Source organism: Callithrix jacchus, chromosome 2 (genome assembly GCF_049354715.1).
Source record: "Callithrix jacchus isolate 240 chromosome 2, calJac240_pri, whole genome shotgun sequence".
Classification (NCBI taxonomy): Eukaryota; Metazoa; Chordata; class Mammalia; order Primates; family Cebidae; genus Callithrix; species Callithrix jacchus.
Genome location: NC_133503.1, coordinates 57,277,843 through 57,419,890, shown reverse-complemented (window position 1 = coordinate 57,419,890; position 142,048 = coordinate 57,277,843). Strand labels below are relative to the sequence as shown.

Here is a 142,048-nt window from a genome sequence, read left to right as displayed (position 1 = left end):
AGTCAGGGAGGCAGTAGGAGAGGTGGCTGGGGAGCCCAGGGACAAGAGCTTCACAGGGAGAAGGTGGGCGCCCAAGTCTCAAGTGCTGCAGCAGAGCAGGCATGGCTGGACCTCGCTGAGTCTCAGCGTGGTCTGCCTTCCAGGGTTCCCACCACACTGGCCTGGCGCTGGGTCTCCCTCGTGGACCTCCCTTGCTAGGCCGTCACTGGGCTCAGGTTGCCAGCCTGGATACCCCCGGAAGAGGGGAGCAGCAGGCACCAGACTTCTCCCACGCCCTTTCATCTTCCCACGAGTGAAGACTGCCCACTCTTGAGCCTCTGGGGGAAGGACTAAGGTTATCCCCATTTTGCACTTGGGGAAAATGAGGCTCCAAATGGGCCAGGAGCTGAGGATGGAAAGAGCTAAGATGCGTCTCTTGGAAGGCAGGTTCCCACACACCAGTCAGCTCCCCACTCCTGCTTCCTGCACAATTCACGAGACCCCCTCCATAGCGCTGAGGCCCACCCAGTGAGAGAAATGCCAATGGTGAGGGAGGGAAGGACCTCTTGGCGCCCAAGAATGTGACCAGCCTCCTATGGCAGGGTATCTGCCTGGGGTCCAGCCTGGGGTCCCCCACAGGCCAGACAGAAAGAGCCACTGTGGGCCCAGCTGGCAGAGCGTAGCCTGGGTGGTGGGAGCAGTGGGGTGGGTGGGGGAGATGGCTCCGGGGGCTGGTGAGGACAGGCCTCCATCGAAGAGTGTGGCCAAGGAGCGCTAATGACAGCTAGTCAAAGCTGCCCTGAGTCCCACCCACACTGGCATCTCCAGCGGCACTGTGCCAGTTAAAGATGAGTTGAGCATATCATTAGTTTCCAAATCATTAAGACTCTCATTAGGGGAGTCTTAGATCCACCCGAGCAGCTCTGCTGATTGTCCAGTTGTCCACACTGGAGATACTGGTCGGGCTTGCAGGGAGTTGCTGCATGTTGATGAGCTGTAGCCGGGCTTTGTCAGGCAGGGTGCTGGACTGAACTGGCCCAGCTGTGCCAAGGGCCTCGGTCTCCTGGCTGACTGGTCAGTGGTCCTCAGCCTGTGTCTCCCTCCTCCAGTGGGGTGATGGACTAGACTGGTCATAAGTCTATTGGGAGACAGTTCCATCAGACTTGGGGCCATCTCATCTACCCCATCTTTTTTTTTTTTTGAGATGGAGCCTTGCTCTTGCCGAGGCTGGATTACGGTGATGCAATCTTGGCTCACTGCAACCTCTGCCTCCCAAGTTCAAGCAATTCTCCTGCCTCAGCCTCCTAAGTAGTTGGGATTACAGGCACACCTGGCTAATTTTCATATTTTTACTAGAGATGGGGTTTTACCATGTTGGCCAGGCTGGTCTCGAACTCCTGACCTCAGGTGATCCACCCGCCTTGGCATCCCAAAGTGCTGGGATTATAGGTGTGAGCCACCGTGCCTGGCCAACCCCATCACTTTATAATGGGAGAAACAGAGGCTGGCAGAGGGAGGAGCGCTTGGGTAGCTGCACCTGGGATACACAGGGGCTGTAAGAGACCCCTAGAGGCTGGTCTAATGCAACCCTAAAGCAGATCTGAGTCCTGTCTCTATTGTCTCAGCTGAGTGACCATTTTGCTTGTGCCCTTTTTTTTTGAGACAGTCTCGCTCTGTAGCCCAGGCTGGAGTGCAGTGGCACAACCTAGGCACCGCAACCTTTGCCTCCCGGGTTCAAGCAATTCTCCTGCCTCAGCCTTCCGAGTATCCCAAGTACCTGGGATTACAGGCACCCACCACCACCACCAGCTAATTTATGTATTTTTAGTAGAGATGGGGTTTTGCCATCTTGGCCATGCTGGTCTCCAACTCCTGACCTCAAGTGATCCACCCGCCTCAGCCTCCCAAAGTGCTGGGATTACAGGCATGAGCCACTGCACCCGGCCGAGTGCCTTTTATGACAAAGAGGCCTCCCCTGCCCTGTGCCCATGGCCCCTTGTGTCATCTGTGCCCATCAGGGTCCTTTACTAACGAGTAACAGAGACCAGGCTCAAATTTGCTGAGACAAGAAAGGAATTTAGTGGAAGTCTGGACTCTGGCTTTGTACACAAAAGGAAGGCGCAGCTATCCTGGGATTTCTCCCACCTTATCCCTGCTGCCCTCAGCTCATCTACCTCTGGCCAGACGGCCTCTTCCACCTGGGGGGTGGGGATGGGGTTACTGGGGGACAAAGAGCTCAGAGCCACATGCCACGCCATCTGCTGCCAGGCGAGATCTGCTCATCTTTCTTTAGCCTCAGCTGGGGAAAAATCCCATGGAAGGACTGTGCATGGCCCAGCTTGGTCAGGTGCTCGTCCTGAGTCCACATAGCAGCCTCCATTAGAACTGTGTGGTTGGGGTTTATTCATTCATCTCATGTTTACGAAGACTGTGCTATGTGTCAGGCATTGCTCTATATCTAGCTGGGAGAGGCAGACCATAAACAAGGGCACAATTATAATAAAGCAAATTCCAATAGTGATAGGTGCTTTAAAGATGAGCAGGGCACTGTGAGGGGCGATGTTAGCCAGGATGGTCAGTGAGGCCACAGGTAGGTGTGGAGGAAGAGCACTCTGAGCAGAGGGAATGGAGCGTGCAAAGGCCCTGGGGCAGGAACTAGTTTCGTGTGGATAAGAAAGGTGGCTGGTGTAGGCCGTGCTCAGTGGCTCATGCCTGTAATCCTGGCACTTTGGGAGGCCAAGGTGGCGGATTGCCTGAGCTCAGGAGTTCAACACCAGCTTGGGCAACACGGTGAGACCCCATCTCTACTTAAATACAAAAAATTAGCTGGGCATGGTGACACATGCCTGTAGTCCCAGCTACTCAGGAGGCTGAGGGATGAGAATTGCTTGAACCCGTGAGGCGGCAGTTGCAGTGAACTGGGATTGGGCCACTGCACTCCAGATTGGGTGACAGAGACTCTGTCTGAAAGAAAAAGAAAGAAGAGAGAGAGAGAGAGAGAGAAAAGAAAGAAGGAAGGAGGGAAGGAAGGAAGGAAGGAAGGAAGGAAGGAAGGAAGGAAGGAAGGAAGGAAGGAAGGAAGGAAGGGAAGGAAGGAGAAAGAAAGGAAGAAGGAAGGAAGGAAAGAAGGAAGGAAGAGGCAGGGCATGGTGGCTCATGCTTGTAATCCCAGCACTTTGGGAGGCCAAGATGGGCAGATCACCTCAGGTCGGGAGTTTGAGATTACCCTGACCAACATGGCAAAACCCCATCTCTACTAAAAATTCAAAATTAGCCGGGCATGGTGGTGTATGCCTGTAATCCCAGCTGCTCAGGAGGCTGAGGCAGGAGAATCGCTTGAACTGGATAGGCAGAGGTTGCGGTGAGCAGACATCATGCCATTGCATTCCAGCTTGGGCAACAAGAGTGAAACTTTGTCTCAAAAAAAAAAAAGGAAAGAGAGAGGAAGGAAAGAAGGAAGGAAGGAAGGAAGGAAGGAAGGAAGGAAGGAAGGAAGGAAGGAAGGAAGGAGGGAAGGAAGGAGGGAGGGAGGGAGGGAGGGAGGGAGGGAGGGAGGGAGGGAAGGAAGGAAGGAAGGAAGGAAGGAAGGAAGGAAGGAAGGAAGGAAGGAAGGAAGGAAGGAAGGTGGCCCATGTGGCTAATTCGAAACTATCCCTATAAACTTTTTTGTGTATGTGACAGAGTCTTGCTTTGTCACCTGATGTGGAGTGCAGTGGCGGGATTGTAGCTCACTGCAGCCTTGCTGGAGCATGGTGACACTTCCTGGGATGAAGTAATCCTCCTGCCTCAGCCTCCTGAGTAGCTGGGACCACAGGTGCATACCAGGACACCCAGCTAATTTTTATAATTTTTTTTGGTAGAGATGGGGTCTTCTCCTCACAGTTGCCCAGTCTGGTCTTGAATTCCTGGGCTCAAGCAATCTTCCCTGGCCTTCCAAAGGGCTGGGATTACGGGCATGAGCCACCATGCTGGGCCATCCCTAGAAACTGTAAAATTAATCAGAGGCTGGGCACAGTGTCTTATGCTTGTACTCCCAACACTTTTGGAGGCCAAGGTGAGTGGATCACTTGAGGTCAGGAGTTCAAGACCAGCCTGTCCAACATGGTGAAACCCCATCTCTACTAAAAATACAAAATTAGCTGTGCATGGTGATGGGCACCTGTAATCCCGGCACTTTTGGAGGCCAAGGTGAGTGGATCACTTGAGGTCAGGAGTTCAAGACCAGCCTGTCCAACATGGTGAAACCCCATCTCTACCAAAAATACAAAATTAGCTGTGCATGGTGGTGGGCACCTGTAATCCCAGCTACTCGGGTGGCTGAGGCAGGAGAATCACTTGGACCTGGGAGGCAGAGGTTGCAGTGAGTTGAGATTGCAGCATGGCACTCCAGCCTGGGTGACAAGAGTGAAACACTGTCTCAAAAAATAAAATAAAATAAAATAAATCAGGGAAGAAGAGGGGGAAAACTTCCTGATTCAGAGAAAAAAACATGTGAGGATGTTTATAGGGTGGAGTGGCAGGCATACAAAGAAGAGGTAAGCAGAATTCAAGAACGGCTAACTCCAAGTCAGATTATGTCTTTGGAAAAAGAAATAATGCGTAAACATTTAAACAGGAAAGCTTTAATAATAATAATAGTAATAATAATATAAAGAGTTAACACTGCTTGGAAAACCAAAAAGAACTTGTTCAGCTTATAACATTTATATAGCTGAAAGCTTCCAAGAAGCTAAGGATGGTTCAACCACAGGCAACGCTGAAGACTGTAAATGAAAACTGGAAAAATCTGTCTGGTTCTCAAAAGTATATATTCAGCTTGCTAAAGATGATACAATTTGTTATTATAATGAAATTAAGTCTTGAGAAGAACAGGTGATTGAAGTTGGATGAAAGAATCTTATATGTTGCAAAACAAAGCAACCACCAAAAGACAGCACTGAGACTGGGCACAGTGGCTCATGCCTGTAACCCCAGCACTTTGGGAGGCTGAGGTGGGCAGATCACCGGGTCAGGAGATTGAGACCATCCTGGCTAACATGGTGAAACCCTATCTCTACTAAAAATACAAAAAATTAGCTGGGTGTGGTGGCATGTACCTGTAGTTCCAGCTACTTGGGAGGCTGAGGTAGGAGGATCACTTGAACCCAGGAGGCAGAGGTTGCAGTGAGCTGAGATCATGCCACAGCACTCTAGCCTAGGCAACTGAGGGAGACTCTGTCTCAAACAAACAAACAAACAGATGGCACTGAGGAGAATTAAAAGTAGAAGATTCACAATGGATAGGCACAAGAAACTGCTTAGGTCTGAATACCTGAAGCTATTGTAAAATTAGAAAGGATAAATTTGGTAAACCTTTTATATTCAATTTCTTTTTCTTCAGTTCATGGACTTCTGCCAGTATAATATGTGCTTTGGAAAACCCAGATAAAGGTTTATGCAAAATTTATTTTGTGTTTAGGAACTACTGAGGATCAGAGTAATCCATGCAAATGTGAATCATTTTATCTTTGATAAAGGTAAATAAGACTATGAAATTGTTTTTAAATACAGGATGATGACTATGGAAGGAGTATTCGTGTTTCCTCATATTATGGAGGCAGGAGTTTCTTTTTCAAAATTGTTACACATTATAGAAGCCACAATATTCTGTGACATAATTGTGCATTTTTCAAAAAGCAGCCAGAACTCATCTAGGTAAATTCCAGTTCCTAGGTATAATTCATATTATATTCAGAGTTGATGGTTGTACACATAAGTGATTGCTGGTTTCAGTTGCAACTTGTTATAAAAGGGACTGAGGAATTTATAAACTTTTTCTCATTATCTCTTTTCTAAAGTAAAAACTAATAAAGTATGTACCAGATCTATGCATATTATTTTGTGTTGCATAGAATAAAAATTTTAATCTTTAATTTTACATTTCCTAATTATATATTTTAAAAGGAAACATTTGTTTTACAGCTTTTCCCTTTTTAAAGTAAGGAATTACATTTTTTTCTGAATTTTCTCTTATGTGAGTATATTGATCCAGAAAGAAAACTTGTATATATTTTAAAATGAGAAATCTAAAAAATGAAAAGTCTCCAAAATCTCTGGAATTTGAAACACTTTGCATAACATATAACAGCCTGTATAAGAGATAGCTAACTATGGCCTGTGGGCCAAATCCAGCCTGCTGCCTGCTTTTTGTGGCCTGTGAGCTAGGAATTGTGCTTATAATTTAAAATTTTTTAAAAATACTTTTATGATACATGAAAATTAAAATGAATATTTAGTGTTAATAAATAAAGTTTATTGGAACACAACAACAACAAAAAAATACCCCAGACCAGAACTCCTTGGGGAGATAGATTTGAGAGTCTCCTCCCATCTCCCTGCTTGGCTCCCAGCAATCCTGAAACTCTTTCTTTGCTGCAAACCCTGCTGCCTCAGTGCATTGGTCTGTAATTGCATAACAGGCCCACAAAATTGTGGGCCTATGTGCAGCTCCTCCGTTCTGTGTGTGACCATTGGTGAGCCCTGCATCCTTGTGAGATATTGATCCACCACCCGTGGAGGTCTGTCCTGCAGACCCTGACTCAACAATGGATGAATAAATGCACTCTCACACCATTAAAGTGATTCAAGTGGGCTAGAGATGGTCGTCAGCTGCTTTCAGAGGGCAAACTGCAGCCAATAGACCAAGACTCCCTGTATATTCACACCTTTATTCAGTAAAGTATTTCATAACTGAGGTTCTAAGTCAACATGCTTGTGGATAATTAACATGGTTAAAAAAGTGGTTTTACACCACATTGAGATACCATTTCACACCAGTTAGGATGGTGATCATTAAAAAATCTGGAGACAACAGATGCTGGAGAGGATGTAGAGACATAGGAACACTTTTATACTGTTGGTGGGAGTATAAATCAGTTCAGCCATTGTGGAAGACAGCGTGGCAAAGGATCTAGAAATAGAAATTTCATTTGACCCAGCAATCCCATTACTGGGTATATACCCAAAGGACTATAAATTGTTCTATTATAAAGACACATGCACACATATGTTCATTGTGGCACTGTTTACAATTGCAAAGACCTGGAACTGACCCAAGTGGCCATCAATGATAGACTGGACAAGGAAAATGTGGCACATATACACCATGGAATACCATACAGCCATAAAAAATGATGAGTTAGTGTCCTTTGTAGGGACATGGATGAATCTGGAAACCATCATTCTCAGCAAACTGACACAAGAACAGAAAACCAAACACCATATGTTCTCACTCATAGATGGGTGTTGAACAATGAGAACACATGGACACAGGGAGGGGAGCATCACACATTGGGGCCTGTTTGGGGGGTTAGGGGAGGGACAGTAGGGTGTGGGGAGGTTGGGGAGAGAGAACATGGGGAGGAATGCCAGATATAGGGGGATGGAGGCAGCAAACCACATTGCCATGTATGTACCTATGCAACAATCCTGCATGATCTGCACATGTACCCCAGAACCTAAAGTACAATTTTTTAAAAAGTGATTTTACAAATGAAAAAAGCTTTTTTTTTTTTTTTTAGAGTAAACACTATTAACGGGCAATTCCCCTTTGATCTCCCCCTGAGAGGACCATCAGCACAAAGTTTACATGAGTAAACAGAGTAGAGACAAAGGGATTTGGGGTAAACAGATTTAAACTGGGAAAGTTTTTTTTTTTATCATCCCTATCTTTCCCTAACATAATGGACCAGCTGCCTTCAACCTGTCCCAATAAGACCTTTTGGCCTTTCAAAAGGTTTGAGACTAATCTATAACTTTCCCTAATATTTTGCTAATGTTTTGCCAGGCACCCTGAGTGAATCTCAACATCCTTGAGGAGCCCTCCTTTCCTCATCTGTGAAATAGGGTCACATCTCCTGCCCCATAGAGTTGCTGTGACAGTGATGACGTGTGGAACACCAGCATGGTCTGCCAGCACGTGGGGCCAGGATGGAGCTCTCCCCGTTGCTGCTCTCTTGGTGTTTGGGTTCCTGGTCCAGGGCTCCTTTCTCCTCCCCCAGCCAGGACCAAGCCTGCTCCTAAGTGTGTGCTTTCAAGCGGACAGGAGGCCCAGGGCAGGGAGAGAAGCTCAAGCTTGCTTCAAGCATTTCTGACCTCTGGAGACAAGGATGCCAGGACCTCCACTGGAGGCCACCATGGCACACTTTCCTGCTGTCAGGACATCCCATGTGGCCCCAGGATCTGGCTTTGGGAAGGAAGATGGTGCCTGGCTTGTGAGGGCCTTTGAATCTCATGCTCAGTGTTATGGGGTAAATTGTGTCTCCCCCAAATTCAGATGCCAAAGTTCTCACCCCCAGGACCTCAGAATATGGCTGTATTTGGAGATAGAGTTTTTGTTTTTGAGACAGGATCTCACCCTGTCACCCAGGCTGGAGTGCGATGGAACCATCAGGACTTGCTGCAGCCTCCACCTTCCGGGCTCAAGCAATGCTCCTGCCTCAGCCTCCTAAGTAGCTGGGACCACAGGCATGCACCACCGTGGCTGGCTAATGCTAAAAAATTATTTTGCAGTGATGGGGGTCTTACTATGTTGCCCAAGCTGGTCTTGAACTCCTGGCCTCAAGCAGTCCTCCTGCCTCAGTCTTCTAAAGTGCTGGGATTGTAGGCATGAGCCACTGTGTCTGGCCAGAGACAGGGTCTTTAAAGAGATAGCAAAGGGAAAATGAGGTCACTAGGGTGGGCTCTGATCCAATCTGACTGGAGTCCTTCTAAGAAGAGGAGATTAGGACACAGATGCTCATGGAAAGACAATCATGTGAGGATGTGGGGAGAGGACGCTGTCTGCAAGCTGAGCAGGAGGACTCGGAGAACCAGCCCCACCCACACCTTGATCTTCCAGCCTCCAGGGTCGTGGGAAATAAACGTCTGTGGTTTCAGCCATCTGGTCTTTGAGAGTTTGTTATGGCGGCCCAAGCAAACTGACCCATCGAGGAATTTTGATCTTATAGGTGGTGGGGTTAGTGGGGGCTTTGAAGCCTTGGTGTCACATGGGGCCTGAAGGCTCCTTGCCAGAAGGACAGAGGGGACACTCCATGGGGAGAAGCCCAGGCTGGGAGACGTGTGTGTGTGTGTGTGTGTGTGTAGGGATGTGTGTACGTAAAGGTGTGTGTGCCTCTGTAGGTGGGTGTGTCTGTAGGGGTGTGTATGTAGAAATGTGTGTATGTAGGGGTGTGTGTGTATGTAGGGGTGTGTGTAGGTGTGTGTGTGAGTGTGAATGTGGGTGGGGGGAGGGTGCTCCAACCCCAATTGGGATGCCAAGAACGTGACGAGGGGACAGTTGAGACAGTTGGGCCCGTCTGGGCAGGGGCGGGCCATGTGTGGAAGCCAGCACCACGTATGCAGAACGGAGACACTGAAGGGTCCCACCTGGGCAGGGCCATGAGTGTGGACAGTTTCTGCTTCCCCCAGAAGCTGGAGTTGTGGAGAAGCCCTTGGCTGCCAGAGCGGGGTCCCAGGCCTCCTGGTCACTCTCTGTGGCAGGGTCTGACTCCGTGTGAAAAGTTCTCATCCAATCCCTGCAGCTGCTCTCCCCGACTAGTCTGGGCTGTGGAGTGAGGGGTGGACCTGACCAGCTCCTCTGCTCTGTCAGCCCCCAAGCGAGCCCTGCCTATGCTGGGGGCAGGGAGATGGGCAGGTAAGAGAGGTGACCGCATCCAGGCCTCCCTGGCCACCAGCAAGGTCCCCACTGTGGTGGCTTGCTTTGCTGCTAACTTTTCCCAGAGACCCCAAGTCTCCATATCTCTCAGGGCCCCCTCTCATCTGAACTGCCTTGGAGGAGGGCTGCATCTCACGCAGATGTTGCTGAAAGAAGAGGTGCAGCCCTTCCGGGAGCCCAGACCTAGGGGATCCCCAAGCCAGGGCTGTGAGACCCTCTCTGGGGCTCTGCGGTTCCTGGCATCTCCAAGCTTCCAGACACCACCACATTCATTCCCCACGTCCAGACATGGGTGCTCAAGGCAGAAGCCACAGGCTGCACATCTGGGCCAGCTGCAGCCTTGCACTAAGCCAGCACCTGTGCCGATGTCTGGAGCTGCCACCCTACTGCGGCCACCAGGGTGCCTGGCTGTGCACCATGGCCAGACCCTGCACTTGCTCACCCACACACCCCTTCCTGCTCTGCGCCTGGCTCCCCCTTGGCAGGTGTGGGGTCTGGGCAGGTAGCACAAGCCAAATGCAGCCTGTGGGGTGGAGTTGGGGAAATGAGCCCAATGGGCAGCAGGTGTGAGCAATACTCAGGCAGAAGTTGCTTCTGGCCAGAGTCTCCAGCTGGCGCAACAACGTTCCAAAGACCCAGTGATACCACCTCAGCCTCCCGAGTAGCTGGGACCACAGGCTCACACCACCAACCACAGGCTAATTTTTCTGTTTTTTTGAGAGAGTCCTGATTTGTCACTCAGGCTGGAGTGCAGTGGCTTGATCTCGGCTTACTGAAACCTCCACCTCCCAGGTTCAAGCAATTCTCCTGTCTCAGCCTCCTGAGTAGCTGGGATTACAGGTGTGCACCACCATGCCCAGCTAATTTTGTATTTTTAGTAGAGATGGGGTAGCCAGGCTGGTCTCAATCTCCTGACCTCAGGTGATCTACCTGCCTCAGCCTCCCAAAGTCCTGGGTTTACAGGCATAAGCCACTGCACCTGGCCATGGGCTAATTTATATATATTTTTTGTAGAGACAAGGTTTCACCATGTTACCCAGACTGGTCTCAAACTCCTGACCTCAGGTGATCCACTCACCTCTGCCTCCCAAAGTGCTGGGGTGACAGGAATGGGCCACCATGCCTGGCCCTCGTAATTGGTGTTTTTAAACTTCGTATAAATGGTATTTTGCTTCCATGACATTCAGCAACTTGCTCTTCTCACCCCACAGTTCCCTTCTGAGGTTTAGCTGCATTGACAGACGCAGGTGTGGTTGAACTGAATGTCGGAGTCCCTTCCAGGCACCACAGGTGATTCGTTCATTTCTCTGAAAAGGCACATAGATGCTGTTTCTGGCTTCCCATTATCCCCAGCAATGCTGAGCTGTCCCAGGACACACACTAGCTAGGGTGGAGCCACCAGGCATGGAGCAGTATGGTCCCAACTGCAGGCAAAACAGCCAAGCAGCCTTCGGAGGGATGCCCCACTTGGTGCTCCTGCCAGGGGAAGAGGCACTGTGGCCCTTCATCCTCACCAACAACCTCTCGTGCCACACTCAGGCCCGGCGGGTGGCATGGGGGCCACAGCTCATGGACGTCTCGGTTGACGTTGCCCCCGTAGTGACTGCAGCCGGGCGCCTCTGGCAGCAGCCACCGGCACCCTCTTCGGGGACTCGCCGGAGGGTTTCCACATGGCCGGCTCTGATGGGACTGTTCATCTCCCCTTGATTTGTGGGACTCCTCATGGATCTCAGATATGGATCCTTTGTTGGTGATCCGAGTGGCAAATTCCCTCTCTGTGTCTGTGGCTTGTCTCGCTGCATTGTTTATAATGTGCTTTGTCATGCAGACATTTCTAATTTTGCTCTGGCTGGACGTGGCAATCTTTCTTTTTGTGATTTGTGCTTTTGGTGTTTATTTACAAACTCTTTCCCAGCCCAAAGAGCATAAACAAGTTTACTTTATGCACTGAGGTCTCTAATCCATCTCGGAGGAGTTTGTGGCAGTTTGGGGCAGAGGTTTCGCTTAGCACTTCCCTGGACTGACTGTACATCCTGCGCCCTTCGGCGGCCTCTCTGAGAGCCTGTGCCACTAGGACTTCGTTTGCTCAGAGTATCCTGTGATAAATGGGGAGGTTTGTGTTTCTGGGAGCCAAGGGGAGGGGCACAGGATTGCAGGAGCAGAGAGAGGTGAGGAAGGCCTGGGGTGAGAGGAGGCTGCCCCACATGTAGGTGGTGGGATCCCGGGGAAGGGGTGGCAAGTGGGAAATTCCTTGGGGGATACAGTGGGAATAATACAACAAATGAAGACTCCAGACCAGCCTGGGCAGCACGGCAGGACCTGTCGCCACTAAAAACACACACATTAGCAGGATGTGGTGATGTAAGCCTGTCATCCCAGCACTTTGGGAGGCTGAGGTGGGGAGATTACTTGAGGTCAGGCGTTCGAGATCAGCTTGGCCAACATGGTGGCACCCCATCTCTACTAAAAATACAAAAATTAGCAGGGCATGGTGACTCATGCCTGTAATCCCAGCACTTTGGGAGGCCGAGATGGGCAGATGGCCTGAGCTCAGGAATTTGAGACCAGCCTGGCCAACATGGTGAGACCCCATCTCACCACAGGGAGGGAGGAAGAGGAGGAGTCCAGTGAGGGGCAGTGGGACCTGGAGCCAGTGGGCCCAGTCCTTTCCACCTGCATGGGGCCTGTGGGAGTTGACATGAATGGGGATGTGGGTATCACTGAAGAGGGCTATGTGCAGGGTGTGACATTGTGTGGGCTGTGGGACCACAAGGGAAGGGACGTGTTGGGGGCCCTTGAAGGATCAGGGACCACACCCTCTCATTGGCAGAAAGCCCCCGGGGCAGGTGCATTGAGAACCCGCTTCCCCTCCTTCTACATGTTAGGAGCTCAGACCTAGCACTGCAGGAAGAGGGGAGAGGAGCTGAGATGGGTGGAGGCTGTTCCCCTTACCCTGGAGAGGCAGAGGCAGCCTGTAGCTCGGATACAGAGAATCAGGACTTGCTCCTTCCCCAGCACCCCTCACTTTGGAGCCTGAGCTGGACTGCAACATGCCTGTGTCCTGTTACCTCTCTTGGGGTCCATACATCCCCCCAGAATCTGGGGCAAAGTCACCAAGAAAGACCAGTCCCCTCCAAGCCAGAAAAAGGAACACCTGGTGCCGTAGTAGTTACAGTTTCCTCTTCCAGGGACCCCAGCTGGCTCTGAGCTACAGGACCCACCTGTAGGAAGAGGAGGGCTCCAGGGAAGAGGAGGGGTGCCCGACAGGCCGGCTTTTTGCTGCTCTCTCCCATGCCTGATCATTGGATCTGGAGCCTGAAAGCTGTGGCCTGAGAGGTGGCGGCTAGGGCAGTGGGGATGGTGGCATCCTCAGGGTCTCGGGCTGGCAGGCTCAGCCATGGGTGCAGAGGGGAAACAGCAGCCCCAGTGTCCAGCCCTGGGGTCCCTTCTCCTCCAGGGTCCTGGAGTCAGCCCTCCCATATCAGGATTAGGTGTGGGAGATGTGTCCGGCTGCCTGCCTCAGGCTGGCTGAGCCCCTAGGCATTAAGACCTTGAGAGAGTTCCAGGCAAGTGTGTGGGGAAGGAGGGGCAGTGGAAAAGAAGGGGTCCCTGAACCGGGGTGAGCACAGCAGGGCGTCTGCCTTCTCACACCTCACCCCTCCCTCCACTCGGGATTTCACTTGAACACTGTGTTTTAAATTTGTATTTATTTTTATTACTTTGTAAAGTAAAAAAAATTGTGTTTTCTGAGACAAAGTCTCACTCTGTCACTCAGGCTAGAAGTATAGTGGCATGATCACGACTCACTGCAGCCTCAACCTCCTGAGCTCAAATGATCTGCCCAGCCTTCCAAGCGGCTGAGTAGGTGCGTGGCTGGCTAATTTTTAAAGTTTTTGTAGCGATGTGATCTTGCCAGTTGCGGTGGGCCACGCCTGTCTGTAATCTCAGCTCACTGCAACCTCTGCCCTCCGGGTTCAAGCAATTCTCCCTGCCTCAGCCTCCTGAGTAGCTGGGATTATAGGTGCCCACCACCACACCTGGCTAATTTTTGTATTTCTAGTAGAGATGGGGTTTCACCATGTTAGCCAGGCTGGTCTCAAACCCGTGACCTCAGGTGATCCACCCACCTCAGCCTCCCAAAGTGCTGGGATTACAGGTACGAGCCACCGTGCCGGGCCTAATATGTCTTTCCTTACACTCCCTGATCTATACATCTAATCCTTGTATGAGCACCACACTGTTTGATTACTGTAGCCTTGTAATATGTTTTGGAATTGGAAAGTGGTTGAGTTCTCCACATTTGTTCTTTTTCAAGTTTTTCACATCCTTGGTTAAATATATTCTTAAGTTTTAAAATTCTTTTTGATACTATTAGGAAAGATTTGTGTTTTTCCTTTGCAGATTGTTCACTGTGAGGACGTACAAATGCAGCTAGTTATCGTGTATTGATCCCGTAGCTGGAAGCTTCGCTGAATTTGTTTCGTCTGTGATGTTGTATACGTCAATAGTTTATTCCTTTTTATTTCGTCGACTGGATACCCCATAATGTGTTGATCCATTTACCTAGTAGTGAACATTTGGGGCTGGGACATGGTGGCATGTGGCTGTAGTCCCAGCTACTTGGGAGGCTGAGGCATGGGGATGGGTTGGGCCCGGGAGGTCAAGGCTGCAGTGAGCCATGATCACGACACTGCACTTCAGCTCCAGTGACACGAGAACCTGTGTCAAAAAAAGGGACATTTGGGTTGTTTCTGGTTTAGCCTCTTACAAATAAAGCTGCTATGAAGATTATTATACAAGTCGTTGTATGGACATATGCTTTTATTTCTCCTGGGTAAACACCTAGGAGTGGAATGGCTGGGTTATATGGCAGGCATATATTTAACTCCCAACTTTTAAAAAACTTCCAAACTAGGCTAGGCATGGTGGCTCACACCTGTAATCCCAGCACTTTGAGAGGCTGAGACACGCAGATCACCTGAGGCCAGGAGTTTGTGACCAGCCTGGCCAAAATGATAAAGCCCCATCTCTACTAAAAATACAAAAATTAGCCAGGTGTGGTGGTTCACACCTGTAGGTCCAGCTACTAGGGAGGCTGATGCAGGAGAATTGCTTGAACTTGTGAGGTAGAGTTTGCAGTGAGCCGAAATTACACCACTGCACTCCGGCCTGGGTGACACAGCCAGACTCCATCTCAAAAAAAAAGAAACTAAAACTATTTTCCAAAGTGGTTGTGCAATTTTGTATTTCCATCAGCAGCATCTAAGAGTTCCAGTTCCTCCAATCTTTACCAGCACTTGATATGGTCAGTCTTTTTAACTTTAGCCATTCTAATAGATATTCAGAGGTATCTTGTGGTTTTAATTTGAATTTTCCTAATAACTAATGACGTCGTACATCTTTTCAGGTGCTTACTTGCCATTTATGTGTCTTTTTGGTGAAGTATCCAAATCTTTTGCCCATTTTAAAATTCAGTTGTTTGTTTTCAGATCTATAGTTTGCAAATAATTTCTCACAGCCTGTGAGCTGTCCTTTCATTCTCCTTACAGTGAGTTTTAAACAGCAGAAGGGTCCAGGCGCGATGGCTCATGCCTGTAATCCCAGCACTTTGGGAGACTGAGGTGGGCAGATCACCTGAGGTCAGGAGTTTGAGAGCAGCTTGGCCAACATAGTGAAACCCCATCTCTACCAAAAATACAAAAAAATTAGCCAAGCGTGGTGGCAGGTGCCTGTAGTCCCACCTACTTGGTAGGCTAAGGTAGGAGAATCACTTGGACCCACAAGGTGGAGGTTGCAGTGAGTGGATATTGTGCCACCGTCCCAGCCTCGGTGATAGAGTGAGACTTCATCTCAAAAAAAAAATAATAAAATAAAGAGCAGAAGTCTTTAATTTTGATGATGTCCAGTTTATTAAGTTTTATTTGGATCATGCTTTTGATGCCATGTCTAAAAAATTTTTGCCTGTAAGCCAAGAGTGCAAATATGTTCTATTTTTTTATGGAAGTTTTATAATTCTAGGTTTCACATTTAGGTCTATGATCCATTTTGAGTTTACTTTTATATGTAGTGTGAACTATGGACCAAAACTCCTTTTTTGTATATACAGATATCCAAACATTCCACCCCATTTGATGAGAAGGCTCCCTTTTCTCCACTAAGTTGCCTTTGCATCTGTGTCAAAATTAGTTGTCCGTGTATATGGACGTCTATTTCTGGACTCTTATTCTGTTTTATTGATCAATTTGTCTATATTCATAGCAATGCCACACTGTTTTGATCACAATAGTTTTGTCACATGTCTTGAAATCAGGGAGTGTCAGTGCTCCACGTTGCACTCTCTATGTTGTTTTGGGTCTTCTAGGTCCTTTGCATTCCATGTGAATTTTACGTTTGGCTTGTCAATTTCTGAAAAACAAATAAGAAAAACTGGCCAGGCATGGTGGCTCACACCTGTAATCCCAGCACACTGGGATGCCAAAGTGGGTAGATCACATGAGGTCAGGAATTTGAGACCAGCCTGGTGGACATGGTAAAATGCTGTCTGTGCTAAAAATACAAAAAAATTAGCCAGGTATGGTGATGCATGCCTGTAATCCCAGCTACTTGGGAGGTGAGGCAGGAGAATTGCCTGTCTCCCTTGGGAGGGGAGGCAGAGGTTGCAAGGAACTGAGATCACATCACTGCACTCTAGCCTAGGAGACAGAACAAGACTCCATCTAAAAAAAAAAAAAAAAGAAGAAGAAGAAAGAAAAACCTGTTCCAGGCTTGCACTCAGCCCCTGACAGCTGGTAGGCAGATGTTGTGGTTTATATTATTTTCTCTGATGCAGGCTGGTCTTCCCAGGAGCTTGTCTGCTTCTCCCTGGCATGGCTCCTCTGCCAGCCTATCTGTCCACTCCCATCTGTCTCCCTACACAGAGACACGTGGCCTTTCCCATTTCTCTCTGAGTTTCTTGGGGCTGGAAATCATCTTGTTTTCTCTGCAGTCTACAAAGAGCCCAGCAGTGTTGGGTACATGGAAGGTTTTTCTTAAGGTTTTGATAATATTTCCAGACTAATTCTTTATATAATATAATAAAATCAGTATGCTAGTGGGGATGTCTAATGCTGTGAGTTTCCACTCACCCATCTATCCACCCATCCTTCACCCATCCATTCACTCATCCATCCACCTACTTGTCTACCACCCATTCATCTCTCCATCAACCCACTCATATACCTATCCACACATCCACCCATTCATCCATCCATTATCTACTCATCCATTCATCTATCCATCATCCACCTATCTACTCACCCATTCATCCATCCATCATCTACCCATCCATTCATCCATCCATCATTTACCCATCTACCCACCCATTCATCCATCCATCATTCACCCAACCACCCACCCATTTATCTATCTATCATCCACCCATCCACACTCCCATTCATCCATCCATCAACCCATCCACCCACCCATTCATCTATCCATTATCCACCCATTCACCCACCCATTCATTAATCCATCATATACCCAACCACCCAACCATTCATTAATCCACCATTCACCCATCCACCCATCCATTCATTAATCCACCATTCACCCATCTACCCACCCATTCCTCCATCCATCATCTCATTCATTCATCATTCACCTATCCACCTACCCATTCATCCACCTATCATTCACCCATCTACCCACCCATTCATCCATCCATCCTTCACCCTTACATCCTTCCACTTCTTCCGTGTACTTACTCCAATTTCTGATCAACAACTGTTTTGAACACTGGGCCATAAATGTTCCTTCCAGGACCTAAGTTTCTTTATCTTTAAATGAAAGAGTCGAGTGAACCAGTTTCCCAGGGCCCTTCACACTCTGGCATTCCTTGACTTCTATGCAAACACAGCCTTCCATAAGAAGGGTAAGAAGCTGGGCCACGTCAGAGAGAAGGCCTGACGCCCACTGACTTGGGGCACAGACCCAGATTATTCCACCCTTTCCCTTGCTGCTATTTGAGCCAAGGCCAGAGGAACTGAGATCCCATCACAGGAGCAAGCATAGCAAACATCCCGGAGATGGCCCCTATTGGCTGCAGGTGGCTTAACTGGGCATCCAGAGGGTGTTCCTTATTGTCCTGTTCCAGTGGGAGCTACCTGATGATCTCTGCAGCCATGGAATCCACAATATGCTGAAGAAGCAGTCGTTGGGTACAGAGGGCTCAGAGCCCACCTAAAGGCAGGGCAGTGGCCTCCTCAAGGAAGCCTGAGGCTTGTCTTCCCCCAGGGAAGTGTCCAGGTCCATTATGTCACCACTGAAGCTGCAAGTCACAGATGTGGTCTTTGAGCTGACATCATCATCAGACCTAGGATCCCTGCCTATATGTCTCCCACCTGGCCTGTGTACACTCTACCTCACCTGCGCACATTCTTTTTTTTTTTTTGAGACCAAGTCTTGCTCTGTTGCCTAGGCTGGAGTGCAGTGGTGTGATCATAGCTCACTGCAACCTCTGCCTCCCAGGTTCAGGCAATTCTATGCCTCAGCCTCCTGAGTAGCTGGGATTATAGGCGTGTGCCACCACGCCCAGCTAATTATTTATTTTTTTTTTATTTTAGGTAGAGACAGGATTTCACCATCTTGGCCAGGCTGGTCTTGAACTCCTGACCTGGTGATCCACCTGCCTTGGCCTCCCTAAGTGCTGGGATTACAGGCATGAGCCTCCGCATATGGCCGCCTGTACACACCCCCATCTCACCTGTCCACGGGCTACCTCACCTGGGCATACTTCACTCTTAACTGTGCACATCCTACCTCACATGAGCATGTCACTTGTGGGCGGCCTCACCTGTGCACACCCTCATCTCACCTGGGTACACCCTTGCCTCACAGTCTTACCTCACCTGTAAGTACCTCCGCCTTTCTTGTGCATACCCTTCCCTCACCTGTGCACACTCTTACCTCACCTGTAATACCCCACCTCACCTGTGCACACCAAGGGCTGCTTACAATCCACACCTGCATCCTGGGCCAGGCCTGAGCATCGGTAGGCCTGCCGAGCAGTGAAGCTGACATCCAGGGAGGCCCTCCAGGGTCGGGAGAGGCAGGATCCTCCAGGGGGGTGTTGACCCCTTACCTCTCCTGCCTCCCCGCACTGAGGGGACCCTGGGGTCATCCTTGCCTCCCTGGCAGTGCAGGGCCAGGTGAGACGGCACTGGCTAGGCTTCGGTGGAGGTTCTCATCTCCACATTCCTCTCTGTTCTTCTGCTCTGCGGCTTCTGCCACGGTGGGGAGGTGAACAGAGTGAGTACAAAGAAATCAATGGACTTTCTGGATGAATTCTTAAAGACCAGCAGCAGTGGCACTATTCTAAAGCACAGATTTCTTTTGCAAGAGCAGGGCTTTTTGAGAAAGAAAAGGTTTTAAGTGAGAACATGGACTTTACTGGCTTAAGCTGTAGAGTAGGGGTGGCTGCAGGGGGCCTCTTTCCTGTCTGAGAGAGGGGAAAGGTTGGACCACGGGGGTGCAGGGAAGGAGCGCCCTAGTCCCTCATGTGGCAGCTGCTTGGGTGAAGCCACATGGAGGCAGCTGCTGGGAGACCGAGGGGAGGTGGGGAATGTCAGTGTAGACCTGTGCTTGATCCACTCCTTAGAGAGAAGTCCTCACAGCAGCACAGAGGTGTCCCCAGGGGAGAGGAGCTTCAGCCACGGCCCCAGAAAGCCCGTCAGGGCAGCTCAGGGGCTGGTGGTCCCTGAGAGGTGGGCTCGGCTCCAGCAGGCAGGGGGCCTTGAGGTTAGCAAAAGGAGTTCCCGAGGGGTCTTAGTGGCCAGCTGGGCCATACTGGCCACAGGACCCGTGGGAGGCTTACCTGGGCCCCATGTGGAGGCACAGGCAGGCGGATGGGGGGAGGGCAAGGGCGGGACACTCAGGACAGAGTGAGTGCTGGCCCTGAGGCTGAGACAGCTAGGAGGGGCGAGTGATCCTGAGTGGGCTGGAGACAAGGGTGATGATTCCTGGGGAAGCAGATGGTTCTTCCTGCAGAAGGGGCTTGGTTCTGCGAACTCACTGCTCAGCGTCCACATGCCTTTAACCCCTGCCCCCTGCTGTAATCTTCCTTCTGTGAGGTTTTGGGTGCCCCCAGCACACCAACTCTGGACAGCCCTCCACCATGAAGGTCACTGTGGTGGGGAGAACAGATGGTCCCATCGCCCTGGGAGGCCACAGGTAAGTCCTTGTCACTGCCCTCCAAGGCTGGTGGGAGGCCCTGAGCTCCCTGACATGACTCCCTGGTGAGGAAGTCAGGGGCTGACATTGATGCTGAGAGAGGGGCTGGGGTCTCACCGTGCATCATCTAATGCTACCTGGTGCTGGTAGCATTTTCTGGACAAGAAAACAAGCTCTCGAAAACCTGAGCTTCTCCTGGGGGAGCTAACTTTTGCTGACAGTGGCACAGGGGCCTGGGTGGGGGCTCAGGCTCTCCCCACATTCCTGTATTGATTCAGGCAGGCAGCACCCCCTAGCTGTGCATGGTGTTGGGGAGCAGAACCCAAAGGCCCTTCTGTCCCCCACCTTTGCCTGGAGCTGTGGCCTGCTTGGTCTGAAACCACTCTCATCACTGTGTGTCTCTCCTCATTGTCTCTCTGCCCATCTCCTAGATCTTCCTCTCCATCCCTGTCTTCTTCCAGGCTAGTCTAGCAGTGGGGCTGCTGGGTGGGTGTCACCAAGGCAGAATTTGGGAAGGATGGGTTGGGGGCAGCTGCCCTGGGGACCCCTCTGCCAGTACTCAAGGCTCTGCAGGAGCTTGTAGAAGTTCCTCCTCCCCAACTCTGTGGCTGTCCCTCTCTCTGGAGCACCCTAGGTTACTGCCCCTCTGTGTCTTCCCCGTGTGCTTCAGCTGAGTGAGTGACACCCCCTCAACTCACTCCTCTTTCAGGCTCTGTCATGAGTGATGTCTGAACACCATTGTGGTCAGGTCATGGGAGCACAGGGAGGGACTAGGGGCTGAGAGTCCACTTTCAAGAGCATGCATCCCATGACTGGCAGATGGGCACCAGCTGTCACTGGGAGCTCAGGCTGGGCTATGGGCCACTGTCCTTAGTTCCTCTCTATGTGGCCTCTTCATGGGCTTTTGGGCTTCCTTATATCATGGCAGCTGGGTTCCCAAGAACGGACACCCCCAAGAAAGCAAGATGGAGTGCAGGATACTTAGAAGTCAAGTAGCATCACCTTTGCCAAGCTCTATGGGACAAGGGTCTGCCCAGTCAAAGGGGAGGGATAGAGACCCCAATGCTTGAAGGTCAAGGTCACATTGTGAGAAGACAGTGTTGAATGGGAGATATCATTGCAGCTATCTTTGGAAAATACAATCTGCCACACATCCCCAGAGTGGGTTGGGTTGTGCCAGCTCTCTGGGCTCTGCTATGTGAGTGATGAACCCAGCCAGGGGCCCTGGCACCCATCTGGGATTCCCATATATGAGAACAGGGCCTGCAGTGGCCCCAGCAGTCATGGAGACCCTTCAGTCAAGTCCCATCACTTCGTAAGCAATCTCCTACCCAAGCCCCCATGACCTTGTTTTCCACATGGAAGAATGAATAAGCTTTGCCCTGAGTGGACAAAATCTGGCAATGGTTTAAGAAAAGCTTTAAGTTTGACAAAGTGCTCTCTTACTTACAGATATAATTTACTTATTGTTATTTTATTTTGGTTTACAAAGCAAATGGGTTGTGTGTCAGTTATTACTGCACAGCAAATTACTCAAATTATCTCAAAATCTAGCAAATTAAAATAATAAACATGTCTTATCTCCCATAATTTCTGGACTAAAATAATTAGGTAGTGGCTTAGGTGGCTGGTTTTGGCCCAAGGATTCTTATGAGGTTGCAGTTAGGAGGCAGCCAAGGATGCATTTATCTGAAGGCTCCACTGGGGCAGGAGGTTCCCGTCCAAGATGACACCTGCACAGGGCTGTTGGCTGGCGGCCTCAGCTCCTCACCCTGTGGCCCTCTCCATTGGCTGCTTAGGTTTCCTTGTGCCATGGTGACTGGTTTCCCCAGTGTGAGCAATCTGTAGAGCAAGAAAGAATTGCATTGTTTTTTGTGGCCTAGTCTCAGAAGTCACACTCTGTTTTTCCTAGGATATCCCATTGTTGCATAGGTACACCCTACTTAAAATGAGAAGAGACTACACAAGGGCATAAACACCAGGAGGGGAGAATCAGTCATTGGAGGCCCACTTAGAGGCTGGCTGTCCAAGTTTATGAAATGTTTTCTGGATTCTGAAGTACTCTGGAGTTTGCACAGAACTTTATCATTTACAACTGATTTTTTTTTTTTGAGACAGAGTCTTGCTCTGCTGCCCCGGCTGGAGTGCAATAGTGTGATCTCAGCTCACTGCATCCTCCACCTCCCGGGTTTAAGTAATTCTCTGCCTCAGCCTCCTGAGTAGCTGAGATTACAAGTGCCTGTCACCACACCCAGCTAATTTTGTATTTTTAGTAGAGATGGGTTTTCACCATCTTGGCCAGGCTGATCTTGAACTCCTGACCTTGTGTTCTGCCTGTCTCAGCCTCCCAAAGTGCTGGGATTACAGGCGTGAGCCACCATGCCTGGCCACTGTGCCATTATTATTATTATTATTATTATTATTATTGAGACAGAGTCTTGCTCTGTCGCCAGGTGCCAGGCTGGAGTGCAGTGGCGCGATCTCGGCCCACTACAACCTCCGCCTCCCAGGTTCAAGCAATTCTCCTGCCTCAGCCTCCTGAGTAGCTGGGACTACAGGAGCGCACCACCACACCCAGCTAATTTTTGTACTTTTTTAGTAGAGACGGGGTTTCACCATGTTGAGCAGGATGGTCTCGATCTCTTGACCTTGTGATCTGCCTGCCTTGGCCTCCCAAAGTGCTGGGATTACAGGCGTGAGCCACCGTGCCTTGCCTGTGCCATTATTTTTATACCTCCCTGTATTGCTTTCATCCCACTCAACTGCTTCAGTTTGCAGACAGGGAAACTGAGGCCAAGAGAGAGGCAGGGTATTTGCAGGAATTGGCCACGAGGTCAGAGTCCAAGCTGGACCCAGCAGCCAGGCCTCTGATGGCCCCCACTGGGCCCTGGCCTGTGGAGACCAAGTTCCTGTTCCTCCACCCTAGCAGAGCCAACGCCCTGCTATGGAACCTCCATCTCAGTTGTGGGGGTGGCTGTCTCCAAGCTTCCCTCTTAGCTGGCTTAGGGCAGCATTAATTGGGCAGAACCCAGAGTGAATACTCCTCCCGGAACCACCCAGCTAATAAGCTCACCATTAAAGTGTGATGGGCACACCGCCGGGGAGCCCGCGCTGGACTGGACTAATTTAATCTGGGAAGAGAGAGAGTCATGAGATGCCAGGCCCATCAACTCTGATGGCTGTGAGAGGAGGGAGGGAGGAGGCTGGGCTTTGAGCATCTGCTTTGAAAACTGGAGCCTTGAGTTTCTGAGTGAGGACAGGTCGGCAAGAGCCTCCCTCTGGCTGCAGATAAAGGAGCCAGAGAGAGTCCTGGTCTTGCCTCATCCCAAAGCCACTCGGGCTGGGCTGGGGGCTGGGGGAGGGTAGTGGGTGGGACTGGAGAGGGACATGGACAGGGTAGGATAGAGAGGTGAGCAGGGCTAGCGTACAGATGTGGCTGCCCCTTTATACAGGCTTCGTTGTTTTTCATTTTATATATATATATATATATATATATTTTTTTTTTTTTTTTTTTTTTTTTTAAAGAAACAGGTCTTATTCTGTTACCCAGGTGGCAGTACAGTGGCTCAATCCTGGCTCACTGCAGCCTCACCCTCCTGGGCTCAAGAGATTCTCCCACCCCAGCTTCCCCAGTAGGCACAACTACAGGTGCCGCCGCACCCGGGTAATTTTTGTATTCTTCGTAAAGATTGGGGTCTCCCTACGTGGCCTAGGCTGGTCTCGAACTCCTGGGCTCAAGCGATCTTCCTACGTTGGCCTCCCAAAGTGCTGGGATGACAGGCATCAGCCACAGCCCCCGCCTCCCACACTCAGTGGTTTGGATTGTCTGTTGCTACTTTAAAAACCTCCCCAATTTTTTATGTCATTTCATAACACAACAGTTCTCGATTCTGCTCAGGAATCCCTCGTGTGTGCAGAGCCAGGCACGGAGGCTTTGTCTGCTCCTCGACACCAGGCAAGGCAGCTCAACCAGGACTGGAGGACCCTCATTCAAGGTGATGCACCTGTTTGACCCACAGTTTGGTACTGTCCTCTCATCCCTCCCTGGGGCCCAGGTGTGTTCAGAATAGTCTATGGGTGCCCAGAGCAGGCATCCCAACAGAGACAGCCAGGTGGTAATGGTGTTGTCTTTTGTGACCTCACTGGGGCATGCTGGTGGGGTCTCCAGGCTTTCTTCTGGGAGTTCGAAGAGGGGCCCCTGTATCCCTCAACTGAGCCCTTCAGCATCAGACCAGCCCGGCCCCTAACAAATTCTCCAAGTTAACAAGTTTGGGGCCTGATGATTAAGTAGACTCACAAAGTTGGTGAAAAAATAGGGATATAAATAAATATTCCTGGAGATATTCCACCCCCTGCAGGCATGAACTTTGAATAATTGGAGAGAATTATGCTGAGGACTAATCAAAACTTTTTTTTTCCTTTTGCTAATTACCTCTGGGTTTCATCAGTGTCAGAGTCTAATCAACTCCAGACATCTTAATTGACCCTCGGGAAATGTTAGAAATGGGGAGGGCTTTGGTGTCATAGGGAAGCGGGGCCAGGAGCTGAGGGGAGCCCGGGGTCCTGGGCCCAGAGCTGCCCTGATCTGGGGTGGGGACTGGTACATGGGTGAGGGGGTCCTGGCTCTCAGGTGGCACGCCACCTCTGATCAGGATGGATGACACCCTTGCCTGGACCTCGGGTCAGCTGCTTCCCCGGGTTCCCCAGCCCCATGGCTTCACTCTCATCATCTCCTGGGCTGGAGTTTGTCTGGTGAGATGGATGGGGCCAGGAAGGGGGCTGGCACAGGTCCCGGGGGGAAGCTCTAGATTCTCAGCCAGAAGATTCCTTTTTTTTTCTGAGACAGGGTCTCCAGTGCAGTGGTGCCATCTACAACCTCACCCATCAAGGCTCAAGTGATCCTCCCACCTCAGCCTCCCGAGTAGCTGGGACTATTCGAATGCCACCACACCCAGCTAATTTTTGCATTTTTAGGGTGGAGACAGGGTTTCACCATGTCACCCAGGCTGGTCTCTAACTCCTGGACTCAGGTGATCTGCCTGCCTCAGCCTCTCAAAGTGTTGGGATTACTGGTGTGATCAGCCAGGGGACTGGGTGTCTCCAGGTAGAAGGAGGCTTTGGTGTTGTCTCCTGATGGGAATCATTTGCATATGATACAAAATTCCTCTTCCAAAACATAACTCCAGCAAAGATAGGCCCTGCCTCCCTTGGAGCCACTGGTGTTGGAAGCAGAGTTTCAGAAGGGGACGCTGTGGCATGTGGCATCGGGGCCAGCAAGTCTCCAGCCGGCTCTGAGGCCCGGTAGCCCATTCCTCTGCCCCTCGCTGGGGTGGATTCCCCACCCCTGTCCTTCCGCATTTTGAAGGCTTAGGAAAGCCTTTGACCAAATTCAGAGGCAAAACCCATTTGCATGGAAATCTGCCCCAATATCCTCTGTTCAGGAAGCCAAATGCCCCAAACTGGACCCCTCAGCTCCTCACCTCCCCAACCCCAGTCCCCATGCCCAGCAGCCTCAGACCCCATGATGCCAGGAACCACCACCAGCAGGCCCAGGCTGCTCCCCTGGGCCTGCCACCCCAGCCTGGGTCAGCCTCCCACCCCTGCAGCTCGGAGCTCCCTCATCTGCCCAGCCTCACTCCAGGCCTGTGCTGGCCTCTGCACGTGGGCTCTGCAGCTTCAGCTGACCCGGCTCCCCTCCACTTCCTCTCTTCCCAGCTGAGCTACTCCAGGCCTTCTCCGAGCTGCCCACTGCCTCACCTTTCTCCCTAAGCCCACCTCTCCCCTCCACACCCCACCTGCCCACTGGTCCCCCTCCACTCTGAGCCGAGCTCCTGACGGCGCTCACAAACCCCACCCAGACCCACACTTTCCCCAGTCTTCCCCAAAGGTCATCAGACCCAGACCTGGGAGTCCTCCCTGCACCCCCTTTGGCCCTACAGAGGGTCCCCAGCTCCGTCCTCTCCCTGCCCCGTCTGCCCTCCCCACACTCAGACAGTGTCCTTCCTGGCTCAGAATGGTTGGCTGTTCCCAGGGTCCCGAGCCTCATCCCGCCTGCCCCCTGCCTCACATGTGGTCTTCCTTCTGTCTGTCCACCGGGCCAGCTCTCCCGGCCACAGGTTGTTGGCACTTGGTGTCCTTTGGCTGTGATTCCTCACAGCCTTGCTCATTCTCACCACCCAGGTCTCAGCTCAAAATCCCCCTCCTGGGAGAGGCTGTTTTGGAACCTTGGGGGGCAGAGCACAGTGCTGCCTCCTCCTCCCGCCCCCAACTGATTCCATCGCATTGCCACAGTTGACTTTCTTCACTGTCTGAAATCTGCTCCTTCCTTCCCCTCTCCCTTCCTAATTTGCTCAAGTGTCAGTTCCATGAGGCCAGGGTTCTAGGCCCTTTCCTGTTGATCCTGGTATAAGCCCCATCCACACAGCAGGCACATGGCAAGGCTGTCAGAGGGAAGAAGCCCATTTCACCAGCCTTCCAAAGGGGCTTGGGGGTGGCTCTGCCTGGGCCTGGGTTCTGTTCTTTTGTCCTCCTGTGAGTGGCATCACCAGCCCTCTCCTAGCCTCTGTTTTCTCATCTGTGAAACGGGGATAGCCTCCCCACGGTGGAGGGAGGTGATGTGCTTCGTAAAACCCCAAGCCCCCCAAGGGAGGATGGATTCGGGGTCCTACCATCCTCAAGGTAGTTGGGGTGCTACCCTGTTCCCCTGTTCTCTCCAGATAGACCCCCGCCCCAGCTGGAATGGCACCCGGAGCTCCAGTGTCAGCAGTGGACATGGTGGGGGCTGCGCTCCATGTTGGGACCCAGCACTCACTGCCCTTCTCAAGTCAGGCAGGAACGAGGGGGTGAGGGGACTTTCCCGGGCATGCAGGAGTGATAAGTGCCACCCGGATCCTCAGCCCCCACCCTGGAAGAATGGGTGCTGCTGCGGCCATGGCATGGTGAGGGGGAACCCCAGACAGCAACACCCCCTCCTCTCCAAGAAAGTCCCTGTGTGATGGGCCCCAGCTGCAGCGTCTGCCCCAGCAGACCTGCCCCTGCCCCCACGCTGACATGGGCTTGCCATGTACTGGATATGGCCTTCTCCTCTCCGGGCCTTAGTTTCCCTTCTCTCATCCCAAAGTTGCATTCCGTGGGCCTGGGAGCCTTTTCTGCACAGACATAGTGGTGTGACTCCAGCCATGGTGTGACTCCAGCTGAGCAGCCGCCTTGGCCAGGGCCACCAGAGGCAGCCCCCTGCCTCGGGACCAAGAGCCCACCCACCCTCTCGGGTGCCCAGGCGCTGGCCCCTGGAATGTGGGCTGGCCTGGCTGCCTTGGCCGTGGCAGGAAGGATCCATCACGGCTCCCTGATGGATGATCTGAGTCTCCTCCTGCCTGCACCCCGTGCTATTTCAGCTTCAGAACAATGTTTATCACTCAGCACAGCAGCGACCCTCCTTCCCTCCCTCCCTCCCTCCCATGCTACGGACTCCCAGCAGACATCAGGAGGCTTTCTGGGGCTATTTTCATGATTTTAATTTTCTATTCCCCATCTCCTCTCTTCCCCCTTATTACATTTTGGGCTTTGTTGGGCTTCTGGAATGAGCGTACATTTTCCCGGTGATATTTTTTAATAAAAACCATCATTTATGATTATTTTTCTTCCCCACTCACTGTCAGCCTCCCCTTTGGATTTCTTACCAACACAGCTTCCCGCCTGCTTTGCCTCCGAGAGCCTCCCGCTGGCCCCAGGACCCTCTTATGCCAGTGGCCCAGCCAGCACTGCCGCCTTCTGCTGACCATGGCCACTGGTTTTTCTGGGCTTTTCTGTCCTATCCTTCAGGTGACTCTCACCTGCACACCTTTCCCTCCGTCCCTCCCTCCCTCCCTTCCCTCCTTCCCTCCTTCCCTCCTTCTCTCCTTCTCCCTTTGCTTCCCTCCTTCCTTTGCTCCTTCCTTTCTTCCTTCTTTTGTTCCCTTCCTCCCTCCCTCCCTCCTTCCCTCCCTCCCTCCCCTTCTCCCTTCACTTCATCCCTCATTCTTTCCCTTTTTTCCTTCCTTCCTTCTCCTGGGCTTTTCTGTACTATCCTTCAGATGAGTCTGACCTGCACACCTTTCCCTCCCTCCCTTTTTTCCTTCCTTCCTTCCTTGGTTCTTTCCTTCCTCCCTTATTTCCTTCTCTCCTTCCCTCCTTTCTTCTTTCTTTCAACAGAGTCTCACTCTGTCATCCAGGCTGGAGTGCAGTGGCGCAATCACAGCTCGCTGCAGCCTTGAACTCCCAGGCTCAAGTGATCCTCCCACCTCAGCCTCCCGAGTAGCTGGTTCTACAGGTGCACACCACCACACCTGGCTAACTTTTTCAAGAATGTTTTTGTAGAGATGGGGTCTTGCTATATTGCCCAGGCTGGTCTTAAATTTTCAGTCTCAGGCAACCTGCCTGCCTAGGCCTCCCAAAGCACTGGGTCTATCAACGTGTGCCACTGTGCCCTGAACACCTTTCTTGACTCCAGTGCATGGAAGGAGCTGGGAACTCAGAGGAAATGGGGCTGCCCTGCTGGCCTTGGGGCTCAGCTCCCTATATCCCCCACCTGCGCCAGGCCTGTAGTTCTGCAAAGCTCCTCATGAGCCAAAAGGCTGCCAAGATCATTAAGAGTGGTTTCCACATTCCAAAAAGACCCCGTCCTCAAACACCACCTAAACTGTCGACATTACTCAATGAAACAGAAGCTGGCCCATCACTCTCTGCAGCGATGCCTGGGCCAGTCCCTTCATCTCGGTTTCCTTATTTGTTTGTTTATTGGAGGCAGGGTCTTGCTCTGTTGCCCAGGCTGGAGTTCAGTGTTGCAATCACAGCTCACTGCAGCCTTGACCTCCTGGGCTCAAGCAATCCTATCCTGGCCCCCCAAAGTGCTGGGATTGCTGGCATGAGCCACCACATCACGCATCCCCATCTTTAAATATAAACTAACTTCAGGTTATGATTCCTCATTCATTCAGCAAACACTGAGGGCCTACTATGCATCCTACACCTGTCCCAGAGCGGAAACCAGGTCAGAGTTAACTCTACCTACTTGCACGCCAGCAACCATCCCCACAGGCCAGGCATGGTGGCTCACACCTGTAATCCGAGCACTTTGGGAGGCTGAGGCAGGCAGATCATCTGAGGTCAGGAGTTTAAGACCAGCCTGGCTAACATGGTGAAACCCTGTCTCTACTAAAAATGCGAAAATTAGCTGGGCGTGGTGGCAGGCACCTATAATCCCAGATACTCAGGAGGCTGAAGCAGAAGAATCACTTGAACCTGGGAGGTGGAGGTTATAGTGAGCTGAGATTGCACCACTGCACTCCAGCCTGGGTGACAGAGTGAGACTCTGTCTCAAAAAAAAAAAAAAAAATCCGTCCCGTGCTTACAGAAGCTTACAGAATGGAGCCCTGGGCTTCTCAACGAAGTTGCTGTGTAAGCTAGGGCGAGGCACTGCCATCTCTGAGCCATCCTCACTTTCCATCTCTGTGAAAGGAAAGGCTTGGGTGTGAAGCTCCCCACCACTGACTGGACACCCCTTCCCCCCACATCCGCAGAGGACCTTGCGATCCAAGCAGCTGCAGCTTTGCCGGGCTCCTGCGGCTCCTGCCAGCGGACACAGGAAAACCATCTGAGGCTCCCCCTCAGCCCGCCACATCCAGGCATGGTGACCCCCAGGGCACTGGAGCCTTCCCCCGTGGTAGGAAGAGGCCACATGCTCCTTCCTGCTCTGGCCCCATTGTCACTGGCCCCTGGTCTGCTTGAGGAGACCCTGGGGGCTTGCCAGGGGGACTGGCTTCAACGCCCAGGGCCTCCTGACTCTGGCCTGGAGGCTTGAGGAGGGAGAGGCCTGTCCTCCCTCACTGCCGCTTCTCCCTTATCAGTAGTAGGAGAGGTTATATGAATATTCATAAGGCATACATGAATATTGATGAGAACACTGCACCGGTTCTATCTTCTCGCCCTTGGGTACCTCCATATCTTGCTAACTCTTCACACCCACGGGGCTCTGTTGACCCTTGCATGCAAGCCAGCAAGGTGGCTTTGCCTCCCCCAGCAGCCATCTGCCTGGCAGCCCCACGGCCTCCTTGTCCAAGGACACCCCCGGGTGGAAATGATCCTTGGCCCAGGGCTCAGCAGCAGCAGGCCCTCTCTCAGCTCTGACCCCACCTCCTGTGTAGCGGCAAGCCTGTCCCCCCAGCCTCAGTTTCCCTTCTGACCTCCACAGGCCCTTTTGGCCCTGAAAGGGTTTGGCCAGGCTGACGGGTTTCCGGCACAACATGTCCTCTCTGATTCCTCTTTCCAATGCTCCACTGTGTAGAGACAAAGCCGGGAGGCTCCGGTTCCCCAGGGTGTGCCAGGCCAGACTTCGGGTTACCCTGAACAGGGAGCCAGAGAGGTCTTCGGTCAGGTGTCCCCGCTGGCCCACTGCCAGGGGCTGCTCAGTCAGCCTTTCCCTGGCACAGGCCAAACCGAGGTGAGCTGGGGGCAGGGGCTGCAGGCATGGCTGGGGGAGCGCTCAGACTCTAGAGCTCAAGGGTGGAGGGTTAGTGGGGCCACCGGAGGACGGGTCACGCTTCTCTGTGCCTCAGTGTCGCTCTCGGCCGTGCCTTCCCTAGCTGTGCTCAAGGCTGGGCAGCCCTTGGCAAATGTGGATGCTCTGTGTCGGGGAGCCCCCACTTTGAGGACATGTGGCCATTTGTCCAGAGGGGACCCAGCTTGGGGGGCAGTGACACCATCACGGAACCCAAAGCTTTGAGACTATAGGGAGGTGTTACCTCTGCCCCAGATCTGCTCCAGATCAAGCTCTGTGGCTGCCAACCATGTGCAGCCTTGCTCCACCCAGGGGAGCGACATGCCCCTCCTTGCCCTCTGCTGATTTTGTCTTTTTTTTGAGAAAAAGTCTTACACTGTCGTCTAGGCTGGAGTGCAGTGGCACCATCTCAGCCCACTGCAGCCTCTGCCTCCTGGGTTCAAGCCATTCATTCTCCTGCTTCAGTCTCCCAAGTAGCTGGGACTACAGGTGCCTGCTACCATACCCAGCTAATTTGTGTAGTTTTAGCAAAGATGGGGTTTCACCATGTTGGCCAGGCTGGTCTCAAACTCCTGACCTCAGGTGATCCATTTACCTCAGCCTCTCAAAGTGCTGGGATTTCAGATGTGAGCCACCGTGCTGGACCTTTTTCCTTTTCTTTCTTTTTTTTTTTTTTTGTAGCTGGGACTATAGGTGTGTGCCAACATGCCCGGCTAATATTTTATTTTTTGCCCTGTTGCCCAGGTTGCTCTCGAACTCCTGGGCTCAAGCTACCCTCCCACCTCGGCCTCCTAAAGCAATGGATGACAGGTGTGAGCCAGCAGCCGGGCCTATCTGCATATCTGATGCTCACTGGGCCTGGGAGCCGAGGGCCTGCTGGGTCCCCTCCCTTCCTGGGTGCCCAGTTTCCCCTCCACAGGGGATGGACCCTCCTCCAGGGGAAGTCAGGGGCCCTTGGGCTGCAGGCCTTATGCGGGGGGTGCCCCATCAGGGATCCATAGACTGGTTGCAATTGCTGAGGAGCCTAAGCCCTGCCCAGCACCTTACAGAGAGATCCAAGACACTGGGGCCCCCGGGGACATCTCCCGATGTCTCCTGTCCATTGAAGCACATCTATGAGCTGGGAGCTCTACTGATTCTCTGGATTCTGGGGGCCACAGTGTGAGATCTGATTCCTTCCCTTCAAATTAGCAAAGAAAAGGCTCTGAGAAGTCCTGATCTCTGCACCTGAGCTTCCCAGTCACTGGCCCCTCTCCTCGGGTGCTTGGCTCTGATCTTAGCGGTGGAGGTTCAGAGTGCTTCAGCACTTGCTGAAGTTCACACAGCAGGCCAGTGGAGCTCCAGCCAGCATCCAGGCCCACCTCACTCACAGCCTGAGCTTCCAGCCGCCATCAGGGATGGAGGACACATGGAGGTCCCTCGAGCTGTGAGCTGGCTGCGTGGGCTGACCCCAGTGAGCTTTGCAGCTCAGACCCAGCCTGCTGGTGTCGTTTGCCTAAATGTGTTCAGCCTCGTTTTCCCCTGAGACTGACATGGCCACCACCAACATCTGTGGGGACAATGACAGAGGAATGCCTAATGAGGGCCTGGCGTGGCCCCGCCATGGAGCGCAGGCTGGGACAGATGGTCTATCATTACCCATTTTTATTAATTACTGCTCTCCGTGCCGTGATTGGCTCAGCGGCTCAGGCACATTGGAAACGCCATGGCCACAGCTATTCTGGAAGGAAGAAACACACCATGCCTTTCCTCCCAGCTTCCTCAGAGGCCACGGGCATTTTTGGCTCAGTGAGGTCCCTGAGGGACCAGGCTGTGAAGAGGGAGACGTGTGCAGCTGCCACCTGACTAAGGAGAAGGGATGGCGGGGCTGGTGGGGGAGAGGCAGAGCCCCTGTGACTCCAGCCTGGAGAAGCTCTGTAGGAAGACCCAGGACCCCTGCAGACCTGGCCCAGGACCCCATTTGCATCCCACAGGCTTGGGCCCCACGGTCCCCGCTACTGCTAATGATTGTGTGCCTTACCCAGGTTTGTGCTCATGGGCGCTGATCGAGGTTGAGGGCCACAACCGCTCTCCTCTTTACAGACACTCGGAGTCCCAGCCCGATCTGCCCGGGGGGCTCCCTGAGGCTCTGGGGCCCCACTGACATGGTCAGAAGCCCCACATGGGCTCCAGCATGCAGGGGTGCTGGGTGCGTCCCTCCCCACCTGTGAGCTTTGCACTGCTGCCTGCAGAATGGAGGTGCAGAAGCCCCTCCCCATCAAATGCTCGGGTGGCTTGAGTGAGCCAATGCCCCAGGCCTGCCCTCCTCGGGCGATACCCACACTGCCATCCAAGTTCGGCTTTGGGCAAGTTTCCAGCCGCCTGCAGCTCTGTCTCCTCCATGAGGGGCGGTCATGTTCTGCCTGCCCTCCAAAAGGAAGGGGATAAAAACGTGTTGGGGTGACAAGGGCCTACCTGGTCAGACCGTCCTGACTGGGGGAGGACCATCCTACGTGGCCTGGCATCTCCCTGCCTGCCAGGATACCGCATCCCCCGCTGTCCGGCCTTGGTCTGGGGGCCGGTTAGCCTGGGAGATAATGGGACATGAAGCTCGAGGTTTCCAGTCAATACAGAGGAGCCAGGGGGCTTTTTATATCTTGTCCTGTTACCCTGGGCAGGCATTTTATCTGCTGCATGCTTGACAGCCTGTCATAGAGCCAGGCCCTGCCAGAGTCCCAGCCCAGCCTGTCCCAGGGAGGCTGCCTGCGGAGCAGAGCCAGCAGAGACCTGAGCAGCACCTGCAAGAGGGGCTTCTGTGTGGGATGAAGCAAGCCCTTCGCCCAGCTCCACACTAGGCTGTGCCCCCGGAGCCCCCAGCCTGGAGTCAGTAAGGCCCTGCCTGCATGAGTCTGCTCCAGCCAGGGTAACAAACCCCACAGACCCTGCAGGAATTTATTCCTACAGGAATTTATCATCTCACATTCCAGAGGCTGGAAGTCCGAGATCAAGGTGTGGGCAGGCCTGGCGTCTCCCGAATCCTCACCCCGTGGCCTGCAGACGACGTCATCTCTCTGCCTCCTCATGGAACCGTCCCTCTGTGCCTGTCTTGTGTCCTGAACTCCTCTTCTTACAAGGACACCCATCCGATTGGATTAAGACCCACCCGTCTGACCTCATCTGGTCTTAGTCACCTCTTCAAAGGCCCTGTCTTTAAATACAGTCCCATTCTGGGGTCCTGGGGGTCCGGGCTTCAGCATTTGAGCTTTGGGGGCACCACACAGCCCATAACACCCCCCTCTTCCTGGGAAGTCTTCTTCCTGGCATCCCCTGACCCTTCCCAAGTGACTCAGGGCAGGCCCCTTTCCCTCTCAGCCTCTGTGACCTTCAGGGATGGTGTGAAGATGGGCCATCTTCAGGGTCATTTCTGTGCCAGCTGTGAAGTGCTGTACCTACAGAAGCCTGCAGATGACAGGAAGGGTGGAGAGGGGGCCAGGCCCCGAAGAATGTCTGCGGCCTGGGACACTGGATCCCAACACCTGGGCCTGGACCCCGGCCCTGCCATTTACTGGCCATGTGACTGTCAGCAAGTTACATAACCTCCCTGGATTTTGTGTCCTCATTTGGCGAACAGAGATAATCACGATCCTTCCCTTAGGTGCATGGGAAGAATGAATGAATGTGGGTAAGATGTGCCTGGTGAGCAGTCTGGGCTGAAGGAGGAGTTTGAGAAGGCAGCTATAAGAAGGGAGGTGGCCGGGCACAGGCCACAGTGGTTCAGGTCTGTAATCCCAGCACTTTGGGAGGCTGAGGTGGGTGGATCACTTGAGGTCAGGAGTTTGAAACCAGCCTGGGCAACATGGTGAAACCCCATCACTATTAAAAATTTAAAAATTAGCCAGGCGTGGTGGTACATACTTGTAATCCCAGCTATTCACAAGGCTGAGGCATGAGAAGCGGAGATTATAGTGAGCCAAGATCGCACCACTGCACTCTAACCTGGGTGACAGAGAGAGACTCCATCTCAAAAAAAAAAAAGGAGGTGATTTGGGGTGGGGGTGGAGTGGGGCTCAAACCCTCAGGAAGCATTTGTGTTTAGCTCCATCCCTGAGTGAGGATTTCCTCCACAGAGACTCCTGAGAGATCAGCATATGCAGGGTGATGCCAGTGGCTGGATGACCAGGAGAGATGGAGGGGAGGGGGGCCTTTGCTGAGACCCCATGGAGGTGATGAGGTTGGGGGAGGGGTCATGTGGAGGAGACCAGCTAAGAGCTGCTGGTGCAGTGACGGGGCACTCATACCTCCCAAGCACAGATCCCAGTAAGTAAATTCAGGTACATGAGGCCAGCGGCTGCCACAGCTCGGCAATAGTGAGCTCCCTGGTGCTGGAAGAAATCAAGCACATCCTGACACTCACTGGGTGGGGAGACTTGATTGGGAGAACCGGGAAGACCAGCATCATGGAGGGGTGGATTTTATTTTTACCAAAAGCAGTGGGGGGAAGGTCCAAGTCCTGGGAAGAAGCATTAGAGGAGAGATGGCTTTTGGGGTCCAGGGATGGACCCCCAGTAGTGGCCCCATTTTCTGCACATGAATTCATGCCTTCACGAAGGCTCAGGAACCAAACAGCACTGCAAATCAGGTGGTGATCTCAGGGTCCCACACCAGCAGCCCTGGAGGAAATGATTTCTCTAGAGTCAGTGTCTGGTGGGATCTGAGGTTTGCAGCTGGTGATCTGGTCTCTGAGCTGAAGCTCTGTCCTGCAGAGGCACCAGATGCCCACCCAGAGGAGGCTTTCAGGGCCAGCGTGCCCTCAGCCAGGCAGATGAGGGTGGTTATGAATGGAGACCACTGCAGGGACTGTCATTTACTGCCTCTGACCCTAGGGATTGGGCCAGAACCAGGGAGTTCTTGCCAAGGAGGAAGCCTGATCAAACCCCGCTGCGGCAGAGCCCAGCCGAGCTCCTACTTCAGCCTGGTTTCCCATCACGATGGGGACTTGGAGGGAGCAGCTTTCCCATAGGAGATGCAGGGGAAGGCCTGTTGCAGAAGAAGAGGAGCTGAAGCAGAAATGCTATGAGCTCCTTGTGGTGTTACACCAGCATCCCCCATCACCTGCCTCTGTCCATGAGTTCAGGCTCACGGCACCTGGTTGGTCCTTCCAGCCACAGGGGCTACATATAGATACTGATAGGTGATGGAGGAAAGAAATAGGGGATCATGCATGCACACATACACATGTGTGCACAATCATGCAGGCATGCACACAAAGGCACAAAAACACACACATGTGCAGACACACATGCATACAATGGCACATATGTGTGTACATCTATCCAGGTCTGCATGCACACATATGCAAATGCACACATGTACACATACATGCAGGCATGTTCACACACGGATGCACACACACATGCAGGCATGTTCACACACCACCACACAGAGAGGCATACATGTACACACATGCACACATGTGGGCATGTTCACACCCAGGCACACATGTACACATGCATGCAGACATGTTCACACACAGAGGCACACATGTACACACACATGCAGGCATGCTCATGAGGCTCCAGGGTGCCCGCCTCAGGAGGATGATGAGCAGATGGTGGTGCAGCCACACATGGACTCTCAGCTTCTGGAGCAGTAAAGAGGCACCTATCCCGTTCAGGAAGCTAGGAGACTGTGGGGGTAAGAAGCCACTCCCCAGGAGGACATACAAGCCTAGGCGTGTGGAATTCTGGAACAGACTAGAACTACCCTGGACTAACCAGTACTAGAACTAACTAGAACGAATTCTAGAACTCACCTACAGTGGAAAACATCAGAACAGCAGTGGCCTCTGGGGTCAAGGGTAGGACGGGACTGGGCAGGGGGATACAGCAGCCTTTTGGGGCATTGTCTGTTGTTGGAATAGATGTTGGAAATAGATGCTCGGTGCTGCAAAGAAAAATCAGCACTGAGACAAAGGATCTTTCAGCAATGCAGTTTTTATTTCTGCACTGCAGGAAAGGTACCCTTGCTAGCCATCGTGCCACAAGTGTACAATGAACAAAGGAAAAGCAGACAAATTTATCCCTTACACATTTGGGGTGGTCCTTACCGCTGTGTCTGATCTCCATTGGCTGGAGCCAGACCTTACAATCTAAACTAAAACCTGATTGGCTGACAACTTAAAACTTTCTAAACAGGTAAAAGCAATGGAGAGCTGGGACATGCCTGTGAGCACGTCCAGCACAGACATCTTGGTTAAAGTACAAGGACATAGAATGTACTATGTGCCTGTAAGTATGGCATGTCTAATAGCTACATAGGATAGGGCTTAACAAAGTTATTAGCACACTATTCTTTACCAAGAAAGGAAACTTTAAATAGGAACTTTTCTATTTCCCCCATCTGTCCTTTTTATTCTTTAGAGGAAGGATCTTGTTCTGTTGCCCAGGCAGGAGTGCAGTGGCTCAACCATGGCTCACTACAGTCTTGACCTCCTGGGCTCAAGACATCCTCCCACCTCAGCCTCCCAAGTAGCTAGAACCACAGGCATGTGCCACTACACTGGGCTAATTTTTAAATTTTTGTAGAGACGGGGTCCTCCTGCATTGCCCAGGCTGGTCTTAAACTTCTGTGCTCCAGCGATCCTCCCACCTCTGCCTCCCAACATGTTGGGATTACAGACATGTAATCCCATGCCTGGCCAGATGTCTGTCTCTTGATAAGGGTTTGGGCTGCAGAAGTGATCCATTAGTCAGAGCATTCAATGGTGCCTTCAGATTTATACATTTCATGGTATGTGAATTTTACTCAAAGGAACAAAAAAATCCAAAAAGGAATATTGAACTCTAGTTCACGACATGCAGTCAGCTTGTTAAGGTGGAGAGTGTACTGGTGTCTGCAACTTGGAAAGAGATTGATTTACAGGTGGGCAGAGGGACAGAGAAACGAGATGCAGCAGGTGTAACGAAATGTCAATTGTGGAATACAGGTGACATCTGGGTGTTCACTGTGAAATCATTTCAACTTTTCTGGATGTTTGAAACATTTCAAAGTGAAATATGAAAAGCAATGAAAAAGTATCTGAGCTTTGCAGACAAAGAGCTGGGACGTGGACTATCTCTGTGGTCCTGAGTGGGTTTCTCAGCCTCGTGATGCCTCAGGGTCCTCACTATTAAGCATGGGTGGTAATAGCACCACTGTCCACGGTATGAGTGAGTTAACACAGGCAGGGCACTTAGTGCATGGCATACAGCAGGTGCTTAATAAATGTGCCCTTTGTTGACAGTGTTCCTCAGCCCTGAATGTATCCACCCTGTGTGCATCAGCTGCTCAGAGATGCTGAGGGGCGGCTGGGCTTTGTACTGGGTTCAGGTGCAGGGGACCCCAAAGAACCAAAACAAACTTGAAAAGGAAAGAACAAAAGTAGGAAGACTCAGCTGGGTGTGGTGGCTCACACCTGTCATCTCAGCACTTTGGGAGGCCAAGGCAGGAGGATCACTTGAGCCCAGGAGTTTGAAACCAACCTGGGCAACATAGCAAGACTCCCAATTCTACAAAATTTTTTTTTTAAATTAGCTGGGTGTGGTGGCACATGCCTGTAGTCCCAGCTACTCAGGAGACGGGTGGGAGGATCACTTGAACCTAGGAGTTAAAGGCTGCAGTGAGCTATGATTGCACCACAGCATTCTAGCCTGGGCAACAGAGTGAGACCCTGTCTCTAGAAAAAAAAAGTGGGAAGACTCACATTTCCCAATGTGAAAACTTCCTTCGGTAATGAGGACAGTGTGGTACTGTGGTAAAGACAGATAAGTACAGCAGTGGGCTAGAAAGGACAGTCCAGAGATGAACCCTTGTATTTTTACTCTATTTATTTCCATTAAGGGAACCAAGACAATTGTATGGGGCTGGAGGAAGAGGAGTCTTCTGACACATGGTGCTGGGATAGTTAGCCACATGCAAGGGAAAGAAGATGGACCTTACGTACCTCACACCATATACAAACATCAACTCACAATGCATCCAATACTGGGTGCAGTGGCTCACGCCTGTAATCCCAGCACTTTGGCAGGCCGAGGTGGATAGATCATCTGAGGTCAGGAGTTCGAGACCAGCCTGGCCAACGTGGTGAAACCCTGTCTCTACTAAAAATACAAAAAAAGTTTATCTGGGCATGGTGGTGAATGCCTGTAATCCCAGCTACTCAGGAGGCTGAGGCACGAGAATTGCTTAAATCTCGGAGGTGGAGGTTGCAGTGAACCAAGACTGCACCATTGCACTCCAGCCTGGGGAACAAGAGCAAAACTCCATCTAAAAAAATCAAAAGCGCATCCAAGACCCCAACAGAAGAGCTAAAACCATGAAATTCTTAGAAGAAAATACAGAACTGAATCTTTATTGTGGGCAAAAGATTGTCAGATGTGACATCAAAAGCCCAAACAACAAAAGAAAAAAATCGGACTGCTTGAAAATTTAAAACTTTTGTGCTACAAATAATACCAACATGAAAGTGAAAAAACCACCCACAGGAAGGGAGAAAATATTTGCAAATTATACATCTAATTAGGAACCATTTCTAAAATATATTTTAAAACTCCCACAACTTGATAATAAAGTGATAACCCAATTTAAATGGGAACAAAAGATTTAAATGGACATTTCTCCAAAGGATACGCAAAAGTCCAATCTCACAGGAAAAGATGTCCAACATCATTAGTCACCAGGGAAATTCAGATCAAAACCACTAGGAGATACAACTTCACATCCTCTAGAATGGCCATAATAAAAAAGACAGATGATAATAAGTGTTCAGGCTGGGCGTGATGGCTCATGCCTGAAATCCCAGCACTTTGGGAGGCCAAGGCAGGTGGATGGTTTGAGCCAGGAGTCTAAGACCAGCCTGGGCAATATGGTGAAACCCAGCTCTATTAAAAATACAAAAATTAGCTGGGTGTGGTGGTGCATGACTGTAGTCCCAGCTACTCTGAAGGCCAAGGTGGGAAGATTGCTTGAGCCTGGGAGGCGGAGGTTGCATGAGTTGAGATCATGCCACTGGACTTCAGCCTGGGTGACAGAGTGAGACCCTGTCTCCAATAACAATAATAATAATAATAATAATAAAAGAGTTGATGAGGATGCAAAGAAATAGAAACCCTCCTACATTGCTGATAGGAACATAGCATGTGGCATCCATTTTGGCAAAGAGTTTAACACAGGCTTACTGTTTGACCCAACAATTCCATTCCTAGGTATTTACCCAAAAGAAATGAAAACATGTGCACAGGAGAACTAGTACATGAATGTATCTAGCTGCATGACTTAATGTCATTTCCAATGTGAAAACAACCCAAATGCCCATCCGCTGATGAATGGGTAATAAAATGTGGTCTGCCCATTCAGTGGAGTGCTATTTGGCAAGGAAAGGGAATAAAATACTGAAATGCTACAACATGGATGAACCTCAAAAACAATGCTAAGTGAAACTAGCCAGTCACAGAAGACCATATATTGTGATTCCATTTATAAGAAATATCTAGAATAGTCCAGTCACGGTGGCTAACGCCTGTAATCCCAGCACTTTGGGAGGCTGAGGCAGGCAGATCACTTGAGGTCAGGAGTTTGAGACTAGCCTGGCCATCTCTACTAAAAATACAAAAATTTGCCAGGCATGGTGGTGGGTACCTGTAATCCTAGCTATTTGAGAGGCTGAGGTGGGAGAATTGCTGGAACCTGGGAGGCAGAGGTTGCAGTGAGCCGAGATCATGCCACTGCACTCCAGCCTGGGTGACAGAGCATGACTCTATCTAAAAAAAAAAAAGAAAATCTAAAATAGTCAAATCCATAGACTGAACAGATGAGTGGTTGCTTACCATTGTGGGGGGATGGTGGGAAATGAGAAGTGGTTGGTTGACAGTGGATATAGGGTTTCCTTTTGAGGTGATGAAATGTCCTAAAATTAGATTGTGGTGATATTTGCACAACCCTGTGAACATACTAAAACCCACTCAATTGCACACTTGAAACGGGCGAATTGTATGCTAAGTGCGTTATCATCGATAAAGCCTTTTAAAGAAAGAGAGCCTTGGTTCCCATCCCAACCTGCTCCTGCAGGATCCCCTTTGGCAAATCGCCCCTTAAGATTCAGCTTTGTCACCTGTAAAAGGGGGAAGGAAGGATTCGCCCTCCTGGGTTATAGTGGGGACCAGATGAGATGATAGAAAACAATTTTCCATTTTCATTTTCACATTTAAATTTATTATAAAGGAACATGTCTGCACATTGCACAGAATTCAAATGGCATTACAGGGGTACACAGGGAAAAGTCTCATTTTCTGGGATGATGGAAATATTCAGTATTTTGTATGAGGTAGTGATTGCAACCAGTGTATAGATTTGTCCAATTTCAGAACTGTACTTCAGAAAAGTATAAAACTGAAGAACTATAAATTTCACTGTCTGTAAGTAAATGACACATTAAAAATATTTTAAAAGTGAGTCCCCTTCCACCCTCTCCCCCAACCTTGCAGCCTCCAGCTTCTTAGAGGAGGCACCCACTATTTCTAGTTGCTTGGATCTCCTTCCAGAAATCAGTGTATGCACATAGGCAAATAAAATGTCGTTTCATTACCTCCTTTTGGTACACAGTGTTAAAAAAAAAAAAAAAAGGTGCCATATACACTGTCCTGCCCGCTTAGCTTTTTCACACTAAAGAGCATCTGCCAATGAACTCCGATCAGTCCACTTTTATCTGGCCAGATATACCACGATGATTTAAGCACTCCACTGTCAGCAGGCACTTAGGATGCTTCCAATCTGCTGCTATTACAAAGAGTGCTTCGGTGAATAACCTTGTACAAGGTAATATATCATTTTTCACATTTGTGAGGAGTATCTGGAGGACAGATTCCTAGAAGCAAATGCTGGGCCAAAGGGTGTGCATATTTGGAATTTTGACATTGTTTTAGAGGTTCCAAGGGTGTCTGCTTCCCCACACTATTGCAACAGGGCATGTCATTAGACTTTTTAATCTGTGCCTATCTGATGAGTGAAAAATCACTTGTCAGTACAGTTTCAGCTTGCACTTCTGGCATTCAGAGTGGCTGTAGGCACTTTTTCATTTGTTTAAGCATTCTTTTCATTTCCTTTTCTGTTCATTACCTCTGCCTTTTTTTTTTTTTTTTGCCTCTTGGCTATTTTTATTATTGATTTGCAAGAGCTCTTTATATAGGGGTGAAACTGGCTCTTTGCCTGAGACAGAAATTGGATACACCATTTAATCTATGGCTTTGGGATTTTACAGGTGTTTGTTGTTGTTACTATGAAGTTCTGGGAACAGGAAGAGATTGTCACCATTTTTCTCTGGTTATCATTTCCTTAGGATGGGTGGTGGGGAATTCTCTCCCCTCCCTTTCTTTATTAATCCCAGCTGCTCCATCCCTCCCCTGCTTCCCACAAACACACTCAGGCAACTGGGTCATTTGCTTCCAGCCAGGCCATCCTGGAGAGAGGGCACAGGAACTGCAGGGATGAAAAGGTATCAAAGCCACCAGGTGAGTCCTCACTTATTCTGGAACTGTGTGCTGTCATGTGGGGCTGGAGCGGGGCATTGAGGCTCGGAGGGGTATCGGCCTGTCCTGCTCTCTCGAGCCCACACTCTGCTGGAAGAAACTGACACATGAAGACATTGACAGTATAATATGGTGAGAACTTGGCCAGGGAATCCCAGGGCATCCTGGAGCACAGGCTGGGGGCAGTGGGGTGGTGGGGTGCTTCCAACCACCTAAGAAGGGTGAAGCTCTGCAGCCCCACATTCCCAGGCTCCTCCAGCTCTTACTGACCAGCCTCTTCCCCGAGAAGTAGCTGGGTGGGTCATAAGATGGTGGTTGATTTGTTTCCATAAAAATGAGGATCTTACTGGCCCAGTTACAGTCCTGGTCACCATCCCCAGTGGGGTCTCTGCTCAGGCAGTCTAGCTCTTTTTTTGTTTTTGAGAAAGAGTCTCGCTCAGTCACACAGGCTGGACTGCAGTGGTGTGATCATAGCTCACTGCAACCTCTACCTCCTGGGCTCGTGATCCTCCCACCTCAGCCTCCTGAATAGCTGGGACCACAGGCAAATGCCACTACACCTGGCTAATTTTTTTATAGAGACAGGGTCTCACTACATTGCCCAGGAAGGTCTTGAACTGGGCTGTTTGATTCTGAATGAGGAGCTTATCATGCACATCAGAAGGGCCTGCTGAGCTCTGGATCGGGCAACGGTGCCCAGGTGGGCGGGAGTGTGCCCACCATCCCCAGTTCTGCCCTAGGTCCTGGCCGGGTAGACTCATCTCAGGAAGACAGGCTGTCTGATGGACAAGGCCATCGGGGCTGCTGCATTGGGGCAGTAGCAGCACCTCAGAAAGGAGGCCTGAGCGAGCACGTGTGTGTGGAGCAACTATGGGTGAATGTGTGTGCATGCAGGTGGGAACATGCTAAGCACAGCCACCTTTGAGTTTGACTGTCAGGATTCCAACCCTGGCTTGACCATTTGCAGTTTATGGTGACCTGGGCCAAGGAACTTGATCTCTGGACCCCTGGATTTCACCCTCTGAGAACTGGAGATCTTCACAGCGTTCACTTCTAGGGCTGCTGTGAGGACTAAATGACTTGCTGCCAGCCACCGGCCCCTAGGAAGCTCCATCACGGGAGGGATCTTTGTAATGCCACACCAGTGTGTGTGCATGCGTGCCTGGGGGTTGCACGGGTCGGGGGGTGGCCGGGGTGTGTGGATTCAGGGATGTGTGAAGCAGGATGCCTTTGCAACTCTCTGCATGACCACAGTGTGAGCCATGGGGGAGGGGTTTCCAGGCCTTCCTGTCCCTACTAAGCTGTGGCATCTTCACGTGGGGGACGGGCTTGCCGGGGAGTTGGGGTGGGTGTAGACACACATCTTCTGCCGATGTGCTATGATGTGTCTACACAACATTCATAGGCTGCATTTGGGTACCTGTGTCTGCTGGGAGAGGGGAATCAGGAAAGACGAATGTCCGAAAAAGAGACCAAGACAGAGAAAGAAAAGAAGAGAAACAGAGACAGAGAAAGAAAAGGAGAGAGGAGAGGGGGAAAGGGAGAGAGGGGAGAGGAATAGGAAAAGAGACAGAAAAGGAGAGGAGAGGGAGAGGGAGAGAATAAACATACCCTCTGACAGAGGCAGACAGAGGCAGGGAGAGAAGGCTCCAGAAGAGGCCAGGGAAGGAAAGCCTCCCTTCCACTTACTCCCCTCGGGTCTGTCCTGGGGTCCCTCATTCCCAGCCTGAGATGTGTCCAGTCCTTTTGGGGGACAGTAGCCCGAGGGCAGCCAGGCTCAGCAGGGACCCTGTCCTCTCAGGGGACAGGAGGGCATATTTCAGCACTGGAAGACACTGCAGAGGGGGTCAGTTGGGGCTGAAATTCCTCAGCGCCTGGGAAGCCCCCCGGTACAGCTCCCCTCTTCCAACTTCCTCCAGAGAGCCAGGTCCAGGACTCCCCAGGCCCAGCGAGTGGCGGGGGGTGGGGGGAAGTGAGATAAAGGGGCTGCGTACCCACCTAGGCCATTGCCTGCTCCAGAGCAGCAGGGACTCTCCCTGAGGGACCGGGCAAGACATTCCCTCCCCACACCAGGCTGGGTTCTGCCCGCTTCCGCTGCGGTTCCCAGGAGGTCTGCTCGCCCCTGCGAAGGGACAGAGGACTGGACAGCCGCAGGCAGAGGCTCCGTCCTTGGCCGTCACCCTTCGTGTCCAGCAGTCCAGGGAACAGGCGGTGGCACCGCCTCCATCCCCCGGCCTCAATTACGGTGTCAGACCCCCCAACCCCGTCTTGTAGGAACGAGTTTGGTAGCGACTGGGGTCGGATGCCAAGAATTCCAAGGGTGGGCAGCCACCTCACAGGCTAGACGGAGTTTCTGGGCTGCGGAGAGGCCGCTGGACCGGCGTCCGGAGCGGGGCCCCGCGCGCCTATCCCCGGCCGGGCCTTCGTCGGGCCGCGCTGCCGGCAGCCTCCCACACCGCTCCCTTGCCTGTCCCAGGACCTCCTCCGGGAAGGACACCCCCGGGAACAGCCGCCTCCCTCCCCTCCAGCAATCCCCGTCTCCCCCAGCCGCTCCCCGCCCCCTCTGCTGTCGCTCCGGTCTGGGGCTCCCTGTCCTGAGGGTCGCGCCCCGCGCGCGCCGGGGGTCCCAGGCTCCGCAGCTCAGCAAGCGGCGGCTGGTGAAGCGGTGCGCGGGCTTAGCCCGGCGAGGGCGCTCTTGAGCCTAGTTTGGCATTTTAGCCCACGCGAAAGCGGAAGGCTGGGGAGGGGGCGGTGGGGAGTGGGAGACGCCCTGGAAGCAGGGAGGCCGTTCCGCGAGGGCTCGAGACCACCAGGGAGCGGCGGGGTCCCTAGGCTTAGAGCCCCAGAGAGCGATTTCGGATCCCTCGGGATTCGGGAGGCGCCTGGAAGAGAGAGGGGACTGATGGGAGGGAAATCCGCGAAACCGAACCTTCCGGGAATCGGAAGGCGGCGGGCTGCTCCCACGCCTCCTCCTCCTCCCGGCCGAAAGGCAGGGGGCGACGAGCGACGCGGAGGGGAGGGGGAGAGGGGTCGGCGACCTTGGGGTAGGGCGAGTCCCTGGAGACGCGGGGCCGCCGAGGACCGGACCCCATCTCGTTCCAGCTCCCCACCTCCAAGTGCCCCGCTCTCCCCCCGCCCCGCAAACGCGCGTCCTGTGCGCTGTGCTTTGGTGCCCGCGGACGCGCGCGCCCACAAAGGGTCTGACTTGGGGTCAACTTCCACGCGGTTGCTGGGCGCGTGTGCACAAAGCCATGTCCGCCGCACCCAGGTGCCCACCTCCCATCGCCACCAGAGTCCTGACCCCCAGACACTCGGAGGCTTCGCTTCCAAACCGATGCCTGGGAGTCAATGGGTGGCCTGGGGCTGGGGCAGGGGACGCTAGGGGCGGGCCGGGGCGGGGGCGGGGAAGAGCGAGGCCGTCTCTTGGCTTCCCACGCCGCCCCCCGGCTCTCTCCTGGTTCCCCTCCCGAGCCGCCCCACGACCATCCCCGAGCCCACAGACTTGCGGGCAGTGACCCCGCCCCCCGGCCGCCCCCGCCCCCGCCCCCGCCGCGGCCCCTTCCCCCTCCCGCAGCCCTCCCCGCGCACTCTCCCACATGAAACCTTCCATCACGCTCAGAAAGAATGTGCTGCTACAACTTCGGCGCTGCAGCGGCGGCCGCCGCCGCCACCGCACCGGCGCCCGAGCCGGAGCAGGAGCCGCCCGGCCCCTCGGCGTCGCTGGCGCCGCCGCTCCCCCGCCTGCCCGGCCGGCCCCGGGCTCCGAGCGCGCGATCCTCGCCGCCGCCGCCGCCGCCCCGCGCTCGTCCAGCACTTGACGCAGTGAGCGCCGCAGCCTGGCTCCCTCCGGCTCCGCTCGGCTCAGGGTCGCAGGCCGAGTCCAGCCAGGCGGGCTCCGGGAGGGGCTGGCAGGGCGGGAGGGGGAGGAGTACTGTCTGGAGCCTGCGAGCCCGGAGGAGGAAGAGGAGGAGGAAGGAGGGGAAGACGCCGCCGCCGCCGCCGCTGCCGCCGCGCTCGGGGGACCCGGGTGCGCGCGCTCTGCTCGCCCGCGACCGTGCCTCCAGCCCCGGGCTCGTACCCCGGCCCAGGTAAGAAGGGGCCTGCGGGGGAGGGGGCTGTCAGGGGCCGGGGGACCCCTCTGCCGCAGCTGCGGGACTGGAGGGTCCCTGCCCCTGGGGAGGCAGGGAAGAAGATTCTCTCTTGGGGGGCAGCGGGGGCAGCGCGGGGTCCCGAGCGGCTCTCGCAGCTCGGGCCACTCCAACCCTGGTGCCCTGACCTCGGCGTCCGCGCCCGGGCCGAGTCCCTCGGCCCACCGGGCTCTGGATGCGGCGCTCCGGGCCCGCGTCTCCGGGGCGTCCCCATCCACCCACCCGGGTTCGGGGGCGGGAGCACCCGAAGTTAGCGGCCGCCGAGCCCGGGCGGGTCAAACTTCCCTCCCCGACGCCGAGGCTAGAAGGGCCAGGACTCCGGACCCCTAGGGCTCGGAGGCGCCGCGGGGACCCCGAAACTTTCTAGAGCGCGCCTTGAGCAAACAGCCGACTGGGCAGAAAGCGGGGGAGGGAGTTGGGCGCCCCTCTGAGTGCGCTGGGGTAGCCGCGGTGCCCCAAGTTGACCCACAGACTAACCCCTCTTCATCTGAAACCTGGTCTCTGAGTCGGAGGTGGGGAGGGAGCGGGCTGTGGGTGCCTCGCCTTCGCGTAGCCCGCGTGGGGGGCGCAACGCCCTGCCCTGTCCAGAGGGAGCCTCCCGAGCGGGTGTTACGGGACCCCCGCCCCCATCCCAGCCGGTGGTCGGGCTCTGCCCGCCACCGCGGAGGTCCGGGGAAGGACCTGCTCGCGGCTATTAATAGGCGTCGGTGACCCGAGCCTCTCCTGGTCCCGGAAGCCGGCGCGGCTGGGCTGGGCTGCCGAGCGGGGCGGGTCCGCGGACCCAGAGCGGACCCCCAGCTCTCTGGGTCCCGCTTCCGCGGCTCTTCGTTCACCGCCTCCTGCTCTCCTCCCATTATCCCCTCTTAGATCTCAGGGTGTCGACCCCCCCCTCGAACTTTTTCTCTTCCCAAACTGCATGGCGTGGACGGTCAGGGCCCTGGACCGGACGCGCGCCGTCCTAGCACCATTCCTGACCCAGTCCACCGCCGTGGGCTGAGCGCGAGTCCCGCGGGCCAGGCTGCCCAGGGAACAGCGGGGATTTCCTGCCATCCGCGCCCTTCCTCTCAGCCCACGACTAGCGCAACACCTTCGCTCGCCCCTGCGGCCCATCTGGGGGCGTGGGGAGGTCGCCGGGGGCAGCTTCGGGGGCTGTGGAGGGCGCGGAGGTGGGGGGCCCGCGAAGCTCATGAAGCATTTGGGGGTGCAGCTCGGGCAGCGTGTGCAGGGAAGAGGCAGTGTCCCGGCGTCCCCCCTTCAGCGTCGCCTTCGCGCTCCCCGAGGGCCCAGGAGGGTTCGGTCTCCCTCACCCCACCCCAGTACTCGGGTCAGAGCCTGAGTGTTTTTGAGGATCTGGGGGACGGGGAATACGGGCTGCATCTTCCTGCCTCGGGGTCTGCAGAGCCCAGCCCGCAGGCAGCTTGGGGATCTTTGTCCCCTGGGCCAGCGTCGGCCCCGCCCCCCTCCCAGTTAACTCCGGGACTCCGCCGCCCTCCAGCGCCAGCGCGCCCGCAACCTCCCAGCTTCGCCGTCTCGTCCTTTCCCCGGCTCTGGATCTGGGGGAGGGGCAGGGGGCGTGGAGCGCGGCTTCGGGACCCTGAAAGACGTCCTGGGGGCGGCGCGGGCGTCCCCCTAACAGAATTAATGACTTACACGCAGGCCGCCAATCGGCGTGGCCACGGGGGAGGGGCGGCCGGGCCGGGACTCCGGGGACTCGGTCGCAGCCAGACCGTGTTGCCTCAGCTCGGGGTTGGGGGCGCAGCCGCGAGGACTTGATCCCCGCAGTGCAGCCTCGCCTCCAGTCCTCTGCCATCCCCTCCCCAGCTCCAGATTTCGCGCTCTACTGGGGTCCGGGCTCCTCAGGTTGCGCGATCTCCCCTCCAGTTGACCTCCGCGGATCTCACACCCCGAGTGGCCACAGAACTTAATTCTGGGGTCAGGCAGTACCGCTCAAGGGCGCTCTGAAGAGGCCCCCGGCTTCAGTTTGCACCCCAAGGAAATGGGCTAATAATTAATAATTCCTGCTCCTGGGAAGTAGCAGGAGGTCCTGGCACGGCTCCTCCGGGCAGGCGCCCAGCACAGCGCAGGGCACACGGGGGACACCTGCGAACGACAAGGAGGCTTCTAACAGAGCTTCGGCGCACTTCACCAGCGCAGGCCTGGGGGAACCTGCTGGAAACAGGGAGCCGTACCTCTCTTGGGGTTTATGTTATGGCAGGCGGAATGGGTGGGCTGGGGCTTCCGTCCCTCGTGGTCATTTTCTGCACAGGGCTGGCCAGGCCAGAAGCTGGAGGGTAGCTCATCCAGGCCTTCCAAACCTGACCAGGGAAGCTCTGGGGGCTGACCAGCTTAATGGAGCTGCAGCTGGGGAGACCTCACAGACGTACAGGGAGAAGGTGCCCCTCTCACTGCCCCCCTCTTCCACCAGCCCAGGCCTGGCACATCCCAGGCTTGCAGTATCTATCTGAGTAAACAAGGACCTGCTCTTGGCCTGCGGCCTGGCTCTGACAGTGGTCCAGGTCCAGACAGGAGAAAGGCCACAGCTTAGGTGTTCCAAACTACGGGCCCTTCCTCCTGGCCCCTGGGGCTGTCATGGGTGTCCAGGCCCCCTGCCCCCCAGTACTTGTATGGAATCGTGGGGGCGCACTGGCTTTTGTCCTAGCACTCCCCTTCAAGACTCTGCACCCCAACATGGGAGCCCCACCCAGCCAGCCGAAGGAGGCCACAAGCACCAAATTCCTAAATTCGGGCCAGTGCTGGAGGCCTGGGGGTCAAGGCAGCTCCGAGCCCACTCCCGCGATTCTGGTTACTGGAGAACCCTAGGAGCCAAGCGTGTCAGGCCCTGCAGCCGGGCGAGCCCGGTCCGTATAGGACTGAACGGCGCCGTGGGCGTTCATTCACATTCCCTCCCGCGTCCCCACACACTATAGGATTTATCTTGATTTGCTGCCTTTGAATTGAGTCAACTCTTTTGTATGCTTGTTGAATTGCCCAGCTGCCGGCGGCGAGCGGAGAGCGTGCCGGGGGTACTGAGGCCGGGAACCAGAGGCGGGCGGGGGACAGGAAGCGGGGAGGGGGCGCCAGCGGGGGCGCGCGGGCTGCGCGGGGACTGGAGAGGGCCCGGAGGCGCCGGCCGCAGTACACACCCGGGCTTGTCCAGGCACCGCCCGGGCTTGCCCGGCCCAAGTATAGAGTCCTGAGAGCTCCCGCTGGGGGTCCAGGGTGCTCCTAGGGCTCTGCCTCCGACGCGCTGTGTGGAGCGAGACTCTGGGCTTCTCTTGACTCAGTTTCCTCTCCTGTAACTTGCGGACGGGGGCTTCCGCACATGCAGGTTGTCAGGATGAGATTGAGCCGAAGAGTGCTCGAGGGTCCCCGAAGTCCTCCCCAGAGGTTGGGGTGAGTGAAGGAAGGAAGGCTAGGGTTGGGCAGAGGGGGCCCGGCCAGCGCCCCGCGTTCTCCGCCCCCTAGGTCCCTGCCCTCTCGGATAAGGGGCGGACCGACGGGAGGACCTGAGAACGCCTTGGCTTTGCTTGTGGTGGTGGGAGTCGCCGGTGGCTGGTTCAGCCAACAGCTGTCGCCCCCACTCCCCCTCCCAACCGTTTAGGTGTGGGCGGGGAGGGCCAGGGACAGGATCGCGAGGACAACCCCCTGCGCTTTCTAGGACCTCTCCTCTTCCCCCAGCCCCAGCTAGTCACCGGGAGAGGGAAGCAGCAGGGCGGCGCTGAGAGCCGGGGAGAGCAGGGGGCTTGGGAGGCCGGGAGAGAAGGGGAGGGCCAGAGGCACCGAGCCGGACTCTCGCTGGAGGAAGAGGGGGTGGAAGGGAGCGCGCAGGCGGGCGAGGGAGCGAGGGAACGAGGGAGGGAGGGAAGGAGGGAGGGAGGGAAGGGGGGCGGGCGGGGGCAGGGCGAGCTTGAATTCCCCCCCGGCCGCGCGGCGAGGGGCGGGGCCGCGCGCGCAGATCGATGGGCGAAGCTGGGGAGGAATTTCAATCCCGGGAGCGAAGTTAGAGCTTGAAGGACGGCGGCAGCTGCGGGCGCAGCCCCGGAACGGAGGCCGGGCGGGCAGGTAAGCGTGGAGCTAGCCGAGCCCGAGTCCGAGCGCGGCCGGGCGCTGAACCTGGGGGACTTGGGACCCCGCCGAACCCCCCGCCACCTCGAACCCGAGGCATCCCCGAGCGCGCGGTGTGCGCCCGGGGCCCCTGCTGCGCCCCGGGCCCGGTGCACGGTCTGAGCGCAGTGGGCAAAGTTGGAGGAACTTGGTGGCGGCGGAGCGGATACCGGCTCTGCCCGGCAGAGCCGGGGGTCCGGGTCGAGGTCACTGCCGCAGCCAGCACGCTGCTGCGTCCCTCCAAGCGGTCCCTTCCCCAGCGCCTCTCTTGCCTCCGTCCCCCTTCGCCGTCTGCACCCGGCCCTGTACCCCCGACGCGGCTCCCTGCCCTTTCCTTCCCAGAAACCTGAGGGTTGTCCTCGCCTCCTGGCCGAGTCGCTGACCCTTATTCGGACTCGCATTGCCCCCCTTGCTGGGCCGCTCTCCCTCCGACGCTGCGAGCGTCCTCTCTCGCTGCGGGGACGGTCCAGCCACGCAAAGGGAGAGGTCACATTCCTCCGTCCAGGCCCCTGAGTCAAACCCCTGGCGTGGGGGTTGGGGGCTTCTCTCGGAAATGAACTTACTGGGTACTCCACCCTTCGCCCCACCTTGGACCCATCCTCGTCGTCGTCCCTCTGTGGGGTGGGGGGAGGCTGCCAAGCCTCCGTGCCCCGACCTGCCTCTAAAGACAAGGGCCCCCATTTCCATCCTTTGAAACCCGCAGGTCACCTGCTTGATGCTGAGGATGGGGCGCGGGGCACTGCCTGCAGTTAGTGCACCCCCGCCCCATAAAAACGACAGCCTCTGAGATGAAAATCAGGCTTTTCCAGGTCTCAGCTGAGTGACCTTGGGCCAGGTGATATCCCAGAGCCTCAATTTCCACACCTGTAAAATGGGGATAGGATGATAATGCCTTGTGAAAAAACAAAGCTTAGCAGAAAGGGTCGAGGCCGGGAGGGCCAGGTGTGCACGTCCTCAGCGTGCCAGCACTCTCCCTTCCTGCACACCCAGAGTGGGCCCTCTTTGGACCCTGGCTTGGGTTGGCTGTCTGCCTCTTACTTCTTCAGTTGGTCTAAGGGTGTGAGGAGAGCCTGGTAACAGAAGCTCTGGAGAGACAGAGCCAGGAGCAGATATAAATGGCAACTCTCCCCCACATTGCTTCTTTCAGGGGCTGACCCCTAGAGAGGCCCCCAGCCTCCGGAGGTCTTCAGCCTGAACCCAGCCTTGGGGGAAGCCCCATCAAGTTAGGCGTAGGTTGCTTTAAAAGCACAAACAGACTCCTCTTCTCTGCCTGGCTGGCCCCTGGCCTCCTGTCCCCTGGGTCCCTGACCCTGCCACCTTTTAATTGAACAACCATTGAGAAGACTGGCTCATAGGCCTCAGCCCAGATTTGTGCCCCACTCCACCAAAGGCAGGGGGACAAACTCCAGAGGACCGTAGGTGGGAGGGGGTCACTCCCCTCACCTGGATTTGAGGGTGTTTGGCACCCAATCAGGATCCCAGCACTTGGATCCCTCATTTTCCTGAGCATACCATGGTCAGGTAGTTCTGGTCCCCACCCCTGGTGGGCAGAAGACCTCGAGGTCTCCAAGTCAGAAAGGTTGGGGGCCATGCCCCTCCCAGGTCCTCTAGCCGGCTGTGCAGCCCCCTCCTCGGTGGCCGCAGCAGCAGGCCTGCTATGTGCATGTAATTCAGGATGATACAGCAGGCCGGGCAGGCAGCTCCCAACTCCCAGAAAAGCCAGTGGGCAACTGAACCAGAGCCACACTCCTGAGGCCTGGCAAGCTCTGGGTGGGGGTGCAGGGATGTGGTGGCACCAGTGCCCAGGACCAGAGGAGGGAAGGGAGGGTGGTGTTCCTTTTCCACCATGCCCGGGACTGCCACTGGAAAGCACTGATTTTTCAAAGTGTCTTTGGAGGCAGTCTCCCCACACCTGGGCCGGGGAGACACTGCTGCTCCTCTGCCTCCCTACCTCTGCCCCCACTGAGAAACAAGTGTCTGGGGCCCCAACAAGAGCCCAGGGCCAGAGCCTGGAGTAGCTGCCTCTCTTGGACCTTGGCATTTGAATATTTTCACCCTAAATGTATCCTTGCAGGCTTCACCTGCTTTCCAGGAGAGAAAAATTAATGGGACTAAAATATGACCACAGTGCCTTGGATCAATGAGGTAAAATCGGAGTGGCTGCATGGGTCCCATGTTGGTGACTGCCTCTGTCTGTTTCCAACACACACACATGCATCAGCTCCAGATTTTGATAGAATTTTCTAAGCACTCAGGAAAGCCTCTTTGTAACGTCCTGCTGGGTCATAACCCCCACCTGGGGATCCCTACTCCTCAATGAGCCCAGTCCCCATTTTGGCAGGGGACTCTTTCTCCGTGCCAGACTCAGACGCCATAGCGTCCGGGAAAATTTATGAGCAGAGGTTCATGGACTTGGGGTGTTCATATATCTCCACAAGAAGGAAACAGACAGGCTCTGGAGATGCCCGGGTGGGTGGTGCGTAAATACGCGAGAAGGTGGGGGGGCAGGATTAAAAATGCAAGTGAGTGACAGGCAAGAGATAGATCTCCAGGGCCAGGTGACGAGGCCATAAATTTCCAGGCGTGAACCTGGAGCGGATGGTGGCATTGCCGAGGACACTGGATACATTTGTCATCTCCCCCACCCCCAGCCCTTTCTTTTTCATTCTGTCGTGGATTGGGTTTCTTCCAGCACAAGCTTGGGTGTCTAGTGGCCTTGGGTGGGTCTTTGTGGGGGTGGCTGGTGGTGGAGCCAGTGCAGTGGATGTTGGTGTCATATATTCCAGCACCCGCTGTGCAGATGGGGAGACTGAGGCCCAGAGTGGGGTGGGGCATTGTCTGACTGAGGCCCAGAGTGGGGTGGGGCACAGGGAGGGGGCGGAGAGGGTGGTATAGGGCTCCTGTGCCTGGCATCTGTGTCCTGTTGTGTTGGTTCAGGTCAGGGGATTCCAACAGGGTGGGAGAGGCCTTGGTTGTTGGGGGTCCCTGCCTCCCCTCACCCTGGTGCACCCTGAGCCAGTCGGTGCCACCAACAGGGAACAGGAATTGGAGTGGTGGCAGCTATGGCCACTCAAATCCAGCACCCCTCTCCCCCCATGTCCCCTTCCCAAGGGCAGCAACTTGAAAACTGGCTCTGTCCTGGGGAGGGGCGGCAGGAGGTGGAGAGACCACCCTGGGAAACCTGGCCATTGGAGCTGGCGGCAGAAGAGGCCGACTGTGTGTGGTGCGTGGACCCTGGGACGAAGCCTTAATGAGCCCGGCTGCCTTGGAGCCAGCGTTCCCAGATGGAAAGACAATGGTCTCACAAATAAACGCACCTCCTTTCCCGTGGAGATCAGCCAGTCCAGCCCCATTTTCCAGAAGGGTCCAGTGTCACCCGAGATCACACAGCAAGGGAGCTCGAGCTGTGGCTGGGCCAGGCCTCCCCGCCTGTGGGGCTGTCCTGGGGAAGCTGGGCTTTTGGTCTTGGAGGAGAGCTGGAACCCAGGCTGAGGCAGCAGGAGGTCCAGCAGGGCTTGAGGGACCTTCAGAGGAGAGGCAGAGAGGACCACTCCTCTGCTCCCTGCTCCGGGCCATAGAGGGTACGTGGACCAATCCTGGAAGCTGGTCCTTGCAGCCCTTCCCCACCCACTTGGCTGGGACTCCCAAGCCGTTCTGTGGCAGGAGACCCTGGAGTCTCTGGATCTCAGGTACTCAGCCCTGGTCTCCTCCCTTCTACCCAGCAGTGGATTCCTTGGGTCTCACGGCTTCCGGGCTTCCCTCCCCTGCGAACTGGACACAAGCTCCTCTTCTGGGCTGCTCTGCTCACAGAGGAGGGGTCTGGCTGGCTCCTGGAGGGTGGGCAGCGTTTAGATAACCCTAGAGGAAAAGGCAGGCATCCAGGCAGGAGAGGTCGTGGGAGGGGAGGTGTGAGCCCCCCCGAAGCAGTGAGCGGGGTAGGGAGAGGGGTCTTGACCGCCTGCCTGCGACGTCCACCCTGATGTCTCCTCCGCCGTTCCGGGACGGACTCCGGCAGCCACAGTGGGAGAGACTGGTGGGAGAGACAGGGCTGGGCCTCCCTGTCTGTTGTGCCCAGTGCCCCCACATAAAGCTGGAGTATGTTTGGAAACTGAGCTCTGGGCTTCCGAGGGAGTGGGGAACAGAGGAGCCACAGCCGGGCAGGAAACGTCCCTCGGCCCAGCGCGGCCCAGCCATTACCAGGTCCACTGTGTTTGCTGCGGCCTCCTATTCAATCCCTGAATTGTAAAGATAGGGATGCTGAGGCCCAGACAGGGCAGTGGTCCCAAGCCGGCATCAGAGCAGGCATCGGTATCTGGGCTCAGCCCCCTCCCACGCTGTGCTCCCCACACCTCATGTCCAGCCTCAGCTTGGAGAGGGCCCCCAGCCTACAGACGGGGACCCTGCAGCCCATGGAGTGGAGGTGAACTGGCTCGTCTGGGAGGCCACATTCCACCCCTGAGCACCCCAAGGCTCCCTGTGGCCCACTACCCCTCTAGGACCCCACCCCACAGAAGCATGTCTCTCTGCTGTCCACCCCCTCCAATGGGACTTCTGTAGAAGCCTCTTCACAGAGCACTTACCACCCTGAGAGCTCCTTAGGAGCGCTGGACACATGACCAGGTGTTTGTCCCCGTGAGGGGTGCACACCCCAGCATTGCTGCCCTGACATTTGGAGGCCATTGGGTCCAGGCGGAATCCTTCCTGGGATGGAAACCCCGGGAGATGATAGACAGCCTGGAGGCTCCCCCGTGTTTACCGACAGATCCGAGTCTTATTTTCAGCAGGATCAAACTCAGGCACCTCTTAGTCATTAACTCCCTCTAGTTTAATAAACACAGATACAAACACAGGCAGCCGTGTGTCCGCCCCACATGGATGAGAATCCTGGCTGGCTTCCGGGGAAAATGGAGGGCCATTGGGAGGCTCCCTGAACCCTCGGCCAGGGCACAGGAGGCATTGCAGGGAGAGGGCTTTGCAGAGCATACAGTGAGGCAGCGCTGGCCTGGAGGGATGGGTCAGGGACAGCTGTGTGCCTTCATAGTCCTGCACTACTGAGAAAGAGCCTGGATAGTGGCTGGAAAGCTGTCCTGGAAATGCCAGCAGCACAGATGCCCCGCCAGGGCTGTGTGAAGGGGCAGCCAGCCTTTGGCTCCCTCACCACTATCCCGACCTCCATGGCTTCCCTGGAAGCTCAGGGGGCTGAGGACCCTCAGGATGTATCTCCTGGGTCTGGACTCTGGGCTTTGCTAGGGCTCCTGCTTGGGCGGCCCCTGGTCAGAGTGCTGACCGAGGGAGGCTGGCTGGGAGGGGGACTGGGACGCTTCCCGGACATGTCTGGAAAGGTGACAGCTGTTTCCTAGACCAGATCCCAAGGGAGATGGCATTAGCCAAGTGCCTGCCTCTGCCTGGAGGGTGCTGGTAGCGGCTCCTGGGCACCCTGGCTCCTGTTCCCTGGGCAACAGTGTTTCCTGGAAATCTCCAACCCACTGGTTTGCTGTGGCTCCTGGAGAGGGCCTCCCAGTCTCAGTCTCCCTGCTGGAGGGGAGCCCTGAGGCCTCTGCCCTCCTCACCGAGGGACCGCCCCTGCGTCTCTCTGCCCTGCGGAAGCCATGGAAGGGCCCCACTGCAGATCACGGGGCAGCCCGGATTGGGGAGCCTCTGGCATCTGGTGTGGCCTGAGGTGGGTCCCTTGGCCTCCCCTCTGTCAGGTGGGGAGGATGGTGGATGGATGGCCGTGGGGAGTGTAAATGGCTGACACCAGTTCTGGACAGTCAAAGCCCTCTTGGTCACTGGCAGAATCCCTGCCCTTCTGATGTGCCCTGTGAGACCCTCAGACCTGCAGCCCTGGATCCTGGTTGGGGCGCAGATTCGGTCCCTGCCTCCCTTTGTGCCCTGCTGTGTAATGAGGCAGGGAAGGAGGATGCTGGGGAAGGGATAGCAGGTGCAAAGGCCCTGCAGTGGAGACACACTTGGTGTGGGTGAAGGGCAAGGTCAGTGCGGCTGGCTGTGGGGGCTGAGAGGTGAGTGGGAGAGGCTCCAGGGTCCAGGATTCTCTTGTGTTGGAGCTCTTGGGAAGAGTCGGATGGTGCTTGGATTGCCTTGGGAGTCTCTGGGGAGTTTGCCACAGCTGAGAGACAAGGCTGGCTTTAAAAGATCCCTCTGGTGCCAACAGAGAAAGGGATTTTAGGGGCACACCAGGGAATGAGCCACCCAGGGGACTGCCGACGTCTGAGAGCCACGAGGGTAGCCTGTACGGGGTGATGACCCTGGCGACTGAGAGACGGAGAGGCTGTAACTTCTGTTTTGACAGTGCTTAGAAATGGGAGCTACGTTCCTATGGAGAAAAACATTCTGTAAGGCAAAACCCATTTTCCTATTTATATTCATTAGGAAATGAGGGAGGCGGTCCCATGGCGAGGAAGGCTGTTCGAAGCAAGTCCTGCTTCCCTCTGAGTCATTAGCATCTCTGAGCTGCATTCTGGGGCGATGAACCCCCCAAAATGGATTGGTATGAAACAGCAGGGTCAGCTTGGCATGGAACCCCTCGGGGTGCCCATAAAAGTGGGGCCCATTCCTCAGGTATCCAGCATCCCGGCTTCCGCCAGTGAGACAGGATTCTCAGATCTTTGTTTGTGTGTGGCTCTGAGTACAGATGGTGTCCGAGTAAATCCAGGAGCAGGCACACGTGTGCACATGTACAGATTAGCGCCTGAGTGAATAGAGGAGTGTGCACGTGTGTGCACGTGGATTCGTGTCTGCCTGAGTTCACATGTATCGATTAGTGTCTGGGTAAATAGAGGGGTGGGGTGTGCACATCCTCCTGGCCCCCCTACCTTTTTTGCCTCTCAGATACCACAGTGGGCAGCTGATGTGGGTTCGTGAATGATGGTGGCTCTGATGTGAAATTCCTTCAGTCTGAGGGTTTAGGTTCTGTGAAATGAATTTATTGTCTGCTTTTTCTTTCTTTTTTTTTTTTTTTCAAATTCAGTCAAGTGGATGGAGGTTCTGAGATGCAGGGAGCGTGTGGAGCTCCCGCAGACTCCTGGTGGGTCTAGGAGCAGCCGGCTCCCTGTCCTTGGGGTAGGCGGGGAGGGCCATCGGGAAGAGACTCAGGCCTCCGAGGCGTGTGCTGTCTGACAGACATCCGGGCTTATTTTCGTTGCTTCATTATATTGTCCCCACAGAGCAAGAGCATGCTACATCTGAGGCCTGTGAGTCCCTGGAGACAGCTTTTCAGGGAAACAGCTCACCAGAAATCCAGTCTTCCCGCGACTGAATCCACACCAGGCAGGGACCAAAGGGGACGAGGCTGAACAAGCAGGCAGCTCCCAGCCCTGGGCACTTGTGCCCTCACCATGCACGATGTGCTCCCACACACACTGGGAGGCATGCACAGGTGTGCACAGGCACAGGTCATGCAGACACACACCATGCAGTCCTGGAGTGCAGCCCATGCCAAGATAGGACCTCAGCTCCCGTCCCACCACGACCACCCAGGGCACCTGAGCCTCATACCCCACACCCACCTGGGCTCAGAGCAGCTCACTCGTCCCACCCTGTGCCCTGCATGCTGGTTGTGGGTAAGGCCCACACCACCGGGAATCTTCATGCAGGCCAGAGGGAGGTGCTGTGTGCCCATTTCACAGACCAGAAGGCTGAGGCATGGAGTGGGGAAGTCATATGGTCCAGGCTCAAGGCTCATGCGTGCCAGAACCCAGCATAGCCTGTCTCAGATTCCTCTAGGTCCCCACCTCATATTTTGCAGATGGGTCTGTAAATAGCCTCAGAACCTCCTGCGGCGCCCAGACTGCCCCCAAGCCTCCTCCAGCGTCCTCTTCCTGCACCTGCCGCCAGCCTCAGCCCCAATGCCCTTGCCTGGCTCCAGCAGTTGTGGGTGTGGCCCTGAGCCCCAGCTCTCACTGTGCCTTCTGCCTGCCCACGTGGGTACCAGGGCATTCCCCATTTCTTTGCGATGGTATTGGTGACTACCCGGCTTAGCGAGTGAGGGAATATTTGACACAGTGAACAGTGGCACAGTGAAATTGGGAGTGTGGGGGTGAGCAGGCGTGGGGGAAGCAGGTGGCAAGCATCGCATGGACACACTGTGAGTTGGGATTCGGAGCCCAGGTGATGCCAGAGTGGGCGATGCCAGAGGCTGGCCTGTTCTCCCAGGAGTGCTTACCCTGAGGAACTGGCTTTGGTGGGCAGAGGAGGGGAGGAGAGCCTGAGGACCCTGACCTCCATCTCCCATCACTTCCACTGGGTTGCATGACCCTGAGTTACACATTAATGATTATGTCCATCTTGCAGGGATGTTGGCACCTGTTCAGCTAGAGCCCGCCCCCCAATGTGCACACACTTCCACGTGCACACACACACACAAACACGACCCCCTCCCCCCATGACAGAGGAGCAGCCAGGGCTCAGTACCCTGCCAGAATCCAGCTGGTGACCAGGGGCCAGGTGGGGGAGCCCCAGCCCAGGCCTGGGTCCATTGGCACCATTACAGCTGCAGGTTCCCCTCTCTGCAGGAGGCCCTGGCCCCTCCCCCAGCCTGGAGGTGCCTGGCCTGACCAGCTGGCCATAGGCAGGACGCTCTGGGCCTGGGCCTTGGAGGACAGTCCCTGAGACTGCTCTGGGCTCCCCTGCAGCTGGCCGGCTGAGGGAACCCACAGGAATGTTCTCTGGAGGTTGAGGCAGGAGAGGAAGCTGAGGCCCAGGCTGCTGCCTCAGCCCTATCTCCACCGAGCTCTGCTGTGGAGGATGTGGGGAGGGGAGCAAGGGGTTCCCGCAAGCCTCAGTTTTCCATCTGTGCACTAGAGCTGCTAACTCCCGTCTGCTGGGGCGAGTCCCACCAAGCAGGGCAGCATTTACAGGGCACTGGCAAAGCCTGAATCCCATGGTTCTACCTGTCATTGTGCTCAGAATGAGGGCCCCTTCCCCTGCCTGCCCTGCTCCCCAGCGACACTCCAACAGTGACTCCCTGCTGTGATTCTGCCCCTGTCCTTGGCATCATCCACTGTCGTGGATATGGTGTCCCCTCTACTCCTCTGAAAGCCCTGTTATACAGGGTCACCTCTGCCTTGTCCTGTCCACCACAAGGCTCTGGCACCCAAATCTCCATCCTAGAGGGAGGGAGAGGGCAGGGACAGAGATGGAAAGGGGAACAGAAGGGGGCACATGTGCTCCTGAGCGCACCTGTGTGCACACACAATTCATTGCACATGACTGTGAAGTCAGGACATGGGAGTTACTCATTAAAGACAAAATTCACTCATTCATTCCTTCACTCATTCATTCCTTCACTCATCCATTCATTCATTCACTCACTCATTCATTCATTCACTCATTCATCTACCCTGTGGACATTCTCCAATGCTGGGCTCTGAGCTCTGGTTTTGAAAGCCAAGCAGACATTATCCTGGGAGCAGCCTGGGCTTGCCTTGGGCATTCTGGCTCATTTAGACCAGTTCTATCAGCCCAGGGCAGTGCTGGAACATTCCTCACTTGGAGGTGGGTCCAAGGCAGATCATGTAAGGGAAAAAAATTCTGCGTTCAGTCTTTGGGAAGCTACCCCAAGATCATGAGGAGAGCCTCCTGTTTTGAGTGAAAACCAAGGGGGCAGGATGGTCAAGACATGGATGGCCTGGGGGGTCTGCTAAAGTCATTCTGGTTCTTGCCACCCTCAGAACAAGACTCTGGTCACCCAGGAAATGATGTTGAAAGGGGCAGTGACTGTGTTGTGCTTGTTTCCCTTGCATGAGCTTGCATCTCCTTCTTTTCTGAGCAGCTTTACAGGTGTATCATGTGTACCATGACACCGTCAGCATGCCTTCCACTGTCCATCTGCATGCTCATTTCGAGGGCACCAGGCAGTGGTGTTTGTGCATTCATAGAGTTGCATAACCATGGCTGCAAACCAGCTGTAGGACATTTTTGTGCCCAACTGTAGTCAGCATCCCCCACCCACCCCCAGGCACTGATCTGTACCCCGTCTCTGTAGATTTACAATGATTTATTTATTTGAGACTGAGTCTCACCCTATCACCCAGGCTGGAGTGCAGTGGTGTGATCTTGGCTCACTGTAACCTCCACCTCCTGGATTCAGGTGATTGTCCTGCCTCAGCCTCCTGACTAGCTGGGATTACAGGTGCCCACCACTATGCCCAGGTAGGTTTTGTATTTTTAATAGTGACAGGGTTTCACTATGTTGGCCAGGCTGGTCTCGAACTCCTGACTCAGGTGATCCACCTGCCTGGGCCTCCCAAAGTGCTGGGATTAGAGGTGTAAGCCATGGTTCCCAGCCTGTGGATTCACATTTAATGGATATTTCGTATCAATGGAATCCTGCAGCATGCACTCTTTTGCATCTGGATTCTATTTAGTGTAATGTTTTTGAGACTCAATCATCTTGTAGAGTGTGTCAGTAGTTTTTGGGTTTTATTGCTGAATAGTATTCTGTTGTATCGCTAGAGCAAGTTTTATTTATCCATATACCAATAAGTGGACACTGTGATATATGGATAATAGATTAATATATTATCCAAAGTGTAAGCAGAGCATGTGTGTCCAGTGTGGGGCCATTATGAATCATGCCTCTGTGAACATTTGTGCACAAGCTATTGTGTGGACATGTCTTTATTTCTCTTGGGCAGCTTCCTGGAATTAGAATTACTGGGTCATCTGGTAAGTTCATATTTAAATTTTTTTTTTTTTTTTAGACAGGCTGGAGTGCATTGTCTCGATCTTGGCTCACTTCAACCTCTGCTTCCTGGGATCAAGTGATACTTCTGCCTCAGCCTCCTGAGTAGCGGGGATTACAGGCGCACACCACCATGCCCAGCAAATTTTTGTATTTTTAGTAGAGACTGGGTCTTGCCATGTTGGTCAGGCTTGTCTTGAACTCCTGACCTCAAGTGATCCACCCACCCACCTTGGCCTTCCAAAGTACTGGGATTACAGGTGTGAGCCACTGTGCCCAGCCATGTTTAAATTTTTTAACAAGCTGCCAAACAGTTTTCCAAACTGGCCGGACCATGTTACATTCCCATCAGCAACACATGAGAGTTTCAGCCCCTGTGTGTCTCACACCACCTGCTATTGTCAGTCTTTTTGTTACAGATCTTCAAGCGGATTTGTAGTGGTGTCCCATGTGGTTTAAATTTGCATTTTCTGAATGACCGACGAAGTTGAACATCTTTTCATGTGTCCATTAGGCATTCATATTTTCTTCTTTGATAAAATGTCTATTCATATCTTTTGCCTATATTTAATGGATTTGTCTTACTGAGTTTCAAAATTATTCAGAACTATTGTGAGTTCTGTATATATTCTGGATACAAATTCTTTATCAGAAATGTAATTTCTGATTGCTTATCCCAGCTGGAGCTTGTCTTTCATTTTCTTAATGGGATCTTTTTGGAGCACTAAGGTTTTTTAACTTATAAAGTCCGATTTATCATTTTTTTCTTTTGTGGAGCATGTTTTGGGTGTCATATTTAGGAATTGTTTGCCTAACTGAAGGTCACAACTATTTTCTTCTAGGACTTCTATAGCTTTAGCTCTTGCGTGAAGGCCTGTTGTCCAATTTCAGTCAATGTCTGTCCATGTATGTTGTGTGAGTCAGAGGTTGTTTTTCTGTATACATGTTTTTGAAAAAGACTGTAATTTCTGCAATATATTTTATTGAGATCATAAATGGAAAACTTTATTTCTGGACTCTGAATTCTATTCTGTTGCAGAATATGCTTATTCTTTTTCTTATTATTTTTTATTTTCAGAGACAGGGTCTTGCTCTGTTGCCCAGGCTGGAGTGCAGTGGTGTGATCATAGCTCACTGTAGCCTCAAGGTCCTGGGCTCAAGTGATCCTCTCACCACAGCCTCCCAAGTGTTTGGGAACTACATGCATGTACCATCATGCCTGGATAAATTTTTTTTTATTTTTTGTAGAGACAAGGTTTTGCTATGTTACTGAAGCTGGTCTTGAATTCCTGGCCTCAAATGATCCTCCCACCTTGGCCACTTGAGGCACTTTTTTTTTTTTTCTTGCCTTATTGCACTAATTGGGACTTTCAGAATAATCTTGAACAAAGAGGGGCTTTGTTCATGGCCTTAGAAGAAAAGCATTCAGTCTTTTACCATATAATGTTAGCTGTGTGGTTTCATAGATTATCTTTATCAGGTTGAGAAGTTCTATGACATTTTTAGTTTATTGAGAGTTTTTCTATGAATGGGTGTTGGATTTTGTCAGATTCTTTTTCTGCATTTATTAAGGGGATCAAAATTAGTTGATTTTCAGATGTTAAACCAACCTTGCATTCCTGGGAAAAATTCTACCTGTATTTATATGTTGTTGGTTTTGGTTTGCTAATATTTTAAGGATTTTTGAATCTTATGTTTGCGAGGTATAAATGACTGTTATTTTTTGTGTTTTTTTTTTTTTTGGTTTTGATATCAGGGAAAATACTGCTCTCACAGAATAAGTGGAGAAGTTTTTCTCCTTTTTATTTTGAAAGAGTTTGTGAAGTTTTGATATTATTTCTTTAAATATTTGACAAAATTTACCACTAAAGTCATATGGGCCTGGGCTTTCCTTTGTGGGAAGATTTAAAATTAATCAGTTTGTATGTTTTTTAACTTATTATATCTTAGTTTTGTTTTATTTTACTGGTTATAAGTCTGTTCAGATTTTCTATTCTTATTAAATGAGTTTTGGTAATTTGTGTCTTTTTAGGAATTTGTTCAATTCATCTAAATTGTATAATCTGTTGGTGTAAACTTGTTCATAATATTGCCTTATATTTCCACATACATTTGAAAACATTGTGAGGTCTTCTGGGTGGAATGTTCTATAAATGTCAGTTAGGTGAGGTTGGTGGTAATGTTGTTCAAGTGTTCTATATTTTTGCTGGTTTTCTTTCTAGTTGTTCTATCAGTTATTGAAAGAGAGTGGAGTATTGAAATCCCCAACTATTGTTGTTCATTTGTTTATTTCTCCTTTTAATTCTGCTAATTTTTGCTTCATGGATTTTGGGGCTTTGTTGTTAATGAGAATTTTCATTTAGAACTGTTACATATTCCCGAGGTATTGACATATTTATCATTATGAAACCTTCCTTTTTGTCTTTGGCAATGTTTCTTGTCTTAAAGTCTATTTTATCTGACATTAATTTACCTACTCTAGGTTGGGTGTGGTGGCTTATGCCTGGAATCCCATAAGGCAGGAAGATTGCTTGAGCCCAGGAATTTGAGAACACCCTGGGAAGCATAGGGAGACCCCATCTCTACAAAAAATTTAAAAAATTAGCTGGGCATGGTTGTGCAAACCTGTAGTTTTAGTTACTTGAGAGCCTGAAGAGGGAGGCTCACTTGAGCATGGGAGGTTGAAGCTGCAGTAAGTCATAACTGCACCACTGCACTCCAGCCTGGGTGACAGAGTGAGACCCTGTCTCCAAAAAATTTTTTTTACCTACTCCAGCTCTGTTATGGTTTCTATTTGCATGTACATCTTTTTCTATCCTTTTATTTTCAATGTATTTGTATATTTGAATTTTATTTTCAATGTGTTTGTATATTTGAACTAAAATATACCTCTTCTAAACAGTATATATTTGTGTTGTTTCCACACTTTGAATATGCCATTCCACCACCGTCTTCCCTCTGTAGTTTCTGATGAGAAATCAGCCATTAATCATATTTCTGTCCAGTCTATCAATTTCTGCCTTTTATTTGGTGTGTTTAGTCCATTCACACTTAACGTAATTTTTTTTATTTCCTATGATTGCCATTTTCTTAGTTGTTTTCTATGTCTTATGTCTTATATCTTGACCCCTTCTTTGCTCCTGTGCTGCCTTCTTTTGTGTTAGGTAAATACTTTTCATGTGCCATTTTAATTACTCTGTTAATTTTTAAACTATTTTTTAGAGTTATTTTCTTGTTGGTTGCCCCAGGGGCTACAGTATGCATACCAACTTATTACCATCTATTTTGCATTAATACTAACAATTATGGTAAAATACAGAAACTTTACTCCAACATTAGCTCGATTTTCTTCCCTCTTTTGTACTATTATTGTCATATATTTCATCAATATATGTTGACATATGTTGTGTTATATAACAATATAGTGTTAAAATTATTTCTTTATACAATCTTATAATTTTAAAGAAGTTAAGGGAAGGAAAGAGAAAATAATACATTTATAGAGCTTTTTATATTCATCTACATATTTACCATTTCTGGTACTCTTCGTTTCTTTCTGTGAATGTGAATTACCATCTGACATTTTCTTTCAGCCTAAAGGACTTCTCTTGGTATTTCTTCTAAATAAGCTGTGCTAGCCCTAGATTCTTTCAGTCTGCCTTTTAGTTTGCATTCATTCTTGGCTAACAATTTTTTATTTGTTTTCACACTTTGAATATGCCATTACACCACCTTCTTCTCTCCATAGTTTTTGATGAGAAATCAGCCATTGATCATATTGCTGTTACTCTGCACACTGTGAATCACTTTTCTGCTGCTCCTTTCTTTGTCTTTCAACAGTTGGGCTATGATATGTCCAGGTTTGGATTTCTCTTGTGTTCATCCTATTTGGTGTTTGTTGATCTTCTTGAATCTGTAGATTAATGCTTTTCATCAAATTTGAGAAGTTTTCAGCCATTATTTCTTCAAATCTTATTCTTGCCTCTTTTTCTCTCTCCTCTTCTCTTGAGACTCCCATCACAACTTTGCTGGTGCATTGATATCTCATGGATGTCAGAAGCACAGCTTATTTTTCTGCTCAATTTTTTTCTCTGCATTCTTTATATTGAATATTTTTTATTGATCTTCAAATACACTAATTTTTTCTTTTGTCATCTTGCGATCCCTCATGTAATGAATTTTTCATGTCAGTGATTATACTTTTTAATTCCAAATTTTTCATTTTTAAATAATTTCTGTCTTTTCATTGAGGTTCTCATTTTTAGTCATTATTGTTATCCTTTTCTTCAATTCTTAAAACATAGTTGTCTTTATTTCTTTGAATGTATTTTTATTAGCTGCTCTGAAGTCTTTGCTATATCTAACATATGGGGACACTCAGTGACAGTTTACATTGACCTTTTTTTTCTGATCATGGATCACCCTTTCCTGTTTCATTGCATGTCTTGTAAGTTTGTGTTGAAAACAAACATTTCAGGTAATATATTGCAGCAGTTCCAGATTCTGATTTTTATCCCCAAGAATTTCTAGTATTGCTGGGTTTTGTTGTTGTTGTTGTTGTTGTTGTTGTTTGTTTAGTAACTTACCTGGAGAGAAGCTGTGAAATTCATTTTCCCCTGTTGTGTGATCACTGTGTCTCTGTTAGTTTGTCCTTATTCTTTGTTTTTTGTTTTGTTTTCTTTTCTTTTTTCTTGTTGAACTTCAACACAGGATTTTTTTTTTTTTTTGAGAGAGATGGGATCTCACTCTGTTGCCCAGGCTGGAGTACAGTGGTGTGATCATAGCTCACTGTAGCCTGGAACTCCTGGGCTTGAGTTATCCTCCCAAGTAGCTGGAACTACAGGTTCATACCACCATTCCTGGCTTTATTCTCTTTTCTTAATTCCCTACTTATTTTAATTCTGGCCTCCTAGATTACTTCTGTGTCTACATAGCTCTGTGGTCAGTCAATGATTGGTTTGGGGTTGTTTGCAAATACCTTGAGACAGTCAGGCTTACACACTCTGCTGATAGATCTGCATGTGGGTCTGTAAGCACATCCAAAGGTCAGGTAGTTTTCAGGCCTGACCTGGTTTCTATTTTCTTCTGACTCCCTTTTTCCTCCTCTGCATATGCCTACAGGCTCTCAGTAGGCCAAAAATTTGTGAATCATTTGGGCCCTCTCTCCTCTCCCCATGTATGTGTGCTATCTCTGGGCACATGTGGAAGGCTTATCAGGTATCTCTATGACATATTTCATGCATCTCTGTCAGATTCCCAGCTACTCCACTGGTCTATCGCTGCCTCAGCCAGGATCACAGCTTCAGCCTAGTAGAACCACTGGCTCTCCCCATTCACTTGCCACCAGGATTGCTGCTTCTTACTGACAACACTTCTTCCAAACGAGAGTTTGCACCTTCTGCTCCAAATCAAATCAGCCCCTAACAGCAAAGCTGCTAGTTATTATGGTTTACACTGCCCTGCCCTGCCTCTGTTGGAATGACTGCATCAACTGAGTGGGGCAGGGTGGAGATGGGAGAGCTTCAGGTAAGAATTCCACAGATTCCCCCTGTCTTAGCCTAAGTTCAGCAGTTTTTCATGAATAAAGGCCTTTGGTTAATTTTAAGGATGTGGAAATGATTGTTTTTGAGAATTTAGACTAGTTTTTAGTTGTTTTTTGGAGAGAAGATTTGGTGACCTTTTCACTATTCTGTGCCAGAAGTCCCACTCTGCAGTATCTTTTAAAAACAAAACTTAAAAAAAGGTAACATATGCAAAGTGAAATTTATGTAGGAGCCATCTAGCTCAAGAAATAAAAATGGTACCTGTTTCTCAGAAGCCCCCACCCCATCTCCTCCTGATCACTACCCTTCTCTCCTCCAGGGGAATCTCTCAACTGCATAGGACTGTAAAATTGTCCCAAAATAGAAAAATTAATTCTAAAGAAATAAACTAATGCCAATGAAAATGGATGGTATATTTTAATAAAAGGGGTAAGATCAACTAGATTAGTATACCTGGGAAGAACTGAAACTTGATCCCTACCTCACACCATAGATTAAAAAATTAATTCCAGGTGGATTAAAGGTCCAACTGTCAAATGTAAAACAATATTTTAAAAGTCTTTGTTGACATTTGATGTTGTCAGTCTTTTTAAATTTTGCATTACTAGTGAACACCATTTCATATGTATATTGGCCATTTGGATATTTGGATGACATTTTTGTGACATATCTATATAAAAGTCTTATTTTTTTTCTTTTATGTGTTTATTTTTTGTATAGAGACAGGGTCTCACAATGTTGCCCAGACTGGGCCCAAACTTCTTGGCTCAAGTAATCCTCCCACCTCAGCATCTCACATAGCTGAGACTACAGACATATGCCACCATGCCTAGCTAATTTTTTTTTTTTTTTTAAGAGACAGAGCCTCCCTTTGTTGCCCAGGCTAGTCTCAAACTCCTGGACTTAAGCAATCCTCCTGCCTGCCTCAGCCTTCCAAAATGCTGGGATTACAGATGTGAGCCACTGCACTCAGCCCCATTTTCTATTGAGTTGCTTTCTTTATCTTATACATTTGCAGGAATTGTTTATGTATCTATTAATTCTTAATTTTTTGATTATATATGTTGCAAATATCTTCTCATTCAATTGCTGGCCATTTCACTCTTCCAGTCATGTATTTTAATGAGAAGAAGTTCTTCATTTTAATGTTATTCAAGTTCTCCTTCATGGTTAGCACTTTCTGTTAGCTTATAAAGAATTTTTTTGTCACCTTAAGTTCTTGACGATGCTCTTCTATGTAACCTTCTAGGAGCTTTATTGTTTTACATTTGACATTTAGACCTTTAATACGCCCAATTTTTTATCTATGATGTGAGGTGTAAGGATCAAGTGTCAGTTCTTCCCACATATACTAATCCAGTTGACTTTATTCCTTTTATTAAAGAATACCATCCATTTTCAATGACATTATTTTATTTCCTTAAAATTAAATTTTTTATTTAGAGAAAATTGTACAGTCCCATGCAATTGTGAGAAATAATATAGAGCAATCCCATGTACCCTTTATCCAGTTTCCCCCAGTGGCAACATCTTGGAAAATTATAGTACAATGTCACAACCAGGATATTGAAAGTAATACAGTCCAGATACAGAAAAATCCCAACCCATAAATATTTCTCTTGTTGCCCTTTTATAGCCACACCCCTTCCCTCACCCCTATCCCATCTCTGACCCCTGGTCACCACTAATCTGTTCTCCATTTCTATAATTTTGTCTTTTCAAGTATAGATGCTCCTCAATTTATAATAGAGTTACATCCTGATAAACACATCACAAGTCAATAATATCATGTTACAAATGCATTTAATACCCCAATAAACCCCTCATAAAGTCAAACAATTATAAATCAAAGCATCATCATAAGTGAGGGACTGTCAGTCTGCTGTGTAAATGGAATCACACAGTATGTAACATTCTGGGATTGCATTTGTTTTCCCCTTATCAATAGTTTATTCTTTTCTAAAATTGAGTAGTGACATTTCTTAACCTGGGCCTGCCTACACAGCATACTGTATATAGTGTGTATACACGTGTGCATGCTCATGCATCTGTGTGTTTCCATGAGTGTGGAAGTGTAATTTCAGCATTGCACAGGCTTGTAGCCACTATTCCAGTCATCTAATGTGTCTGAGGGCTGAGAGCTCAGATGGATAAGTGAGGGGAACAAAAGATGAAGTGAGATGCTGGGAGGAACACAGATTCCTGTCTCAGTCCCCAAGCCACTGGTTGCTAAGGAACCATGAATACATTTCTGGGATTGCAGACTGACCCTGTTCCCCTGGGATCTGCAGAAGGCTCAGTTGGGCAGGCCTGTTTCCACCTTCACTGGGGGCTGGGTCCGGTGCACTACGGACCCTTGAGATGCTGTGGAATTGGTGGCAAGGGAAAAGCATATCCTATCTCCTAATTTTTAATCATGTAGTTGAATCTTGTAACCACATTATCCATTTACAGCCCCTTGAGCCAGCCAACTTCCCTGGCATGGCCCAGTTTAAAGCCTTTGCAGTCATGTGTCCATTACAGGTGGTGAGTGCTACACTGAGATGAGTGTCTTCCCCAGGTTCACACTGTCCTGAAGCAAGGCCAGGGGGGAGTCCTCTGGTTCCTTAGCTTTTGGTTGTCTCCATGAGACCTAGAGTGGTAACAGGAGCTCTTCCCCAAGCAGTCAGGGATCTGAGGAAATGCAGTGATAGAATGGGAACCTCTTGAGCCCTCTGGACACCTGGCATCCTGGACAGGGCATTAGGAATTGGGGACTAGGACTCTAGCCCTGTCAAAGAACTGGCACATTCCCTTCTTGACATATGCATCATTAGATGGAGGGGTGGATAGATGTATAGATGGATGGATTGATGGCTGGCTGGCTGGCTGGATGATGAATGGATGGATGTAGACATGGGTGGAAGGATGGGTGGGTGGAAGGATGGGTGGGTGGATGGATGAGCAAGTGGATGGATGGATGAGTGGGTGGATGGATGGATGGATAAATGGATAGGTGGGTAGATGGATGGGTGGGTGATTGGATGGATGGATGAATAGTGAATGGATAGACCGATGATGGGTGAATGGATGGATGAAGGATGAATGGATGGGTGTGGATGGGAAGATTGGTGAATGAGTGGGTGGATAGGTGGATAGATGGATGAATGGATGGATGGATTGTTGGTAGGTGGATGCTAGAAGGATACATGGATGATGAATTGATGGGTAGGTGGGTGATGGATGAATAGATGGGTGGATGGATGGGTGGATGATGGGTGAATGGATGTATGAAGGATGAATGCATGGATGAATGGATAGATGGGTGAGTGGGTGGGTGGATAGATGGATGGATGGATGGATTGGTGGTTGGGTGGATGCTAGAACGATACATGTATGATGAATGGATAGATGAATGGGTGGGTGGGTAATGGATAAATGGATGGGTGGATGAATGGATGGATTGATGAATGAGTGAATGGATGGATGGATGGATGGATTGATGGGTAGATTGGTGAGTGGGTGGGTGGATAGGTTGATGGATGTATGGATGGATTGGTGGGTGGGTAGGGATGCTGAAGGACGTATGGATGATGAATGGATGGGTGAGTGTGAATGGATGAATGGATAGGTGAATAGATGGGTGGGCGGATGAGTGGATGGATGGATGAATGGGTGAATGGATGGATCAAGGATGAATGGATGGGTTGATGGGTGAATGGATGGGTGGATAGGTAGATGAATGGATGATGGATTGGTGGGTGGGTAGATGCTGAAGGATATATTAATAATGGATGGATGGGTGTGTGTGTGTGTGTGTGAATGGATAGGTGGATGGATGGATGGTGGATGAATGGATGGATGGATGAATGGGTGACTGGATGAATGGATGGGTGGATGAGTGAGTGGATGGATGACGGACTGGTGGGTGGGTGGATGCTGATGTATATATGAATGATGAATGGATGGATGGGTGGGTGTGTGAATGGATGAATGGATAGGTAGATGGATGGATGGGCAGATGAATGGATGGATGGATGAATGGGTGAATGGATGGATGAAGGGTGAATGGATTGGTGGATGGGTGAGTGGGTGAGTGGAGAGGTGGATGGATGCGTGGATTGGTAGGTAGGTGGGTGGATGCTAGAAGGGTATATGAATGATGAATGGATGAATAGATGCCTGAATGAGGGAGGATGTAGACCAATGATGATGGAAGTAGATAATGAATGAATGGATGATGAATACAGAGACCTACAGGGACTGGAAAAAGTCAATGTCAGTATGGACAGGAGCTTGGAAGAAATGGGAGTGTAGAATCCCCCAGGTAAAGGACTGATTTCACCAGATGGCAAATGGAGACTCTAAAGCCCTGAGAAGTGGCTTGTCCAACCCCAGGGCGTCAGAGAGCAGTAGAGCTGGGACCCAAACCTAGCCTTGCCTAAGTCCAGAACCAGGTTTCCTCAAACCACTTCATATCTGCAGACAGTGAAGGGTGATTCACGATGCCTCTGGGATGTCGGCAGTGATCCCAGCAGATAGGATGTCCGTTTGCACCCTTGGAGGCTGATGCAGGGGGTCGGGGTGTCAGGGCTCTGGGGTCTCCACCCATGGCTGCTCCTACTGTTAACAAGTATTGATTGAGCACCAGCTGTTTTTGGTGCTAGATATTAGGCCCTGTGCTGGACCGTGAGAGATTCGGTCGGGTAAGCACTCTGGTCCCTGATGTTGGGGGACTTATGGCCCCCCGTCAGCTTCTTCAGCTGTAAAATGGGCAAGGGGTTAGAATCGACACCTCTGAAGACTGTGTTCGGCTGGAATTCCTAGCTTCACTGGCCTGCTCCTGCGGCCCAGACCAGACTCACTGCTGGCTCTGCGTTGCATAAGCTGGCCACTGGGTAGGTATCTGTTGGTATTGGTGGGCAGTGATAGCCGAGGGTGTCGTGGAGATCCACGTGGACCATGGCTTCCCTGTGCAACTGTCTCAGCCCCACACCCATCACATCACCAGGCTGTGTCTAAAGGCTGGGCCAGGGAGCCCAGGAAATGTTTAACTTTGAAAAATGGACCTTCACAGCTCATTAGGCCTCAGCGGTGCCTCAGGCAGTGTGGGGAAAAGGGAGACGCCAGGGCATGGAATCGCTGAGGTATTTAAAGGCCGATTCTGCATTCCTGACTAGCAGTGTCTGCCTGCCAAGGCCGGCAATACCAAGCTCCAGGCTGGGCTGGCACAGCGGTGCTCATGTGCCCAGGATGGCAATGGTGGCTGGCGGGGGAGTGCCGGGCGTGAGGGACTCTCAATGCCATGACCCTCCTGGCATCTGCTCTCTTCTGCCTCCGTGACCTTGGAGGAGACACTTTTTGCCACTGGGCCTCAGTTTCTCCACTTGTACTGTGGTCTGGTGTGCCAAGCAGCACTTCTGTATTTGGAAGCAGAAGCTGGTTGTGAACTGCACAGATCTGTCTGGCCTGCCCTGCCAAGGCCGGATTGCCAGAGGATTCCATTAGTGCCGATGGTTCCGTTAGTACCAACAGTAACTGCAGGGACGGGCTTGGCTGTGCTGTGGAGCCTGGGCTGAGAGCTGCTCCCTCTGGCTGTCCAGGTCCACTCAGGGCTCACTGCAGTGTAGGGTGCACCTGTCTCCCAAGCTTAGACAGGGAGAGCATTGCAACAGACAGGGTAGAGACGGGCTGGGAGCTTGGGGAGCTTGAATTGGGGATGCCTCTGTGTGGCGCTGGGGAAGAGATGGCAAAGAAAGATCAGGGCTGATCAGCAGAGCTAGGACTGCTGCAGCGCTGTTAACATGGAAAATTGTCTTCATTCATGTACGTGACATGCAGAGGCATAAACAGGGCATGCCTGGGGCCAGTGGTCCACCTGTGACTGTGCCTGCCCCTGGCTGAGTGGAGCGGGGAGGGAGATTCTCAAGGCCCTCCTGGGGCCCCCTCCCCACAACCTCACCAGCTCCCTGACTCTCTGCTCTGTGACCTAGGGTCAGTTACTTTCCGTTTCTGAACTTCTATTAATATTTCCTTCATTGGAAACTAGGGATGTTTCCTTAATCCTCGGTCTGAGGATTGTAGAATCAAAGGAGAGAAAGTGAAAGAACGCCCGGTGGGGGCCAGATGAGATTCTGCTTCTTTCTGTGTGCCCTGCAGGGAATGGCAGGAACCTCACAGGGCCAGCCTGGGCCTGTGCCGTGCTCTGCAGTGTGCCAGCTGGGCTATTACTCTCTCAGCCTCAGTTTCATTGTCTGTACAATGGGTGCAGGTCAGCCTCTCCCTGTGAACAAGGCTGTGAGGATTCAGCCCCAGCTGGGGCAGCCCATCCTTCGCCCTCCTTGAGGGGTGCAGGCCTGCAGGAAGTGACTGCTCACGCAGGCTCATAGACCAAATGCTGGGCTTCTTCCTGGATTCCGCTGGCTTCCTGGCAGTGGGCAGTGCAGGGCCTGGAGACATTCATGGCAGTGTGGACACCTTCAGAGTCCAGCAGACCTGGGATAAGGGCGAGGGGATGTGCTGGCTGGGGAAGGAAACACCCATCGGGGCAGCCTCAGAAAGTGCCTGATTCTGAGAGCCTGGGCAGACATGTACACATACGTGACCTGGGCTTGGACTGCCAGTGTGCCTGGGCTGGTGCACACACATACTGGAGCGCCCGGGTAGGTGTGTACATATATGTGTACACATAGGTGACATGGGCTCGGACTGCCCGTTGCGCCCAGGCAGGTGCATGCTCCAGGGACAGAGTGTATGGTGTGTGGTATGGGGGGTAACAGCTTCCTGGTGCGGGAACACATACACCCATGTGGACGTAGCCTTGCTGGGTGTGTGCACAGCTGCAGGGAGGGTCCGTGTGCCTTGCTGTGTGGACACCTCTGGTGGTGCCCAGCCCATGTGTGACAGGGAGGTGAGCACTGACACAAGTGTGCATGTCCTCTGTGTGTCCCCAGACAGCTGTGCTCACCACAGTCACCCCACCCGCTTGTCCCCATGGCAACCCCAGAGCTGGTGTCTGGGAGACTCTAATCAGTGCTGACGGACATGGGGTGCAGGGCATGTGGGATGGGGCTCCCCAGGGACGGCTGGGCCCATTGGGGTTCCTGGGCAGAGGCTCCAGCAGGAGTGAGAGTGCTTCCTCCTCTCCAGCCTGTGCCACCCCCTCCTGCGTGCCAGCCATGGGGACAGCACTCGGGAACCCCCTGACTGGCTGCGATTCCTGCAGGGTGATTGGAGCAGTGCAGCCCTGTCTGGCCTGGCTGTGCGCCCACGCTTAGAGCTGAACAGCCCTCAGGGCCACAGACTCAGCAGGCAGCCCCCAGTCTGAGCTACTGGTCTCACTTCCTAGAAAGAGAAATGGAGGCTTGAAGCAGCTCCAGCCAGGGGTCCCCACCCAGCCCAGGGAGACCCAGGCCCCTCACACTCTAGCATGCCCAGCTCCACCTGGAAGGAGGCAGGGAGTCCCCAGGTCCCAGGCTTGGGGGGCTGGTGACAGGCAGGGCTGGGGAATGCCATCGCCTTAAACCCATGCCAGTCTCCCTGCTGGCCGTTTTCCTGCCTCCCTTTGCTATTTTGCTGGTTATCAAAGACCTTTGCTGTGAGACCCAGGCCAGCCCAGCCCAGTGCCTCTCCATCCTCCTGTGAAGTCATCTGCTCGGTTGGCAGGGTTCCCATGGCAACGGCAGTGATGTCACAAAGCGCTGGAGGAGGCTGGCTGGAGGGAGGAGTGGGGTGAGGCTCCAGGAAGGGATTCCTGGCTCCTCCCAGGCCTTCTAGAAAGATAGAGCTCTGGTCCATCAGTTGCCCAACAGGCTGGGGCTTGTGCCCCTAGAAGCAGATCCTAGGGGTACCCTCCACCTCCCCAAGACAGGAAACCCCTCCTTCAAGGAGTCAGCTCCCCCAGCACCCAGACACCCACCTGCCCAGATGGAGAGGCCCTTGCAGGAGTGAGGGTATGAGACGGGAGGCCCTGATACCAAGATGTCACCATCGGCATGCTGCGTGGCTGCCGTTTGCCAAACTTAGACTGGCTCTGAGGGCTGCTGGCCATGCACCTCCCAGGGTGCATTCGAGACCACCTGTCAGCTGCCCCTGCACTCTACTTTTTTTTTTTTTTTTTTAATCTCCGCTGAACTGTTAAAGAAACTGTCCATTAGACACAAGTGGGGGACTCTGAGAGTCTCCCTGACCCTGGCTGCCGACAGCAGCCCTGTGCCTGACTGGGACAACTTCCAGCTCCCTGCCCTCCCTGTTGAGTGACGCAGAGGGGCATTGTGCACAGTGCCTGTCCCCCTCGCTTCAAGTTAGGCTGCAGATGGCTCCAGATGCCCATGGCCGTGCCAGGCAGCAGACGTGGGAAACAGACACATAGGGGGACCTGCCCCATGGCTCCAGAGCTCATGTGCAGCCTGCTGGGGCTGTCAGGATTCTGCCTCTCTGCCATGAAAGCCACCAGGACCCTGCTCCCGCCTGAGGACCCTAGTGGGCCAGGTGTGTGACTGGCCTCCCAGCCCTTCCCAGCACCAGCTGCGTCCTCCTCCCCCAGGGCTGTACTTCAGGGCTCAGGCGTCCACGTCGAGGGCACTCCCTGAAGGGCAGGAGCAGGGCCATTGGCACAGGCCTGGGCGAGTCTTGCTGGGAGGCTGGAGCAGACAGCCTCTTGAGCCCATGAACCCCACTTTGAAAACTGTGCAGCCAGGTGTGGTGGCTCATGCCTGTAATGCCAGCACTTTAGGAGGCTGAGGCGGGCAGATCACTTGAGGTCAGGAGTTCAAGACCAGCCTGGCCAACATGGCAAAATCCCGTCTCTGCTAAAAAATACAAAAATTAGCCAGGTGTCATGGTGGGTGTCTGTAATCCCAGCTACTTGGGAGGCTGAGGCAGGGAGAATTATTTGAACCTGGGAGGCAGAGGTTGCAGTGAGCTGACATTGCACCACTGCACTCCAGCCTGGGCAAGAGAGTGAGACACTGTCTTAAAAAAAAGGGAAGCGTACTGATTTGATTTCACCAACTCCCATTCATTCATTCACAACCATTCACTCAGCCTCCTGCTCTCATCTGCCTCCAGTCAGGGCTTCAAGCCAGAGATGCTGGACACACTGCAGCCCACGGCACTGCCCTTAAGGAGCTGAGGGTCCAGTGGGGTGACTTAAGCGAAACAATGGGTTGACAGGAAATGGCCATGGGCAATGCACTAGCAGGGACTGGGCAGCCCCTTTCAGTGGGGCAGGCTGGGAGGCTTCTCGGAGGAGGTGAGGTAGAGATGGTTCACCCAGGCTGGGGTCCAAGGCCCAGCGCCCCTCACTGGCTTTGAGACCTTGGACTGGGTTGACCCTGCCCACCTGTCCCCATACAGCCGAGGCCAGCCTGGTATGCAGCACGTGTTAGGGCTGGGGTTCCCAGCTTCCCACTGGCCTTGGGACCCCAGAGGCTGTTTTCTCATCCACGCACCCAGGAGTACAATTGGGAAAATCAGTATTTGCCAAGTTTACAACAACTCCTGTGTGATCTCAGGCCCTTCTCTAGGGAGGCCTCCACTTCCTGCCCCCACCCCTCCTTCCAGGACTGTCTCTGGTTTCACTCTGCTCTGGGCTGCCTGCCCGTGAACACGTTAAGGCATGTATCATCATTCAGCAAGTTCACCTGAATGGATTTTTAAAAATATTTCATTGGCTGGGCATGGTGGCTCAAGCCTGTAATCCCAGCACTTTGAGAGGCCAAGGTGGGTGGATCACGAGGTCAAGAGATCGAGACCATCATGGCCAACATGGAGAAACCCAGCTCTACTAAGAGTACAAAAAATGAGCTGGGTGTGGTGGTGTAATCCCAGCTACTTGGGAGGCTGAAGCAGGAGAATCACTTGAACCTGGGAGGAGGTTGCAGTGAGCCGAGATCACGCCATTGCACTCCAGCATGGATGACAGAGTGAGACTCTGTCTCAAAAAAAAAATAATAATTGTAATTTATTTTAGAGATAGGGTCTCTCTCTGTCGCCCAGGCCAGAGTGCAGTGGTGCAATCACAGCTCACTGCAGCCTTGAACTCCTGGCTTCAAGCGATTCTCCCACCCCAGCATCCAGGTGTGGGAAGAAAGGAGAGACAGGTAGGGCAGTGGGGCTGGGGCCAGGCCTGGGCTTCCTGCAGAGCCAGCTGGCGGAGGGGCAGGTGCTGACTAAGGCAGCGGGCTTGGAGAAGACCCTGGACTTTCTTTCCTGTTTCTAATAAGTATTTCCAAATGTGCCTGACATAACAGTTACTGTCTCTCCTAGACTTTCTGCGTCCCTCTAGATGTCTTTGTTTTAATATGATGTCAACATTTAAACATCTCGCCAAATTTTTAGCCAATTAGATTCCAAGGGAACCTCGCCTTCATTTCAGGCAAACAAGCAAATTTCAAGCCTCATTTTCTATTTCTAATAAGCACTTATCAAATTTACAGCTCTTATATACAATTCGTCAGGTTAATGCCTTCGGAATATTCCTGCCTCCCTTTCATGGCAATTTTCTTCTCCTGCTTTGCACCCTCGGCGCGCTCTCTGACTTTGCTAAGCAAATTAGCACATCAGCTTCCTGTTGGGTGAGGAATGGCTGGACCACAGCAATGAGAGGAAGAGGATGGGGTGAGGGGGCCCGGCCACCCTTAGCAGCCGCAGTGAGGTTTTTTTATAACATAGAAAACATTGTGCCATCCTGAATCACAAAGTCCTAATTAAACACGAATCCTTTTCTTAAGGGCTGGCATTTAAATATACGTAATAGCACATTATTTCTCTTTTTAATTTCAAAAGCAATGTAAATGTGTAAACACTAAAGAAAACTAGGAAAATGCTAAAAACAGGAGATGTAAGCTCTGGCTCCACCATGCAAGAGAAGCTCGTCAGCATTTTCCAGCTTTTCCTGCTGGTCTTTTTTCTTCTCTTGAGGACTGGTGTTTGTTTCAGGGTTTGTATCACCCTTAAAAGAAACTTAAAAATCTGAGACGTAAGTTACATAAAGTTCCCAAATCCTCATTGTGCACAGAGTAATGAATTTTCACAAGCACCCCAGGCCAGAAACAGAACAAAACCAGCCCTCCTGCCCCAGAAGACTCCTCAGATATCTCCAGGCCATCTCTTCCCACCTCAGGGTAAATGCTACCCGGGCTCCTTCCAGTGGAGCTGAATTTTACCTGTTTTTTTGGATGTTGTATAAATGGAACCATTTCTTATGGAACTTCGTGTCTGGCTGCTTCTGCACATTTCTTTTCTTTTCTTTCTTTCTTTCTTTTTTTTTTTTTTTTTTTTTTTGAGACAGAGTCTCGCTCTGTCACCCAGGCTGGAGTGCAGTGGCCCCATCTCGGCTCACTGCAACCTCCACCTCCGGGGTTCAAGCAATTCTCCTGCCTCAGCCTCCCAAGTAGCTGGGATTACAGGTACCTGCCACCATGTCAGGCTAATTTTTGTATTGTTAGTAGAGATGGGGTTTCACCATGTTGGCCAGGATGGTCTCAAACTCCCAACCTCAGGCAGTCCGCCCACCTCAGCCTCCCAAAGTGCTGGGATTACAGGCATGAGCCACCATGCCTGACCGCTTCTGTACATTTCACCTACAAAATCCATTCATCCTTGTTACATGTAAAGGTGGTTCCTTCCTCTTCATTGCTGTATAGTATTCCCATGTAAGGCTGTACCTCAGTTAATGGATTCCTTCTCTGCTGATGGGCATTCAGGTTGTTTCTAGTTTGGGCTACTCTGGGTACCGTGAGTAGGATGCTCTTCGCAGTACCTGTGTTTTGTGGAGACATGTCGATATCTCTGTCCATCTTGGGAATGGACTTGTTGGGTCTGATCATTCACTGACCTTCAGTAGTTTCCAAGTTGTGGCTGGGTGCAGTGGCTCATACCCATAATCCCATCACTTTGGGAGGCCAAGGTGGGCAGATTGCTTGAGCCCAGGAGTTTGAAACAAGCCTGGACAACATAGTGAGACCCTGTCTCTAAATTTTTTTTTTAATTAGCCAGGGGTAGTGGGACATACCTGTGGGCCCAGCTACCCAGGAGGCTGAGGTGGGAGGATCACCTGAGCCCTGGGAGGTCCAGGCTGCAGTGAACTATGATTGAAATTCAGGGTTTGTTTTGTTTTGTTTTTGTTGTTTATTTTTTGAGATGGAGTCTTGCTCTGTTGACCAGGATCAAGTGCAGTGATGCTATCTCGTCTCATTGAAACCTCCCCCTCCCAGGTTCAAGCGATTCTCCTGCCTTAGCCTCCCTAGTAGCTGGGATTACAGGCGTATGCCACCACGCCTGGCTAAATTTTGTATTTTTGGTAGAGACAGTTTCACTATGTTGGCCAGGCTGGTCTTGAACTCTAGCCTCAGGTGATCTGCCCACCCTGGTCTCCCAAAGTGCTGGGATTACAGGCATGAGCCACCGCACCTGGCCTAGTCATTCTCCTCTTATTGAAAACTTTGGTGATGTCCTTTTATTTTCCTTCTCTATCAAGCAGCAATGGAAATCTTTGACTGTACATGGTTTTCTCTCTGGGATTCTCTCCTTCTGATAGGTTCTCAGGAGTGGGGCTGCTGGGTGAAAGGCATGCCATGGTGTAGACCATGAGTTGGAACAAACCATCTCTACAGCAGGGTGCAAACATCATGTCTGAGCCAGGGAAAGCATAAATGTTGTGTGAACCTTATGTGACTGCATCCGTGTAACCACAGTTGAGGTGAAGACCTAGAACATTGGCAGCCCTCAGAGACTTCTGGCACATTCTTTCCTGATCCCAGTGTTCTGTCATTCCTGATTGTAGCAACAGGCATTTCAGGACAATTGATTCTGGGTTTGCCCGTTTCTGAACTTCTATAAATGAAATCATTGCATACTTCTTCCATCTGTTGGAATCAGATGCTTGGTGCCGCACAGAAAATCAGCACTGAGGCAAAGGATCTCTCAGCAAGGCAATCTCTACTTCCTGTGGAAAGAGTACCCTCACCAGCAGTCTTGCCACATGAGTAACAAACAAAGGAAAAGCAGACATATTTATTCCTTCCACATTTAGGGTTGTCCTTACTGCTGTGTCTAATCTCCTGTTGGTTAGAGCCAGACCTCACAATCTAAACCTGAATATGATTGGCTGATAACATAAAACTTTCTTGAATAGGTAAGAGCAATGGAGAATAAAAAGGAAGTCCAAATAAGGAAGGGGCATAGGCTGCGAGCTGGGACATGCCTGTGAGCACGTCCAGCATAGGTATCTTGGTTGAAGCATAAGGACATAGAATGTACTACGTGCCTGTGAGCATGTCTAACAGCTGCATCAGATAGGGCTTAACAGAGCTACTAGCAAAAAGCAAGAAGATTTTGAAGAAAGTTAGTCTTTTAAAGAAACTATTATTTCTAATATTTATTATTATTATTCTTTAACAAGAAAGGAAACTTTTCTACTTCCCACATTCTCTTCTGACCTTGTTCTTCTGTTCAACACCATGGGGGGAGACACACCCATTCATTGTGCCTGGTGCTGGTTTATTCTCATCACTGAAAAGTGTTTCATTGTAAGAGGGAATCAAGGGTCTTTTCCAGTTTGGGGCAGTGATGCACTCCCTTGCATATCTCCTGCTTCACATACGTGGGGCCCTTTCTGAGGTTTACACCCCAGAGAACAGTTGCGGGTCTCAGATATACACCGCTTCATGCCAGCTGTTTCCCAAAGTGGTGGTGAGGGTTCGAGACCTCAGAACAGTAGACAAGAGTTCCCGTTGTTCCACATCCTCCTTCCCCAGCACCAGATCCCATGAGACGCTTGAAGCCTCTGGCAGGTGTGTCCTGGTATCTTACAACACTTTCATTTGAATTTCCCTGACGAGTAATGAAGTTGAGCATGGGCTTTTTGGCCGTGTGGATGTCCTCACTTGTGAAATGCCTTTTTAAGATCTCTACTCATTCTATGACTGAGGTGTCGGTTTTCCTTATTAATTCATAAGAGGTGTTTATAGATTCTGAATGAGATCACATTCTCTCAGAAGATAACTATCTTGTGGCTTGTGTTTTCATACTTATGGTGTGCGTGCATGCGTGCGTGCGTGCATGTGTATTTTAGAGACAGAATCTTGCTCTGTTGCCCAGGCTGGAATGCAGTGGTTGGATCATGACTCACTGCACCCTTGACCTCCTTGGCTCAAGTGATCCTCCCACCTCAGCCTCTAGAGTAGCTGGGACTACAGGTACACTCAATCATGCCTGGTTAATTTTTTTAAACATTTTTTTTGTAGACATAGTGTCTTATTATGTTGCCCAGCCTAGCTTTTCATAGTATATTTTTAAGCGTGGAAATTCTTTATTTTTTTGTAGTAACACTTAGCAGTATATCTTGCATGAGTGGGAAGAAATTCTTCCCTGTCTCTAGGTCATCAATATACTTTTTCTGGTAGAGTGCAGTAGCTCATGCCTATAATCCCAGCAGTTTGGGAGGCTGAAGTGGGAGAACTGCTTGAGCCCAGGAGTTCAAGACCAGCCTGGGCAACATAGCAAGACCCCTTCTTTACAAAAAAATTAATGAGGCATGATTTTGCATGCCTGTAGTCCTAGCTACTTGGGAGGCTGGGGTGGGAGGATCATCTGAGGCTGAGAAGTTTGAGGCTACAGTGAGCTGTGATTATGCCACTGCATTCCACCCTGCAAAACAGAGTGAGACCCTGTCTCAATACACAAATATGTATTTGTATTTTATATACATATTTTATCTACTTTGTCTTTCAAAATGTATAGTTCTTTCCCGTTTAGGTCTGTAATCAGCCTGGAGTTGACATTGTATGTGAGGTGAGGCAGGTGTTCAATTTTATTTTTTCCAGTATACATTCAATTTATTGAAAAGTTATGCCTCCTTTCTCATATTAAGGGCTGTTTCATGGGTCAGTTTCTGCATTTTTCTGTTTGTTCCATGGTCTTATGTGTCTAATCTTATACTAATAACAATATCTCAGTCTCAGTCGCCACAGCTTTATAATTATCATTATTGACAGAAGAAGACCCTCCCTCACTCCACCTTGTTCTTTTTATTTAGGGACATTCTTGTCATTTTATTTCTTCCATATACATTTTAGAATTAGCTTGTCAAGTTCCACAAAAAGAAAAAAGAAATGGACTGTGATTTTGATTGAGATTCCCTTGAATGTATAAATCAATTTGGAAAGTGTTGACTTTTCATAAATATTCATTTTCTATTCATTACAGATGTATAGAAATTCAGTTTATATTTGTATATGAATTTTATGCTAATGTTTTATTAATGTTGGTAATATATACATTCTTTTGGACTTTTTATATACATAATCACATTGTCAGTAACTAGCTAGTGCTTCATTTCTTTCTTTCTGAATCTTATAATTGTTCTTTTTCTTGCATTATTGCAATGGCTGCAATTACTAGTACTGTGCTGAATCAAAGTGATGGCAGCAAGTATCCTTGTGTTTCTCTTGATTGCAAAGGAAAGTTTTAATTGCTCCATGGTCTGATGTGCTGTAAATTACACACATGGTAAGACTTTGATATGTGTTGCCAAGTGACTTTCCAAAAGAATTGTTCCAGTTTCACCACAACCGTGCCAGCACTGCAGTACACTGGAATTTATTTTTAGTTTAGTGTTTTTGTTTTTTTAGATCATGTCCTTTTGATGAGCCCATGGTGTCTCATTGTATTTTCCAAAAATCTGTATTCCCTGATTATACAGGAGGTTGTGCATTGGGCCATATGTCTCCTAACCACGTGTGTTTTCTGTTTTGTGTTTGTTCCTTTACCCATTTGTTTATATGCTGTTGATGTTTCCCTAATCATTTTGAATGAGTTCTTTACATAATGAAGATAGTTATCATTTGTCTGTCACATTCACCACAAATATTTTCCCCTCTCTGCTATATAGCTTTGGGTTACTTTTTATTTAAAAAATATATATATAGCTTTGGGTTACTTCTTCTTATTTTTATTTGGTCAAATCTGCCTCCTTTTTCTTTTAAAATTTATTCTCTTCTTTCTGAGCTTAGATAGCCTGTCTCCCTCCTGAGAACTGATAAGTATTGAATTCTGTTTTCATCCAGCTATTTTATGGCTTAATATTTCATATTTAACTGTTTACCCCGTCTGGAATTTGTGGGGCTGTGGGGTGTGAAGTGAGGAGTTAATTGCTGCTTGCAGTTTACCAGGGGATGGGGCCTCATTTGCACTTCCAAGTCTCTGGGCTCAGCTTCCTCCTTCGGTGCTGAGCGGGGGAGATTAAAGGAAGCAGGGAGGTGGCATCTTGTGCAGCCGGAGCTGGGACTGATTGTGGAGCCCTAATTACCACAGGGACAGTCCTGCTTGCAGGCTCTGCCTGAGTTTCAATCCAAAGCGAAGAACTCTAGGCCAGTTTGGCCACATCCAGTGTTTCCTTGGGGAGGTCTTGTCATGTGTTTGAGACTCAGTTTCCCAGTCTGTGAAATGAGGGTCCTGAGGACACCTGTCCTATAAGCGCCATCACTGAGACTGTGTGCGCTGGGGGGTTTGTCCTGCAAAAAGCAAGGGGTCGGGCAGGCTCAGTACAAATCCCAGCTCTTCTGTATGACCTTGGGCAAGAGGTGTCACTGCTGTGTGCCTCAGTTTCCCTATCTGTAAACAGGGATAATAAAGCTGGAGCTTCCTCCTCCTCCTCCTGGAGCTAGGGGAGGATTCTGCAAGACAGCCTGCGGGAGGGACTGGTGTTTGCAGCAGGTGCACAGCCCTGTTGTTCTTGTTAGGACTGCCATTCAGGAGAGCAGAGCCTGCCAGCTGAGAGTGGGCTGCTGGGTGGGGCTACTCCCCTTTCCCAGCGCCGATGGGGGCCTGGACTCTTCCTCTACTCACCCCAAAACTGGGCTGTGGGGAGTGGGTACCCAAAGACTTGGTCTCTTGTTTCCTAACCCAGATGAAAGGACCAGAGTTGCCTGGAGAACCTACAATACAGGCACACATGCATTCACACATTCACATGCATGCACACACACACGCATACATGCATACACACACACGTGCATGCACATACGCATGCACACACAACACACATATATGCACACATGTATGCACCCATGCCACACATACGCATGCACACAGTTGCACACACATGCCCGCACAGTTGTATGCACACATGATTCACACATGCGCACACACACTTGTGTGCATACATGCACACACAGGCACATATGCATGCGCACACGTGCTCACACACAGCCAGACCTTCCGTAAACATAGTTATACACAGTCAGACCCATGTGTGTCAGTGGGTCTGGGCTCCTCCCCACTCCAGGAGGCTCCACCTGCAGCAATACTGGGAGGGGGTCGGCTTGGGTTCCTGAGTGTGGCCTGGGGTGTGCAGTCAGCTCGCCCACTGCCCTTGCTTGTTGAGTCCCGTCTCCCTCACTCTGAGACCCCACATCACATCACCCCTGCAAAGGCAGTGCCAGGCCTGGACACCCCTCCCCAGCCAGGTGCCTGGCACCCAGTGGGCAGCAGGCACTTGAGTGGGAAGGTCCCCTGCCCACTGAGGGCCTGCTGTATGCTGGGCTGTGGGCTGGTCAGGTCCTGCACCGATGGTCAGCCTTGTCCACCGAGGCTCAAGGTCAGCTTGTACCCTCATGGAGAGCTCCTGGCTGGGGAAGAGGTCAGCCCTGCCTGTCCCCACACTGAGGATGGGCCCTGAACGGAGGAGCAAGAGCCTGGGTGGGTCTGCAAGAGCCTCCTAGGGTGGGGGGCACACAAGTGCAGAGGCCGAGGTGGGGGCCTGCTGCGGGGGGGAGGGCATGTTGGAGAACAGAGGGGCACCCGGTGGCCAGAGGGCAGAGCTCACAGGGAGGTGCAGCCCAACCCAGAGGCTGCACATCACAGGGGGCACCCACAGGGCCCAGGAGTGGGCAGCAAGGAGGTGCGGGGTGGCAGGGACCCTGGGCGGGGCGGCACAGCTGTGCGGGAGGCTGGGCTGCTGGCATCAGCAGGCGCCCCTCCTCCCCACCTCGCTAAACAATCATCGCACAAAATATGCAAATGGTATAATTACTGTTATTTGTTTTGCTGATATAAGTGTTTGAAATGCAAATGTCAAGTTTGGGCGCCTTCATTTTTCCAACCCTCTCACCCGGACATTTGCAAGTTGATGAGTTGGAGGAGGAGCTCCCCCCAACTGCCAGGGTGCCAGAGGAGTGAGTTCGGTTCAGCAGCCGCCACCGCCTGCCCAAAGGCACTGCTGGGCCCACCCCTTCCAACGGCACACAGTGGACACCTCAGAAGGGAGGCCTCACAGCCATGTGATCGGCCCCTTAGAGCCTCAGTTTACCTTAGCCTCTGAGGACTGCTGTGTCTCTCTGGGCCCCTGCCTTTTTTGCCTCACGGCAATTCAGTGGATGGCTTTGGGCCTCGGTTTCCATCCAGAACATCCTGCACAGTTTCTTTGCCCATGTGTAAAGTAGAGCCTTGGCGTCCCGGGATGGTCTTCAGGGAGGGCTGATGAAGCCCTGAATATCACAGACAAAACCACCTGTGTATTTTTCGGGGCAGGTTCCTAGCTTTGACCCCTCCAGTCCAGTGGTCTCCGAGGCTCCCTGGCCTGTGGTTCCTGACAAGACTGAGCTGTAAGCCTGCATCCTGACAAAGGGATGGTCACCATCATCCTCATTCTACAGTGGTACACAGTGAGGCACAGCATTTCAGGGGCTTGTCAAGGTCACGGCAGCCTTGACCTTGGTGATGCTGCTCAGCTGCCAGCATAGCCTACCTCTGGGCTCCTCCTCGGAGCCACCGAGGACCACATGCATGGGCGGGAGCCATCACCTCCTCAAAACCCAGCAGCCCCACATCCTCCAAGTCCCACTGTACACTGCTGCCACCCACACCACCCTGAATCTCCATGACATGCAAATCTGGGCGTGCCCCACCATGACCCACCTTCCCAGTGCAGCCCCTGGGCCAGCAGCTGCTGCGTATCAGATCACCAGTGACCCCATGAATCTTTGATCAATGCTGGCTGCTTAGAAGCATGGATTTCTAGCAGCAATACAAAGGCCTCCATGAATTCGTCTAATCACCTTCACTCCTATAAAGCACACAGCCCCAGAGAGACCCCCCCATCCAGGCCTGGCTGGCTTCTAGAGGGTGGATGAGCGGGTCCCTGCATCCTGCCTTGTGTTCAGCCCCTCAGGCACCTTGCGTTGGCAGATGCCAGGGAGGATGTTGGGTTAAAGCTCAGGCTGTGTCGGGGTGTGTTGGATGCCTGGGCCTGGATGTGGCTGAGTGGGCCTTTGTGGAGAGTGATGAGTGTGCATGCCTCTGTGTGCAATGCACATGTGAGTTCATGTGTATATATATATATATGCACATGTGCAACACGTGTGTACGTTTACATATGTGTGTGTGCGCGTGTACACTCATTCTGCTGGTGATGCTAAGGGAGAGTGAAAGCCCAGGGCAGGTACCCTGACCTGCACACTGTGCCCAGCACACACGTGCTGTGTGAGAACACACAGAGCCCGCTCCATGTCCTTATGAGCTCCCACTCTGGACCTCTGCTCATAAGGACACGGTGGTTCCACAAGGCCTGGCTGTTCCTCCTTTGGATGGCTTTGCTGGAAAGTCCAAGAGTAGTTGGAAATCTGCGTCCTGGCCTGACCCCTCCACGTGACTGCAGGCTGGCCGCACCCACCTGTCTCCTAGTCTGTAACATGGAGCGCTTTGCAGAGCTGGGCTGGGTATACAGTGGGCACTTCACAAGCATGCATTCCTGCCTCTCCCCTGGGGCTTCGCCAGAGGCGGCTGGACAAACACCCTGTACCACCACATCTGCCCTCCCAGCGCAGGAAGTGGGGCAACCCTAGGGCTGATGGGTGCCCTGGGAGGGGCCTCGAGCAGGACCAAGCAAAGGAAGTGGGCATAGGTTGAGTAAGACAGCAGGGGGACCCACAGGGCAAAGGCCTGGGGCAGAGAGGATGTGGACCTGGAATCCTCCTCCTATTTTATTTCAGTTACCTTTTGGAGCACAGGTTCAGCCTAATTAGCATATTCAAATACACACCATTATTATTTCAATTAGTGGTTAAGTAATTATCTCTAACTGATGAGCATCCCCTCACTTCCCCATGTATTTTTTGGTTATTTACATCCGCTTCTAACCCACAATTTTAGTTAATTACATGCCACTCACTCATCTGTGTGCGTGCACACACACGCGCGCGCGCACACACACACACACTCTTCTGCCAGCAACAGGTTCCTGCTCGCCTTCTAGCACTCGCTCTGGTCCTGGAGCTGTGGGGGCAGGGTATGGGTAGACAGACCAGGGGGCCCCTCCTGGTCCCCACAAGGGTCTTCTGAGGCTCCCTCAGCCTCCAGGGGCACAGGTGGGGCAGAACCCAACACGGTCCCTGCAACCTCCACACCAAGCCCTTTGCACCCAGAACCGCGTTTGTCCTGCAGATGCCACCTGCTCTGGTCCCTGCACCCCACAGTGCTTCCCCTCCTGCCCTCGAGGTGCAAAGGTGTCCTTCATGGAGCTGGGCTCTGCACCACACCCCGGCTGTGCAACCCTGGCAGGACAGCCTCCCTTCTCAGCCTCAGTTTCCCTGTCTGCAAAATGGGGATAAGTTGCCGTATTGTGGTGAAGGAAGCAAGTGTGCTGGTGAGATGAGATGATGCCTGGAGAGTCCTCTGCACCAGTGCTGGGCGTGCAGAGCTTCGTGGGATTGATACAGTGGCTGGACGGATGACCTAACCTGTAGCAGCATAGTTCACTGACCAGCCCAAGGTCTCTTGCTCAGTGGTTGGTTGGATGACCTGACCTGTAGGCAGCATAGTTCACTGACCAGCCCAAGGTCTCTCGTTCAGCAAACCGGCACAGAGCTGGGCTTTGACCTGAGTCTTCTGCCTCCTGACTTAGTTTCCTTCTCAGTGGTTGGCCTGGCCTGGCACTTCGCAGCTGGGGTGGAAGGTGCTGGGGAGAGGGCCCTGCCGGGGATGCAGCCGTTCCAGTGAGCACGCCCAGGGTCTGTTCCTCATCAGTCCAGCCTTCTGCCTTCACCTTGTGGAGGGATGTTGGATGTGATGTGCCTGGAAGGGTCCCACAGACTCAATGGCCCCTGAGCCTCCAGGGCTGCAGCACCACAGGTAGGCCTTCACCCCAAACACCCAGGCCACTGCTGAGTCACTAGAGTTGGAATTGGTTGCAGTGACCCCAGGTCTGGCTACTCCCTCGCTCCGCAGTTCAGCTCACATCCTGCATCTACTGTGGGCTCCTCTCCCCACTGTCCCGGCTGGCACATGGCTCATGTGTCAGCCTGCTCTGTGTGTCAGGAAGTCCCCAGCCTCTCCAATTTGTTCTTGAGGTGTGTGATGTACTGGCAGTCCGGTGCACATGTGACCAACAGCTAGTGGCTCTGGCAGATGGGGTCTTCCGGCCGCTGAGACGGCTGCAGGAGGCAGTGCTCCTCCCTCCTCACCCTCCTCCCCTCTGTCTCTGTGCAGGTGCAGCTGCCTTGGTGACCATTTGTCCTGCAGTTTGTCTGGACCCAGGCTGTCCTTTTGTGTGCTGGAATGAGGTGAACATGTCCATGAGCCTGGCAGGGAGGAATCCTCCAGCCGCTTCTTCTCTGGTGCACCAGGTCGTTGACGGGCCCTGACATACAAGTAAGGTATGCTCTTGTTCGTTCATGCTGTCTGCAGAGGGTTGCAGGGAAGGGGGATGGGGATAATTCCTAATGACCTGTGAGTAGGTGTACCTGGAAGGAGATGGATACAGAGCCAGGTGTCCTGCAGAAATAAACGCTCCTCAAGGATTGACTCTTGTTTGACAGTGCAGCCCTGAGATGAAGAGAGTGGACAGAGCTTGCAGGGGCTGCCTCAGAATTGGACAAGAGGAGCCTGGGGCTGCCAGGGGACCCTGAAATGGTCTAAGTAGGTGGTGGTCATACTCAGGGTATACCCATTATACTTCCCTGACAAGCCAGGAGCAGCTCTGAGGATTAAAGACTTTATCTTTCACCACTTTTGTGAACAGATACGGTCCAGCATTTGAGTGTAAAACCACTATATGAATAACATGGCATAGGTCACATAGGTTAATATCACTTACACTATATATTTGACAGAGGTTCTCTGTTTGGAAAAATACATACAAATTGTTAAATTGAATGCCTAGGTGATTAGGGGATGGAGGTCTCCATCCTAATGGCTTGCCAGATCTGCCAGTGATCCAGTTGTGATGTGTCTTTTCTGAGTTTCATCCTGCTGTGGGAAGGTAGCTGGACAAGTTCTTTTTCTGCAGCTTTTTTCAGAAATAGCAGATATGCCCTTTTTGGGCAACTATACTTTGGATTTGAGCAACTGTACTTTACCCAGTTCTGGGACTCTGACTTAGCAGTTTTCAAACTTAGCAGGTCTTGTTAGGTAGTTTCTTGGTCTAATAGAGCTGGGTTGTAATATCTCACTTGACCAGAAGGAGGTGCTATTGTTGACACAGTACACTGAAAAGTCTGGATTTTAGGCTGTGGGTTTCCTCAATAAATAGATTGTCTTTCATATTAAAGCGTTCTATATATTGAGTTTATTTAAAGTGGTTGTAATGCTTATGTTCTGCCAATTCCAGTGGACCACAAGAGGAAGACATCTTGGAATTTTGGGCTTCTCTTTTTCATTACATGGGAGGATAGACACTCCATCTAGAACCTCCCAAGGCATGCCTTTTTCTGCTGATGGTCAGATGGTTCCCCAGACCTCTGCAGCTTTAGAGGGAGGCTTCTCAGGAAGACAAGTTGGACTGGGCTCTGGAGAGGGATCCCAGAGGACCTTGTTTCCCGGGCTCTGTCCTGCCCCCTCACCCCTGCCACTATGGCATTATTCAAAAGCCTCACCAGGACTTGGTAAGGAGGGGTTCCATGCACAGCACTGGCCCTGCCAACACCTTGTAGCATCTCCAATTTGGGAGGCCCTCAAGTCTCATCTATTGGAGCTGTCTCATGTTACAGGTAGGGAAACTGAGGCCCGGGGACCACATTAGTGATTCAGAGTCAGGTTGGGGGAATAGGTCTCCTCTAACTCACAGTCCAGTGTTCATTTCTCCATGTCTTTCTCCTTCCTTCCCACAAAGGCTGGCAGGCAGTGGGGTCCCCAGGTCAGGCTGCTCCACTGCTGCTGTTAGCTCTGTGCTGGTCTGCTGCCTTGGGCTTCTAGAATACTAGGGCTAGAAAGAACCTTCGGGATCATGCACCCACCTTTCTCGTTGTATAGATGAGGAACTCGAAACCCAGAGAAGGGAAGGGACTCACTCCCAAGACAAAATCTTCACAAAGCAGGGGTGAGGCCCCAGATGTTCTGAGCCCCAGCCTCGAGTTCCCTGTGGCACAGTGGGCTGCCCTGCCTAAGCCAGGATCAGCAGGGCCTCAGATGCCAGCCCTGCCTGTCCCCATCTGTGGTCTTCCTCCTCCCCAACAGGGTGTTCTCCTCCTTCCCAACAGGGTCCCTCCAAGCCTGCTGACCTCGAAACCACCTCTGTTTCAGAAAAGATCCTCCTGCTCCTGGGAATCTCTGGACCAGGCTCCTGGGGGGTTACATAGTGAGAGGCCTGGGTCTGGCTGCGTCTTCCGAGTGGAGTGAAGTCCTCCCCGTGTGCAGACGCTGTGCCCCATGTGGGTCTGGTCAGTTGACCTAGAAAGTGGAAATGTGGGAATGAACCTGGGGTGGGTCTGCTGCCCGGGGGTGGGTGGGGCAGGTGCCACTGAGGCCAGCCTGTGGGACCCCGACTCAGCCTGTGTCCCGAACATCTCGAGGCCAGAGGAGGGGAGGGGAGGGGAGGGAGGGTGGGAGGAGGAGAAGGAGAGGAGAGAGGAACAGAGAGACCCAGAAAATATAGAGATTTCCAGAAAGAGGAGGAGACAGGCAGAGGCTCAGAGAGACACAGAAAAAAAAAAACCTTGAAGAGAGAGCAAGAGCGAGAGTGATAGTGAGAGAGGGAGAAAGAGAGAGAGAGAGAGAGAGAACACTCAGAAACAGAAATCCCAGTTTTTAATTCTTCATGTATTCAACCAATCTGTGCGATCCCCTACCAGAGCAAAGCCCTGCGACAGCGGCCTGCCCCTTCCCCTCTGTAGGTGACTCTGTCCCCACCTGAAATGTGATGGTATCCCCACAGACCCTCTCTTGATAGGGGCTTCCGTGGGCTGGGAGCTCTTGGGAAGATAGGGAAGTCTAGGGGAGGGGACAGCAGCTCAGACCATGCCAGGAGGCAAGAGCCCTACGGCCTCCAGACTGAGACCCACATTGCAGTAGACAGAGCACCACAGAAGCCCAGGGCTGCAGCAGATTGCGCACTGTTGGGGTGAGGCCAGCAGACTGGGCTGTGCTCACCCCAGCCCATTGCATAGCCGTTGGGGATGGGACAGTAATTGGGAGGCTTGGGCTGGGCTTTGCCCGAGATGTCTGGTAGTAGCCACAGGCTTTCCCTCTCTGTCTTTGCATGTGGGAGGCCCTTTGCCTGCAATACACTGTCCCCCAAGTTTATCTGGTGCTTTTCTTTTTTTGAAATGGAGTCTCGCCCTGTTGCCCAGGCTGGAGTGCAGTGGCATGATCTTGCCTCACTGCAACCTCTGCTTCCAATTTTTAAGCGATTCTCCTGCTTCAGCCTCCCAAGTAGCTGGGCCTGGCTAATTGTTATATTTTCAGTAGAGACAAGTTTTCGCTGTGTTGGCCAGGCTGATCTCAAACTCCTAACCTCAAGTGATCCACCTGCCTCGGCCTCCCAAAGTGCTGGGATTACAGGCATGAGCCACTGCGGCCAGCCTTTCTTTCTTTTTAAAAAGTCAGCCCACCTCTGCCTTGCTGGGTTTTGAGTGTGAAATGCTGGGAGTCATTTTCTATCTTACCTCCCTCTTTTGCTATAAAATGAGGACAATAAGACCCCTCCTGGGAGGGAAGCATTCGGTGGGGTGTGTAGACAACCTGGCATCAAGTAGGGGCTCATTCAGCAGCGCTGGATATTGCTCTGAGCATGGAATGGGAACTCAGCGATCTCCGGAACACGGATGCTCCATCCATGTTAATCTTGTCTTGCTTCCAGAGATACCTGTCCTTCCATCCCAGCCCAAGTTCAGGCTCCTCCAGGCTCAGCGCAGCCTGAGTGGGATCGCCCCAGCCCTGTAGCCTCCGGAATCCTTGCCAGGCACGAAATCTCTGTCTTTTCTTGCGCGCTCAGCCCCAGGCTGCTGGCTCTGCCTGGCGGTGAGCCTCAGAGCCCGGCAGGTGGGAGATGGTGCATAAATGTTTGTTGAATGAGTAGATGGGACTCTTCCCAGCCCAGCCCCACCTCGGAAGGCAGGTGGCAAGACAGATGGGCCTGGCTCCTGGGCAGTCTGATGGTGGAGGCAGCCGCTGGCTCTGCTGAATCTTCCTCAGGAACCTGGGGGTGGAACTCATTGTTCCCGAGATCCCTTCTAGGGACGTCCTTATGTCACTCTGAGTTCAAGTTTCCCAGCTTCCCAGGCCCCTACCCCTCTCCTCCTCCACTTCCTGCTTTCAAGGCCTGGACCCTAGAAGTTGCTTTTATCCAAGCAGTGATTGAGAGTCTAGAAAGGGGCTCTCTGTTGTCTTGTGACCCTGAGTGACCTTGGCAGGGCTCTTTCAGCACCAGGGGCAGTGGCCAGTTGTTGGCCAGCCTGTTCAAGACAGCAGAGCCTGGGAGCTAAGGGAGGTGAGCACAGACCCTCTCTGCAAGCCCCTTCCCCGCTGCAGGTCTTGGTTTCCCGCCCTGGGGAGTGGGGTTGATGCTCTTGCCCACAGAGGTGCTGCTGAACTGCAAAGCTGACATCCCAGTGACTCACCCTAGGCCACCCCGCCAATCCTTGCACCTCGCATGCCACCGCTCCCCTCGTCCCGCCACATGCCCGGCTCCCCTCCCCCCATCTCCAGGAGCAGTTATTTATCTGCCAGAGGGTGACAGGCGGCTGTGGCTGGTGTGTTGAGCCACCGTCCAGAGATCAGCTGGCGGCTGCCAAGCAAACAGCCTGAGCTAATCAGCAAAAGGTCATGCTGGCTCCCGGAGCCCCTGAATTTGAAGTCTTGCCTCACACGGGCAGGCTGGAAGAAACCTGGGACATTGAGTTAGTGGTTTGGTGACCAAGACAACTTCAAATCACTGCCCACAGCTCATTGCCCAGTTGACCAGCCTGCTCTTATGAGGCTGCAACTTCTAAAGATTGCCCAGCCCCAAGGGAAACCCATCCCCTGCCTCTGGGCTGAACAAACTTTCACAGCAGAGGCTCAGCCTCCAGCATTCAGAGGGGCCAGGCTTAACTACCCTGGCCCTACCCACTCTTCCTGCCCGCAGTGCAGGACTGGGCAGCATCCCCAGCAGAGCCGTCTGTTCACCGCCCCCCACACCCTCTCCGACTTCAAAACTACCGCCTTCCTCTAAATCCATTCACTTTTTAAAAACTTAAATACGTTTATTTAAAAGAGAAGCTTTATAGCACCACTACAAATGGAAAACAAGCCTCTCTTACCATAAATAGAATTCATAATCATAAAAGCAAATTCAGTGGAAACAAAACAATGTTATTAAATTCTAGTTGGATGTGATAGCTGGGGGGAGGCTCGGAGCCCAAGGCCGGCTATTGCTTTGTTAAAAAGGGAGAGCAGTAAGTGTGCAGAGGTGTTCCAGACTCGCCACCTCGATCTGAGACTTTCTTCTTCTTGTAATCAAGAGTATTAAAGTGACAGTAACTTTCTAATAAAATGGTTCAGTATCAGTTTTTGCTGTGTCAGCTAGGGACTGAATTTGGCTGCGCAGGACAAACCTGAACACTGTATGGTTTAACCTCACCTGGGGGTCATTTTTCTCATGCAAAGAGGGTGGCAGTGGGGCTGGTACACACCCTGAGGGGTTTGTCAATGGCCCAGGTTCCTTGTAGCTTCCTGCTCTGCTGCTTTGGGCATTTGTCCTCATGGCCCCAGAATGGCTGCTGCACCTGCAGCCATTGCATTTGCATCTCAGGCAGGAAACCAGGAAGTAGGGTAGAGGCGAAGGAGAAGGGACTACACCAGCTAAGTCTGTTCCTTGTCATTAGGAAGGTAGCAGCCAACACCTGAGCCATCTCTTGCCCACGGTGGTCACTGCTGCCTTTGGGTTGCTGCTCACTGCATGTTTTATTCATTTGCCAAGTAGTTGGTTGGTGCCTGCTAGTTGCCAGGCCATAGACCTTGTCCTGGTGGTATTCACAGGGTTGCATGCTGGCATTTATGAGATAAGCCACAGCCCATTCTGGGGCATCCTCCAGAGGCATCCCTTCCCTCAGCCAGGGTTCTTCCTCTTCCACCCTACACCTGGCTTCTGCTCCTCACAGGAGCCCAGCACAAGGGCAGCCCCTGCCTCCATCCTATCTCCCTCCACACACACCTGGGACTGCCCAAGCCCAGCCTGGACCGAGTCACCCCATGGGCTGCCCTGGATAGAAGAGAGCTTATCCTTTCCCCTCTCCAGCACCTGGGTCTCCTGCCCTTTCCCCCCCAGCAATCCGCCTCCTCTTGGAGGCAGGCCAGGCTGCAGGGATCAGGCTTCTGCTCCTAGATCTCCATTTGTCTTTTAATTTCCTCCTGTAATTTATATCCTGAGATTCCTGTAACTTAATTAGCAGACAGAGGGTGTGGCTGCAGATGCCCGGCCCCCTGCCTCTGGCCTCTCCCACTGGCAGGTCCCGAAGATCCCTCCTCCCCTTGGCCAGGGCTCCTGAATGCTGCCTCCCCACCTGCCTTTGAACTCTGGCCTCTGATCCCTGGTCTCTGACCTGCTCTTTGGCTCCTGGCGGGAGGGAACTTTCCCAGGCTCAGGTTTAACTGTGGGCACCATTGCTCACCAGCTGTGCATGTAGAGGCAAGTCCTGTAAGCTCTCTGTGCTCCTTCTCAGTGAGTCGGGGGCAAGGGTCTCTGAGTAAGTGAATGGGAAGCCAGGAGCCCTCTCAGCTTCCCCTGCTCCTCTTCCACCTGCTCCAGTCCCCTGCCCACCCGGAGGTCCTGCCTACCTGGAGGTCCTACCTACCCTGCAATCCAGCATTGGCTTGAGCTACCTCCAGGTTTCCCTCCAGGGTCATCATGCTTTGTGCTGTGGAGGTGCAGGCCCTGGGGGCTCACGCAGCATCTAGTGAGATGACTGCCTGGGTAAGGTCAGAAGCCGTCTTAGGACCCTGACATGTGCCTGGCGAGCCCTCTGGGCAGTTGCCACCAAGTCTGTCTCCCCCATCCTCCCTCCAGAGCCTCAGCTGCCTTCCTTGCTGCTGCTGGATGTGGGTGTGTGTCTGTGTGTGCACGCGTGTTTGCATACCCCAGGCTGGCCCAGCTACGTGCCTGCACACGTGTGATCCCCAGGACCCCCGCATGCCCACATTCTGCACACACAGGCGTATGCATCCCTGTGCATACATGTTGAGTGATGACCCCTGGGGGCTGCATGCCTGTTTTAGCCATTCCCTCCCCTGCAGACGCAGCCCCAGTGACTCACAGCCAGGGCTGCAGCCAGGCTCCCCCAGCCCCACCCGGGAAAACTGTGAATCCAGCAGCCAAAGTGGGTCAGTGAGTGTACGAGGGAACTGGAAGGCCTGGGGAGGAGGCCGCCACCAAGGCCTGGCTTGATGGCAGCCATGGAGGGTGAACGGGGAGGAAGGAGAGTTGGGGAGAAGAGGAGGATCTGCAGGGGCTGGGGTGCAGGCAGCCAGCATGGGGCATGGGAGCCAGAGGAGAATTAGCAGACAGGGCCATTGCTGTTTCATAGCAGTGATTTGATCTGAAGAGACATGGCCCAGAGCTCAAGGAGCTGCTTCTCTGCCAGAGCGTGCAGGAGGGAGGAGTGGGGGAAGGCATGGGAGGAGAAGGACATGTTTACTGAGCACCTTCTAGATGCAGTCTCTCCATAACACAACAGCCCTGAGCGATGGGCATCAATGATGCTGCCACGCTCAGGAAATAGAGGCAGACAGGGGCCATGCATGTGCCCAGAGCCGGAGTGCAGGAAAGCCACCCACGCTCCAATATCAGAGCCTTGCTGCTCTCTGTGTGGAGATCACAGATACCTAGAGCAGTCCGTGGCGCTCTCTGCCTGCCCTGGCTTATGCCCTGGCTCCAGACATTGGAGCATCCTGGCCTGGCCACTTGCAGCATGGCCCCAAAATGCCATGAGCACCTCAGTGGACTGCAGTTCCAGACTCGTTCAGCTGATATGTTGAGACTCTGGGACACCCAGGAAGGGGCAGGTGGAGGCTGGCAGTGTGCCCTGTCTGTAATCACATGCTGCAGTCCTACTGTGTGCTCCACTCAGAGGAGGGTGCGGGGTAGCTGGAACTCGAGCTGTGCCTTTGGAAGTTCAGACCTGGCTGACAATGTGGTTCACCAGTCCTGACACTCCCAGAGAGGAACAGTGCACGCATGCAGAACTCAAGAGAATCAGACAGTCAGAGTGGCCTTCTAGGAAGGAAGGGTGTGTGGAACTTAGAAGGCCACAGCAGCTTTCAGGTGTGAGAAATGGCAGAAACAGTGGTGTCTGCACCGCGTGTGGCATGTGCAGAGTGTAGGGATGGCTGGGGTGGGGTTGTGGTGCCAGGGTGGGAAAAAGAAAATTGGGCATGTCAGGGACAGATTGCAGGGGAGGAGGAAGTTATATTCCTGCTCCTCCTCCCTTCCCCATCTGCCCATAGTACCTCCAGATTGTGCCAGGCTCCTCCCTCCCCTGTGTGTAATCTGCTCCTCTGAGTGAGAAGCCTCTCATCTGTATTAGGTAGGACAAGCAGTTGAAGAATGGCAGTTTAAATAACATAGAAGTTCATTTCTCTTTCACAAAGAGCAAGAATTCAGTGGTCCAGGGCTGGTAGAGTGGCTCTGTCATCATCACCTGTAGTTTCATTTCTGGGACCAAAGTGGCTGCTCCTGCTCCCACCATCACATCTGCATCCCAGCTGGCAAGGAGCATGCATGCCCATTCCTTATAAGGGAGTGGCTCACCATGGAACACTTCGACTCCACTCACGTTCCACTGACTAGAATGTGGTCCTAGCTGCAAGGGCAGCTGGAAATGTACTATTTAGGCAAGTCCAGCTCAAATTAGCAGTTTAATTAGTAAGGAGGAAGAGGAGGATAGGGATCAGCGCAAGGTTTTGGCCACTCATTCCTCTAGACATCCCACAGTGCCTTGTGGGAAGAAGGGAGAGTTGGCTGCCTTCAGGGGGCCTGGCTGGAGAATGGGAAGTAGTGCTGGGGGTGACAGACCCATCTATAGGGTCTCTCCTTGGTCCTGGCTGAAAGCCTTTCTTGCTAAAAGTTGAAACAGGAGGAGATCATTAGCACGCTTTGAATGGAAAGGGTACCCAGAGAGACAGTGACCATGTGATTTGGTGTCCAAACCAGAGCACTTCTGAGAGTACAAAGAGGTGGCATTTGTAGTGACATCGGGACAGTAGGGCAGACCAGGATGTGTGTGCAGTCACCTCATCTGGAGACCACTCCATCTGTGTTCTAGCTGGGGAAGTTGAGGTCCTGGGTCATACTAGAGTTAATGATGGAGCCACCCTAGGACTCCAGAAAGGCTCCCCACCCCCCCGGCCATATTGGTTCAGATTCCCTCTCGCCCATTGATTGGCTTATGGACCTCAGCTCTGACCTCTCTGGCATCCACCCTGGGTCGAAGTGTCTTAGACCTCTGCCCTCATTCCTCTTCCTGAGAATCTCACCTCCTCCGAGCTGCGCTTCAGGGCTTCTTAGGATGGGATGCACAAGATGCTGGCAGCTTCCTCTTTGGTTTTTTTTTTTTTTTTGCCCTCAAGAGCGTCTGGGAAACCAGCCTGGAGCTGTCCAGGGTGCTGACCACCTGCATAAGGTCTGGGGTTGAATGAGTGCCTCCATCTCCACCCCCAGGGATTACCAACAGAGGCCAACCCACCAACAGGACCGGCTCTGGGCTAGGCAGCATCCTCTAATTCCCACTTCTGCGGCCGGGGCCTTCTGTACACACCCACCCTTGGAGACTCCTGTGTCTTAGAGACAGCCGCATTGTTCACCAAGCCTCCCAGCCCCTGCAGTGCCCTCCCTCCCTCAGCCAATAGGAGGAGAAGCCGAGTTTGGATGGGTCCACAGACTCTGCTTCTGTGAGGACGCTGCCCTTTCCAGATCTGTTGGCAGACCTTTGGCATCTTCTTGAAAACCAAAGACACAACAGGGCCCAGAGGAATCTCCCCAAATGGCGGGGCTCAAAGCACTGGGATCAGGCCAGGAGCAAACGGCTACGAGGCGGGGGCCTCCTCCACATCACCTCTGCAAACCCCAGCCCCAGCCACCCATACTCCGTGTCCTGGGCTCCTCTTTCTCAGCCCAGAAATAAGACTCAGCTGACAGCATCCTGGCACGGTGTCCCTCGTGAGCCTGATGCTGCCTGGAGAGGTCCCAGCCAGACATCTTTCCTTTTAAACTCCACCCTCTGCCCATTTTCCCTGCCCCAGGGAAGCCAGTATCCTTACATTCAGGCCCAGCCTGGGTGGAGTCCAGGGCCTCTGCCCTTACTCCTGTGGGAAGACGAAGCCGGGGTGGGGGGTTGGAAGTCTCCACCATGGAACCCAGGCTTCCTCTGCCTACACTTGAGTTTTCCAGAGGCTTGCTGGCTCATGCCTGCTGGGAGGCCCATACAGCTGCTGGAAAGGGGCAGCCAGCCATGCCCCAGCAAGCCTCAGGAATGGCACCCCCCACACCCCAGCCTCCACCCAGGCACAGCAGAGAACACCAAAGCCATCAGCCAGGAAACCAGCGTGCAGGTTTGTGGCATGAATGAATGGAAAGCCGCCTTCAATAACCCGGCCCCATCTCACCAGGCAGGTGGTAGACCAGATGGCTCTTTGCGCCAGCTTGTGTGCTAAGAACCTCAGCAGGTTGTGATGCCTTTCAGAGGTCTTCAAAGCGCCTTCCTATTCCAGCATATCTCGGGCCCTGGAGACCACCTCTCCCCTTCCTCCCCCCAGCCTCACTCCCCCACCTAGTACTTGGATCTCTTCCACAGAGTACATTCCTACTTTCATTATGTAATGTAGGACATCACTGTGTTATTGTCTGAGGTAACAACTGCTAAATACTTAACCATGAACTCAAACTCAGACCTTGCACACTCCGATGACTGTATGGCCTCTGGTACAGAGGCAGCCCCACCCCCATCCTGCCTGGGCCCAGGTCCCAGTGTGTCCCTTACCACCGTGTTCCTTGCTCTCTCTCTGTGCCTCAGTTTCCTCTTCTGGAAAACGAGAATGATCAGAAAACCCTCCGCTTCATAGTGCTTCTATGTGTTTAATAACATGTTTAAATAAACCTGTACCAGCACTTGCAAAATTAAACATTGGATAAAAGCTGTCTGGCATGACTACAATGAATTCTCTCATCCTTGAGGTGGCTGAGAGGCACAGAGAGGTTTAGCAACTTGTACTGGATGAGAGAGAGCCAGGGGGAGGCAGTTATATGGCTGATCACTCACTCACCCTCCTCCTGGCCGCCCAACCAGGCCTGATGTTTTCAGGGAGGTACGGGGGTGTCACCTTGGAGAGGATCAGGAGAACCAGGCCCTTGTCCTGGTTCTGCCGTGCTCTCACTGTGTGACTCAGGGAAGCTCCCTTTTCCTCTCAGGGCCTACGTGTGTGAGTGCAAGCTCTCAGGGGGCAGAGGCCAAAGCTGGGAGGTTCTCTTGATTTGATTCCAGGCCCACTGGAAGGCACACACAAGGCAGCAAACCTGCTGGACAGCGCAGCCCATCTGCCCCGTGCGACGCCCTAGTGTGGTGCCTGGCACGTAGTAGGTGCTTTAAACTCCTTGTTGGCTGGATGAAGAACAGCTGGGGCCTTAAAGCCATCGGCCTGTGAGATGAAGGTTCAACTTCTCGTGGGTACCATCTGCAAAGCATTGAGTTATGCACCTGCCAAGCCCACCAAGCTCAGCCCATTAGGTGTTTATTCGGTGCCCAGAGGAAGCCAGGCCCATCAGGTTCGAAGAGGGTGTTCTGAGGGAGAGACTGCCCCAAAACCATGGGTCACCATCTGTTGTCCAGGAGTTTGTGAAGCCAGTCAGTTCCTCTGCCCATGACACAGGCAGGTCCTAGAAGGGAATGAGAAGACCCAAGCTCAAGTCTCCCTCTGTCCACGTCCGCTGTGATTCTGGGGCATTCCCTTCCCCTCTCTGGTCTTTAGTGATTCCATCTGAGCTTGTGTGTAACTCACCACTTACAGCTCCAGGAGCGTTCTGGGGTGGGTACATCCCATCCTTTACTACAGCAGGTGTGAAATGGACAGACTTTTGCCCAGGCCTGAGAATGCTGAGCTGATCAGGGGTTCAGCTGGCCCAGGCCTGGTCCTTGGGACTAGAGAAACAATGCTTAGACCAGAAAGCTGTTCCAGCTGGAGGAGGGGGCACGTGATCAAATACAGGTGCTTGGCCCTACCTCGACTTACAAAATCAGGACCCCAGAGTTATGTCTTGGAAACCTCTTTTTTTAAAACTCATGAGTGATTCTGAGCTATCCCAATTTAGGAGCCACTTCTTCTTTTTTTTTTTTTTTGAGACAGCTTTGCTCTTGTTGCCCAGGCTGGAGCGCAGTGGCGCACTCTCAGCTCACCGCAACCTCTGCCTCCCAGGTTCAAGCAATTCCCCTGCCTCAGCCTTCGAAGTATGCGCCACCACGCCCGGCTAATTTTGTATTTTTAGTAGGGACAGGGTTTTTCCATGTTGGTCAGGCTAGTCTCAAACTCCCGACCTCAGGTGATCTGCCTACCTTGCCTCCCCAAGTGCTGGGATTACAGGCATGAGCCATCACCCAACCTTTTATTTTTATTTTTATTTTTATTGAGATGGAGTCTCTGTCACCCAGGCTGGAGTGCAGTGGCGCAATCTTGGCTCACTTCAACCTCCACCTCCCAGGTTCAAGCAATTCTCCTGCCTCAGCCTCCTGAGTAGCTGGGATTACAGGTGCCCACCATTATGCCCAGTTTTGTATTTTTAGTACACATGTATTTTCACCATGTCAACCAGGCTAGTCTCGAACTACTGACCTCAAATGGTCCACCTGCCTCGGCCTCCCAAAATGCTGGGATTACAGGCTTGAGCCACTGCACCAGGCCAGGAACCACTTTTTTAGTCCGCCTCCCACCCCATTCCTTAAGTGCCAGCTCTCGTGTCCTGCCTCTCCTTGTATACCTCCACTGACAGGGAGCTCAGTGTTACATGGCAGCCCATTGCTTTCCAAAACATTTTAAAATTGATTATAAAATATTTAAGAAGTCTCAAATATTTAAGATATCCCTTATAAATATTTCACTAGTTATAAAATATTTAATACAATCAATGATATAAGGAATAATATAATAAATACCTAAATGTCCACTTCCTTTCCAGCTTAATCCTGGTACACTGAAAGCTTCCCCTTTGAGATCCTATATCCCTTTTTGTTTTTAAAAAATATTTTGGCTGGGCATGGTGCCTCATGCCTGTAATCTCAGCACTTTGGGAGGCCGAGGTGGGCAAATTACATGAGGTCAGGAGTTCAAGACCAGTCTGGCCAACATGGTGAAATCCCATTTCTACTAAAAATACAAAATTAGCCAGGTGTGGTGGTGGGTGCCTGTAATCCCGGCTACTCGGGAGGCTGGGGCAGGAGAATTGCTTGAATCTGGGAGTTGGAGGTTGCAGTGAGCTGAGATCATGCCACTGCACTCCAGCCTGGGAGACAGGAGTGAAACTCTCAAAAGCTTTTTTTTCTTGGTGGTCAAATATACATAAAATTCACCACCTCATGGTGAATTTTTAGCCTGCAGTTCAGTTCAGTGGTGTTCAGTGTATTCATGGAAGTGTTGTGTGACAGATCTCTTATGGTGACACATTTTTTACACTTTCACCTTATTTGTATGAACACATATGTAATACGCTTTTGCAAGCTCTGAAACTTTGGATATGGGGTGTGATACAGCAGGTGTCTTGGACAGCTTGCTTGTTGGCTGAGAAGTGTATTTGTGAGTGGGATCTACTCTGTGCACATGGCTCTGTGGTTCCTTTTTCACTGCTGCATAGTACACTGCTCCACCAGACCCATGACTCACAAGGTTCTAGTCCACTCTCTCATGAACATCTGGTGTCCATCCTGTCACCGTTATAAACAATGGTGTTATGAACATCTTTGGGCGGCTCCCCCAGCTTCTCCAGGGCTATGCCCAGGCCTGGGGTATGGACTCTTGGGCCGAGAGCACCTTTGTCTTGAAGAGAGGCTGCCTAGTTGTTTTCTCACACTGCATACTGGGTCCCACTCTCATTGTCAGGCATGGAGAAGTCTCTGGGAGAATGAGGGGAGGCCACATGCAGGGCCTGTCCTGGTTGGGGAGCTTTCTGGCATAGGCAGCTCTGTAAGGTGCAGTGCACCTGACGCCCCTTGCCTCAGCCAGACCCCTGTCTTCTCCCACTTTTTTTTGGATGAGCTGATGTTGTGTCCCCTCCCATTGGGGTCCCTTAGTCACCTGAGGACCCGTAAGCCACATGGGATGTGATTAGTCGCAGGGGCTCTGGGGCCAGGCTCTCTTGGCTTGAGCCCCAGACCCACCTCTTAGTTGCCATGGGAACTCAGGCAAGTTCATGAACATGTCTGTAGAATGGATAACAGCACAGATGACAAAGCGTTACCATAAGTATCCAACATGTTAACATATGCAGAGTTTCTAGTACAGTGTCTGGTGCATGGTGGACGCAATGTCAGCATGAGCTTGTTTTTTTTTTGAGATGGAGTTTTGCTCCTGTCGTCCTGGCTGGAGTGCAGTGGTGCAATCTCGGCTCATTGCAACCTCCACCTCCCAGATTCAAGCGATTCTCCTGCCTCAGCCTCCTGAGGCAGCTAGGATCACAGGCACCCACCACCACACCTGGCTAATTTTCATACTTTTAGTAGAGACATGTTTTCGCCATGTTGGCCAGGCTGGTCTTGAACTTCAGACCTCAGGTGATCTTCCCTCCTCGGCCTCCCAAAGTGCATGTGTACAGCCTGCATGAGCTTTTAGGATCTCCCTGGAGGTCTGGAACCAAACCCTTTGTCATGGCTAAGCAGTGCTGGACAGAACCAGATCACCTCCTCTATTCTATCTAACATACCTCTATTAAGTCAGCCCGTGTTGCCTTCTCAGTTGGCTACATTTCCCTGGAATTTGCTCTTGGTCTTTCTGTTCCTGAGGTGATGTGTGGCCCTGCCTCCCTGCTGGCTGGCTTCATGGGTGTGAGTTTTGCCCAGTGTGACTTGTGGAGATGAATTTGACCCTCAGGAGGGAAGGCTTGGGTCTTGGTCCCGGCCCTCCTGCAAACTCAAATTTCATCCAAACTGCTGTTCACAGGCAGAACTGGGTGAAGACAGAGCTCGGGACCCCCAAACGGACTCCCCTTGGGGAACCCTGGCCCTTTGAGGGACTCAAGCATAAGTGATCACAGAGCACAGCCTTCCCAGAGGCTGGGCTCCCCTGAACACAACTCCCCCAGGGTCTGTCACAGGGGCCGGGTGTGTCTCACCCGATTCTTCTTGGTGGACCCGCAGGTTCACGGCCACTGCTGCTCCTTCCTCCAGGTCAGGGTTACCTGTGCCTTGTACCCACCTCCCTCCAGCACCCCCACACCCCTTTTGGTCCACATCAGCCTCTGCCAAGTTCCAAGTGCATCATCTCCTTTGTCTCCTTACCTCACAGTGGACACTGCCCCTGCCCCAACATCAGGTGCCAACCCCCTCCCCAGCATGCCAGGCGAGGCCCCTATGGGGAGGGGTGCAGCTCAGGAGGCAGAACAAGGTGTCAAAGTGCAGCCCTGCACCCCAGAGGGCCCAGCCCTGTACCCCAGAGGGCCCTACCCTGTACCCTGGAGGGCAGTTCTGTCCCTGAGTAAGGCTGGGCTAAGGATCAAAGAGGGGTCTCCCAGAAGTAGGGCAGAGGCTAGGATTAGGGGGTGGGAGCAGGTGACCTTGACACCCCAAAACCCAGTGGGTACAGGCAGTTTGGCTGGCAGCAGGGGCCTGGCACTGTGTTTAGGGAAGAAGGAACCCAGGGAATAAGCTGATGACTCCCAGACAAAGGCAACCGGGACAGAATCCCACCCACAGCCATCACCGGGGCTCCTGGCAGCTGGCAGGGTCCCTGGCACGTGGGGAGGATAAAAAGAGACAGTGGGACAGGACAGGGCTCGGCGAGGCCAGTGACAGCCTCGTGTCTGCAGGTTGGTGCAGCTAGACAGAGGGAGGGAGGCAGGCGTGGGGGGGTGTGGTATGAGCAGAACGCAGGCCTCCCAGCAGACCGGGCTGCGGTCTCATTAATGAAGTCAACCCTGAAAGGGCTCGCTCGCACCCCAGCTGGGTGCTTTCCAGCGGTGTCAGCTTCACCGAAAATGGAGTGTCCTCTGGCTGCCCCAGCTGTCAGACGCTTGCCTGCAATGAAGCAGCGATGAGATGCTTGTGTGTGCAATATGTGTGTGTGTCCGTGTGTGCGTGTCAGGAAAGGGCGGGGAGGGGCCAGGGTAGACCCATGGCTGGAGGGGTCAGAGGCTGAGAACACACCCATACATGTGCACACACACAGTGACGTTCACACAGAAGTCACACTCAGACACACACAATTCACACACAAAAATCACATAAAATACACACAGAAATCACACACAAATATACAAAACAATACACTCACACAAAAATCACACACAAATACACTCAGAAAAATCGCAAACACAACACTCCCATACAATCACACACAGTATACACAGAAATCACACACACATACACACAAAAATCACACTCACAAATACTTGCACAAAAATCACTCATAAATACAAAAATCACACACACACAGTATACACTTGCACAAAAATCACACAATACACTCCCTCCGGGAAATCACACTAACACTCAGGGAAATACACCCTTGCACAAAAATTACACTCACAAATACACAAAAATCACGGTCACACACGGATACACACTCGCACAAAAATCACAAACAATACACTCGTACAAAAATCACACACAAATACACACTCGCACACAAATCACACACAAATACACACTCCCACACAATCACACACAATACATACTCGTGCAAAAATCACACAAATACACACTTCCATACAATCACACACACAGTTATACAAAATCACACACAGACATACACACACTGTTCTCTCCCAGGTCCTAGCAGGTCTCCAGCTGGAGAATGCACAGCTCCCAGGTTCCCATCCTCCATGGGCCTGACCCCTCCTTGTGCCGTGGCCACTGCACCTAAGCTCTGTCCTGGCCACTGTGCTGGAATGGGGACGGGGTCACTGGGCACCCAGGCCGAGAGCTGCAGCCCTGCCTGCACAGGGCCTCTCTTCTGGGGCACCGTCTCTTCTTCCTCACCTTGGCCCTTTGAAGCCTAAATGAGAAGATCTATTTATAGCAGTTAGCATATGGACCCTGCCGAATGTGCCCGCTCAGACATACGCTGGCGACACGCACAGCCCGACACTGTGCCAAGTCCCTCCCCAGGGCCCAGCTAGCCCAGCTTCCCCGAGGCCTCACGTTCACCTGCCTGTGCTCTCCAGGGTCCCTGGATCCCCTGGGGTGAGTCAGCAGCTGTGGAGGGGACCCGGGCCTCCAGGGAGAACTAGCCAGCCACTCACTTCTAGCCCAGGCTATGTCCAGGGCGGGTCTCCAAGTCCCTTCCTTCTCGCCTGCTCACCTGGGTACAGACAGGTGGGTAGGTAGGAGGTGACAACCAGAGGCAGGGTGAGGGTGTCACCCCGAGAAGAGGGGATGGGCCATTATCCCAGCCTCAGGTGAGACATGAGCCCAGCTGTTAGTAGGGCCCAAAGGCTGGGATACCCCCTCCACCAGAACTCTCCCTTGCACTCCCCAGGTTCTTCCACAGGGGATCCATGGCCTCTGAGACAGGAACCAGGCTGGGTTCTTCCCATGTGTCCTTTTATTTAGTCATCCCAGGGTCATTTTACAGATGAAAAGAATGAAGCCCAGAGTGGGTGGGCCACTTGCCCGGGGGCACACAGCAACAAGCCACAGGATTGGTGTCCAGCATGGGGTTGGGCTGTAGGATTCCATCACTCTTGATCTCTTCAGAGCCTCTGTGATCTGTGCAGACAGCAACCCTATGCTATCCATCTTGGTCTCCCACCCCTAAGCACTCAGTAAATACTGAATGAATGAATGATTGCAGGAATGAAGGATGAATGAGAATGGGAAGAGGGTGGAGATGGCAGGTGTGAATTCCCAAGCTTTAGCCAGGCCTCTCCACCATGCAGCCTTGCTCTTCTCCCTGGGGTAGCTAGAAATGATGAGACAAAGTCTTTTATTCTGGAGGGGGTATCTCCTGAAGCTCAGATATTTCCAGAGGCTAGGAAACTAGGGCTGAATCCTCCCTTTTCTCTTTTCCATAGGAGTAGGGAGGAGAGTAAGTCTTGGGACTTGAAGTAGTGGGATGACCCTATGGTCAGTCCTGAGCTGCCCCAGAGAAATGGCGCCAGGCTGTTCCCCAGCCCCACTCAAGGGGCTTCCTTTCATTTCCTCATTCAACTTGAGGACTCCACTCCCTTCCCAGAATCTGCCTGGAAGCTTTGGCCTTTTCCAGTAGTCTTTTTGGTCACCCAGGGTGGTGTGCATTGGTGCGATCATGGGTCACTGTAGCCTCCGCCTCCTGGACCTAAGGAATCCTCCTGCCTCAGCCTCCGAAGCAACTGGGACTACAGGCATGTGTCACCATGCCCAGCGGATTTATTTTTTGCAGAGATGGGGTCTTGCTTTGTTCCCTGGGCTGGTCTTGAACTCCTGGACTCAAGCAGTCCTCCCACCTTGCCCTCCCAAAGCCCTGGGATTATAGGTGTGGGCCCACTGTGCATCACCTCCACTAGTCCTTATTTCCAGCCTGTTGGACTTGTGAACACCCAGGGAATGGGCCTTCTCTCCACCCTGTGTGCAGGGGAGGGGTTTGAGAGAGGCCGAGAGGTCCAAGCACTGCCCCTTTGTAGGGGCTGTATTCGGTTCAGAGCCATTGAGAGGCAGGGCTGGACTTGGGTCTCAGGCCTTCCTGCTCCACCCAGGGACCTCTCTTTCTGCCTCTCTTGCTCTAGGTTGTGAGGACAGGCTTTCCCTTAGGATGCCAAACAGGGGTGAGAACAGGAGGTCTCCCCCAGGACCTGGGAGTGACCCCTGCTCCTCAACCCCTGCCCACCCCCTTCCCCGAGGCTCACTGACTAACCAGGGGCAGCCTCTTTCAGTCCAACCCCATTCTTCAGCCTTTCAGCTGTAATTAATGTTTCCTGTGTTATTAGAGAGATTCTTGACCGGGTCCGAGACGGAGGGTTTGCAGAGCTCGCTGGGCCAGCAGAAGCCAGCTGCCAACAGGCACCCAGTCCTCCTCACTCAGGGTCCCGGCCACCTTCCCTCCCAGAAAGCAACTCACCTTCCCTCCCAACACTCAGGGTCCCCTGGTTTGGGGGCACCTCCTGGGCTTTGTTTGGCCCCCCCCCACCTTTCCTTCTGTCCCCGCAAATCCCACCGACGGCTTTGCAGACCACTTCATGCCCCCAGCAGCACGCAGCATGTGCATTTTCTCACGTCCCCCCTCCAGGAACCCACAGGGTAATAACAGTATTCTCAGTTTTCAGAAGAGAGAAAACAGAGGCTGGGAAAGTTCCAGTGTTTTGTGAGCATTGGAGACAGAGTGTGAGGATCCAGCCCCACCTGGGTTCAGCTCTGTCGGGAAGGGGGTTTTCACTCTAGCTACTCTGTGTGCCCAATGTGTTCACAAACACCACCACATCTCACTCGCATGATGGTCCTGTTAGCGGCTATCAATGGCCCCATTTGTCAGAAAGGTAAATCAAGGCTCAGAGGTTAAGAACATTCTATAAATCACCCAGCTGGGGAGCGGCTGGCTGCTCAGGAGGCAAACTCAGTTTAAAGCCCAGCTCCAGCTGGGCGCGATGACTCATGCCTATAATCCCAACACTTTGGGAGGCCAAGGCAGGCGGATCATGAGGTCGAGATCAAGACCATCCTAGCCAACATGGTGAAACCCTGTCTCTACTAAAATACAAAAATTAGCTGGCCATGGTGGCGCGCACATGTAGTCCCAGCTACTTGGGAGGCTGAGGCAGGAGAATTGCTTGAAGCCAGGAGGCAGAGGTTGCAGTGAGCCAAGATTGCGCCACTGTACTCTAGCCTGGAGCCTGATGAAAGAGTGAGGTGCTGTCTCCAAAAAAAAAAAAAAAAAAAAAAAAGTCTAGCTCCTTCTGCCCAGTGGAACTGGTGTTACCCACCTCCCCTGGCTCTCATACCACACAGAGCCCCTCTGCTCAACTCACCGCCAAGAGCCCTCCAATCCCTCCCTCCCTCCCTCCCTCCCTCCCTCCCTCCCTCCCTCCTTCCTTCCTTCCTTCCTTCCTTCCTTCCTTCCTTCCTTCCGTCCTCCCTTCCTCCCTTCCTCCCTTCCTCCCTTCCTCCCTTCCTTGCTCTGTTGCCCAGGCTGGAGTGCAATGGTACAATCTCAACTCACTGCAACCTCCACCTCCCAGGTTCAAGCAATTCTCCTGCCTCAGCCTCCTAAGTAGCTGGGACTACAGGTTCCTGCCACCACAACCAGCTAAATTTTTTCATATTTTTAGTAGAGACAGGCTTCACTGTATTAGCCAGGTTGGTCTCTATCTCCTGACCTTGTGATCCGCCCACCTCAGCCTCCCAAAGTGCTGGGATTATAGGCATGAGCCACTGTGCCCAGCAGGAGCCTTTCAATTTTCCAGTGGATTCTTAGAGCCGGATCTCAGCCCCCTGTGGTGGAGGGGAAACTGAGCATGGTGGGAGCCTGGGCTCCCCACCCACTCCTTCTTACTTGAAGACGGGTTTCGCATGACTCAGTGATCTGTGCTACCTGACAAAGTCCTAGCCCCCAGGTGCTCAGTGCAGGCTTCTTTTGCTCAGGGTTCTTGGGTCAGGCTCTGGGAAGGGCTCAATGGGGCGGTTCACCTCTGCTCAGCCTTGGCTCCTTCACTCCCAAGCCAGTGCCACAGCCCTGGCCTCTGTCTCAGTGGGACAACACACCCCACCACCCAGGTCTCACAGCAGGGTGAGAAAGTCACTTTTCTCAAAAGTAGCTGGAGCAGCCGGTCTAGCTAGGACCTGTGCCCAGGACAGACACGGCTTTGCTTCTACCAGCACCATTGGTCAAGGCTATCTCAGGCCAGCCCAGGTTCAGGGGTGCTGAGCTAGACCCTGTGTCTCAGCAGGGGATATCAAGGTCTCTGCAGACTGCAGGTGGGAGGTAGAGACGCAGCCGTCTTTTGCAGATGGGGTCTGCCCTAGCACTCCTGCGTTGACTCCCTTTACTTCCTGCCTGTGTTCCTTTTCTCCTGCATTAGAATGGCCTGAGATTACAGTTTGCTTGTTTTGTATTCTCTCTGCCCTCCCCTCCCTAATGCCTACTGGGATATCCATGTAGTCAGTTGGATGCCTTGGCACAGAGACCCAGGAGGTGGGCAGGGTGGTCTCACAGGCCTAGCCTCCTGGGAAGGGAGCTGGGGGTCTCCCTCCCAGGCCCTTGGCAGCTCCAGCCGCCAGCCCCTCCCAGGCGCCATCTCCGAATCTGCCACATCGGGCGCCTTCCAGGCTGTAGTAAGCACTCCCAGAGGAGGCCTCTGTCATTTACCCTACTTTGAGCCGACCCTGAATCATGAAAATCTGGAAAGCACAGAAGACAAATCAGGGGTGACATTTCCCTTGAGAAAATGATCATTTGCTTTACAAAGCGGCGTGTGGTGTTTGCCCTTGGCGCTTCCCGGAACACATCCACTGGGGAGGGGCCTAAGCCCACAGAGCGGGGGTGGGGGGGGTTGGGGGGGGCGCTGCAGATTCCAGCATGAGCAGTGTTTGAGGATCCAGAGAAGGAAGCCAGGACAGCCTCAAACCCCAAACCAGCCAAGACCCCGCAGGAATTGAAACCCCACCTTGATCTCATTCAAGAATATTGGATCAAAAAAGCTTCAAAGACACTCAAGGAAATCCAGTTCCACAGAATACCACAGAGATAAGAATCTGCCATGATTAATGTAGAATTTATACAAAGAATTCAAAGTTGGCTTAATATTAGATTAATCTATTAATAAACTACACAGTGTGCAGGTCAGCTGTAATGCACATTCATAATGACGAAAGGCGTTTGATAAAATCCAGTGCCAATTTCGGATTTCAAAGTAACTGCTAGAAATAGAACCAGAAACACACTTCTTTATCGAAGTCAAGAATCTGTCTCAGTTCAACGGCCAGAGTCATTCTAGGTGATGAGGGTTTTTAATGATTCCCATTCAGAAACTTTTATTAAAAAACAGCAATGCTTTCATTATTGTGCAGAAATTCTGGACATAGCAATAAGACACGAAACAGAATTAAATGGGATGTCTACAGGGAAGAATTGTAATTATTTGCTGACAATATGATTCAAGACCTTAGAAACCCAAGAGAACCAACTAAAAAAAATGACTTAATATAAAAATTTAATACAAAAGTGCTGGGCTGGAAATCAAACAAACATACACAAATCAATAATTTTCCTCTGTACTAACAACAGCTAGTCGAGACACATAATTAAATAAATGGTCCCCACTTACAGTGGCACCAATAAAATAACAACAAAACCCTAACAATTCACAGGAATTAATTGACAAGAGAAATTAAGGATCATTATGAAAAACCCTATAAAGTTATCCTGAGACATATCAAAGGAAACAAGAATGGTGAGATGTGCTGTGTTGCAATATTACCTGAAAATTATTCCAGAATTAATTTATGGGCTTAAACGCAATCCCATCAACAGGTTGATGGCGTGTTTTACAAAGTGAGATAAAAATTGTTCTGAAAGTTCACCTGAATGTATACTCAAATGACTTTACTCAAAGAGTAAAGAATGCAGAAAAGGGAGAATGATACAGGAAGTCTTTCCTGCCAGATATGGAAGTTTGTGACAGAGTTACAATGATTGAAATTGTGCTGAAATTGGTAAAAGGAGCGGGAGGTGTTATCAGTAGAATAGGAGAAATGGTCCCACACAGAGGCCTCATGAGAGTGTGACCGTATGACAATTTATTGCCCCAAATAGGATACTTTTAGAGTGACAAGGGGATATATTCATCATTTTACCGGGAAATAGACATGTGCAGTGCCCATCCCGGGAAAACCATAACATATGGTTGCCTTCCTTTATTTGTTTATATGTTTTTTGAGACAGAGTCTTGCTGTGTTGCCCAGGCTGGAGTGCAGTGGTGTGATATCAGCTCACTGCAACCTCTGCCTCCTGGGTTCAAGTGATTCTCCTGCCTCAGCCTCCCAGTAGCTGGAATTACAGTCCCCTGCCACCACACCCAGCCTAATTTTTGCATTTTTAGTAGAGACAGGGTTTTGCCATGTTGGCCAAGCTGGTCTCAAACTCCTGAGCTCAGGCGATTGGCCCACCTCAGCCTCCTGGCCTGGTTGCCTCCCCTTATAGGCAGCTATGGAGTTAATATTTCCCTGGATTCATTCAGCATGCATTTCCTGCTCTTGCCTGGAAAGGAAACCCCAGCTCCTACCCTACCTGCCCTGAGCTTTCGGTGCAGAATGTGGACTCTAGGTGGAGACAGTCGGGAATCAGATCCCAGCAGCACAGGGTCACAGAGGGGCAAGTGCAGGCAGCTATGATTACAGACGGGAGGTTCCAGCCCCAACCTGGGCTCCGAACAGTGAGTGGGGGTACACTGGGGTGATGGGAGGGACTCATGTCCCACGCAGAGGAAACAGTGGGTCAGCAAAAAGTCAAGAAGCCCAGGCCAATCACAGCCTTATAGGACAAAATGAGAGGTGACAGACAGCAAGGACCCTCACTGAGACCTGGTCAGCAGCCCCTCCTTGAGACGGAGTCTCATTCTATCACCAGGCTTGAAAGCAGTGGTACAATCTCTGCTCACTGCAACCTCAACCTCCCTGGTTCAAGCAGTTCTCCTGCCTCAGCTCCCGGGTAGCAGTGACTATAGGTGCACACCATCATGCCCAGCTAATTTTGTTTGTATTTTTAGTAGAGATGGGGTTTCACCACATTGGCCAGGAATCCTGACCTTGTGATCCACCCACCCTGGCCTCCCGAAGTGCTGGGATTACAGGCATGAGCCACCACGCCCAGCCCTGATCAGCTTTAAGTGCGGACTCCCTCCAGGGCACTGGGGAGCCACATGAGGAGGAGGAGAGGCTGGAGATGCCCCAGCCCAGGTGGAGATGGAGCACCAGAAATCAACTCGAGTGAAGAGATCACTCCACAGAATGTCAGGGCAATTTGTTGCCTATTTGGGGGAAGGGAGAAAATCAATTCTGAACCTTCTTTACACCAGAGAAGCAGTTTCCAGGTAATTGACGGTTAAATATAAGAATCCAAACAGTAAAGAGGTTGGCAGACAGGTGAATGTCCCAGCTCAGGATGGCGCAAGTTCCACCAGCCGCAGAGCGGTGGAAGCCATGTTGGTGGGGAGAAATTTGCCCCCACAGAGCTGCTGACATGCAAGTCAGCAAGTCAAAAGCCAGCATCTTCAGGCTGTGGTGCCAGCTTTGTCTGCAGAAGCCTCTTTCCTGGGAGGTGAGCTCAGGCCACAGCCGGGACAGTGCTGAACAGCACCTTCGAAGAAAGGCCGTGTGATGAGGTCGAGAGATGCTACATTTTTATTTTCTTTGTTTTTGAGACGGAGTCTCACTTTGTCACCAGGCTGGAGTGCAGTGTTGTGATCTCAGCTCACTGCAACCTCTGCCTCCTGGGTTCAAGCGATTCTTGTGCCTCAGCCTCCCAAGTACTGGGATTACAGGCGCCTGCTCCCATGCCCAGCTAACTTTTTTTGTACTTTTAGTAGAGATGAGGGGGGTTTCACCATGTTGGCCAGGCTGGTCTCGAACTCCTGGCCTCCAGTGATCCACCCACCTCGGCCTCCCACAGTGCTGGGATGGCAAGCGTGAGCCACCACACTCAGCCGGCATTTTTATTTTCACAGCTCAGCTAGATCCAGGTTCATTGGCAGCTGGAGCACCAGTCCCCAGGGCACACAGCAAACGGCAGATAGCCTGGGGAAGTGGAAATGGTGTGAACATGTGAGCGAGGGCTAGTGGCCGGGGAAGCCTCCTGGGAGGAGTGACAGGTGTCGTGGGTGCTGATGGGCATGGGAACAGCAAATGCCTTCCCTGTCATCTTGAGGCATAGGTGCCCTGGGCAGTAGGACAGTAATGGCCTCGTGATGTTGTGTCAGCATCCTTGGGGTTGTGATAGAACTTTCTAGTAACAGACAGGAGATGGCACCACTTCCGACTATGGAGACATCCTGGTCGCTAGGCTTACCCTGTGCTGGGACACTTCTTGCCTGGGGCGGCCACATCCCAGACCTGTCGCAGCCCATCTTCCGTGGCTGATACCTCATAGGCTAGACTTTGCATAGTCATTTATTTCCTTTATTAATTTAACTTTTGAGGCCTAACTGCTCATTTCTAACCTTGAAAACCATGCCCCAAATCTCCAGCACAATTAATAGCCACCAGGAAATACACACAGATTCAGTCATCATGGTAACAGTGCTGTGAGGCAGAACCTGTGCATGCAAAGGCCTGGCCTGGTGAATGGGCTTGCCAACAGCCCACAGGCCTGTGCACCTGTGCCTGGGAGAGGGGAACCAGGCCTCAGAGCCCCCCCACTCACCCCACACCAAAGGATCTTTCCAGCGTCTCAGGAGGCAGTCCTATTCTACCACCAGGCTGGGATCCAAGCTCAGAATAGGGACAGATTCTGTAAGCTTGCAGTCACCAGAAAGGCTTTTCCAGAATTCAGGGGCCCCTGGAGGTCAGGGTACTACTAGGAAGAGAAGAACCAACACCTCTCTGCCTTTAATCTCAAACCTGCCATCCCTGAAAGCAACTAAAGAGATTCAGGTCAAACTAAAGATAGAACTTCCCACTGCCAGGGTTATGAGGGTGTGGTGGAGAAAGTGCCAGGCATCCTTGGACACCTAGACCCTTGCCTGGCTTAAGTGATGCACTTTCTGAGAGCAGCGGGAGGTGGATCGGTGTTCCTGGAGCGGGTCACGTCATCCCTCCTTTCCCGGAGCCAGCCAGCCACCCACACCCCACATCCCTGCCAGCACCGGAGCGGGGAACCATTGCAAAGTGATTTCTCCCTCCAGCGGCGCCATACATCATGTTTTTTAATTTAAAAGATGCCCCGTGGAAGCATAACAGACCATTAAATGTTTGGGTCTCTAATTAACTCCAGAGCAGCCTGGGGCTGTGGGCCCGGAGGTAGGACGGCAAAATAAGCCTGGCGAATCCCAGGGGCTGCACTCAGGAACCCAGCCCCAGCCCTGAGCCCTCCCTGCTCTGGTTGGGAGGAGGCAGAGGGGACCAGGCACCCCCTTCCCCACCTACCATGGCCAGGGCCTTGGGGAGAGGCTGCCTTACCCAGCCGTGTGCTCCCGCTCCAGGGCCTGCCTCTGCACATTCTGGGGTGGGTCAGAAATCTGCATTTTTACTGTTTTTTAGTTTTGAGACAGGATCTCACTGTGTCACCCAGGCTGGAATGCAGTGGCATAATCACAGCTCACTACAGCCTCGACCTCCTGAGCCCAAGGGATTCTTCTGCCTCAGCCTCCCAAATAGTTGGGACCACAGGTGCACACCACCACACCCGGCTAATTTTTTAAAAAAATTTTTGTCAAGATGGGGTCTCACTATGTTGCCCAATCTGATTTCGAACTCCTGGGCTTAAGCCATCCTCCTGCCTCAGCCTCCCAAATTGCTGGGGTGACAGGTGTGAGCCACCATGCCCGCTCTAGGAATCTGCATTTTTAAGCAGCAGCAGAGTGGGTGCTGCTGCCTTCCTGGGCCTTACTGTGGGGGAGTCTCAACTTCCTGGCTGGACTTTCCCATGCTGAGCCTCTGTTTCCCCATCTGTCCAACTGAGATAATAGTAACCTTTGCCTCCCTGAACCTGGGGGAGGGGCTCTGCCTGCGGGAGGCATGGCACACAGGTGGACCGTGGAGGAAACAGTTTTCCTCTTTTGCAGACTCATAGGGTGTTCCTGTTCTGGGGGGAAGGAGGAGCCCTGAGGCTTCCATGAGTCTTATGGATGGCCCAAAGGTCACACAGCAAGGTGGTCAGGCACTCGGCAGGGTCCCCACGGCCTCTTGACCTTTCCTAGCGCTCACTGAGTCCTTGTGGGGCAGGGATGTGGTGCAGGCTGTGGTCTCCTGTCCAACTCCCCAGCCTGGCCTCCTGGAGGGCAAAGCTGAGGTCAGGGACCTACCAGACCCAACCCTTTAGCGGTGTCCCCAGGAGCCAGCCCCACTGAGTCTGCCCTCCCAGCCCTGGCCTTGCCTGCAGCCTGTGCCAGCGCCCCCTGCATAATAGGATCTGAGCAGGGAGCAGAAGAGAGGGCCGGGCCTGGGAGCCATGAAGAAGTCCCCAGATCTGGTGAGACCCCTCAGTGGGCCCCTCTGTGTGGGTTCCAGGGCCGGAAAATGCTGGGATTACAGGCATGAGCCACCGCACATGCTGAAGGAAAACCCACATGCATCCAGCATGCGGCTCCGTCTCCCACACTACCTTGCACTGACCTCTTCTCCCTACCAAGGAGGAAGTGAGTGTCCACTGGGCATCCTCCTGTACCCAACGTCATGCCAGGAGCCTTAAGTAACTGGTGATGCATCCCCACCACACCCCTGGGAGCCAGACACCCTGATGGTCTGTTTGACAGATGAGGGGACTGAGGCTAAGAGAGGTTAAGTGGCATGCCCAAGGTCACCCAGCAGGTGCATGGCAGAGCTAACACTTCTCCTGGCCCATTATGGTTCTGTGCCCCCTGAAAGCAGGTGGACTGGTGGGCCCCCCACCTGCTCCTAGCTGGGCCAGGTCACCATGGCAGGCCTTGTGGCTCAAGACCCAACCGACCTGAGACACCCATCACTCCCCCATGGGCTCTGCGTTAGAGCCCAGGGAGACAGGTCCTGACAAGAGCCAAGCTGCAGAGACAGGCAGACACTCGCAGTAAACATGATCTGTCGGCAAAACATTGGAACGATGAAAAGTTATCGATCTATAGCTTTCTACCCATCTCCCTGCCTCCCCCTCGTGCCTGGCCCTCTGCCATTTCCCCCTGGAGCTGGAAAGTTCGCTCCATCAGCAGAATCTGTCCAGTCCTGGCCCCAGCCCCAGACCAGCCCTGGCCTCTGGTCTGGTTTCGATGATCGAGGAGAGGAGCAATATTTTTAGACAGATGCATGTCCGTCCCAGCACGGCTGCTGTGATTATGCAAATCCAGTCGTAAGAAGTTTAAAAGCCTGAAACCACCATATTTTTTAATTTCATTAGCAATGACACAGGCTGCGGAAGGAACTCGGTGCCTGACTCACACACAGCCCCTACCGTCCCCTGGGTAATGGGTGCTCTCTGCAGGGGCACTGTGTGTGGCTATGTGAGTGTGATTGTGAGACATCATGAGGGCTCCAGCCAGGGAAACACCAGGCCCCAGATACAATCCCAAGAGTCTTGGAGGCACCTGGTTCGACGATTTCATGTTAGGATGGGGGAAACTGAGGCCTGGAGACAGGAATTGGAGATGACCTGGGACTTTGGCTCTGGCTGGATGCCTGGCCTCTCCTGCTTTGGACAGCTCTCCCAGCAACTCTGGTACTCAGAGGGGAGAGGGTCTCCCAGGAGAGGGTTCTCAGGGAGCAATGCCACACTCTCTCCTCCCTCCCACCCCTTCTGAGAAGAGAAGCCCAGGGAGTGGGGATGAGCTGGTGGAAGCACAGGCTCCTCTCCCAGCTCTCAGGCCACTCCACCTGGCCCCGCTACCCCTGCAGCCCCACCTCCCACCCGGCATTGCCCACCACTACCCTCACCCTGGGCACCCCACACTCCCTGGAGGGGCGTCCTGCCTTTATACCTCAAACACACCCCCTCTGCCTGGGATACCTGTTACCCTCCTTCCCTAACAAACTCCTACTCATCCGCTGGGGCCCTTCGAGCAGTAGCTCCTGGCAAAGCCCTGCCTGGTTACCTGCCACCCTGCACACCTCCCTAGCTCTGGCCAGGCCTCCTTTTTCCCTGCAGGCCCCACTCTGGTCTGTAAGCCCTTCAGGGTCCCCATGGCTCCTAAATGTCCAGTGCCTGGCAACCCATCTTGAGTGGACAGAGCAAGGTCAGGAGGCGGACATGGGCTCTCCTGCTCCAGGTTTCAGGGGCACGGCAGGCGGGAGACCACAGCTTGTTGTATCACAGCTTGTTGGACAACTCTTTAGCAACCGGGTCCCAGGAGTGCTCCTGTTTCCAGAAGCCACCGGCGGTTCCCACCCTTTCTCACCCTCCAGTTGGGTCCAGAACTCAGCACATTTCCCGGGCCGCCTGGCCTGAAGCCTGATTCCTTTCTCTGTTCTCCTGGCTTTTGTGTCTATACCCTAATCAGCACTTGCTGTGGATAGGATGTGCCGGCCACCTCTTCCAGCTCCCCACAGGCCCTGGCTGTGCAAGACAGAGCTGTCTCAAGATGGAGGTCCAGGAGGCCTGGGCAGGGCAGATGTCCCCAAGATAGCCAAGGTCTCAGTGCGACGCATCCTGGGCGCTGAGCAGACTCGGCAGAGGCTATGCGTGAACACAGTGGTTCTGGGAGCCCATGTCCCCAACTAGCCCATGGGACCTTGGCAACTCCTTTCACTCGGGGGGCTTCCCACCTGGACCATGGAGGCATGGTCTCCATGGTCTGTGTCCTGTGACGTGGCCTGTGCTGCTCTTGTGGCTGCCCAGGGCCAGACACATGGAGGCCTCTCTCCATCTGGGTGGGGGGTGTCAGACACTGAAGCTGGTGGGGACGTGCACTCCTGACCCCACCGGATATGTGCAATGTGGCCTGAGTGTCCAGTCCTGGCTGCCAGACCAGGTGAGAGGTGGCGTGGCATGGCCCAAAGCTGAGATGCAGAATCGCCTGTGGGCACCTCATCTCCTTCCCGAGGGGATAACAGCTCCTACAGGCTTGATCAAACATTGAAAAGGATGGCCGGGTGTGGTGGCACACACCTATAATCCCAGTGCTTTGGGAGGCTGAGGCAGGGGGATGGCTTGAGTCCAGGAGGTCAAGGCTGCAGTGAGCTATAATTGTATCACTGCACTCCACCCAGGGCAACAGAGTGTGACCCATCCCTTTAAAAAAAAAAAAAAAGCTAACATTTGTGAGTAACCATAAGCCCCTTGGGAGTCTTTACTCTCATTGGACAAAAGAGAAAACAGACCTGACGCATCCCAGCCTGTGTGCAATGTGGTCTGAGCATCCAGTCCTGGCTGCCGGGCACTGAGCTGGCTCTGGGATGCCACAGCAGTGACCAGGATGCACAGCTCCTGCTCTTGCGGCAGCAGGAGGAGCTCCACCATGAATTAAAAGTCAAGAACCAAGCAGAACATCGGGAGAGAGAAGTGCCAGGATTTAAAATATGTGGGGGGCTGAGAGTGAGTTCAGAGTGCAGAGCGGGAAGAGCTTCTGCCTCTCGGAGTGAATGATAGGAGGGAGCTGGAGCTTCCCAGGCACAGGAGCGGCTGGTGCAGGGTCTTTAGCCAGGAAGGGGATGGGCATCAGGGGAAGGGGAGTGAGAAGGAGCAGAGGCCAATTGGTGGAGATGGCGTTTGGAGGCCGGATTCTCCTCTCTGCACGGAGGACTGGATGTCCTTAGGGCTGCATGAGGATGGGCCGGCTTGGTAATTAGTGAGGCTCCTTCCAGCCGTAGAGGGAGAGTGGACTGGGGGTGCCAGGAGATGAGGTGGAGCCGTGAGTGTTGTCGCCACTGGAGGTGGGTTTGGGCGTTTTGGACCAGGGCGGTCATGGTGGAAGTGGAGTGATTCCAGAAGCTTCTGCAGGTGGAGTGGTTGGACCAGGTGTTGGGGGAGGTAAGAGAGGAGTGTAGGGTGCAGCCTCGACTTTCAGTGGAAGAATGCGGTGAATGCTGAGGCAGGGAGATGCCAGCTGGAGCAGGAGCTGGGAGCAGCCACTTAGACGCCAGGGGGAAGAATCTTCAAGTTGAGATTGATCGGGAGTCAGCCGCACGGAGACAAGACCACAGGGAACAAGACCCCCTGGGTGTGCTTGGGGGAAGAGGCACTGAGGACCCAGCCTGGCCTGGGACAGGTAGAGTCAGGGTGAAGGTGAAGGAGCTTGGATGGAGAGGGTGGTGGCTGGGATGCCAGAGCCAAAAGGGCTGCAGGAGGGAGCCGGCAGCTGTCTGTGCCAAGGGCTGCCGAGAGGCTGGGCACTGCAGGGTAGAGGTCAACAGTGACCTTGCTGAGGAGCGGCTCAGAGACCCCAAGGGGGGACGCTGGACAGGGCAGGGCTGAGGATGGAAGAGGAGGTGAGGAGGGGGATGGAAACCGCTGGCAATCCTTCCAAGAAAACCTGCCACGATGAGTCAGAGGCCAGAGGGTATGCAGGTCAAGTTTGTTTTATGGAAGGTTCTAGAACTATGAGTTCCAAAATAGCAACCACAACCCCGTTTCCAGCACTCCAGAGCCACATGGGACCCGTGGCCACCCTGTTGGATGGTGCAAGTACAGAACCTCTGTGCCATCCAAGAAAGCTGCGTGGACTTTCTTGGTGTTGCAGAGGGCTGGAGGTATCAGAGAGACCCAGGGGGTGCCCATTCCAGGGCGGGTACGGCCTCTGTCTCCCTGAGGCAGGAGGCCAGGCCCCGGGAGCAGATGCAGACAGTCTGTGGAGAAGGGGAGTGCCTTTCAGGCTGAGGAGGGGCTGTGGGCTTGCCAGCCTCCCTGGGGCCTTATGGTCCACATCCACGCAAGGTCCTGGGTCTGAGGCTACAGGTGTGCTGCGGAGGACAGGGCTGGAGCCAGGTGTGCACTGTGAGTGTGGATCAGTGAGGTGTGAGTGTGGATCAGTGAGGGCACAGGCTGGGGGGCATCAAGAATGACAGTGAGCGAGCCCAGCTGGAAAGGGCCTTGGGAGGGCCTGTGCTTTACGCAGAACCTTCCTAGGTGGTTCCCTGTTTCCTGTGTCAGGGCCACAGCCTCTGCCCCTGGGGGCTCCCAGACCCAGGGGTGCCTCTCAAACCCCTTCTAGTGCAGACCTGTCCAGCCTGTCCCCCCAGCCCCCAACAGGAGGCCACACAGGGCTGACTCACAGTGTGACCTTGGACAAGTCCTTTTCCCTCTGAGCCTCAGTTTCCCTGCCATAAAGCGAGCTGCAGAATGAACACTTTGGGGTCCCTCAGCCGGGCGCAGTGGCTCACACCTATCATCCCAGCATTGTGGGAGGCTGAGGCGGGTGGATTACTTGAGGTCAGGGGTTCAAAACCAGCCTGACCAATATGGTGAAACACCATCTCTACTAAAAGTACAAAAATTAGCTGGGTGTGATGGCGGGCACCTGTAATCCCAGCTACTCGGGAGGCTGAGACAGGAGAATCGCTCGAACCCAGGAGGTGGAGGTTGCAGTGAGCCAAGATTGCGCCACTGCACTCCAGCCTGGATGACAGAGCAAGACTCATCTCATAAAAAAAGCTGGGGGGCTCCTCCTAAGAGGCAGCAGGCCCACCCTTTCTCACTGGCAGGGTACTGGCCACACTGGGGAGTCCTGCCCACACACCCTGAAGATCTCTCTGCCAGGCAGACTTGGCAGCGAGGTCAGGCTGGGAGGAATCCCCAAGCCTCTGCAGGCCCCAGGCTCCTGTTTACCTGGACTCTAGAGCAGAGGCAGAGCAGGAAAGTGGGGCTGGACACTGGGCTGGGGACAGCCTGCCTCCCTCATCACACAGGCTGCCCAGCCCGATGGAGCAGGGCTCAGAGTCAGGTGGAGAGGTCAGCCTGTGTTCCCAGCACCCCTCCCAAGGAGCCTGAAGCATAGATTCCTGGACTCACAATGGGAGGACTGGGACATGGTGGCAAGGAAAGGGCTGGCAGGGGAGGAATCAGGTGAGTGAGGAAGGGGGAGAGGGTCTGGTGCCCAGCCAAACCCTGGCAGTGTTGGCCACCAGTGCACACTTAGAGCGTGTTTCCTGTGTACATGCAGCATGCCAGACATGCAGACCCCCATGCATGTGTGAAGATCTGGGGGGCTCGGAGCTGCACCTGTGCCACCCACACCTGCCTCCACCCAGCCTCAGACATACCAGGGCCCCAGGGCTGCTTCCCAGACAGCGTGCCCTCAGTGACAGCTGCTCTGCCCAGTGCCCCAATGAGCATGGCCTGTGCACTCATGTACACAAATACCTGCTGTGTGCACACACACCTGTGCACATACACATGCAGATGGCCTGGCACACACATGCGAGGGCTCACGGGTACCAAACGTGTGGGTGGACATGGCATATATGCGTCCACAACACACATGCACACAAACACACACACATGAACCCCATGTGCACGCAGCCCTCCAGCCCTCAGCTGCTGGGCCCAGCCTCCTATCTGTGCCTGCGATAAGGGCTTTTAGGCTCCATAATCCTCCTTACCTTGACTTTGGGTTATTTTGAGCAAAAGATTAAAGGTGATTACGATTGGGGCTGAGGCACCACACCTCCTACACGCTTCCTGTGTGGCTGCTGGTCAGGCCCGCCCTTCCGGAGGCTGGGCACAGCCAGACGACATCAGCCCCACACCGTCGGCTCCATGCCCTCAACCCTCCCCCGACCAGCACGCACCCCTGCCTGAGACCTGGGCCCCCAAGAGGCCTGGGAGAGCTAAATCCCAGCATTGGCACAGGTTGGGCATGGTGGAAGGATGGTGGGGAGGTATGGAGGGGCTGGCATGGGCGCGGGCAGGCAGGTGCACACGGCACACTGCATGACGGTGACCAAGACAGCGCTGACTCCCATGATGGTGGATTTCACATCCAATCAGACCACGTCGGGACCCCATTTTCCCCAGCCAAGCTGCCCCCAGAGCCATTTCTGAGTGGGCCTAGTCAGATCCTGCCCAGCTGAGCTGAGCTGGGCGTTCCCTGGCCTCTCCAGGCCAAGCCCTGGGTTAGCCCCCCAGGGCCTGCTAGGACCTAGCTGCAGCCCTCATACCCTCTGACTTCTCCCTCTCTTTAAATCAGAAATAGACTCTTCTCCAGGAGCCGGAACAAAATTGTTCTTTATGAAGTTTCCAAAGAGAGGAAAAAACCCATTTCACATCATTATATTTTTTTTCTCTAATTTAAACCGCTTCAGTGCAGACTAGTTGCAAACGTCAATATCAGTGAAATACACCCAGCTGGCTGCCTGCCAGGCCACGGCACGGTGACAGGGGCCGGCTGTAAATCCACACATTAACAAGCAAACACACACCCATTTCTCTATCCTTCAGGGCAAACACAGGCGGCCGAGAGGTAAGGCTGCACATCAAGGGTTCCCCTGCCTCGAGGATGGTGGGGGAGGGTGTCTGCTGGGGAGCAGGAGCCCAGCACCTCCAGCCCTGTCTGCAGGGTCCTTCCTGCCTGGGGCTCCCTCCCCTATGACTTGATTGCCACATCATCTGTGTGCGGGCTCAGGAGACACCAGAGAGATGGATGAGGCACCATCCTGCCTAGAGAAAATCAGGGTCCTGTGGAAGCTGAGGGATAAAGAAAAGGACTCCATACGGTGGTGGGGAGGATGGTGGGAGGGGCATCCAACTCCCCAAGGGACCTCGGAGCAGTCTGTCTCCCAGCCCGGGGAGGATATGCAGAGCCCAGGAATGCTCAGCAGAGCAACCGGCTCTCTTCCTTCCAGAAGGGAGGCAGCCACGCTCCACCAAGGTGAGGTTCGGACAGTGCCAAGTACAGTGCAAGGTAGACACCCTCAGAGACCATCCAGCCAGCTCATTTGGGGAAACTGAGGCCCAGAAGGGGCACGGTATGCCGGGGACACAGGGCAAGCGAGCTCAGACCAAGACCTTGGCAGGTGCAAGTCCCCAGACAGGCCAGAATATCTCCCAGTGTCTCCCCCCTAGAGGGCTGGAGAAGAGCCGGCACCCTGGAAGGATTCTGTGGACTCCTGGCAGGTGTGCAGGTCAGCTCCTGCAGGCAACTCCTGGGGCATTGCAGCTGGGCCTCCCGGGAGCAGAAACACCAGGCAACAGGGACAGAGCCCAGCGAGGGCCTGCACATGCATGTCCTTGGCTGCAGCCAGCCAGCCAGCAGGAGAAGCCCTGTTACTCCGCCAAGTGACTTTAGGTCCCAGTCCCCTGCCTCAGTTTCCTCATCCAACCAGGCTTGCGCCGAGAGTGAAATGGACTGCAGGGGTCTCAATTCTGGGCCATCAGTACCTTGGAGCCCAGCCGAGCAGGTAGTGCCCCATCCAGTTTGCAGATGAGGAAGCTGAGGCCAGGGAGCTGAGAAGGCCCCTCCACCAGAGGTTGGAGCATTTCCTCCATTATTCTGGCCCATCTCAGGAACTCCTAGGGGCTTCTGAGGAAGGGGCTTCTGTTCTATGTTTTACAGAAGAGGCTCAGGGGCTCAGTGGAGCAGGGACTCAGGCCATGTTTGGAAGTCACCGCTATGAGATGCCAGAGGTCCCCTGACTGCTGCCTCCTCTTTTGTCTTGCAGCAGGATTGTCAGAGCAGGAGGAGCCAGTGGAGCCATCAGGATACCCAGGCCCATGGGGCAGGAGGCCCCGGTCACCGCAAGATTGGGGCGGAAGACAAGAGGCGGCCGGCTGTGAGGGAGGCACCCTCCCTCCCTGCACTTGCACCTTGTGGCCATGCAGTTTGGGACAGGACACCCCTGAGAGTGCAGGCACCTCCCCATCCCACCCCTCCATTCCTTCGGGGGCCACCGCCTGGCCCCCCACCCGGTCCCCCTGGGCAGGCTGAGTGGGGGCTCCCTGCAGGGCGGTCCCGATGGCCAGGCTCGGGTGGGGCGCGCTGTGGGTGTGTGTGGCCGCTGCCACCCTGCTTCATGCAGGCGGCTTGGCCCGCGGGGACTGCTGGCTGATCGAGGGTGACAAGGGCTTCGTGTGGCTGGCCATCTGCAGCCAGAACCAGCCACCCTATGAGGCCATCCCGCAGCAGATCAACAACACCATCGTGGACCTGCGGCTTAACGAGAACCGTATTCGCAGTGTGCAATACGCCTCGCTCAGCCGCTTCGGCAACCTCACGTACCTCAACCTCACCAAGAACGAGATAGGCTACATCGAGGATGGCGCCTTCTCAGGCCAGTTCAACCTGCAGGTGCTGCAGCTGGGCTACAACCGGCTGCGCAACCTCACAGAGGGCATGCTGCGCGGCCTGGGCAAGCTGGAGTACCTGTACCTGCAGGCTAACCTCATCGAGGTGGTCATGGCCAGCAGCTTCTGGGAGTGCCCCAACATCGTCAACATCGACCTGTCCATGAACCGCATCCAGCAGCTGAACAGCGGCACCTTCGCTGGCCTGGCCAAGCTGTCGGTGTGTGAGCTCTACAGCAACCCCTTCTACTGCTCCTGCGAGCTGCTGGGCTTCCTGCGCTGGCTGGCCGCCTTCACCAACGCGACTCAGGCCTACGACCGGATGCAGTGTGAATCGCCACCCGTCTACTCCGGCTACTACCTCCTGGGCCAGGGCCGCCGCGGCCACCGTAGCATCCTCAGCAAACTGCAGTCGGTCTGCACTGAGGACTCGTACGCGGCCGAGGTGGTCGGGCCCCCACGCCCAGCGCCGGGGCGATCACAGCCGGGCCGTTCCCCGCCTCCCCCACCTCCCCAAGAGCCCAGTGACGCACCCTGCACCGAAGACGAGTGCTTCTCTGGGGATGGCACCACGCCACTGGTGGCCCTGCCCACTCTGGCCACACAGGCTGAGGCCCGTCCCCTCATCAAGGTCAAGCAACTCACGCAGAATTCGGCCACCATCACCGTCCAGCTGCCCAGCCCGTTCCACCGGATGTACACCCTGGAGCATTTCAACAACAGCAAGTCCTCCACTGTGTCCAGGCTGACCAAGGCCCAGGAGGAGATCCGCCTGACCAACCTGTTCACGCTCACCAACTACACCTACTGCGTGGTGTCCACCAGCGCCGGGCTGCGCCACAACCACACCTGCCTCACCATCTGCCTGCCCCGGCTACCCAGTCCACCCGGTCCGGTGCCCAGCCCCTCCACGGCCACCCACTACATCATGACCATCCTGGGCTGCCTCTTCGGCATGGTGCTGGTGCTGGGCGCCGTCTACTACTGCCTGCGCAGGCGGCGGCGCCAGGAGGAGAAGCACAAGAAAGCCGCCTCGGCGGCCGCAGCCGGCAGCCTGAAGAAGACCATCATTGAGCTCAAGTATGGGCCAGAGCTGGAGGCGCCCGGCCTGGCCCCACTGTCCCAGGGCCCGCTGCTGGGCCCTGAGGCCGTGACACGCATTCCCTACCTGCCGGCGGCCGGCGAGGTAGAGCCGTACAAGCTGGTGGAGAGCGCCGACACGCCCAAGGCCAGCAAGGGCAGCTACATGGAGGTGCGCACTGGGGACCCTCCGGACCGCAGGGACGGCGAGCTGGGCCGGCCGGGCCCCGATAGCCAGAGCTCGGTGGCCGAGATCTCCACCATCGCCAAGGAGGTAGACAAGGTCAACCAGATCATCAACAACTGCATCGATGCGCTCAAGTCCGAGGCCACCTCGTTCCAGGGCGTCAAGGCGGGACCGGCGTCTGCCGCGGAGCCGCCGCCGCTGGTGCTGCTGTCCGAGCCGCTGGCCGCCAAGCACGGCTTCCTGGCGCCCGCCTACAAGGACACCTTCGGCCACAGCCTGCAGCGGCATCACAGCCTGGAGGCGCCCGGGCCCCCGCGCGCCGGCACCTTGACGTCCGGGGGCTCTGCCCGAAGTCCCCGCGCCTTCCGCGCCGAGGCCGTCGGGGTGCACAAGGGCGCGGCCGCAGAGGCCAAGTACATCGAGAAGAGCTCCCCCGCCGCGGCCGACGCCATCCTCACAGTGACGCCCGTGGCCGCCGCGCTCCGGGCCGAGGCCGAGAAGGGCCGCCAGTACGGCGAGCACCGGCACTCGTACCCCGGCCCGCACCCGGCAGAGCCGCCCGCGCCTTCCGGGCCACCGCCGCCGCCAGCCCACGAGGGTCTGGGGCGCAAGGCGTCCATCCTGGATCCCCTGACCCGGCCGCGGCCCCGCGACCTGGCCTACTCGCCGCTGTCCCCGCAGTATCACAGCCTGAGCTACTCCTCCAGTCCCGAGTACACCTGCCGCGCCTCCCAGAGCATCTGGGAGCGCTTCAGACTGAGCCGCCGGCGGCACAAGGAGGAGGAGGAGTTCATGGCGGCCGGCCACGCGCTGCGCAAGAAGGTTCAGTTCGCCAAAGATGAGGATCTGCACGACATCCTGGACTATTGGAAGGGCGTGTCGGCCCAGCACAAGTCCTGAGCCCCCCCAACCCCTTTCCCCCAGACCCGCGACGCCCACTGGACCAAAAAGGATGCAGGATCCACCCAGAGACTCAGCACCAAACCCAACACACGCACAACACTACAGCAACTGTGAACGCTGGGGGTGGGGGGCCCTGCAGAGGCGAGGTGGGGGCGTGGGCAGGGACAGACCGGGGAGACACGTACCCAGCTCATGTGGCCGCCCCGGGCAGCACATGTACACACACACACACACACACACACACACACACAAGGGACTTCGGAAAACTGTGTCTTAGGGATGGGGGGTGGGGGTGGGGATTTTTTTTCATTATCTTTTCTCTTTTGAGTCTTCTCTGCCTTTTCCTCTCTTTCTTTTCTTCCTTTTTTTAAAAAAATATATAATAAAAGACAAGTTCTTTTAAAAAGACAAAACACGGTCTGTGGGGGGTGTGGCCACCTCGGGGCCCCTGGCGTGATCTCCTCTGTCCGTGGTTTTCTGTGGATTCTCTGTCCAGTATGTCTCTTCGTTGCCGCCTCCGGAGTCCACCGCAGAGGGCGGAGTGAATGCCGGCGGCCAAGTGGCCTCCGGGACAGGTCCTGGCGCCCTGCTGGACTCAGGGTGGGTGGAGACTGTGCCTGTGGACGGCCGGGGTGGCTGGGAGGGCCGAGGGCGGGGAGGCACGTCCCCCAGCCCAGCCCCCGTGTACACTGTAGTCGTTCTATTGTACAGAAAAAAATATTTCTATATTTGCAATGTTTGCTGTAAAATGAGAAAGATAAAAAGACTATGTCTACTTAAAAAAAAAAAATCCGCAAAGGAAAAAAATCAAATGCTTGTTTGTCCTGGGTTTTTACTGTGGGTTTCAGGGGAAGAGTTGAGGTTTCTTTCGTGTCCCCTTTAGGGGGTGATTTTGTTGATTTTGGTCTTGGGTGGGGGCACGCTGTGCTCTCAGAGCGTGGTGGGACCAAGGGGTGTGAGTGGAAGCCCTTGGGGAGGTGGGCAGCCCACACTGGACTAGAGAGTGTCTGAGAGCCGGTATGGACAGGGCAGGCAGGAGCCCAGCTCACGTGGTGTGTGGGGCTGGGACACCCAGAGGCTCTTGAGTGAGGTTCTGGGTGAGCAGATGGTTTGGGTTTGCATGTGAGTGAGTGTGAGTTTGGGGTGGTTGGAGGGTGCGTCTGTCTGAGGGTGGTTTCCCCTGCTGTGACCAGAGCCCCACCTATAGGAGGTGCCCAGAGATCCCTGATTCTGCGGGAGTCTCTTGGGATGCTGAGCCTGAAGCCAGACCCTGCACTGCAGCCCCCTCCACATGCATCTCACCCACCACCCCTCCTCCAGGCAGCCCGCCCTGGTGTGCGCCCCTGTTCGGAGTGAATGAGAGGCTGGAGTCCACGTGGGACCAGCACCAGCTTGTTCAGCATCCTCAGGGGAGGGTGGAGAGAGTCTCTGGCTTCCTGCTGCAGAGAGCAGGGGGTGCCCCTCATCCCACCTACAGGAGTCAGAGTGAGACGCTAAGGAAGACACTCCACTCCCGGGCCCTCAAATCCACTTGCCAGCTGAGTAGGGGTCTTGTGCCCACCCCAGGGAAACTGCCCCCAGCCCTGCATCCCACACAGAATTGCCTTTCTGATCAGGGGGAGGGCCTGCAGGGAAAGGAACGCCTCGCCCTGGCCCCTCCCTCCCACTCAGCCCCCCTGGGGTGGGACACCTGCCTGATGCTGGCACCGCCTGTCACCCCTCCCTGCCTGCCTAGACACCCCCTCCCCTCTCTAAAGTCCCGGCTGCTGAGCCCCCACCCTGCCCCTCCATCAAGGGTAGACCCACCCCTAACCTGAACTCTGGCACAGACTCAGGGAGGCAGGAGGCTGCAGCTGGAGCCAAGTCCCAGAGGCAAGAGGAACCCAGGAGACTGCAGGACAGGGACCGGAGGGATGGAAGCCAGTCCTCAGGCTCTGACAGGTCCCCAAGAAAGGACCCAGGCTCAGCCTGACCCAGTGGGGGACAAAGAGGGAGGAAAAAAGGGCCGGTGGGGGGTGGGAGCAGGGGCAGCCTCTGTTTGCATGCCCTTGGTGATGGGGAGCTCACCCCTCTCCTCTGTAGCTGTCTCCAGCTTTTAGGACCTTCCTTAGAGCAGAAGCCTGGGGCCACAGAACTGAGGGCTCATCTGTCCCCTCCAGGTTAGTCAGCCCTGTCCTGCCGCCTGCACCCAGTTTACCCCACCAGGGTTCTGGGAGTATGAGACCTGCTCTGGGGGTGTATGCCCCGGTGGGCTCCATGGGTGCCCTGTGACTCATCCCTCCAAAGGGGGCCATTACTCAGGACGCTGTGTCACCTGCTCTTCCCTGTTTGACCCAAGGTTTCTGGCCAGGCCTGGACTCCCAGCCCTGGGCAGCTCCCCATCCTTTGTGAGGGGTCCCTGGAGGGCATGAGAGACCACTGGAGACTACAAGGCCAGGCCCAGGGGAGTGGAACGGGGACCAGGATCGGGATCCAGGACTGGCGGCTGAAGGCCAAGGGAGGGCCCCAATCGGCCCAAGGTCACACAGCAACTCAATGACAGTCTGGTCATGGGACAGAGAGGTGACCAGGCCTTCTCAGCCCGCCGCTCCCTTTCACTGAGGAGCGAAAACGGGCTATTTATAGGGAGTGCAGGAGAAGGGCAGACACAGAAGAGAGACGCCTGCCTTGGGGACACCCGGCAGCTGGCCAGGAAGGGCTGGTGTGCAGGAGGGCAGGTGCCTGGGGAGAGTCCAGGGTCCGAAGAGGAACAAGGAGAAACAGCAGGTGGGGAGGTGCTGGGTCCTCAGCAGCCAGGATGCCCAGCCTGGTAGCTCAGGCCTCCCGGGAGCGCAGGGCTTGGCCCCGAGTGTCTGGGAACGCCTGGCTGACTAGTCCTGGGACAAAGAACCCTGAGTTCCCATGCCCTTGCTTGAAGGTATCATGGTGGAGGTAATAGCACATAAGCAGGAGGAGTCATACCTATAAAGCGCCTACTGTGTGCAGGGCTCTGTGCCAAGCTCCGTGTGGGCACAGGGAGGAGCCCAGCCAAGCCCAGCCCCAGCCACCGGGGAGCTCACAGGCTGACAGGGTACTCGGTGTGGAGGGCTCACCTGGCTCAGGGCAGCAGGGGAAAGCCGCAGGTCCAGGAATAATGGGAATTCCTGACTGGGAAGAGCCAGGAAGATTTCCTAAAAGGGGTGGTATTTGGTTTGGGCGAGGAAGGAGGTAGAGGCTGGGAAGTTGAGAGGGGTCGGTGCCCCGTGGGCTCAGAGCTGAGCTCAGAAGCAGGAGGAAAACCTCCCAAAGCCAGCCTTGCCCTGCAGCTGGGATAGGTGCCCAGCTTCCAAGGATGGCCCTGGAGGGCAGCTCTTTCTTGTCTGTGAGACAGGTGCTTTGGAAGCCAGAGCAAAGGCTCAGGCCCAGGCTATGCCCCTACAACTGTGTGACTACAGCAAGCCACTGACCCTCTCCACCTCAGCCTCCTCATTTGTCCAGTGCGGGGAATGCTGACGTCTGCCCCCTCCCACACTGCACTGGTTATCCATTGCCATGATAATGCTGCCTAACTCACAATGAACGGCATGGCCCGCTCGGGGGATGGTTGGCAAGGCGGCACACTCTCATGTCGGGGGATGCAGGGAGGACCGGGTTCTTCCCTACAGTCTCCCATCCTCCAGCGAGCCATCGTGCCCTGGTCCTAGTGGCAATGGCTGAGGGAGCAAACCCCATAGTCACATCTGCTGGCATCCCATGGGTAAGGGTGAGCCACAGGGCCGAGCTCAGAGGAAAAGGGTGGACAGGACACCCTGGCCCAGGGGCCCATGGCCAAGGCCACAGACATGGAGGGCAAAGACGTGGGGTCCTCTGTGCACCAAGGCTGAAGGCATGACTGAGTCCTGGGGTCCCTCCCTGGGGCAGAGGGCAGAGCAAGAAGAGCAGGGAACCCAAGGCCCAGGTCTCTGCCACCCACGCATTTGCTCAGCACACAAATGCAGACCTGTGTGTACACAAATGTCTGTGTACCAGACATGCCACCTGCCCCTCCCCACCAAAAATATGTCAGTCATGGTCCCATCAGGAAAGAGCAGACACCCAAAGTAGAATCCTTCAAGGGGCTGCCTATAAAGGGGCCATTTGCAAAGAGACCACGCTGATGGCACACCTTGGCCCCCCAGGAGAGGAGGAGGAGAGCCCCAGAACCCGGGGGGAAAGAGAGAGAGAGAGGTGCAGAGAGGAGCCCCAGGCCCTGGAGAGGGACCTCAGGGGAGGTCCAGTGGCCCTGGGCAGCCTCTCGGGAGGTCTGGGGACACACACCCGCCCCGCTCTTCGGATCTCCCTCTCACCTCCCACTGGGCTCCCTGCTGGCTGCATAGTCAGGACACCAGGGCCTGAGATGGGGCCCATTGCACTCAGTTCACAGACAGCAGGGGCAAGAAGGTTCAGAGCTGGCCCGGAGTGGGTGATGGGGGAGGTTGGCCTGGGGACAGCCACAGAGGAGGGGGCTGTCATCTCCATTGGGGACAGGGAGGGAGGCTTTTAGGGGAGGTGATTGCTCAAGACCCTGAAGGTGATCAGGCGCAGTGGTTCATGCCTGTAATCCCAACACTTTGGGAGGCTGAGCGGGGGTGTGGATCACCTGAGGTCGGGAGTTTGAGACCAGCCTGGCCAACATGGTGAAACCCCGTCTCCACTAAAAATACAAAGATTAACTGGCATGGTGGTGTGTGCCTGTAAATCCAGGAGGCAGAGGTTGCAATAAGCCAAGATTGTGCCATCATTACACTCCAGCCTGGCAACAGAGTGAGACTCTTGTCTCAAAAGGAGAAAAAAAACAACAGCAACAACCAAAAACAGGCAAAGAAACAGATCCTGAAGGACAAACCGGAGTTGGCGTGGCAGAGACGGTTTCAGGGACAGAGAGCAGACTCCGCCAAGAGAGGATGGCAGGAACCAGGGTGCAGAGATCACAGACCCCTGGACCCACCCAGGGCAGTGAGGGGCCTGGCCTCCTGAGACCAGGGGTGGGGTGCAGCCAGGTTCTGCGGTCTGGTTTGCAATCATGAAGAAATGAGAGAGCCGGTTTCTGGGCAGAGGGAGCCATTGACAGTCTTTATTTTATTGAGACAGGGTCTTGCTCTGTCAACCAGGCTGGAGTGCAGTGGTGTGCTCATGACTCATCCCACCTGAAATTCTTGGGCTCAGGTGATCCTCCTGCCTCAGCCTCTCAAGTAGCTGGGACCACAGGTGTGCACCACCATACCTGGCTAATTTTTTCTTCTTTTCTCTAGAGACTTGTTTTGTTATGTTGGCCAGGCTGGTCTTGAACTCCTGGACTGAAGTGATCTGCCTGCCTTGACCTCCCAAAGTACTGGGATTATAGGCATGAGCTGCCTCGCCCAGCCAGTATGTTAAAGAATAACAATTTTATTAAAACACAAACAATTTTATTGATTTTTTTCTTATCTCAAAAATAATCCTTTTGCTACATAAACTTCAGAAAATAGTTAAACAAGGAAATAGAAATCATTCGCTCTCCCCACCCTGAGCAAACCATGGGAATATGTTGGTAGCCCTTTCCTATTTTTTTTTTTTTAATGGAGTATCGCTCTGTCTCCAGGCTGGAGTACAGTGGCACCATCTCTCACTGCAACATCCGCCTCCCAGGTTCCAGCAATTCTCCTGCCTCAGCCTCCTGAGTAGCTGGAACTACAGGTGCGTGCCACCATGCCCAGATAATTTTTGTATTTTAGTAGAGACGGGGGTTTCACCATGTTGGCCAGGATGATCTCAATATCTTGACCTCGTGATCTGCGCACCTCGGCCTCCCAAAGTGCTGGGATTACAGGCACGAGCCACCGCACATGGCCTCTAGCCCTTTCTCTCTAAAAATGTAGCAGGCTTGAAAGCTCTACCCTGCAAGCAGATGTGCACAGAGGCATCTCTTTATTTTCTGTAACAACAGATGCTTGGAGCCTCTGTTCCCCCAGATGGGGTGTAGGTCGTGGTACATGAAGATGGGGAAATAACTGTGTATTTTAGGATCCAGTGGAGAAGACGTTGATGGTGAGTGGAAGAGGGAAAAAACTGCCAAAGCATTGTTTGAGTAAGACGGGACAAGATGCTGTGCTCCGTGGAAGGGCCAGCCTTGACCAGACAGACCTTGGACTTGGCCGTTGCTCCTCCTCCTTAGCGGGAGAGAAGGTGGGGGCGTGGGCTCCGGTGTGGGAGCTGGGGGCACACGCGGGGCATGGGTACAGCCTCTTTTGGTGACTGTGACTTTCTCAGCATCTCTTCTCACTGCATTACATTGCCCTTTTGTTCTACTTCCTAGGAGTCTTTAAAAATTTTGTTTCAAATTTGAAGTAATTATAGAGTCACAGGAAGTTGTAAAAATAGAGTCACCCCACTTCCCCCAGCAGTGACACCTTACGTAACTGGGGTACAGTATCAAAACCAGGAAGTCGGCTTGCACCTTGGTGTAATTCTGTTAACTAGACTGAGCCGATTCAGTTTCTACCAGCCTGCACACGCATTCATCTGCGTGTACGTTTGTGTGGTTCTTTGCAAACTCACCCCACATATACAGATTTCAGTAGCCACCTCCCCAGCTAAGATTCAAAACTGTTCCATCACTGCAGAGACCCCCCACTCCACCCCAACCCTACACCTGCCTGGCAGCCACTAATCTCTCCTTCATTTCTGTTATTTTCAGGATGTTATATGAATGGAATCACGCCCTATGTAACCTTTGAGGTGTTTTTTTTTTCCCCCACTAAGCCTAAGGCTCTTGAGCTCCACCCAAGTTCTCTCTCTCTCTCTTTTTTTTTTTTTTTTGAGATGGAGTTTGCTCTTGTTGCCCAGGATGGAGTGCAATGGTGTAGTCTCAGCTCACTGCAACCTCCGCCTTTCAGGTTCAAGTGACTCTCCTGCCTCACCTCCCAAGTTGCTAGGATTATAGGCGCCCACCACCACAGCCAGCTAATTTTTGTATTATTAGTAGAGACGGGGTTTCACCGTGTTGACCAGGCTGGTCTCAAACTCCTGACCTCAGGTGATCCACCTGCCTCGGCCTCCCAAAATGCTGGGATTACAGGCATGAGCCACTGTGCCCGGCCCACCCAAGTTCTTTCATGGATCAACAGTTGGTTCCTTTTAATCGCTGAGTAGTACTCCACTATATAGATGACACACCCAAGTTTGTCCGCCCATTCACCTGTGGGAAAACATTTGGGTTGTTTTGCACTTTGGGGCCATTACAAATAAACTTTGTGAAAATCATGCACAGGCTTTTGGGTGAACTTAGGTTTTCATTTTTCTGGGATGAATGCACAGGTGTGCCATCGCTGGGGTGCAGAGGAGGCACATGTTTGCTGCTCTTCACTGTCTTTCAGGGTAGTTGCACCATTTTTTGTCCCCACCACCAATGTTTGCAAGATGCCATTTCTCCACACCCTCACTGGCATTGGGGCGTATCACTGTTTTCTGTTTTTGCCATTCTAATAGTGTGTAGTGAAGTCTCATCGTGGTTTTAATTTCTATTCTCTAGTATTTACTGATGGTGAACTCCTATCCTGTGCTTATCTGCCCTCTGTATCTCTACTTTGATGAAATGTCTCCTTCCATCTTTTTTCTCCATTTTCTTTATTTCTTTTCCTTCTTTCCTTCCTTCCTTTTTCTTTCTTTCTCTTTTTCTTTCTGTTCTTCTCACACATGTGATCTCTCTCTCCCCCCCCCAACCCCACTCTTTCTTTCTTTGTTTTCTTTTTTTTGACACAGTCTCTCTCTGTCACACAGACTGGAGTGCAGTGGCACATTCTCGGCTCACTGCAACCTTCGTCTCCCAGGTTCAAGTGATTCTCCTGCCTCAGCCTCCTGAGTAGCTGGGATTACAGGCACCCACCACCATACCCAGCAAATTTTTGTATTTTTGGTCAGGCTAGTCTCAAACTCCTGACCTCAGGTGATCCACCAGCCTCAGCCTCCCAAAGTGCTGGGATTACAGGTGTGAGCCCCTGTGTCCAGTCTTTCTCCCATTTTCTAAAACTTTTGTTTGTTTCTAATGTGAGGTCTTAAGTGTTCTTTACATTTTTATAGAAATAACACCTTTGTCAGACGTGTGCTTTGCAAATATTCTCTCCTTGCCTGTGGCGTGTCTTTCCATCCTTTTAATGCAAGAGTTTTTTTAACTTTTTGAAGTCTAATTGATCCATTTTTTAATTTCGTATATCATGATTTTGGTGCCACATTGCCTGGTCAGAGGTCCTGAAGATGTTCTGCTATTTCTGCGATATTTCAGAAGATTAGAGTTTACTTTTTACTTTTAAATTCATGGCCTATTTCAGATGAATGCTTGTATAATTCTTTTCAGGACTTTGGTAGTCACAGTTTTTTCTTCATCTAACTTTTAAAACACAACCATAGTGGGATATTAAGTCAGGAACATAAGATGACGGCAGCCCCTCACTCATTCTCTGCTGTACGTGAAGTTCCTGGAGTGAGTGCTATTCACAGGTCCCATTAAGAGCTTTGATGTTAGGCTGGATGCAGTGGCTCACGCCTATAGTCCCAACACTCTAGGAGGCCAAAGTGAGAGGATAGCTTGGGTCCAGGAGTTCGAGACCAGCCTGGGCAACATAGCGAGAACTTGTCTTTACAAAAATAAAAATAAAAATTTCTCTGGGCATGGTGGTGTGCACCCACGGTATTGGATACTTGGGCAGCTAAAGTGGGAGGATCTCTTCAGGCTCGGAGTTTGAAGCAATGTGAAGCTATAGTGAGCTGTGATTGCACCACTGCACTCCAGCTCGGATAACAGAGCAAGACTCTGTCTCTCGAAAAAACAGAAAGGAGGCTGGGCGCAGTGGCTCACGCCTGTAATCCCAGCACTTTGGGAGACCAAGGCAGGCGCATGATGAGGTCAGGAGTTTGAGACCAGCCTAATGCAGTGAAACCCCGTCTCTACTAAAAATACAAAAATTAGCTGGGCATGCTGGCACGTGCCTGTAATCCCAGCTACTCAGGAGGCTGAGGCAGGAGAATCACTTGAACCTGAGAGGCAGAGGTTGCAGTGAGCCAAGATCACCCCACTGTACTCCATCCAGCCTGGGTGACAGAGTGAGACTCTGTCTCAAAAAGAGAGGAAGGGAGGGGAGGGAGAGGTTTGACCCTTACTCCCGCTCTGGGCTAATGCTCTTTGTCCTTAGGTGCTTCTGTATTGTAATGGTGCCATCTCTCCTGATGTAGATCAAAGTCCACCACTTCTACCTGACGCATCTTATCTATCTCTTCTTCCTTTCTCTGAGGTAGGAGTTTTTCCAGCAAAGAGAGTTGATCAGGAGAGAGAAATCCATTAACAGGAAAGTTTACCTGAAATTCAATGACCGGCCGACCCTTTTCACATGTTCTGCAATAGATTGACGTGCTTTACTCAACACACACTTGACATCTTCATTCTTGGCGATGTGACCTGGATGAAAGGCAGTGGGTGTGGTTCAGTTGCCAAGAGTAGATGCTGGGTTCTGGAAACCACACAACACTTCCACCAGCTGTGTGTTCATCTACGCAGAAAGGTCTCCTCGCCGTGTGAAAACAGCACTGTCAGCCAGGCACAGTGGCTCACGCCTGTCATCCCAGTGCTTTGGAAGGCTGAGGCAGGAGGATTGCTTGAGCCCAGGAGTTGGAGACAACCCTGGGCAACATGGCAAGATCCCCATCTCTACAAAAATAATGAAAAGTTAGCTGGGTGTGGTGGCGTGTGCCTGTGGTCCCATCTACTGGAAGGCTAAGGTGGAAGGATGGCTTGAGCCAGGATGTTGAAGCTGCAGTGAGCTATGATTGTGCCACTGCACTCCAGCCTGGCCAACAGAGCAAGACCCTGTCTCAAAAAAAAAAAAAAAATCAGTGGTTGCAGGGTGTCTCTTTTATCATTCTTTTATTTTTCAACCAACCTAAATAGTTATATTTGAAGTGAGCTTCTTGTGGGCAGTATATAGTTGGGTAATGTGTTTTATTTTAAAAATCCACTCTGTCCATCTCTGTCTTTTAATTGGTATATTTAAACTATTTAAAGTAATTACTGGCCAGGCACGGTGGCTCACGCCTGTAATCCCATCACTTTGAGAGACCAAGGTGGGCGGATCACAGGGTCAGGAGTTTAAGACCAGCCTGACCAACATGGTGAAACCTCGTCTCTACCAAATATACAAAAATTAGCCAGGTTGCACTGAGGCAAGATCATGTCACTGCACCCATGCCTGGGTGACAGAGCAAGACTCCATCTCAATAAAAAAAAAAGAAATGATAAAATATTGATACCAGTAGGCTATGATAAGTTACATATGTGTACCGTAATATCTAGAGCTACCACTAAAAAAATTGTACTGCAAGATATACTAAAAAACACTATCAATCAGTAAAAACTGAATTATTAAAAATGTTCAAGTAACTCATAGGACAAAAAAGGAAACAGAGGAACAAAAAATAAGGAAACAGAGGACGAATAATAAAATATCAGCCTTCAGCCCTAACGTATTGATCATTACTTTTTAAAAATGTTTAAATAAATATTTTTTTTTTTTAGACAGAGTCTTACTCTGTCACCCAGGCTGGAGACCAGTGGTGCCATCTCGGCTCACTGCAACCTCCGCCTCCTGGGTTCAAGCAATTCTCCTGCCTCATCCTCCGAAGCAGCTGGAATTACAGGTGTGCACCACCACGCCAGGCTAATTTTTGTGTTTTTAGTAGAGACAGGGTTTCACCATGTTAGCCAGGCTTCTCTTGAACCCCTGACCTTGTGATCTGCCCGCCTTAGTCTCCCAAAGTGCTGGGATTACAGGTGTGAACCACTGCGCCCGGCCTCAGGTGACTGCTTTGTTTGCTTGTTTCTATCTTGGTAAGTGAGTCCACAGTAAACAGGCAACATCTATCTTGTAATGAAACCCAGGTTCACCTGCTCACTGTTATTGTAGAAGGCAAAACTTGACAGGTGAGTGCCGCGGGGAGGAAAAGCAGGTGTATTCAGAGGCCCCGCAGACGGGAAAGACGGCAGACGAGCGCCCTAAACACTCTTTAGTACAAGTTTCATGCTCAGTTTATGGTAAGTGTAGGGGAAGAAGAGGGGATTGGGACCAAGAGGTGATGGATGACCACAGACATCTGGACGCCAGCAAGGGTCGGAGGAGGTCAGAGGCTTCTCAGTCCTTGGCCACCTCACAGTGGGCCTATAAATCTTTAACAAAACGGAGTTAGCTGTTTATACACCTCCCTTTAATCCCAGAGTTAGTTTTGAAAGTCACATGATTGCTGTCCTTGCATTTTTCCCTCAGTGCTCTAAAACTCTCCCAGCCTATGTGCAGGAGTAGGAAAAGGCCCCTTAAGCAAGAGTGGACTGAGTTGTGCTCATTCTTTTGCTGTTTTGCTGCTGCAATAGCTTTAAATGTAGTGGGACCCTGTTGTATCCCCTAGTGGAAGCCTCTTGCCTCTGGGAACCAGGATCCTTGGAGCCGGGAAGCCTAAAGTCGTGGAATGGAAAGCAGACATTCCCCGTGTGGGTCACTGGCGGTGATGGACAGTGGGGTCCCCCTACCTCCTTCCCTCTGGCCCTCAGAAACCTGTCTTCTATTCACTGGGAAAACAGCACCCCTGTGTTAACCTGTATGCCACAGGCTGAAGGACATGGACTTGTCCTCACAGTGTCATCTCCAAGCAGGTCCTCTTAGCTGTCATTACAATTTCACCCACCACTCTATCTGACTAGCAGTTTTGGGGTGAGGTACTATGTTGTGGGATCAGAGAATCTCATGGTCCTGTGCTCACCAATAACCTTCTTCTCCGTAAAGCGGGTCCCTTGAGCCAAAATGACGTCATTCAGGTCCTCGAGCCAGCGCATCAGACACTCCATGTGCCCCGGGTCTGGTCCTGGCTGATCCAGCACGAATCCAGGCCAGAAGAGATCCGGTGACACCCACTTGCTGCCGCCACCTCGAGAGATGGCCTCATACATAGCGAGGTCCGGATATTTGGCTGTGGCAGGAGCTAGACACACCCTAGTGAAGGGATGTTCTTGCTATTGGGCCCTGTAGAGCCTCCCTCCCTGCAATCATGGCTATGCCAAAAAGAGCCCATGCACCAGCATCGAATGGCCAAGGGTGATGCTGGAGTGGCCGAGGGTGGAGGTTGGCTGGCTGAGGGTAGAGGCTGGGGTGGCTGAGGATGGAGGCTGGCTGGCTGAGGGTAGAGGCTGGGGTGGTTGAGGGTGGAGGCTGGCTGGCTGACGGTAGAGGCTGGCTGGCTGAGGGTGGAGGCTGGGGTGACTGAGGGTGGTGGCTGGGGTGGCTGAAGATAGAAGCTGGCTGAGGGTGGAGGCTGTCTGCTGAGGGTAGAGGCTGGGGTGGCTGAGGATGGAGGCTGGCTGAAGATGGAGGCTAGGCTGGCTGAGGTTGGAGGCTAGGGTGGCTGAGGTTGGAGGCTGGCTGACTGAGGGTGGAGGCTGGAGGCTGGCTGACTGAGAGTGGAGACTGGCTGTCGTCCTGAGATGAGCCATTCTTTCCACCTGGTTGCTCAGAGCCTTGTTCTGCAGCAGGCTCCCTCTGGTGGGTGCCACCATGAGCTGCAAAGGTTCTCATGCTTTGAGCCCACTCCTGCAGGTCCCCCATGTCTCTTCCACAATTATTTGTCCCCAGTATTCCACTCTTGCTCTTCCCACCTCCCCAACCCAGCAGCCATGCCGTTCGCCGCTTATGAATCCATATGGATTCCTACGCTGCGTGCCTTCTCCCTGCACACGGTAGCGCTGCCTGGTGGGCTGCCTGCTCTCAGCTCCCGTGAGCCCAGCCTTCTCTCTCTCATCAGCAGATCTTTGAACCCACAGGTGTGAGCTGATACAGACTCATGGGTGCAATGATCAGGAGACACAGGCGACCAGGCCCAGTCATGGAGGGACTGCTGATGGCTAGCGTGCACTCAGGATTTGTTGGATCTCTCAGCCCCCAGCTCAGGGTGGGCAGCCCACAGGCAGCACAGTCACAGGACACCCTGTGGTTAGATGCCCAGCCAGGACCAGGCCCCCCAGTGCGCCAGGAGCTGCAGTTTGGAATGGGAAGCAGTTCTCCGCTGTGGCGTTGCCCAGCTCTGGGACTACAGTCTTGCTCTGTACTATAGCACTGAACATGGCTGGCCTGACATCTGACCCAGCGCATTCATCCACTGCAGGTGCCTCGAGCGCCACAGGATCTGCCGGCCAATGGCCCAAGTGTCAGGATTCCTTGTACCTGAGTCTCTGTGGCAGAGTCCTTGCATCAGAGCACCACTTAACCTTAGCATCATCCATACCTTTTGATAAGCGTGGGGGCGCTGTCTTACCTAACGCAGCGTACCTATGTGGTGCTCTGCCTTACTGATAGAAAGTGCTAGGGGCGTTCACTTGTCTTTTACCTTTCAGGGAACATCCCAGCCTGCCAAAGACTGTTACCAGGGGCCTCCTGGCCATCTGCACAGTGGGTGGGGACAGGATCAAGACTTCCTTCTTCAGGCCTGTAGAGCCACGCCTGGTACTCACTGTTTTAGGTTGAGTTCTCTTGAGGCAGAGTCTGAAACAGGAATTCTTTGCAAGTAATTAGGGAGTGCTTTCAGGAGGAAGAGGAGATTTGTTTATTTTTGTTTTTGTTTTTGAGACGGAGTTTCACTCTTGTTGCCTAGGCTGGAGTGCAGTGGCACAATCTTGGCTCACTGCAACCTCTGCCTCCTGAGTTCAAGCGATTCTCCTGCCTCAGCCTCCCGAGTAGCTGAGATTACAGGCATCTGCCACCATGCCTGGCTAATTTTGGTATTTTTAGCACAGATGGGGTTTCATCATGTTGGCCAGACTGGTCTCGAACTCTTGACCTCAGATGATCCACCCACTTCAGCCTCCCAAAGTGCTAGGATTGCAGGCGTGAGCTACCGTGCCTGGCTGGAAGAGGAGATTCCAACACCGACCATAGAGGGCTGGTGCTGTGAGGACTCAACTGAGAAGACGGTCATCCATAAGCCAAGCAGAGGCCTCAGGAGGAGCCAGCCTTGCCACACCCTGACCAAGGACTTCCAACCTCCAGAGCTGTGAGCAATAAATGACTGGTTTAAGTCAGCCAGTCTGGGGTGTTTGTTATGGCGGTCCGAGAAGGCCAGCACAGCCAGGACTCTGCCAGTTCCCCGCTCCAACTGCCCTTCCTCTGACGGAAGGAGAGGGGAAGAAGTTCAATTGCTTGACTCCATGCCATATAATGCCCCTGCCAGACCCCACAGAGGACTCCGTAATGCAGATTGGATAACTGAATCGTCCTGCCCCGGGTCCACTGGGGACTCACTGCAAGCAACCGGGGTGAGGACCAAGCTCCCTGACACATCCTCGCATCGGGGTGGGCAGCTCCAGGCGCCCAGGCAAGACCCCAGGGAGGGCTGCAGCACCACCACCTGCAGCTATGGGACTGGGGGCCAGACCAGCAGGACCCTGCCCACCAAAAAGCCGCCCTGAGGCATGTGCCCACATGCCCATGTTTATTTTTATGTAAAGATGTTTTGAACATTTATTTAACAAAATATATCCATCTCTTATTTTTACAGATTCTGTTTTGTTTCAGAAATTCATAATAGTCCCATTCACAACAGCCAAAAATGGAAACAGCCGAGATGTTCACCAGCAGAGAAAGGGCCAAATTATAATATTACCAGAGAGCTAAACGCTAGCAGCAGTGAAGAGGGACGGATCATTGGCATTCGGACCAGCACGCGTGAAGTTCATAACTGCCACGCCGCGCTGCTGAAGGCCTCGTGCTATAAGATTCCCATGGGTTCTATTTTTAACCCACTAAGAAGCCCAGCCCACTCCTGATAGAAAATAATATATAATTTGCTTTTTGGTTTTTGATATCTTTTTTTTTTTTTTTGATACAGAGCCTTGTGGTGTCACCCAGGCTGGAGTGCAGTGGCGCAATCTTGGCTTGCTATAACCTCCACCTCCTGGGTTCAAGAGATTCTCCTGCCTCAGCCTCCTGAGTAGCTAGGGTGACAGGCGTCTGCCACCATGTCCGGCTAATTTTTGTATTTCTAGTAGAGACGGAGTTTCACCATGTTGGCCAGGCTGGTCTCAAATTCCTGATCTTAAGTGATCCTCCTGCCTCTACCTCCCAAAGTGCTAGGATTACAGGTGTGCACCACCGAGAGAGCCCGATACCTTTTTTTGTGTGTGTGTTAGATGGAGTCTTGCTTTGTGGCCCAGGCTGGAGTGCAGTGGTGCGATCTTGGCTCACTGCAATCACTGCCTCCTGGGTTCAAGAGATTCTCCTGCCTCAGCCTCCTGAGTATCTGAGATTACAGGTGCCTGCCACCGTGCTCGGCTAATTTTTGTATTTTTAGTAGAGACAGGTTTTCACCATGTTGGCCAGGCTTGTCTTGAACTCCCCCCTCGGCCTCCTAAAGTGCTGAGATTACAGGTGTGAGTCACTGTGCCCAGCCCGGTATCTTTTTATCTTAAACATTTACTACTCTGGGATTTATTTTGGTTTGGCATACAAAGCAGAGAGCGTCTGAATCTTCTCCAAATGATCGACCAGATGTCCTGCACAGTTATCGAGCAGTCCATTCTACACCCACTGACGCGAGACGCCACTCCCACCTCTCACTTAATCCTCATCCAGGCCCCGTCTCTTCCCAGCGCTTGCGTTCTCACTCATTGATCTGTCAGTTTCTTCCTCCCCAGATTCACGTTGCTTTAGTTGATCTAGCTAGTGATGCATTTTAATGTCTGATAGGGTAAGCCCTCTTCATTATTCCTTTATATTTTCACATTTTTCTCGGCTGTCCTTATACGTGCATGAGCCTTAAAATCATGTTACCACATTTCAGAACACTTACTGGGCTTCTGTATGGGATTGCTTTAAATTTATTGACTAACTCGGAGTGAAATTACATCTTTATAATATTGTCTTCAATGCGGCAACATCATAACTCTCTCCTTTTATGCAAAGTGGTTTTTTATATGCCCTGGTGGAGAAGACATTTCTTTTTCTTTTTTCCCATGCGTGTGCATGTGTGTGTTAGTATCTACCCAGCAACCACTTTCCCAGCCTCAGAGCCTCTTTCCTTCCCACTCCCAGGGATGCTGTCCCCACCAACAAGGTTGAGCCGTGAACCAGTAGGAGCCAATCAGAGAACTCCATCTCCCTGACCGCAGCCTGGGTCAGATCT

The 142,048-nt window shown here is 52.9% G+C and overlaps 1 protein-coding gene, 1 long non-coding RNA gene and 1 pseudogene across 10 annotated transcripts; 1 reads left to right on the top strand and 2 right to left on the bottom strand.

The window, feature by feature from the left end:
- Positions 1–45,579: 45,579 nt before the first annotated feature.
- On the top strand, positions 45,580–126,657 carry ELFN1 (extracellular leucine rich repeat and fibronectin type III domain containing 1). Of its 8 annotated transcripts, XM_035289743.3 has the most exons (4): positions 50,104–50,163; positions 87,919–88,085; positions 89,907–90,086; positions 123,054–126,657. In XM_035289743.3, exon 4 carries the CDS (start codon positions 123,347–123,349, stop codon positions 125,840–125,842), a length of 2,496 nt encoding a protein of 831 aa, XP_035145634.1. In that variant the 5' UTR covers positions 50,104–50,163; positions 87,919–88,085; positions 89,907–90,086; positions 123,054–123,346; the 3' UTR covers positions 125,843–126,657. The 8 variants fall into 8 exon arrangements, with proteins under 8 accessions (XP_078220179.1, XP_078220171.1, XP_035145609.1 ...); XM_078364053.1 differs by lacking the exons at positions 50,104–50,163; positions 89,907–90,086 and adding an exon at positions 45,580–46,041 and having other exon boundaries at positions 87,919–88,080; XM_078364045.1 differs by lacking the exons at positions 50,104–50,163; positions 89,907–90,086 and adding an exon at positions 45,580–46,041 and having other exon boundaries at positions 123,057–126,657.
- On the bottom strand, positions 70,402–85,220 carry LOC100404709 (uncharacterized; annotated as a pseudogene).
- On the bottom strand, positions 94,018–103,116 carry LOC118150670 (uncharacterized). Of its 2 annotated transcripts, XR_013531751.1 has the most exons (5): positions 102,989–103,116; positions 102,581–102,779; positions 98,284–99,550; positions 97,156–97,292; positions 94,018–96,739 (listed from the first exon to the last, which is right to left on the bottom strand). It is a non-coding gene; the product is annotated as an uncharacterized LOC118150670 (long non-coding RNA). The 2 variants fall into 2 exon arrangements; XR_004738840.3 differs by lacking the exon at positions 102,581–102,779.
- Positions 126,658–142,048: the final 15,391 nt, after the last annotated feature.

Bases quoted from the DNA above. Each gene is read 5' to 3' on its own strand.
- ELFN1 (XM_078364053.1), top strand. From the start codon at position 123,347: ATGGCCAGGCTCGGGTGGGGCGCGCTGTGGGTGTGTGTGGCCGCTGCC.